We start from the raw sequence: 135,792 nt of genomic DNA, 5'->3' as shown, positions 1-135,792 counted from the left end.
ATAATTTTTTAATCTGACTAGTTTCAGCAATGGTTTTAGGTGGTTTGAATGTTCCACAGCTGTTACTATGCTGTTTAAACCACCAGCTCTACTGACCATGCTGGGAGCTGGAAGTGCACTGAGCAGGGCACAAACCCAAACCCTGTGCAGAACCTGGCTCCAGTGACAGCCGCTGCCTGGGCTGGGCTGCAGGCACAATTACTGGGTTCCTTTCACCTGGGCAGCTGCAAGCAATCTTCAGGGCCCTTTGAAGCTGTCCAACAAAAACTTACCAAGAAAAGCCAGTTGGTACCATCTCCTCCTGTGTTTACTTGAAAACCTCTCTCTGCCAGCAATTTTCTTAAGTAATTTCAAAAGTGACCAGGAGAGCTGACCTTTGGGATCATCAATCTTCTCCTGTACATGGCAAATAAAAAGCCCCCAGGAATTCAGTTAATCTCTTAATGCCTTTTCAAATATGTCACCTTTGCTGAGGTGGTTGCACCTGCCTGTCACACTAAGCCCTTCTCACTCAGGCACTTGAGCATTAACTACTCAGCTGTGCAGGATGGGTGCAGCGCAGGAAGCTGTAAATGAACCTCAGAAAACAAAACAGCAGGGCTGGGCTGGAATGAGATACCTGCTTTTGAGTGTTTTCATCATATCCATTTGAATTCCCTACCTTTTCTCCCATTCTTAACTGCTACGGACTGTTTACCAGTCAGTGGAGTCAGTAATTCTCCACTAATCCCATCACTGATACTTAGTTCTGGGTCTGTCACAACAGGAAAAGAGAGCACTTGAGTTTAAAATCCTCCACATTAAATCCGTGAGAAGCCAGTGGCCCAGCAGCTGAATGAGGGCAGAAAGAGCTGGTGCACTGGCTCATGGAATTAATCTGTGTGAAACCAAGTAGCAGAACTTCAACAATCAAGTCATTGACACAAGAAAAGCACCAAGGAGAATATAAACAAATCTTTATTTAAAGCTTTCAAATGGAACATAGTATTTAGTTTCCTTAGAAAAGGAAAAAGTGAGAACCAAAAGGCAAAACACTATTACACCTGAAAATTCTTTTCATAAATGGATCTATACTCTGTGCAATCTGAGTGGAGTTACTGATCGTGATAGTAAGGTGCACTGGGTAACTAGAAGTTACGTGTTGTAGAAAGCTCTTGTATGTTCATCTAGGAGTGGCAGAATGGTGCAGTTAGTTAAATTCATTACAAACCTGTCCCTTTATCAGTCATTCCAGCTGTGTGCAGGCAGACAACAAAGCAAGACTCTGCTTTTGGAAAAGCTATTTTGTGTTTTAGGAGTTATGCTGATGTCAAAACCAAGAATTTTCCTTTAAACTCAGGCTGTGAAGCTAAAGCAGCATCTACTGAGGGAGACAATGTCTTTTTAAGATCACCAACAAATCTGATGTGTAAAATATATTCATATATACACATACACGAGAGGCAAGCACTTGGAGCTTGCAGTGCATCTGTGCTAAACTAATGAAAAAACAGACATTAGTTAAAATTGTTGCTTTTCATGTTTGCTAAGTGTGATCCATCATTCAAGATGCCTTAAGCCCAGGTTTTGGGGTGGGTGGTTTATTGCCTTACATTGCTTGTGCAACCTTTAAATGACGAGTAACTGAAGGAAGGACTTTGCCTTGGGTAAGGATGAGCTGGAGCTGTTCAATCATCCCTTAGAGCAGAGATGCACCAGCACCGGGAGAGGTGATGCTCCAGGGAAGCGCTGGCCCATGGGAGCTGGATGTATAATGCAAGGCTTGAGCCCTGACAGTAAACATGCTACATAATGTGCTTTACTAAGAACACCCAAAGCCTGCATCCATAGGCTGGCACTGCAGGTGACCATGAGAACAGCCTACAGAGCTACAAGTACGCTACCTTTCTCCAAGTCCCATGCATGTTGTCCAGTGCTCTTTCTCACAGGGAAATACCGCAATGGCAAATATCCCTTTTTAGGCCAAGTGTTGCACAACAAAATGTTAACACACTGAATAAATTTTAAATTACAAACTCTACTGCTAAAGTTATACCCTAGCACAGCAGCAGCTTTAGATTAAGGCAGGCAAGAAAATTCTTCACCCCTACATTAATGCTATTTCTTCATTTCAGTTTCATTATACTTTGATAATTTTCTAATCTCTCTCTCTTGTTTTCTAAAACCATTCTGGTTAATGCCTTCTGCAAGAATGAGGAATTGTTTTTCCCTCAGATCGCTCTTTGAGGGGACAAAAATCTGCCTCAAGTCTTGCACATGGCCTCATACCCATGGACAAACACTTGGGAAATAGCGACATTTCAACAGATTAACAGCAAACCAAGTCTGGCACTAAAAGCTACCACACAGGATAAACCTAATGTTCTGCAATACTGCCCTTTCTGCAGCACTTTTACCCCTTACAAATCAATCTGCCACGGGAAGCAGCCCCCTGCATGGCACGGCACAGCATGGCACATGCTTCTTCCAGCATGCTCATCAGCAACACTAAAACCACATGCAAGGGGGGTGCTGCTGCTACTCAGATTCTTTGCTGCTACAGTTCTTTGCAGCCTCAATGTCCCACGGAACTGGGGATCCAGCTATTTCTGCTTCAGCTGTGCAAGGCTTTTAAGGGCCAAAAGCAGCAGGTGTCATAACTAATACATCTTAAGACTCGGTATTAAGGGTTCTTAAGTATTTTAATGTTCAACACCGCTTCCAGCCTTTTGAGAAAAGCCTTACACAGAAATTAAGCTATTTTACTGTCTGCCTCATGTACTTCACCTCACACTTCACCTCCTTGGGTCAGGAGTTAAATTTCAATACTAATAAATAGCTACCTACCGAAAAAGTCGTATCTAATCAAAAGATGGGTTTATTATACTTTATAAAAAAGAATAAATGTGAATTCTTGTAGCATTTGTACATAACTACCATTTAAGTGCATGAAGGAACTGACCAAGACAGTTACTGAAAACTGCCCTGTTTGTCAGCCTCTGGCCACCCCTTCAGCTTTCTTGGTCACAAGTTTGAAGGCAACAGCAATTACCACTTGCTGCAAATTAACCTTGAAGCCTCTCACTACCTCTGCTGGTACCAGTCAGCTTCTTGGCTGTACTCTGATATGCAAACACATTCCAGAGGAAAACAAATATCATCAAACTGTTTCCACCACGCTAATGCTACACCAGCCTCCATCTCTAGTCAATAAATGTTGCTCAGGTTCAACACAGAAGTTGTTTGAAGGGAAGGAAAAAGAGAAAATAAAGCAATAAATCTTCCTATGCCCCTCTTTATCTGAATATAATCTTTATATTTCTCCTTATCTTGTTGCTAGAATATCTTAAATAATTTTCCTGTGACTGTGATTTAGTAAGTATGCATATATACCTATCTACACACGTACCAGTACACTGATTCAATAAATTAAAGCTCTGTGAGCACAATATTTACAAATAGCAATAAATTAAGGATTTAAATGTGTGTGACATTAAATAAGGATCTCAAAGACCCCACCATGTAACAACAATCAACAACTTCCATAGGAAAACTTTGCCAAATCCTGTACTGCTACCCTAGGCCAGAAGCGTGTGTGTAGGCCAGAGCAACACAAAGAGCACAGAGCTACGTGATGCTCACCCAATGTGTTCCAAGCACAGACCCATGGATTTCAGCCTTTCAGCCTGATGACCTGGGGCCACAGCACTTGGATGGCAGCACCACAAGCCCCAGGCACTGGAATAGAGACTGATATGTGTCACTCCAGATCTGCAAGGCAAGCTGGGGGAGAACACATAACAAAACAATCAAAGCCCAGAGTCTTACTAGAAGTTATAAAGAATAGTATTAAGCCAGAAAATTACTTTCAAAGCAAAGACTTACTCTGATTCAGTGCTTTGTCCATAGACATAGCTATCAAAATTGCCTACTGCCTCAGCATTACATGAAGTGGAGCATATTTCCAGGGTTATTTTAGCACAATTTTAAGCTGTGAAAGGGAGAAATTAATCACACTGTATGCTCTCAGTTTATCCTTTGCCAGAACAGAAACTGTTATCAAGAGATGAAACTGCTCCTGAAGAAAATTCCCAAAGCTGAGTAAATGGCAAGGACCATAACTTTGACCACACGTGCCCTTTTGTGAGCTGTTTTTTTCAACAGGGAGCTCACTTAAGGGAATTCACTGGAGGAGAATGCCAGAGTGGGATGGTACAATTCACAGAATCACACAGAAGTTTGAGCTGGAAGGGACCTTAAAGATCATCTCATTTCAACCCCCCTGCCCTGGGCAGGGACACCTTCCAGTAGAGCAGGTTGCTCCAAGCCCTGTTCAACCTGGTCTTGAACACTGCCAAGGATGGGGCAGCCACAGCTTCTCTGGCCAGCCTGTGCCAGCACCTCACAGGGATGAGTCTTCCCAGTATCTAATCTAAATCTACCCTCTTTCAGTGTAAAGCCATTCATTGCCCTTTGTCCTATCCCTACATGCCCTTGCAAAAAAACACCCTCCAGAATCAAGAGGACTGAAGCAGATGAACAGCTAAAGATGAATCAAGCTAGATTAGAAAACTCTCAATTTCAATCATCAATCTTTTCCTAACTGGTACTAAATCACTGCTTTCCTCCTTTCTTCCATTTTCTCTTCATCCTTCATTAAGAAATTCATCCCAGCAGGAACCAGAGAAAAGCAGCTGTTCCCTAAAGCAGCACAGTGACTAAGTAAAGGTACCACCCTCACAAAGGGCAGAGGACAGGAAAAAATGTAACAGTTGAAGCTGCTGAGGAAAAATAGGAGGCAGTGTGAATTAAGGGAGGCAGCCACCTATCAGAAGCATCCCTACCTGAAAAATGTAAGTATCGGCTCAACGGACTGTACTGTCATCTTGGACTCATTATCAAACCACACGAACCCCAGCAAGGGTTTCTGCTGATTAAAGAACTTCACAACTGATCTGGCAATTCAGCCTCTGCCTATGAAGGTATTTCTTTCCAGGCCAGTAACAGTCCCAGGTTTACTGAGTGAGTGTTTCTATGTGGCTTTATGGCCTTTTCCTAGCACTCCCTTGTGGGCATTTGCAGCCCTGGTTTATAGACACTTCCCACTAGAGAGGCTATTTCAGCTTTGACATGAAGCTAACTCCAGCAGTGGAAGTAAGCCTTTACGCTGGCACACAGACACCCATGGATCTGAACTGGTGAAGGAAGCCATTTAACCTCACCCTGCAGGTCAGTACCACATCACAAGTCCTGCACTTAAGGCTACATCCCCATTCCTGGCATCCTGACTACTCATTTCCCCTTCTCCATTGGGCAGATGATCAGCAATTACCTGTAAAATTAAAAGCTGCTAAACCCATACAGTTTCTCTTGCAATCCGTTTTTCCCAAGGAAAAAGTACAACTCACTGGTACAGAAAGTCTCCATCTGAAGAATGGCTCAGATGAGTAACTACTATATAAATATACTCATGCTATCTACTCTGAAGGTACAGAACTGAGCTGACCAGACTCCTTAATAAAGGAGCTGAGATGTCTCACAACATTTTTGACAACGTACAGCAAGGAGACTAGAGCTAAAAGCAGCTCAGGACAGCTCCAATGAGAGCAATTTTGAGTTGGTCAAACACTTTGAAACACACTCCCAAAATCCTCTTAAGAGATAAAACCTGTGCAAACTGGTGAGACTACTGAATTTAAACTGCCTGTGAACAAGAAGCACACAGCCTGTTTCTGCAGGGGGACCTTTCCCCCCCCCCTTATCTTTATGCACACAAATGCAGTCATCATGCTGCAATGCTGCAGGGGGACCTTTCCCCCCCCCCCCTTATTTTTATGCACACAAATGCAGTCATCACGCTGCAATGCTCTACTGCTAAAGTCAGAAACAGTGCAGAAAAGAATACAACTGTCCCCCAATACTGCCTGACTTGAAGTGCCATAGCATCTCCTTCATTTACCTTCCCTCTCCAAGTCTTTTCTCATACTGCTAAAATAAGAACCAGGGTAGTGCAGATCTCCAAACCTCCAGAGAATTTCAAAAGCCACTTTCTCAGGACACTGAAGAGGTAACTGTTAGACTGAACTTGGATCAATGACTCCTCAGAATATATACAGCCCTGACATTTACAAACAGATACGACCCATGTCTATTCACAAGACCTTAGCTTTTTCTACCCCATCTTCTTAGTAAGATCTCCCTTGTAACTTGACTATTTGGAGGAATATAAGTTTTGGGAATGAGGGAGACAAAATTCTATTTTACTGACCTATTTAGAGGGTTGTGACTGAGCCTGGTGTCTTCACCAGGCACAGATAATCTAGAGACTTCTATCTTAAGAGGAGGAACTCACACAAATAAACACTTCAACATGTCTCTCCTCTTATAATCATTGAATTGGAGACTTAATGTACTTAACCCAGAAGAACAAATGTCACTAACTAGTATGGAACACAAAACACTTGGAGAAGCGGGTAGTTCACAGGAATTGGTTATTTCTATTAAGGCATTTAAAACCTTAAACTTAGGAATATTAGGCTAACCTCTTACCAACTTCAGTGCATTTATTTCGGCAATCACTTTTCATAGCAAATGTAAAGACAACCTTTAATTTCCAATATGCATACAAAAATAGTTTCTTACTCTCTTAATCAGTTTATGAAGTTCTTTCGCCGCTTTCCAGTCAACATCCCTCTAACTGAAATAAGTCAGCACAATCATCTGGATAGGCTGCCTGCACACTGGACAGGGCTTGTTCCTCTTCTTCAGTTTCCTGGCACACGTAAAACACGACATGAGGTGTCCTGTTTTGCCATGCACTATACAGCCATTTTTGGGTCTGCTCTGACATATGACACAGGGCTCTATGCTGGTAACGGGCAGGCTGGATTCCATGCTCTCCTCTTTGCCTTGCCTTTCTGTCTTCTCAGGTTCCTTACAGTCCTCCTGGCTGCTACAAAACATGCTGCTTGATGTTGATGGCTGGGAGTAATCTTCACTTTCCTGGGACTCAGAAATTTGCACTGCTTTGTCCTCACTCTCTTCCACAGCTGGGTCTTTATCTTCAGTCATTTTCACTTTCTTGCAGTCAGGAACATCAAAACCTTCTTCAGACTCTAGAGGGGAGGAACTTTCTAATTTGCTCTTTTCTAGCTTATCACTCTTTTCTTCTGGAAGCCAGTCGTCACGAAGAGCCCAGCATCTGTGGCAATGGCGTGGAAGTGGAGGATTCATTTCGCTGCATCTGGAACACTTCCAGTAATCCTTTAGTGAATTAAAGGTTGGAACAGCTTAAGCTACTTGGAATAGTTACAACTGAAGTATGCAGAGGTTACAAACAATTTATTACTGCCAAAATAATAGTTCAAGATATCTAGTGACTTGTTTATACTTTAAAAATTCCACTTGGTGTTTCACCTCATTTTACCTTTCTAGATTAAAATAATCTTGATTTTAAAACACGTCTCAGACTTTCTTTATGCAGCAGACTGCTGAAATAAGAAGAGATAGAGCAATAATGACTTATGATTCCTTATGCGAAAAATTAAGAAACCAGTCCACGAAAATCTTCAGAGAACCTCATGAAAAACTTATTTCTGACTAAATGGTCACCATTTCCATTATTTTCAACAATGGGCTTCTTAAATGGAAACTACAAGATCGAAGAGCCATTTACCCAGCAGGATGCTAAACCGGTGATATGCAAAACGGCCAGGCGAGGGCACTGTGATACAGCAGTAGTAGAGACTACAGCCATTTAAAAAGGGAAAAAAAACTCCATCACTCTCTCAGAGGTTCCTTCACAGCTATAAGCCACGATCTCTTTAAAAACACGCTTAATTTCTTAAGGAGAAAGATCCTTCTTTAAAGCAATGCACACCATAGGGAGAACAAAACCAAAACCAAATCAAACCAGAAGGTATTTAGAAGAGTCAAAAGACTCTTTGCTTTAGTCCTGAGTAACACCAGTGACATCAAAAGCTTAAAAAAACCCAATCCTAAGAATAACACAGAGCTGTATTTTTCCATCCCGAGGCAGTGATGGTTTTAGACGGTGGCATGCTCCATGTTGTACACATACACAGAGGAAAGCCCCTCAGTCCCACAGACCATCAAAGGGCTGGAACACTTCAGACAGCTTGGGATAACAGCTTTATTCACGCTTTGACTGTCAAAACCAAATACAGACATACACTGCATTTTAAGCCTAGTGTGTGCTTTTTTCACATACATCTACATACTCTGCCTCAAAACTTGGAATTACTTCCCACATTTCAAGAATAGTCTCACAGGATTTAGAAAAAGCCTCAAAATCTTTTAAATCTTACAGTACTGTTCTGAAAAGAGATTTCCCTTCCTATCTGTATGTTACAGAGTCATTCATTCAGGTTGGACAATAAAACTTGATCTTATGATTTCTAGGAATAGGTTTTTAAATACACATCTAAGTTTGGTTTTGGTTTCTTTCTCGCTATTTTGTGCAAAAAGTCATCTTTAGGGTCCATCTAATCTCCTCCCATTAAGATGGTGAAACCATAAATTGTGATTCTTTTTTTAATGGATTAGGAAGCTTACTAGCAATAAATAAATAAATAAATGATCCTTAACAATCCCATATTCAGTAATTAAAATACTGTCTTGGAATCTTCAAGCATAGAAGTCAAATTAATTCTAAAACAAGTAACTGGCAGCAATAGAATTCATCTATAATCCCTGATTTACTGTCAGTTCACCAATTTACGATGCTTTGCCAGTCAAGGTTTTACTTACAGCTAGAGAAATCTCTGGATCTTCATCAAATGAATCAGCATCGCTATCTTCATCCTGGTAAACAGTCAGCTGATATATCTGGTTTAAATAACAACAAAAAAAGTACTGATGTAATTGCTTTGGGGCATTCAGTTTAAAATCTGACAGATTTAGTGTGACAGATTTTCTGATAGACTTTTAATCAACTGCAGTAAGTAGCACACATATGTTAATTTATATTAGCAGGTAACTCCACACAATCTGGTTTGGGGGAAGAAAATTCTCTTCCCACTTGTAACACAGTCTGAAGAACACAGACTAGACAGACAGTGCTGCTTTCTAGAGTGGAGGGGATCCTTCCCCTCTGGCTCAACACTGGTGAGGACACACACACCTGGAGCTCCGAGGCCAGCCCTGGGCTCCCCCGCACATCAGATACAGAGCTACTGGAGAGATTCTAGTCAAGGGCCACGTATTAAGGTATCAAAGGAGCTCTCACACGAGTAAAGGCTCCGAGAGCTGTGACTGCTCAGCCTAAAGAAACCCCAGTGCAGCTCCACAGCACCATAACCTGGTGTACATCAGCACAGTCCATCCCGTTCAGCCTCTCAAGCATCAGTCATGTACATCCCAGGCAAATTCTGCCACTGGTATTTACCCAATCTTGCCATGAGCAGATTCACCTCTTTGATGTAACAGAAAACTAACCCAGAACAAAAAAAAAAAATTTCCCACTTCATTCTTGATACCTAGATCTCTTGAAAATGATGGTAATCACAGTTTTACTGTCTTTTTGCTCCCCAATGAAGACTTCTAGAATAGTACTTAAACATCTCTATATGAAACATTCATATTTATGGAGGCAAATGATTCAGAAATACCTCTTTGCAAATACTTACTAGGAAATTTCTTATCTGGTATCAAAAGTTTTATCAAAGCTCAACACACACTTCTGCAATTAAGAATGTAAAAACAGACTCAAGTACACACACTGCCATCAACTCCACCAGCCAGTGAATGAAGTTAAACCAAGACTTCTCCAGGCTGTGGAGAGTCTACTTCATAGCCAGGGGAAAGTCTCAGCACTGTCCTGGTTACTGCCTGGTGGGTGTAACCAAATGCACAGGCATGTAGTTTAATTTAATAAAACTACAGGGTGCAGTTTAAGACACAGCACACAGAGTCCTGAAATACACCTGAAGTTACTACTTCTTGTTGGGATCTCAACAAGAAGTATTCCTGTAAGTTTCCCCCTCTCTCCAACCCCTGCCAGTCAAAAAAACTAAAACCAAAACAAAACCACCACCAACGCAAATTTGTACCTCATCATCTTCATCTGTGAGCTCCTGCCCTTCTTCATTATGGCTATAATCTTCTGAATAAATAGACTCAACTTCGAACTCTACACTGAACTGGTCTGAAACAGAACTGTGGTCAAACCAATCAGAGTTTTCACTTAAGGAACTGGCATCAAGATCCTGAAAAAAAGAGAACACACATTCAGCCTTACACTGCATATCCATAACCAGTACTGTTAACATAGCTCCTATGATAAAACCGAACTGCTCAGTTTAATTAGCTGTGGAAGAAAGACACTGCTGCTAGACAGAACATCTTTTCATAGAATCATAGAATAGTTAGGGTTGGAAAGGAACTTAAGATCATCCAGTTCCAACCCCCCTGCCATTGGCAGGAACACCTCACACTAAACAATGGCTCTGTCCAACCTGGCCTTGAACACCATAGGGGATGGAGAATTCACAACTTCCCTGGGCAACCCATTCCAGTGCCTCACCACCCTTGCAGTAAGGAACTTCTTCCTTATATCCAATCTAAACTTCCCCTGTTTAAGTTTTAACCCATTACCCCTTGTCCTGTCATTACAGTACCTAATGAAGAGTCCATCTCCAGCATCCCTACAGCCCCCCTTCAGATACTGGAAGGCTGCTATGAGCTCTCCACGCAGCCTTCTCTGTTTTATGAGCCAAACAAATTGTACATAGGTAAAAATAAAGCCAGATCTGAGAGCCTTTTGTCAGCTGTGTAATAAGAAGCTGTAGTCATCCTAGATCCAGCTTAAACGCTGCAGCTACTATTTCAACAAAGGCTCTCCTAAAAAGTGAAAGAACAGATGCAAGAAGATGCTGCCTTCTGGCTGTGTGTCATTAAATTTTCTATTCTTGTCAACTTCAAGACAGCAGCTAAACAACTGTAAAAGAGCAAGAGTGAAGACACAGTATTAGTTCTATCAATTCAGTATACAGTGTATGACCAGGAATCCTGTTAGTTCAGCTCTTCCTGACTTAATCTAACCACAAATAATTTACCTCAGCGTTTGCTGAAAATGACAATAAAAACCAGTAAAGGCTTGGAAAATGACCACAGCTCATCAAGGCAGTTACGACCACTGTACTGGAACTACCAACTATTCTGAATCACAGAATGTCTGTGACTGCTTTTATTCTCTCAGCATTATAAGCAATATTTATTTTACAACATAAAATCTGACATGTTTTCAATACTCTGCAAGCAGGAAGAATCTGATTTTTTAAACTAAAAAGAATACTAAAAGTTACCATTCAACTTTGTCAGCAGATCTATATAAGACTCCACTCTACCCACACATCAACTTTCAGCCCCTTTCCTCTCCCCACACACTGCTGAAGGCACTACTGCTTCTAATTAAAACCACGATTTTTGAAAATGCATTATCTGCACTTCCAGTATCTGCATAAGTTGTACCACAAAGAAGATATTTTGACTTACAGGGATGAAGAGTGAATCTGTGGAATTGCTGCTATTGCTTCTTTCACGGCACAGACCACTGACTACACACCATGAGAGACTTTCATCAAACGTCAACGAAATGCTGTCCGACTTGTGTCGTTTTCTTCTGTTGTTGTGTAGATCATCTGAAGAATCTTCTTCTGGGCATATCCAAGAATTTTTATTAGTCAAAAAGCACCTATGCTATGTGCAGTTTTTACTATTTTAAATATTTTAACTTAGACTACAAATTTACTTACATAAGAATTTAAGAAAAGTCATTCAGTATAATTTTATGGGGCAGAAAAAAGTAAAGGCACCAAAAGTTTAGTAACAGTAAAGAATGTGAAAATAGCGACATTCCTGAAACCAGTTTTTCAGGGACTGGCTTTTCCCACTTGTCCCATCAGCACAGCTTGTAAATGGCACTTTCCAGATGCAGGAAATAACAATTACGTAATTAAGTTTGGAAGCATTTTTACTCCATTTCACACATGACACATTAAACCCATCCTAATTTTAATACAGTTAGGATCTTAATTGTCCCAGCTCCCTTTACAGTCAGTAGACAGAAAGGTACTTTCAGAGGGCTTCTGAGTCCAACCCAGAATTTGCAGGGAGACAGTGACTAGCTCCCAAGTCACATGCATACAAAGGGCCTCAGGCTGTGCAAGGTAAATTCAGGTTTAAGTTTCAGGCACCTTAACAAATATATCAGTTAACAGTTGCACCGAAATTTTATCTACTCAACAGGATTTTTGTAACAAACCATTATGACTTTCACCACGCACTAGCAAGGAAATCTTCAAGGCATACTATGGTAAACAGAACTCTGAGAGCACTGCTTTAAGCTGTGCTTATTAAAGATGCTTGGTATGAAGGCCAAAAGACAATGCTTTTTAAATACATCATGCTTTGAAATGACCACCTACAGCATCAGGCGTAGGGAGACAGAACTTTAGGGGTGGGTAAGTCAAACTTCAGCTTCACTGACTTTTAAAGTGTTTGTAAGAAATAATTTTACTAAAAGAGGCATTGCAAAGTGAGTATGTAAGTGCAGCCGAGTGAACCCCGCCAAAAAGAGGCCTCACAACTTGGCTCAAGAGACTTGGGTAAGAACCTGCTGCCTCCTCCAGGGGCCTTCTGCACCCACCCCTTATTGGCCAGCTTCTCCCTTGCTTTGCAAAACACACCCTGACAATCCACGCGTCTTCAAGTGTTGAATCTTTCATTGTAAAAGAAAAGAGAACAAAACACTTGTACATACTTTGAGACTCTTACATTCCCTTGGTGCTTCTTGGCTCAGCCCCTCTCTTTTCTTTTTCCGCCCTGAGAGCCCCACCAAATTTGGTGCCCCCAGGCCCAAGGGTTGCTCCTGTCCATCGTTGTCCTCATTTAGTTGTCCTGGCTCCATGCTGTACTGATATTGTACCACCACAAGGTTTCTATACACTATGTAAGCGGCTCCAAAGGAGCCGCTACCATCCCAATTTAACAAGAATAGTGGTTTAAAAGGAAGATTTCCTATAAATTAGAAAAAAAGTGTATATAAAAACACTATATTAAAAGAACTTTTAAGGTTGCAACAAACCAATAAATGGATGCAAAGACAAGAGTTAACAATCAAACCTACAATAAGTAAGCACAACACAGGACCTTATGTGCTCTGGGTGATGCTTAAATATTACAGGTTGTGATGCTTAACTGAAGCTTTCCATCCCTTCATCAACTTTTGTTACAAGATTAAAACGTTCTTTTAATGTAGTGCAAACCGCTCAGCAATGCAGCACAGTGTTTGGACTGTAACAGTGGCCTACAATGAACATAAAAAATACTACACAGCAGCTGAGGAACTGAAAAATGTTCCTGAGGAACTGTAAAAGGGGAGATTCTATGCAGCAACAGAGTATCACTGCCTGGGTAATTACAACCACCAAATTACGAGGTAGCAGAAGTGATGGAACAAACTAACGTAAGCAATTCCACAGAATAGTGCTTAACTAGAACTGTAGAGAGCACTTCTATTGAGAAACTTGAAGTTATTCAAGTTTATGCTGATCAGCTTTTGTATTTGCTAATTATGGGAATAAACAGTCCACATTTTTAAACTGTATTTGCCAGTGATTCTTGAACAACCACAGTAAATGGAAAGAGGAGAAAAAATATGATGCTTAAGTCACCAGATGGTTTAGAAAGTGCTTCATGGATAGTCAGGTACCTAAACATATCCAAAATCATCCCACGGTACTACCAGACCTTTTATGTCTGCAACCAACTGAAATCCAATGAAAACTAGTTTTAGAGAGCAAACAGAATGTAAAGTTTTGTGGCTGTCTACAGAGGGAACTGAATTAATTCAATGACATCCGTCATTATAAAGAAGTATTCTCATCACGAAGAGAACAAAACTGATTAAGTCCTGCTGATGTGGTCAAGTTTTAATAGATCTGTGGAACAATTTATTCCATCATCTTACTAACAGTTCTAGAGATCCAAAGTGTAATGTGACACTGGAGCAATATGCAAGGAATCCTGTATATTCTTCTAGATGAAACATTTCGATTTAGATAAACAGAAAAACATGAATAATACTTGTCAGTACCTTTCAAAGCCAGGAAGGCAACAGAATGTACTTCTTTTCCTACATGGCCATGCTACTGAAAGTTCTGCACCATGGAACTGCACGTACCAGATTCACTGTGTGTCCTCCTCCGAGAAGATGTAGTTGGCCGGGAAGTCACATTTGATGAAGTCTGCTTCTCTTCCAACTCTTGCACAGATTCCTGCTTAACAGAAATACTGAGTAAGCCTGAGCACAAATAAGAGGTAAAAGGCTTGAATCAACTAAGTGCATCTAAACCATTGGCACCATCATGCAAAACTAAACAGATTTTACACTCAGAACGTTTATTAATTTAAACAAAAAAAAATCACCTTAAGAATATTTTCTTCTAGCTGAAGCTTTGCATCATCCTCAGGTGTGTCATCAAGTGTAGAGTCTGAAATCAAATCAAACCAAAAACCATATTACACCACAGCAGAAAAAGTCAATTTCAGGCTCAAAACCATTAAAATGAAAGCAAGGGAAAAATAAATGTTAACTGCACACTGCATTTACAAAGCAGAACTTACAATCCATTTGCCATTTTGCAAAAATGGAAAAAAACAACCTTATTCTTTTGCTTTTCAGCTGTGTGCAGCACTTGGCCTGTAACATAACTGAATTGGGAAAGCATGAAGAAAGAAGAAATCTCAGCCATAAAGTAGCTCAATTTTCTTAGAAATGCCTTCAAATGAAGGCTGTGCATTAGCTGGGATTCTGCAGATACAAAAGGATATGAGGCAGGAAATATTTTACACTTCTTTGGAGAACTATACTTTGCTAGCTATAGTCTTATGGGAACACTGAATTCAAAAGACACTAAACAAAAGTTAACTCTTGTTAATTATATATGCTTACTACCAGACAGACCCTGAATGATCTTTCAGGACAAGAATTTGAGAAGTAATTTCAGTTTGCAAGCATAACAGTAAGAGATAATAAAGAAAGTACATTTCCCATCTTCAGCAGCTGAACTGCTTTTAGCAGTACCAGAAACAAAGGATGCCTTAACATGGATTTAGAAGCCAATTTACAGAATGGTTTCCATTGTTTAACTTAGAGTTCACTCCCCGTGTTAGTCAAAAAATACAGCTATATGGAACTATTTTTGCACTGCAGGAAAGAAGACTGTATGTAACAATTCTCCACTTACGGAGTGGCTATCCACAAAGTCATCACAAAACTACTCTTTAAAGCATACAGATCTTTTAAAACAGGACTCTAGCTGAGGGTGACCAGTTCTAAATGTACTCCACATGCAGTTTTGAAAATGAAACCAGAACACTGTAACAGAAAGAAGCATCTGCCCTGATTTCCTTACTAGCACAAGTTCAAGATGATAATTTTTCATGTTAAAACCTTTTATGCTGTTGAGGGCTTTATCTGTAAGAAAAACAAGAAAACAACTAATTTTTCAATTGTGTCCTCTGTGTTCAGCTCTGAACGTTTGTTCTGGTTCCAGTCCAACAAAATTACCCAAACACTGTTCAGATTTTTGTTTTTCTTCTCCAGAAGAAAGAGTGTTTGCTTTGATTCACTATTTGTGACTGATCTGGGCAGTAGTATGTAAAGCCAAAAAGCTAATTATGGAGAAATTCTCCCAGACTAGCTTACCTTGTTGATTGACTGCTATCAGATTTCTGGAAATCATTGAATATAGTCTCCTTAGATGGGGATAAAAAAAGATGCTTCAAGTTAGCTACATGTAATTATAAAAGAAAGCTTACCATCTTTGAAGATGCAAAGAGTTTAGAAAGGCCATATGCATTATGTTCTCCAGACTTTCCGAAAAGAATCCTGTTTTACCTGTGCTCTTTTACTGAAAAGCTTGTTACTCCAAATAAATCCCCCAGGAGATCATTTGCACAGTGTACAATATGTTGCTGTTTTTCATCATATAACTGTTTAGACATAATATATTGTCCAAGATAGAATATTACCTGTAAAATAAACAACATACATAGACATTAAATACCCAGGGTTCTGTTTTTTTAAGAGAAAACACATTAAATTCATTGACATCTGCTTTTCTCACTTTGATTCCCTAAAACTCCCTGAGCTGCAATGCAATTTTCACCTGTCCTTTATTCCCATGCACTCTGCTATTCTGCTCACCACCACATAGATTTGTTCAGATTTTGAAACTGGCTAAACAGCACCTGACAAGTCGGCAGAATAAAAACAATACGTTGTCTCTGTGTCTTCTAGACAAGCTTCGAACTACACAGTCCTATCCCACTCCCTCACCTGTTCATGCAAAACAAAAGAACACTGTGGTCTACCAAAAAGTTCTCACCTCCTTCATAGTAAAAGTGTCCTTTTCTGCACCAGCTAACTTTAACAACTTCAGCAACAGTGGCTTTGGCTTAACCTGCGTGTGGAAGAAGAAAAACAGTATGCACCAATTATTCACCAAACAAAACTCCTTATACAGGTTGGCTTCCTCCTTCTCTATTAATCTGATACATAAACACACATTAAGATCTATCTACATCCAAGTTACTTTTGCAAAGTTAAAATAACACAAACCCAAGCATACTAAATTCCCATACACATCTTAGTCAGCCCCCAGACTTTCACTGGTACATACATATTCCTTGATTTTAGCCTCAGGATTCATTTGGTAGTTCCTAGTACAGAGCTAGGAGCTGGGGAATTCAGCTCCACTCCTTCAGTCACAACACTGACTCCCAAGGGGGAGGAAGGTAAATGAACCTTTCTGACTGCCAGATCCATAGTGCAAGTCACAAAGTAAAACACTGGTCCGCCTCTTTCCCAAGTCTCTTCCTTTCTGGGGCTGCTTTACCTCTGAAGACTTTTCTCAGCTGGGATAAGCACACGACTTGCTCTGTCCATCATAATTCAATCACTCCTACGTCCACACGGCCTCCCACACACTCACTGCCAGCAGAGCTGCATCTGCAGTCAGTTTATGACAAATTCTGAGGTAGAGGAGGGAAAAGTTAAAAAACTTTTCTTTTGCTCCTCCTGGTCAGAGCAATGTCCTGGTCCCAGTCACTGCACTGTTCCACAAATGTCTGTGCCAGTACTAGTTCAGGACATGAGAGCAAGCTGCATAGGCTGCCACAACTGCCAAGAAAATGCCTGTGGATCCACTGACACCTCCCAGTGAAAATTATTTAACAATAGCATAATAATTCTCAGAATAAGCTAATATTCGCTAAACTAATGTTTCCTAAAAGAAATTCTAGGAAGCACACGTTTTCTGTAGAAAAGTGTGAATAATGAAATTATCATGAATATCATAAAAATATCATTAATACCAAAAAATATAATGAAACAAGGATTGAATGCTTTCTGGGGGGAGGGGATGGGACAACTTCTCTACATTCCATTTCAAGTATCTGCTAATACCAACGTTAAGCTTTAGGGCATTAACAAGAGATGAGTTGCAAGAAACATACATAGCTGAAACAATAAAAAAACCCTTGTGGACCTTAGAGTCTATTCACTGCTTCCTAAGTGCTTAACTATTTAGAGCATGGTGCATATACATTACAGTTCCATAAAGGAAGCTAACAGTCATTCATTAAACTGATAAAGACATCTAAGCACAGAAAGGCAAAGCAGAGTTTCAGATCTTTGAATCCACAACTAGACCCATGGGTTCAGATCCTTTTACTCCCCAACCCTCCCTAACTCCTGCAAGTATGAAGCTCTTCTGTCAAGCAGATGTGACAGCAGACAGCATCACTATTATGATGATTTAAAATCAGTAAGAAACAAATGGAAAACCAAACAACCAAAAAAACCCCAACTTTGAATAGCCTGCTACTGTTACTTCACTTTTTTTGAAGTTCTGCTATGTCTACACTTTTAAGCTTCACCCTTCTTGTAAAGTTCCACTTCAATGTCAGTGCACACATGCCGGTTTAATACGTGTCTCTGCTCTAACACACAGGCTTCTGTCCTGGGAAAACTTACAGAGAGCCCCAGGGAAGCAGAAACATCACTGAAAGCCTGGATATGCAGAGCCACAAACACAAACGAAGCCTCTTATTAGAAATTACATATGAATTCCAATAGAACAGAAAATGAAAATGCCAAATTCGAAACCCTTCAGTTGTAACGACAAGATCATTTAAAAGCCATTTTGCATTACAGAGATCTTCCACAATTCTTCAGTTATGAATTGCTAACATGATCAAATCGGAGTTTAAGATCTTTTTTCATTAAAAGCAAGCAACCTGACCATCAAAGGTCCCCAGGAAACGGGGTCTAGACCTGAACATTCACCTCCAACTCTCAGCCGTAAATGAGACAATTTGCTTCACAATTACAGGATCAAAGAGCCCCATCTTCACCGGATTTCCTGTCTTTTCTCTAACCACAGCTCGCCAAGCACCACATCGCTTCTGAATTAGCAGATAAAAACTGCAAAAAGCGGGAAAAACTCGCGTCCAACAGAGCTACTGACCAGCGCCTCTTGCTCCGAAGCAGTGACAGGAGAGGCATCCATAAGGGACGACATCTCGGTATTGCACATTTGCCTGCAATAAAAACAGAACAGCGTTAGAAGGGGGCACACAGCCACACAACCCAGGTCACCCCGCACAGTCGGCGCGGCGCTCCGACACCCCGGCGGGCTCCACTCACCTCGGTGGCCTCGTCCAGCCCACACACCGGACTCCGGCGGCGGGTATCTGGACCTAATCGGGTCGGGCCAGGACGGGCCTTATATAGCGCTGCCAAGAGGCAAGTCGGGGCTTAGCTCCCCGGCCGGCTGCGGCCTGACATGCCTGAGCATGACCAGGAGAAGTGGCGCTGCCGAGTCACCGCGGGGGGGCAGGCGGGAGGGGGCCGCCGCTGACTCACCACAGCCGCCGCCGCCACACGCAGCGAGGGGGGGTGAGGGGTAGAGGAATGACGAAGAGGGGCAAGGCCCCGTCCCCACGCTCCCCCCGCCTTTCCCCGGCGTCGGCCTCGCTCCCCCACGCGGCGCTGCAGCCGCCCCTCCCCCAGCCCCGAGGCCGCCCCACGCGAAAACCGAGCCCTGAGCCCCCCCTCCGCCCCTGCCCCTGAGCGAACCGGCATCCGCACGCACCACCAGCCGCGGCCGCTCCGCTGCCCGGCCCGCAGCGGGCGGGGACCGGGGACACTACCACACTGCGACGCGGGCTGCTGCCACCGCCGCCATTTTGGCCGCCGCGCAGCGCGGACCGTTGGTCTCCGCAGCGCCCCCTAGCGGGCTCGGGGCAACGGCCGCGAGGCAGGCGGGTGCGGGCCGCGCTGGCCACACTGCCTGTGGCGGGGTGGAGGGACGGAGACCGGGCCCGCTGCGTCGGGAGGAACGGAACGGAACAGAACAGTGCCCGGGCCGAGGGACAAAGGAGGATAGGGCCTGGCAGCAGCTGGGACAGTAAGAGACCCGCCCAGGGTCTGTGGGAGGCTTGGCCTGTGCTTTGCCGATGGCTTTTTCTCTTCTCGTCTCTGTCCCTCCTCATCTTCTCCATCGCCCCTTTTATCCCTTGCCGAGTGTTTATACGGCCAGTCCACGAAAACCATCGGGTAGTGGTAAACAGAACACGTGGGTTGTGGAAGAATTGAGGAAACAGAGCTGGAAGAGCAGAGCCTGTTGCCAGCAACGAGTCTGAAATGCGACGGGTCCCCACTGCCACTAAAAATGTGGGGTTCATCTGTTTGCAGATGTCAAACAGCTCTGACTTCCCCTCAGACACACGGGGCAGTTCTGAGGAGCAGCGAGGCCGGGCAGCGTCCGCCTGCTGGAGCCCTGCTCTGAGCTCTGGTTCTGAAACATCGGCCTTGTTTGGGGATAAACAGCTGTGAGACTTGTGATGGCAACCCTGTACTCCCGTAAATGCAGCTGCAGCATATGTTAGTGGCAGAAAACATATGTGAGTTTATTTCAGGGCAGAAACTTCCTTAGAATCCACACAGATTCAGGGACACAGTAATAAAAGTGTTGGTTGCCTGGCTAATAGGTAATGACACTTTTGGATACTAGTGTGATGTGCAATGATCGTTTGTGCCTTTTCAGTTGGGTTTTTTTTTCACTGTTATTTAAGAGAGGAAACTAAGATGAAACTTTACATCCATAGAGAACTGGATGCTGCTATATTGTCCTGTATTCCTGTCATCGCCCATTCTATAATTCTGAGTATCTGCAGACTATTTGGAAGTATGCTATTTTGATAGGTGCTTATTACTTGCTACACTTCAACTAGAACTGGTCAGTTTCTAGTGTGATTCTTGTATATAATTCTCAGGTTTCTTCTTTGCCTATGGTGTAATTTTAAAACGATATTTGAATAGTGAAAAGATTTGTTAGAGAGCATGAGCACTGCAGATAGATAGTGTTTAGGCTAGAGCAGAGTGAGCATGATGCTAATTTCCCATGACAACTAACTTGTCCAGACAAGCAGTGGATAAGTGCCTGGACATGTCTGTTGGCCAACCATTGCACCTTGTAAAAATTCCAGCAGTGGTTTAAATCTATATATTTGTGTGATGATGGATTTTCAAGATGAGTTTGTTATCCCAAAGCTCAAGGTCTAGTGAGGAACAGACAAGAAGCTGCTAGAATTTTGCAGCGTATGCTTTCTTCCTCTTAGCACTGGAGTTTCAAGGCAAACAGAAATCTGGTTTAAGTGGAAAGTCCTGCTACAGGCAAAGTCAGGTTATCTGCTGCTTTCCACCCAGTATTCCAGTTCCTCAGATCCTTAGCTTCACCATCAGGAGGAAATTCCATCTACACAAAAAATGCAGGAGGATGTAACCGAATGGCTACAGTCAGTTGATGTAACACTGGACAGCAGTATTATTGATGTTCAGTCTTGTCCTGATGTGGTATGAAGGGCATTTAATTCCTATACAAAATGTTTTTTATTGAACTGAAGCAAAACAAACCCAAAGTGTTTATGTCCTTCTCCCAAGACTATCACGTTATCGAGCCTTGTCTTAAGCGCAGTGTCATTTTGCTAAGAGTTGTGTGGAAATTAATGTGCCTTTTAAATTAACAATACATTTTCTACAGTGCAGGACTTCCAAATTGGTAACTATGGCTTTCTTTTTCCATTTCTCATCCAATAAGTATCTTGTGACCAATGACTTTGAGATTAAATTGGTATTCTTTAAATGATAACTTTCCTTACCAATTCATTAACTGCAAAAGATTAAAAAAACCCTACAATCAGAACAAAGCAAAAAACAGTTTATGTCTTGGTTTTCTTTCAGTCTTAGAGGGCAATCTTATCTCTTTTCTCAGACAGACTAATCTTGAGTAAGGGGAGGCTGCGAGTCAGTAAAATACACTGTGCTTGCTCAGGGAGATATGGGATATTCTCTGATATGCAGTGCTGCTGCACTTATGTCCCGTTTCCCACTAGTTTGTCACTAACTGCACACACTGTGGCATCAACATGCACAGTTATTTTCTTATGGTTGATAATTTAGGATAAGCATAATTAAAAAGTTTTACTTGAAGGGTGAGTAATAAGCTTGTATAGTGATGAGAGCTGACTTCCCCACTGATTAAAGGTTGTAAAAGAAAAGGAGACATCACTATGGCAAGACTCCACCAAGGTGTATTATTCATAATCCTGCAGAAAATACCTGGAGGAGATGTAGCCCAGCTGCCTTAACTGGAGATACTCATTTTACATTGTGGTTAACTAACATGGTACAAGACCCTTTTTAATATAAATACAGATTCTAACTGCAAACATTTAATTGTTTAATGCTTGCAAACTAAATTCTTTTCTGAGATGGATCTGGTCTACCTATAGATGTGTATGCCAGAGGAAAGATGGGTTCCTGTGCTGCAGGAGTGGACAGCTAAAGACTTGAATTTCAGGTTTTTGTTCCTCACTGTAATTTTTTTCCCCTATTTTCCCTACTCATCGTTTCCCAGCTGCTGCCAAGTCAGCATCCAGCACAGTCATGAAATGGTCTGAAGTTCCCAGATGCTGATCACGGGCATAGGAGGCCAGGGTTTGTCATGTCCCATCTCCAACCCAGTTGCTGCTTCTTGACTGTCAGATGGGTGACCTTCATGTGCTGCCTATCAACTGCTCCTTCCCAGACAAAAATAATAATTTTTGAAAGGAAGTCCCTAGGTTTGCCTTACACTGTGCTGCTGTATCCTTTCTAAAGCCTTGACTGCATCTCTGTCAGTGTGACACAAAACTCAGATCAGTCACGTGCTGCCGATTGTCAGGCACTGAAAGATAAAAGGATGGAGGAAAAAGGATGCTGAACTGCAGTTGGGGCACATGTGGTTCACTGGGGCTTTCTGCCAGGGCTGTCTGCTGCAGCCCTGACCCTACATGCGAGCCCCTGGGCCAGTACACTGTTGTACAAATTCAACAGAAAGAATTTTGTTTTTGAGACATTCCTGTTTTGTTGTGTAAGAAAAAGCATGCTGATAAGAAATCCTCGTGCCAGTAATAGATTACTTAGTTCAGAGAACTTAAACTTCACAAGCTAAGACCCATCCCAATGGAGAGGATTGTCAGTACCACCACCAGAAACTTCTTACTATAAATGACATCCACATTCTACCAAGTGAAAAGAGGGACACGGCTTTCCAGGGGGCAGTTTTGAACAGATAGTAATGACAAGCAGGAATCAAGAGCAAGGCTTGTAGCAGCAGTGGGAACTCTAAGAGTAAAATGTGAGAAAAAAGTAAGATTTTACATCAAGTGGACTGGCAAATATGTTTTTCTAGCAGCTGTTCACAAGCTCTTGTCTTCCTCCCACAGGCACTCAGTTCAGGTGTGCCCTGCTCTTAGGAGCATTAACAACAAGCTCCTTCAAAACCACCTGGAGCTGGAACAATCCCACATCAGAAGACAGCAGTTTGTCTGCTCTCGTTTAGTTGGCATGCTCATTACTCCTTGTGTCTGGGAGACACTGGTAGTAGTCTGCCTGCCCAAATCTGATTCCTATTTGGCAGCAGCTCCATAAGCCACAAGCAAAATTAAACAAAACAATATTGTATGCCTTCTGAAGAGAGGCTGGCAAAAATATGAACCAAATATCTTAAACTTCTGCTTAAATGTGCGCAATATCTAACATGGAATAAAAAGTTCGTGTGGTTTGTTCTAATTTTCTAATCCTCATTTTTGAAAGAAGCTCATGGAGTGATTCTAAAGAACTGAAATGGAAGAATCTCAGGAAAAGGCTCTTCATAGTATATTTGGTTAGGAACATCTCTGAGTGAAGAAACATGCTTTTGTTGTACTCTTGTTAAGCAGGGTGAAGTATGTGACTAGATTGTGAAAGGTTCCTGCCTACTAATCTGTAGCTGTGATAAATAATTCAGTGATCTCTCCCTCTTTCAGAAGTACTGAATTACAGGTATTTAGATCAGAGAAAGCCTCAATTTAACTATGGTCACCTGCCTTGTCTAAACAAACTGGGATGATACTAGTTCAGTTCAGTTCAGTTTTGTTCTTTTCATTCAGTGCTCATTTGTCATTCAGATGTGCTAGGCAGTCCAGCACAAAACCATGTTTGTTCAAGGGAGTGTCCCAGAGGAGGTGTGGGGTGTGCACAGGCTGATAGGACACAGGTGAAAGACTGGTGTCTTTCAGAAGCTGCAGAGAAAACAGATACATTCAGGGACAGCCTAGACCTAGGAGAGAGAGGCTGAAAGCAAATGTAGCATGCAGTCTGTATCCAGACTGTTAGGGATGCCATGTATGGACAGAACTACAGCTGGTGATTAGGCCAGGCCTGAAGCACTGTTAAAGTCAGGCCACAGCTTGGGTTGGAGGAGGGGAAGAGAAAAAAATGGCTTTAACTGTCTGGCTGTTACTTAAACTGTTTCTTACTAACAAAACGCTGTAGGGCATTTTATTACACAATCAGCTTCTTAACTCTGATTCTATGCATCTGATTTTCCATACCTAGAATTGTCTCAGACTTTCTAACTCATTTGTCCACCTTTCTCCCTGCGTGCTTCCATGCTTGCTTTCCAGCCACCTGTTATACAAGGAATGTGTCTTTTATTTTGCACTACAAAGTTTCTGTAACATCCTCCCTTGCAAATCTGCTTGTAGCCTGCTGCACAATTCAGTGTTTGGTCAGTGCAGCCTTACTGACTGGTGTATGATTTTACCTGATGCAGAATGAGCCCTCTGTTCCTGAGAAAAGACCCAGCATCATCCTTTTGCTGGTATGATTGATTTTGTTGGTGAATTATGAAGTCACCTTTCTGCTGGTATCAAGTGGCTCTCTACCTTTGAGAGCGTAGCTTTGTCAGTGCAGCTTTTATCATACAGTTTGCAGTATGTACAGTTAAACAACAATGCTAGTAGCTAGACAATTAGCTTGAAGCATTTTACTATAGGCATTACTAGTGTCTGGGGTAGTCTCAACTTGAAACCTTAAAGGTTAATTTGAGTAGTCTCCTTCCAAGAGCCTCTTGCCATCACAAACAGAGCTGTTACCAATCTTGGATGTATATTCCAAACCCCACTTTTGAAGAAGATTTGCTAAAGAATTTCCTTGAGATTAAATCTTCCCCAAATGATCCATATACGTCCTGAAATAAACTGATGTAAGTCATCATCTGAAGAGCCATGTTGCTTTCCTGGCTATCCAGTCTGTATTTTTCTTGTATCGATATGCCCTTTCTTGAGTCAGGTAGATCCTAATCATATGTTGTCTCGCCACCTAATAGTTGGCATACAACTACTTGTTGCCAAGCAAGAAAAGTTTTTTACAGTGCCCAGTTGCCTGCCTGTGAATTAGCACTTATTTAAACACAGACAGCAAACGACAGTATCTAAGGCTCACGTTCATGTCACTGAAACAGAAAAGGTTCTCTCTGTGGAGCAACGTGTTGGAGGGAACAGGTACAGTTTTACTAGGAGGGGAGCTTTGTCTGTGCTTGTTCTGACATCTGTCAGTGACTATCATGATGCAGTCTTTTCTGACCAATGGACAAAACTGACATTTTGTCCACCTGGTGAAACCCATGAACTGATGTTCACAGAGAGCCTTGAACCTTCTGGATCACAATCAACAAATCAACCTCAACTCCACTTGAGACCAAACCCAAGAGGAGGACTGAATCCATGGGCTCCTAGTAGTGAGTTTGTTTGCACTGCATTGTTTTCTTTGTAAACAGGCTGTGTAACACTGCATAACTTTATGTCCAGCTGGTGGATATGCAACCCACTTGCCCTTTCCGCTTCAAAATTACGCAGTATTGGTCTGTCTGAACAATGAAAAACAAATGGAAGAAAAAGGCAGGATTTCTACACCAAGAGCCAGTGCATGTATATACAAGAATGCAAGGCTGGCAGAGTAGAAAATAAATTCACAGATGAATCCCAGACAGCTACAAACTTATACCAAGTTTTCCTTTTACCTGTCTGGTGTGTGAGACAGTGTTTTACATCTCAAGGATACTGAGATTTATGCAGAAAACAGGTTGTACTGGAGGAGCAGTCATCCTGAAGCATGTGGTTTTGTGAGCTTTTAAGTTTGCATAGCACTACAAATATGCACTAAGTTGGCTTTTAATTATTTATATTTCCAGCAATATATTAGTGCTCTGATTTTAAAAAGATCTGAAGGGAAGGAGATTTACAGATGACGTATACAGAGGTTCTTTAAATACACTAAGGTCCAGAAAGCCTAGTTATGATATAGCTGTAGTAAGCCACACATTATACTTTCATCTTCAGTGTGCTTTTCCCAGATTTCTTCTAGCAGTAGTTGGAATTGGAGAGTTTAGATTTCTGAAGTGTCTCAGAACTTGCATCAAGGCCAGGTTGGACAGATCCTTGGGTGACATGTGGGAGGGGGGTTGGAACTAGATGACCTTAAGGTCCTTTCCAACCCTAACTATTCTCTGATTCTGTGATCTTTCATTTTTACTTATGACTAATCATGTGATTTATTTCCTTCAGCCCATGTGTATAGCTCTTCTGTACCTGCATCTATCTCCACAAAGAACTTAACTAGTCATGTTGCTCTCCATTGGCAATAACTTGCTAGGATTGTCACAGTACCTTATCAACGTAACATAACCATATTGATGAATGTTAAGGATGCGGTAAAAGCTTAATGGTCCTGTTTGACCTGTTCCTTCTATTGATCCTCTAGGTTTGTCCCTTGCTCTCAGAAAGACTACCTGACATGAAAGCAGCTACTAAGCCTCAGTATTTAGGCTCCATCTGTGCATCAATTGTATCAATTTCCTCATCTCTAGCTATTTGCAGTTCATCCTACAGCTCTTTTTTTCCTACTCAGATGTCTGGTAAGGAAGGGCTCAGAAAGTAGGAACTGAATCTCATCTCCCAGAATTACTGGACTACTATGGTCACAGGAAACTAAAGCAGGAAATATGTTTGTGCTGTAACAGAACAAGCAAATGTCCCTGAAGATCTTGGAGATTTAAAGATCACTGCAAGAATTTGTTTCTCCTTCACTGGCAATCTGCCACAGAGAAAACCCTTCTGTGGAAGATCTGTAAGACCGGATGCAAGGTGTTAAACACAGGCATGCAGGCCGTTCCAAAGGCCCTGAAAACTTTAGGGAACTGAGCTGGCCAAGAACATAGCTGGGTGTTTCTGGGAGGAGTTCTGTGACCCACAGAGATGCAGTTCTGCTGCAACAGCCTTGATGATTAATCTGCTCGTGCCAAGCTGGAACATGACAGTCACAGAAATCAAGGGGAAAGCTCTCATACATGTTTTCCCACTGACTCAAGGGAAAAGCTCTCATACATGTTTTCCACTGTCACAGCCACAGTGAGAAACACTAAGAAAGTGAGACTTTGGCATTCTGGAGTTCAGATGCCAGACACTGTTGGGATGCCCAGCACTGTCTTGAGCTTAACATTCAGCTCTGAATTTCTCCACTTTGCCCCCTGTAGTGTTTTTCTTGCAGTACTTGCACATTCTTGGTCTCCCTCTGTGTCATTGCTGCTTTTGAAATTCTGTTAATACTTCCACAATATATTTAATACATATCCTCTCTAGACATGTAAAAAAGTTTCAAAGAACTTGCAAACTATTTTGCAAATACGTACATGTCCTAATTGCACATGAAAAATCTTTGTGGGAATGGATTGATCAGGAAGCATATAACAAGAGAGTTTACTCTTTTAATATCCATATATTTAATACCCTGCTTTTATTCTTTTATTGCAGTTTTAGTTCTTTGTAGCTTCCACCTGAAAGCCACCTGGTACTGGTTTCCAGTACGTGGCATGTTTTAGCCTAAGGAGGACTCTGATGGGTTGATCTGCACTACAGAAACTTGAACAAGACGGGTAGTTCTTGTCTGTGACTTGTTTTGGTTACCAGAATAATTCTGGTTTTTTTCTTAACTAAATATGAAACAGGAAAAGCAAGGGGAATCCCCCACCCCAGCTGCCCTGCAAATCAAAACCTCTAAGTACCAGTGAACAATACAGATCAGGTAATATCCACACTCTTTATCGGGAAGGCAAGGTTTGGAGGGAGAGAAAGTATTAATCCAAACGGTATATGAATTTTTGAGGGCGATTAAGCTTATTTCCCTCCCAGCAGCCCTGGCCCCATTAGCAGGTCTGACAGCCATTCCTTCTGTTGACAAGCCTTCAGCCTCAGTCCATGGTTTGGCAGGTAGGGTTTGTTAGTGCATGTGCCATCTGGTGGAGAAAAGCGGTTTTTCCACCTACAGCACACAAAAAAGCTCTTCCAAAACTCTGGAGGAAACTTGGCACAACCCCAGTGATAGCACTGAGAAGCAGGACACAAACTAACTCTGTGTGCAGATGAAGAAGACATGCAAAATACTGTTCTGTGCTTTGCTGGGTTCCACTGAAGTATTAATATCTCAGTTATCTGGTTATCTCTTGCCTCCAGAGAAAGCAGTGCGTGGACTTTTTGGCATTCCTTCATTCAGATGGATTTACAGGGTCCATCTTGGTGTCTTAGGTTAGATCACCCCTGTTGTTTAAAAATAATTTTTCTTTGCTGTGGTAGCTTTGACTCTGTGCATTTTTCCTGGGAGTTTTTTTGTCTGCCTTTGTGTACCTGGAGAGATATGCAGGCACTGGGCTTTGACATCTGACACACCTTACTTACCATATCTTACATATCTGAACACCATGTTATTTAGATATGAGCCAAAGCCAGAAGGGACACAGCATGTTGGAACACCTTGAGAGAAATACACCATGGTAGTGCTACTTAGAGGGGGGAAACCCCAAATCCACCATTGTGGGTCTGTAAGATATTGCTGCTTCATGACTTGGCTGTCAGGAGCCCAGCTGCAGTTTTCTCCCATAAGCAAAACAAGCTTTGCACAAACATACCAGAAATGCACTGCAGTGAGATACTTGAGAGCACAGGTCTTTTGGCTTTCCACACCAAAATAAGGAGTTTCAAGAAGATTCATGAGAACACTTGTTCTCCCAGTATCTACTGAAGGTCTGGTAGAATACAGATCAGATAACTGCCTATTGCGATCTTTAACTCACCCAATGCAGAAGATAGCACAATATCTAATTTCCTCTTTCTTACCAGTTGGGATGTAGGTAAAGCTGCAAATAATCATTGATTTGGGACAGTCTTATCCTCTTCCTGATCTTTTGTCAGCCACATTATCTACTGCACCTGCTCTGCTCAAAGAAACCCATCAATTGCGGGGCTTACTCAGCTGCATAGCCACACTAAAATGGTTGTGTTTAATGGTAAGGTATAGAGATTCATCATGCATTTCTTTGGTCAGCATGCTGCTTCACAGAGACCACATCTGCCCCTTCCATCCTCCTGGTGCCCCTTCTGTTATATGTTAGATGCACAGATGTTTGTGCATCTATGGCATGAAGTGGATAAAGGGATCTGACACACCTGAGAGGTAAGGAATTTTTCTTTCTGCAGATCAGTTCCCTGAGGTAGTCCTGAGTAACTACACAGTGTGCCCATTCAGTTTGGTAGATCGAATGATACCAGACAGGCAGGGAGGGAAAAAGGTGGGATCTGCTTTGGGTAGATTAGGCAGCAGCACTCGCTACTGAAGCCTACAGGAAGCTTGGCTGATTTCAGAGCACACCACTGTGAGAAGTGCCTGTTCTTGTCTCCTCACTGCTGGCTGCAAGCTCTGGTGATGAGACCTTTTCTGAAAGCAGTATGACACTGGATTGACTCAGCTGCCTTGTGCGGTTAGGTGATGCAGCTGAGGCCATCAAGTATCTCACTGAAACAATGTCCTGAGTCCATCTAGTGCCCTGTTAAACAATGGGCTCACCAGGAGCTGTGCATTCCCAGCCAAGTATTTCTTTGAACTGGCTTTTAGCTCATTTGCCCACAGATTCAGCTGATTCAACAGCAGGATATTTTTATTTGCTGCTAATATGTCAGCTTGCTTCATCATGCAGTCACAGGAGCACATGAGACATCACAAGGAAAAGCAGCAGGAACACACAGCTGGAAGCAGAGAATTGGAAATGGGGAAATAACCCCTTTTGAAGACAGGGAGCCATTCAGTCCTCTTTCCCTTATCATCTAACCACACCCTGAATGTTCTGCCTTTAACTGTGGTATCAGTCACCTGGGTTGATAAATCCTTGTAGCATCTCCTGTGATTGACCTGAGTCCAAGTTCCCAGGAGTTTCCCTCTGGTGTTACTTAGGGAGAAGTCAAGAATACATGATTCCCCTGGTAATTACTTTAGCTAGCCCTAGCCAGCTTTTCCTGTGTTGCAAAGGAGCTGAAAGCTTTCTTTGCAAGATGAGTTGATGCAGACTTCATCAGATTGTACTGATAAAGACACTTCTGATGATAATTTGCAGGCTGTTCTGTTTTCTAGCTCATTTGCTCTGTACTTCAAGCTGAACCTCTTCTGTGAAAGCTGCCTTGGAAATGTACATCTTGACATCTGTAGAGAGCATGTCTCAGCTGTCTATTTTGCATTCCATTTGTGCAGATATTAAGGGAATTTCTTTTCTGCTAGCAAATGCACACATTTTACTGTGGCAACTTTTCTTTCTGATAAAGACCGAGAAGTCAGACTCTTTCATCTTGTGGCTGATCTTTCCGTCACTTTTAAAGCTTTGTCCTCAAACAGTTCCAAAATTATGATATTGATATTTCTCTGCCTACTAGCAGGCATGATTTGCTGTTGTTATTACAGCTTTAATCAAGCAACTCGAGTTAAATAAAGTTGCTCTGGCTCAAGACATCACTTCCCTCTGCTGTTGACTGTACTTTCTTAGCAGAAGTTACTGCCCTGGCAGTACAGCAAGACAGAGGGTTTGCTACCCAGATCGCAGTGGGTTCTGTTCACAGCCTGGCATGTTAAACATACTCCAGTGATTGCATTCAGGGGATCCCACACGTTGGGCGCACATTCCTCTTTGCTGACACAGACAGGAAAGGAGCAACTGACTCTGGAAGAGGAGAAGCCACAAGCAGCTGTGGAACAGCACTTTTCCACATCACTGTCAGCCTGTGCACACACAGTAAGAGTTCAGGGTCCTTTTAGTCTGTGCAACAATATGGCTATTTTATGCAAGCTGCAGTAAAACTAAGGAAACTTCATGATTTTATCTGTGCTTTGTATGTGTATATCAGCTCTCCATTTTTAGTAGGTTTATTTCTACTTTTCAATGCAAGCAGTGCTTCTTTTGAGCCCAGTGTCTCTGGCTTCTGCTACAACCCAATCCTGTCAAGCCACTTTTGCAGAAAAGTTTTGCAAGCAGTTTCTTTCATTTCAGTTAATCCTAGCCCCAAAATGTAAAATACCATTACTCAATAAGGATGTCACATCCTAAAAAAATTTCTTTAGATATCCTAGTATGCATTGATGTACCTAAATTTTTAAAAGGAAGCTCTGGAGATCAGGGAACTGCTTATCTTACTTTCACACTTCAGTGAAAACCCTCAGAATCCTTAAATGCAAGTCTTTAAAATTCTGGCTTGCTTAGGGACATGTAACTGATTAGAAAACTAACCAGCCTTTTAAAACAATATCCCAGTGATTTCTGATTTGTGTGGCACCCTGTGAATTATTGTAGACTCTCTAATGAGTAAAGCAGTCTTTGTGGAAGCAGAAACAGCTGATTTTGCACAAACTGGCTCAGCTAAGTAGGGCACACTGAAAAACAGGACCAACATACAAACCTTCCAAAGATCTTCCCGTTGTACAGGGGACAAGGAAAATAGACTTGCCAGTCCAGGGGAAGCTGCAGAGGCAGGAAATGAGCCACTGAGACTCAGGGCCAGCCAGTCTCCCAAAGACTTCAAGATGAGTACAGGGACATAAATATGTTGTGCAGTGCTTGTGACACTCTTTGAGGCCTTCCTGCTGAGAGTTTGGTAGCTGTACATAAAAATAGGGCTTTCTCCCCATTTCATTTATGTGTGAAACCTTCTCCTTCAAAACCCGCCTTTTGAGGCTGGGTGGGTGGACTTTACAGCAGACGACTGAAAGAGGCTCCTCCGCCCTCTCCCCACTTCCCTCGGTCCTGGTTCTAGCCAGGTGGTGTCACTCTTCCCCTTGACCCAGCACTGAGACTTGCCTGCCTGCACAGCAGGGCATCAGCTTGCTGTCTGAACCAGCCACGGCTATTCTGCCTAGCAGGTCAGATGAATCTCCCCGGTCACACAGATCAAGGGGAAGAAGTAAATGCCCAAACCTGAGTCCTTCGGGCTGTAACATTCTGTTCCGCTGACTTGGCCATGTGTGCTAAGAGCATGTCCATCACAAAATCTGCTAGTTTCCAGAAGTTTCTGATTTTCAAACTACCTGTATTGTAATTTCTCCTTTCAGATGAGGTTTGAATGACACCAAGGAACAGCTGGTTCTGTAATCTTGCATCTGGTTCTATAAAAACAACTTACTGTGGGTGCTGAGCAACTGCAGCTCAGCACCAGCCTCCCATGTGTCTGTCCACTTTGCCTGTCTGAGACTATAGGTTTAAGGGTCTGGAATTAAGGTTAATATCCACCTGTGATAAAAGCAAAGCTCTCCATGAATCAGAATACCCTTTATAGGAAAGTCTTGCTTGGGCTTTGTTTGGGAAACAAATCTACATCTCTCTCCCTCTTTTTTTTTTTTTCTCCTGTCTGTAGACCAAAGTCTTACACAAATGCACCTGAGGAAAAGCTGAAGTGTCTCTGGGGAATGATAGTAGCTAAAAAAACATTGAAGCACTGTTAATCCTGATCAGAAGAGTTATGTTACCACTCAGAAAAGCAGGATCATGTGTGTTCAGAAATGTACCGTAATTGCCTGAAGAAGCTGTCAGTTTCTCTTCTCAACTGGATTAATAGAAAACCAGGTTTTTACTAACCATTGCAAGAAATGCTTTTAAAAAGTAACCACTTTGGATCCCAGAAGACCTCAACATTGCCTTCCCACCCCTTGGGGAGAAGCGCTTCATTTCATAACAGTTGATATGTAATACTAGTGTCTTTTTCCATTCAGCTCAGAGACAGAAGCTTGGGTGGAACCAGCATGTGCACATGTAGATAAACTACAAGATCTGAATCAAAGTTTTTGATATGCAACTCCAGTGTACTCTAAAACAAAACATATTCGTCACTCGAGTTAGTTAAGTGACAGAAGAGTGTGCAAACGGTTTCTTTGTCCCCAAAGAGTGAGGAAGATTAAACCCATTACGGACAGAGTAAGGAAGCAGATTCTTTGTTGAACAGTATCTCCAATTTAGTTGGAGACCACAAAAGATGTCAAACTTGTCAACTATGCAGCTTTATTTCTGGAAATGTCAAGCACGTGCCTTTCTCCATTCAGTACAGTTGAAACGGAAGCTCACACTGACAAATCTGGCTCTGCTGTTCAGATGCCTAATTGTGGCATTAAGCATCTAAACTTAGACTTTACATTTAAAAACATGCCTAGATGTATATGTGCTGTAACTCCTCTCAGTTATCTCCTGATCTACTGTCTCACTTTTGTTTCTTCCATCCCCCTCCCCAACACAGCCACCTCTGTTCTGTGGTCCCAGTAACCATGATTACTCCATGTGCTTCACTCGATCAGAACACAGCTCCTTTAAACAAGTTTGCTTCTCAGCTTCTGCTCTGTAAGAAAGTAAAAACATACATTCCTTTGCTGTGCCAAGGTCATTAAAAATTACATTTTTACACTGTGCTTCAACCAGAGATCTCCTCCCTGCATTTCCTGGATGTGACACAGCCGTCTGCAGTTCTAAAAATAATCCTGCTGTTTTCTGACACACCACTAGCTTGCATGTGCATCCTGCATGTGCTAGTTACCCATACAGCCATGCTGGACTTTGTGGAGCTCCTTAAATATAACCAGGTATCTTCAAATGAAAGGCTGGTATTCATATTTCAGTGGAGCTGTTAAAAAATCAGAATATATTTTTGCAGTGCTAATCCTTCAGCAACCTTTGGGTCATCCCTACTGCTTGCTTCTAAATATGTAATTGACTTGCATTACATTATGTTTAGTCTGTCCATGTCTGTTCCTGCATTTCCATTCCTTTGGAATGGAAATTTGTGCCTATTGGATACTGAGCTAGTGCAGCTGAAAGGGCACATGCAACTCCTCAGCTGTCAAATTACATCTTAATTCAGGTTCACTTGACTCCTGTATTTTACAGCTATTTTTTGTCTGGATTGGAAGGAAGGCAGTCAAGGGTCCCTAGGTAAAAAAATGCAACACTGCATAGTATCAGTGTATTCGTGAGCAGTGATACAATTTCTGTCTCAATTCCAGAATTCCATAAAATATAGCATAATTATACTTTATACAGAAAGGGCCAACTGAAATAGGAAAGAGAGCTTGCTTTGCCCCTACTAAAGGGAAATGCCAGGCTAAAATTTGAAAGGATTAGTAACCGCCTTGCAACTAAAATAATGACAAGGTATCACATTTCCCTCTTTAGTTCTTAATTGTAACTATGGTTCTTTGGGCTGTTTTGGATCCTGTGCAGCAGGGCTGATTGCACACCACAGTTACAGGAGGTGATGCAGTATGTTCTGCTCCCTGAGGTCCATCAGACCTTTCAGCTACTGGAAGAAGACAGGAGCACGATCCAAGTCAGTTGGATGAAAGCATGAACAGCAAGTTCAGCGAGAGAAGCTCTGCAGGGAGGGGTGATATGTTTTCACTGGACCAACTGACAGTTGAAAAAAAGCAGACCAGCCTTTGTGAACACAAGCCCCCTTCACTAAGCCCAGCATCCCTGGGCAAAGGAGAAGCGGAACAGCAGCTCCCTTCTTTTAGGAAGGTTAACCATAGCTGTGGGACTTGCCTGGCAAAGGTTTTTATGCTCTCTGAATCCAGCTATTGCTTTTTTCTGCATGGCATTCATATTTTAAGTTTTTATATTTTTAAAAACTGAACTAAATTTGTCAACTACTGCAACACTGCAAGAATCCATACCATTCAGTTCTTCAATTCTTTGCAATACTTGCCTGGAGATAAACCCACACCTCTCCCCGCTTAGTACAGGTCTTTTTGGTAAGATGTCTGCATCTTAGAATAGTATTTCTCATTACCCAAGATTATATCAGCTCCTGCTGATAAGTTTTTCACTTCATGTTCTTAACCTTCTGCAGCTGACATCCCGATCATCTCTGCAGCAAGTGAACTGTCAAATGGAAGACTGAAACTGATCAGAGAGCACCAGCAGGAAGAAAGTAGATTTGTATGGAGCAGAAAGCTGTGCATCTGTATGATTAGAATAGCAGAGAAACAGAGCTGCATCTTTACAGTTAGAAGAGTTAAATTCTTGTGCAAAACAAAGCATGTCTTTACTATATATGCACCTGCCTTTTATTTACTCAACACTCTTTTTTGTTTTCTCATTTATCAGGGAAGTTGTATTGTGAAAGGCCAACATAACATTTTAAGAGAAAAAAAATCCATAACACAAGCAAGACCCGCAAAGTCCACAATCCAAACTCTGCCACTGTTAAAATCCAGGGAAAACACCAACTCCAAAACTGGGAGCAAGAGTCATCTAAGAGAAAAACCTTTTTATGAAAGGCCATTTAAGGAACACTAAGGCCTGCTCTCTGAATTCCATTCAACTGCTAGCCTCCTGTTTGTTGTTAAAAGCAAGATAAAAAGCTCTCTTGCCTATCAGAGGGAGCATTCTTTTTCCTTTCCTAAGCATGTAGGTGACTTTCAGTCTAGAGGTTTCTAAATCCCTGCTAATACATTGACAGTATGCCAGTGTTTGGTAGCACAGTATTGCTCAAGAGCAACCCCCTTCTCTGCAGCAAAACTGCATTAATATATACAGCCAGTTATGAAATCCATCATTACTTTTTGATAGATTTTGCAAATGAGGTGACAAACTAGACATGGATTAGACACTAGCTGTGCTCCAAAATTTTATAAAACACTCTTCTGTAGCTCCTGTTACACAAGACATTATAAAAATTAGTTTTTTTCACATTAATACGCACTCATATTTTTTAAAGGGTTTAACAAAAACAATGGGTATCCCAAAAAGGCTTTAATGCTGCTTTTAGCTCACGGCCACCACTGGGTAGTCATTTCACAAAATGAGGCAGAGAGGGAATACATTCCTGCTGAATTGCAGCTCTGTCTTGAAGGTATACTTCTGCAAGACAAACGTCCTTTTCATACATGTAACAGCAGCAAACCACTCTCCTTCAGCCTCAAGCTTGAGAGCAGCTGCACACCCATGAACAGGAAAACTTCTCTGGCACTGTGCCCCCAAAGCCTGCAGAACTTAGCAAATCCTACAAAACCACATGCAGAATCTGCTGAGTTACAAAGTTAACAGTTAACACAGAGCTTTGAACAGAGTATCTCATAAATGAAGGCATACTTCCTATTCCTTTGGGAAAAGCCAGAAAACCTTGTGTGTGTTTTTCTAAAGCGTCTTCAGGTACAAGGCTAGCATAGGTAACTTAACGACCTGTCATTCGTATTTTAATCAGAATCATCTGCTATCATTTTTAAATGCCATGCTGGTATCTATGCCAGCTTTTTCACTGGAATGACATCAATGGCAGCTTCTAAAGTAAAGCATGATAATATAAGCAGCAAAGCACTCAATGGCAGAAAAAAGACTAAGGTCCATCTTGTTACCACTGCGTAGTCATATGTGGACTATGAAGTAAAATGAAAAGCAGAAAGTAAATACCAGGGTTTGGACAGCATGGCACAAACAGGTGATGACTACATACTGGTAAAGCTTTCAAGTCTCTTGATTTCTCTTCCAGGAAAGCCAAAACTGACTTAAGTACACATAATTATTAGCAGTTAAACCTATTAAAATGATGTAGTAAAAACTAGAACTAGTAAGTTTCCAGCCAGGTAGGTTATCAGTAATTTTTATGAGATTCCAATTGTACCTCAGGATTTAAAAATCCCCTCATTAGTGTGTATGTTCAGCCCCAAAACATGCAAACTCGTTGAAATACTTAGAAATCCAAGTAGCACCATTTTGTCTTATATACACACATAGATGACCCCCCACCCCAAGGCATATGCAATGCAAGTACAAGATGAAAAATGACAAGAAAAACTGCTCTCCCCTGCAATAAGCACATATCAGTCAAGTAAGTGAAAAATTTATTCCCACCACATGGTATCCAAAGAAACAATACACACAAAGATCTATTCATCCCACAATTACACATGCCTCCTGGATTTCATACTTGGAACCATATGACAAAGTTCAAGAGACTTTATTTGTTAGATACAACAGGTAAATCTCAAAAGAGACTCCTTAAACGTATGAAAAGAAATCATGTCACTTGAGTGACCTCCACAACTTACATACTTCAGCAACAGACTGCATTTATAATGTATAATGACACTGATAACTTTATCTTGCAGCTCTGCTCCCCTCTTTAAGGATTTTTTATCTTTTCAGACATGATTGCTTTGTTCATTCTAACACTTTCTACACATTTACATCACTCTCATCCCAAGTACTGTTGTCACACAGGCTTCTAATTCAGTTGTTTGCTAACTGTAAGTCTTTGTGGTCTATCTACATTTTAGAAGAACTTGTGCACAGCACAAAATAATGCAAATGGCTTTTTCAGTGTATGTACTGAAGGATATGCATCCAAAGATAGGCTTTATGAACACATCTTTCAGTACTCCATTTAAACTAATGATACAGATTTGTAAAAACATATACAAAAAATTAACCTTGGACCAGTACAATGTCCAAGACACCGTTGATAAAGATGTAACATTATTCAGGTATTTCTAACTCTGAAATGATAAAGTATTACCGTATAAACTTAGGTTACACAGAGAAAGAACTTTTTCTTAAATCAAGAACTCTGTAACAGAATAAATAATTTACAGGCTTGAGAAGACCTGCATTCTTTCCTACACAAAGACTTGTTACCTTTATTGTAAAAAGCTTAGAGGAACCTAATATCATTTCTGTTGGTGGTTGAAAACCTTAAATACCTGTTTTTGTTCACAAAATTCCCCTCTTTAAATCTGCTAGAGGTAGATGAAGATAAAATGAACCTCAAAATATAAGATGCTGAAAATAAATTCTAACCCTGCAAATCTAGTGAACGTATGTTCTCACCAGATTTACTGAAAGCTGTTATTTTTTCTTTTTTTAAATAGAACAGCACTCAACTTCCTCCTTCCCCCTTGTCAAAATCAGTGCTTGATACTGTCATAAAATAATTTTCAAAGCATTCCTGAATTAGAGCAGGAGCAGGTCCCACCTCACACTCTTCACTTGTTCTGACACACTGCTGGTGTCCCTGGAACAAGGACAACAGGCCAAGCTGCAGAACTTGGACTTGCAGGCCCAAGTAACTCCTGGGGAAGGTGCAGCAGTGAGCTGGGGCTGAAGGAAGAGAGAGCACTGGGCAGCCCTCACATCCACTGCAGGTGGCATGACCATTCTGAAGATTTCTCCAAGAACACATTTAGCATGGGTGTCTGCATGCAAGAGCTGCAAAATGTTTGATTATTCCCACAAAATCAGGGAGTTTATTAAGCTCATGAGTATTTACAAGAGCTTGTGTAAAGCCCTCGGTTTGGCACAGAGAAAATGAAAAAGCAGTGACAGAATTATCGAGAACTTGAATGGCTTCATTAGTGTCCTGACAGACCAGAGGAAAAAAATCTAAGATGAACTGTTTAGATCCAATTTCCTACTTTTCTGTAGGTTGACCTGTGGCTTCAGGTTTTCCAATGTCTCTTCTGGTCTCTCTCCACCTGCAATTTTATCTAATTTCCTGAGCCAAAATCTATCAAAGTGTTGAAGCCAAGCATAGATAAGAAAGCATACAAGGAACAGGAATGAGCTTGGCGGCCCTTTTTAGACCTACTGAACAAAGTCTGTTTCCTCTTCATCACTCACCAGACAAAAAGGAGGAAGCATTGCTACGTACCAGAACACCTGCGTAAAAGCGCCTCCAAGTCTCTTCACAACAGCAATACTGGCATGATCACAAAGACAGGATTCCTTTTCTTTTTTTTTCTCCCTCTGTATTATAACTGTAGACGTCATGATCTCATTTGGTATGCAAAAAATATAATTAGCTCAGTACAATTTCCACAGCAATTTGAAGTGTGCCTTTTTCTCTTTTACCATTTTAATTGAATGAAAATGACAGGACAGACCAAGGTGGCAAACCCCAGCGTTTTACAGAATTCACTTTGGGTTTGTTACAGAACAACGATCCTGGTGGTTAAACTAAAACCACAGATCCACACAAACAAGGCATCTTTTCCACACTCTGGAATCAATGCATATTTAAATACTTGTCTTCCTTCACAACATTATTAAGCTCCAGAAGCCCTTGCTTTATGGACGCTGAGCCAATTTACTCTTATTGCTTTCCTGCTCGCTGAGCTTGAAGTGGGTGTAAGCTAAAATGCCCAGCAACGTGCACAGAATCCCGAGGCCTTGATTAACAGACAGTGGATCCTTAAATAAGAGGCACCCTCCCAGGAGGGTGATGCAGAACTTGAAATGTCCAAACATGTTATACCTAGACATCTGTTAAGGATAACAGCAAATAGCAGTAGTGCTTTTTACAAAAAAGAAACACTTCAGAATGTCATTAACTACATCCACAGCATGCAATGGTATGTCACCTTGACTTCAACTCATGTCATTTCACTGTGTCTCTGCAACTCTGAAAATTACCCTCCACCTAAGGCCTTGCACCCAATGTACACGACAACTGACATGCCAACACTTCCTCAAGGGAGTCTAAGTATGGGTGAATATTCTTTGTAGGCGCAAAGGTCACGTCAGTAAGTTAACCACCATTATCTATACAGAGAAATGAAATGCACTGGAACATGAACATGCTTTTCCAGCTTCACCATGTAAGATAAAGCAAGCAGGTGACCACTCTTTCCACAGTAAATCTGCCCAAATGAATGCTAACATAATTAATCTGGAAACAGGAGAAACAACTAATGGCACAAAGGATACGTGACAGGTGATGTATTTCCAATGATCCAGTAAATGGACAAGTTTACCATAAAGGCTATTACCCCGGAGAGCAGTACCATTATCTGTGGATTAACAGACACGGTCAGTAATCTGACACGCTTTTGGCCATTTGTAGATACATTCCATGTTATTTATTTAGTTTCCTTTACTTTCAGATGCAAAGTATCAGGCAAGAAAAACATATGGAGAACAAAAATAGGAACAACTTTAGATCAGTACAGACACTGGTGATGTGTATAAGTAGCTCAGGGTATGATGTCCATAAATATATGCTTATAGAATCACAAGCCTTTTCTCCTTCACTCTCAGCAATTTAGAAATCACCTGAAGAATGATTTGGAAAGTCTGGCTACTCATACACACAGAGGTCATAGGCTTTGCCTTTCAGACAAAGTTTTACCTATGGTCACACTAAAAGCTATTATTAAAAACATACAATTCTATCCCTGTAAATACTTGCTATCCCATTCATAAACCACAGCACTACAAGAGAGGACCCATCACTGAGCAGCACAATCAGCAGCAGTATGAATGTGCCATTGGCTCTTTTCTGGACAGAAGAATAGAGAGAAATCATAGTTGCCTTGGTGAAAATAAACCAGCAATCCTAGAGAACAACCAACACTGGCATCCTTCCACACAAGAGGAGTTGAGAGTGTCAAAGTGAGCATGCTCATTTCTTTCCTGAGTGGACAGTAAGAGCTGAAGCTAGGGCACTTACATAGTTTTAATTTAATACACTAAAGGAAGCTTCTGGATTTTGTCAGATTTTCCTGTTGCTCAGATGCCCTCTAAATAGAAACAAGGAGGTAAATCGATTGTCAGACAGACTCTTCTGGGAGGAAGCTGGGCAGACACAAGGATGTTTTTATTCTTTCACATGCCCCTCTCATCTCATCATAGTCAATGACTGTAGAAAAATCTGTTTCACAAAGAAACAGATCTGACTGCCAAATTTAGCTACATCAGTGATGATATTTAAATAAAATCAATAAAAGCCTTACCACAGCAGAAAGCGTCCAGGGCCCAAATATTCCCCCTTCACCGAAGACTGGCTCAAAGAAGGGTATGATGAACAACAACATAGCTGAGGACATTGGTGCCTGATAGTACAGCAACTGCATAGAGTTTACCTGCAACTCATGCTGCTTAGCTCCTACCCACTGAAACCAAAAGAGAAAGCTGTTACACACAAGGGCAAAAACAAAATCATCAACTGTAAACTCGAGCAAAAGCAAACAGGCTACTAACACAGAAAGGATCTCACGGGGATAATACTACATGCACAGGTTATTGAGCATCATCTTCTGCCTTTGACTAACTGGAAGCCCATGTCTTTGTCTCTTTCAAGCACACAGCCACATGAGAAAGTGCTATTCTTAAGGAAGAACAAAAAAAGTAGCAGAGCTTGGAGAAAAAGACCAGCTCAAGACAAATTCCAGATTCTGTCTATGATGGAGCTAAGCACCTTTGCCTAAGCAGAGATCTGCTTTTGCCCCTTTCTTCTTTCTTCTCCATGCACAAGCTAACAAAACCAGTAAACATTATTCTTTTACCAGTATATTCCAAATCTACTGGATTTCATTTCAATATTGACTATAACTTGGATTTTCAATGTAGCATGCTTTAAGAGATACTAGGTTATTTGTGAAGATTGATGGTACAGCCAAAAAAGATGCGTTTTTGTATTGCACTGAAGAATGCGTAATACTCCATAACTAACACCAATTGGTAACATGCATTCCAGCATATAAACTTGCTAAGTTAAAAAAAACAAAACCCAGAATAATCTCACTCAGGTACTCTTGTTCCTCCAGCACACCCCCCATCACTTAAAGTTATTACACATCATTTCCCTCCTCCTCCTGCCCCAAACGGGACAAGAGACCATTATTTATCACCTTGCATGCTACAGGTCAAAGAGCATCACTGTTCTTGGAGCACACTACACGTGTTAAAAAGAAATTAATGTTTAAATTTATGAGCATCACATCAACATGACAGGAGACAGAGTCATAGCTTATAATGAGCTGGCCTTGAGCTTTAGTATGATGTTACAGTGGAAAGGGCTATGGCAGTCCTTGGACATATACCTATTTTACAGCCATAAGCAGCCAGAAAGGTTATACTGTGCATGTATATTAATTCACCCTCTACAAATCCACCTTAGATCGTGTATAGTCAAAATTGAGGAAGGATGCTCACAAAATGCAAACAGTTGAGAGATAAACCAGGGCATAAACAGGAATGATAAATGCCCTTTCTAGGGAAAGGCTCAGACACAAGGCACTGGCTTCAGCAAGGAGAAAATCTGTACTCTCTAGAAAAACAGAGTTTTACTGATAAAGCCGTCTTCAGCCCTTGAAAATATACTCATGACCACATTGAAGATGACACCCCAATTTTAGCAGCAAGGACTATCAATTCCTTGAAGAATTTACCTTAAAACAGTGCAAATTACTTAAAAACAGTATTTATATACATATATATAACAGAGTATGGGGGGTTTCCCATATGGCAACCCACCGTTCAAACGCGATCTAACCCGAAGGGTCAGCACCTCGAAGACCAGCCACCACAACGCTCCCCTCTCCTTCCCACCATTACCCACCACTTGGTAGAGGGAGGTCACCAGGACGCCCATGGTGGCGAACGCCATCCCGAGGACATTGAACTTCACGTCGTAGTAGGAGTTGAGGAAGACGCCCAGCGTGATGGGGACCTGTGAAGACGGGGACAGGCGGGGTTAGAGCCATTACCTCAGGCGTCGCCTCAGGGCGGGCGGGCGGAGGGAAAGGGGGGGGCGCGGGGGGGCCCCCGCGCCCCCCCTTTCCCTCCGCCCGCCCGCCCTGAGGCGACGCCCGAGGGCAGCCATTCCCCTCTTCCCTGCCGCTTCCTCACCAAGGTGAGCTTGATACGGAGAGGGAAGGTCTTGCCGTAAGCCAAGGTCTGTATGACCACGATGACCGGCGTGGTCATGGCCTTGGCCAGCTGGTAGGTACCGATAGTGTTGCTCTGCAGGGAGAGGTTGGTGAAGACGACGAAGCCGCAGAAGCTGAGGGCCAAAGGCAGCACCTGCGAAGGCTGCAGGCTCTTAGGGGAGAAGGCGCCGAACGCTTGGCACAGGTAAAGGCCGAGCCAGGTGATGGCGAAGTGCACCAGGGTGAGGCTGAGGTTGGGGAAGCCCAGCCGCACGTACAGCCACTTGTTCAGGAACACGATGCAGATGGAGGCGGCCAGGTTCACCAGCAGACCCGCCGCCAGACGGCCCTGCGCCGGCAGCCAACCCATGGCGTCCCCGCTGGGCGCCGGGCACCAGCGGCTCAGGCAGCCCGCCGGCCGCCCGCGCTCCGCCCGGCACCGGGCGCCCGCCTCCGCCAGGACACGTGGGATCGCGCCTTCCGGTGGCGGCACCCGCCCGGCACGGCCCCGGGGGCGGAGCTGCGGATCCCAGGGCTCCGCCCGATCGCGGGAGTGACCGTGCGGGGCGCGGCCCCCTGGCAGCAGCGGGAGGCACAGCGAGAACATGCGCCAGGTCCGAAGAGCCCCGAGTTTCCCCCTCCGGGCCTGCTGCCCAGCAGCGGGCAGAAGCGAACGCTCTCGTCCAGGTGCAAGCACCGCTGAGCGACCGGAGTGGGGATTTCTATGAACACGCGTAAAAATACAGAGCAAATGACGTTCTTCGGCAAGTGGCTGAAGGTACAGACTGAGTGCAGGAGCTGAAGCTCTTGTCCGGCTGCGCTGCAGCTGCATCCTCTGCGCTCTGCACATACAGGAGAAGCAGCTAAACGTGTAAACGGGCAGGAGGAGGTTTCTACGAAAATCACAGTATCTCAAACTTGGAAGTTGCAAGGTGCGATCACCTCTCCTGGTGAGGATTACAGCAACGTGTTGGCAACTACACAGGAGTACATAAGAACAGTTCAAGCCCCGAAGCAACCCTTCACTCTTGCTAAGGGCCGGCAGCAGGCATCTGCTTTGGCTCTTCCTTTCTTCCAGCCCCCTGAGTCTCCCTTCCCTCTCCCCTGCACCCTTGCACATTCTCCTGCAAAGTGGTGTTTCCAGTCTACAGGCAGCTCTTTGGTTATTGCAGAGAGGTTAAGGAAGTTCATACAATCACCATGTTTATATTTAAATTAGAATGAACAAACATTTTCTGTTTGTGAAGCACTTTTATTAGAAAAAAACATTATGAAACAGGTTGTGTAACAAACATCATCTCTGAAGTTGATCAGAGTTTTTCAAGTTGAAAGCTGAGGATGAATCCATTGCCCCCCCCCCCAGCGATCAAACCAGTTTGTTGAGTCAGGGTTTTGTTCTTTGTTTTTTTAATAACCAGAATGTCTATGGTCAGAAGTTTTTGCAAGTATCTCATGATATCTTATGCCTGAATTTCATATCCCAAAGGATCGAGATCTTGGTCCAGAAGCATCAGAGAAGATTCCCTCAGCTTCAGTAGAAGTTTTCGGAGTTCATCTTTTGAAAATACCTAATAAAAAGAAACCATAAGGAAGTTACATTTATTCACAATGAAAAACACTGATATCAAAGGAAATGATGGTTCATTAAGTTACTATTTTTTTCTTTCTATTTAAGACAGTGTGAACATCAGACATTTCAGAATGGCATTTAGTAAAGGATTAGCAGCAGCACCCCAAACCTGAAGGCAGTCTCAAGATAGCTCTGTCTCATAACTGCTACAGCAATTACTGGTAAACAGCCAAGTTTAATTTCCATGTTATTGCTGGCAGAGATTTTAAGCCCATCCAGGCGAATGCATCACAGTATTTTTCCTAGCTTTGATGTTTTGTTTTTTGGGGGAGTGCTGTGGTTTAGTTTTAGTTGGGGTTTGTTTTGGTTGGCTTTGGTTTTGGGCTGGTTTTGTGATAAGAGGTTTTTTTGGGGCTGTTTCTCAAGGTTTTGGAAGGAAAGAAGGTTTGGGGTAAACCAAGTGCTCCAAAGCAAAACCTGCTTATACAATGTTCTGAGACATAATGGGAATGAAAAAGACAAGAAAAAGTCAATCATAGTTCTGCAGTTCAACTTAGAATCACAGAATCATTTAGGTTGGAAAAGACCTTTATGATCACAAAAGTCCAACTGTTAAACTCATAAAAAATTAGTAACTCAGAATTGCTGCTTGTCAAAACACTGGTGGCATCTTCAGCGTTTCAAAGTTAACTCCTTAATTCCTTAAGTCAGGATACCAGAAAACCCTTTACTACTGCAGTGAATGGGAAGAGATAAAGCAATTTCTCATGCTAGGGAACATATGGCATCTTCCTCTTCATAAAGAAGCTTTTCCCACAGTCAACCCACAGAGCCAAGCTGCCTACAGCTTCTTAACTCACCGTGTAAAGCTTGTGTCGCTCAGAAGCGACCATGTCAGCCAGCCGCAGGCACTCCTGGTACTGCCCAGTACTGTGTAACACAGTGTGCAGCAAAAAGCACATCATAGGCAGGCACAGCTTTCGCAGCAAAATCATCTGGTGTATTCGTTCAGGGTTGTCCTCGGCATCCTTATCACAGCAAAATAGTACATTAGTATTATGAATGTCACCTCTAAAAGGTAACTTGGCAAAACCACATGAGGAGTAGTAGGTGGCCTTTCACATAGAGGCAAGAAAATGGACTAACCAGCATAGGCTGGACTGACAGATTGATTTATACAGTAACTGAAGGGGAAGCAATCCATAATGGGTCACAGAAAGGCCAGAGAGAGTTAAAGAGCCTCACATCAAGCTAAAGGTGACAAAGGTACAGCTGGGTGTAACCTGTGCCATGATACAAAAATTCATTTTACCTCTCTGACATCAACCATCCATCCTCCATCCACAAACAACAATACATTGTACATTTTCTCTTTCACATCAGCTGTAAGAGCATCCAAGAGGCCTTTCCAAATACCATAATCCATCTGGAAAAAAAAAAAAAACTACTGCAGAACAGGATAATTTACAAGGCTATTTTAACACAGACTCTTCACCCAGCATGCAACAGCCAGCAGAACTCCAGTTCAAATAGGCATCTTCAGCCAGTGGCTGACACTTAAGAGCCTGCTGCTAACAGCTGTTTCCATCCTTGCTTGATTCCCTGTCCAGAGAGTCAGGCAGGTTGCTCAGAAGCTAGAGGAAGATCATTTTAAACAACTTATTCAGCCCTGTTTATAAAACAAGTTCTTGGTTTTTTTGCCAAAATAAACAGAATGGCAGCATCTTTTAGAAAAGAGAATGTGACAAATACAAGAATAAAGAGTTAATAGGATAAGTACTCAGATTTATTAACACCACTGACAATCAACACATTAGAATTAATATTTACTATTATGTTACAATATTATATGTAAAGCTGTAAAAAATATAATTTATTGTGCAGTGGCATTACTATTCTGTCTCACGCTCCCTCAACACAAAAATAGAATAAGTTATAATAAGATTTCTTAAGCAATCTGAATTAACAGTCTTCTACTCTGTTCTACTAAACTAAGACTTCTTCCTAAGCAAGAACATAAATGTTTATAGAAAACAACTTCAATTTTTACTTACCTCATACTTCTTTTCTTTATGTTCATGTGCCACTTTTTCAGTGAAATTTGCTTGTGGTAACAAAGAAGGCTTCTGTGGAGCCGAGTTCATGTGTTTAAACCATTCGTTAAAGGTTTCGTGGGCTTCCTGGATTGCATTGGAAACAGTGTTAGGACATTTTTGGCTCCCAGAATTACAAAATGTTATTAAATGCACAGCTATAGTGCATCCAGGAATCAGAAGTTAAATCAGACAAACCTTGAAGTTTCACCACCAAAGCAAAGCCACCGTTATCTCTCTGTTATAACTTGGAACACAGCGTATCTGAAACTCACCAAATATGCCCGAATACATAAATGTTCCCGTATAGCATTGTCATCTTCAGCTGGAAGTGGAGTATCCATTCCCTGCTCTTCCCATTGGTTATATATTTCTGCTATAGAGTCTTGGGGAATCTTCACGAACACATCTTTTGCAGCTTCATGTTTCTTGGACGCTATGAGAATGTGAACCATGTATCAACAGCTTTGCAATTTCCATACTGCCAAACCCAAGCTTTTTAATTATTAGATTGGATGTTATATCAAATGGAGTGCCAAGAGCCAATGAGCACAAAATCAACGTTTAGAAAGTCTACAATATTGGTGAAGTTTAGTACCCAAGAACTTCCTCATGATTGCATTGCTTTGCTTAAGTGCTTCTGCCCTCTGTGCAGGATCGAATACGAGCCAGTCAATTACATCGATTTTCAGCCGATCCACCTGTAAAAAATCCAACATACAGATTCACTCACATTTCAAGCACACACCTGTTGTTAGACATATTAAATCTGGTCAGTGAAATACACAAGATTCTAGGCATGCATCTAGACATGCATCCAATGCATAGGATAGCATTATGGCATACTAACAAGCATCACTTTATTCACAACTTTTGATTCTAAAGCTTAGGAAACAATCTCCGAAATCTGGAAGAATTCAAAAATCCATTTTTAAGCATTCACAAGATATTCAGAACAATGGATGAGCATCAGCTCTCAAAAAAATGTATGGATTACCATGCAACTTCCTCAAATTTTAATATGAGTGCACTGCACAAACATGGTTTATGGAGCCTTGCTAAAATATTCAGAGGAGGTGCCATTAGCCTGCAACCACAGTTCTCCAATTCTCCTGTTAGATAAACTGTCTGTTTGGCTTAGAGAGTTTAAACATTGCACTAAACAGCAAAAAAAAAAAGCAACCACAACTTTGGGTTGCTGTTTTCTAAACCGTACTTTGAATGCAAGGTATTAACAGTACCTCACTGCCACTGAAGTACTGAGTTGGATCCAACCAACACTGCAGTGATGACAAGGAAGCTGTCAATAAAGGCAGTCACAGAAGCACAGAATGGTTTGGTTTGGAAGGGACCTTAAAGCTCCTCCAGTTCCAGCTCCTAAGCCATGGGCAGGGACACCTTTCACTAGACCAGGCTGCTCCAAGCCCCTGTGTCCAAGCTGGCCTTGAACACTGCCAGGGATGGGGCAGCCACAGCTTCTCTGGGCAACCTGTGCAAGCGCCTCAGCACCCCCAGAGTAAAGAATTTCATCCTAATGTCTAATGTAAATCTATTCTCTGTCAGTTTAAAGACATTCCTCCTCATCCCATCACTATTTGTTCTTATAATAAGTCATAGCTAGAATGTCACTTAAGCATGTAATAAAGTATATCAGAGATCCAAAGCATTGATTCTCATAATTCTCAGAAGCTACAATACCCTACTCTCAGCTACAACTTTGTTACAGTCATTTCATGGATTTTTAGCAGCATGTTGTTTGCACACAGACATGCTACTGAGCAATGTGCACCAGAGCCCAGAAGATCAAAGACATGTAGAAACAGGAGTTAACGGATTTGTGCAATTAAACTCCTCACTTGGTCACATGGAAAGTGTATTTCCCTCTCAGGCTTTTTCAAGATAATTTCCACCAAAATGATAGATAGAATCAAAGGATAGATACAGATCATATTTAGTAAAAGACTCCATAGCTGGTGGCAAACCAGAACATCTGCCCTATGAAGTACACTCACCTCTGTTGTGCCTGTATCTAACATATGGTCATGGTGACTGAATTCACCAGCATCCTTCTTGCGGATATTTTCAACAACTGTTTTTGTTATGGTTGCAACATCCAGACCTGTGTTAAGAGAGAAAACTACGTAAGAGCAATCAAGAATTTAAACTTGCTACAAAATGAATTTCAGACTTTATTTTATTCCTTACTGCTAGGAATTCTTATCAGTCTGTTCAGATTAAATGACAAGCTTTAGAGATATGCAATTTATTGCAGACATCTTAGATGAATGGTATTTGAGGTAACAGAGAACATCTAACATGGGGAAAAGAACAAGACAAATTTATTTTTCAGTCTGTGCAGAGACCAGCATCTAGATGTATTTGCTAAGACTACTGATTCCCACAGTTCTGATGGCAAGACTCTGATTTGACAGGAATGTACCACGGAAAGCTCAGAACAGCTCTTTTCCAGATGCTTAAGCAGGATGTTTTATTTTCTAGGCCTTAGCCACGTTTCTAAAAGCAAATGGCTCATAAATAATTGAAGAAAAGTTAGACTCTGAAGTCTGCACTAAATCTATTACTTTGTGAATTGTGAGTGGCACGGAGGCATTGTAAACAAATGGACAGTGTGCTGCTTCACCTTTTAGTTTGATGTACAGGCCTGGAAGGAAGGTTACCATTGATGCAACCAATGGCTGAAAAAGAGCACTACAAATAGGACAAAAAAATTAAGATACTTATAACCTTCCTAAATCCACAAACTGGTATGTATTTTCAGTATTAGTTTTCTGAAATAATACGATCATGTCAAGCTGGGTTTGGACATAATCCATAAACCAAAGCAAGATTTAGTTTAATTCAGAAAGGGAACTGCAGTTCCATGTTAGTTAAAAACCACAATATACCTGTTTGAAGAAGTGATTAAGCAAATTAATTTAATTTAATTGAAAAAGTGAAGAGGCACAGGAAGCAAACAATACCATCTTCATGGCTAGGTCTTGCATTAAAAACTACTAAAAGACAAAATAAGACAGGATATGAAATGGTAACTGGAATATCAGCATGTCTCACCTGCATCTTTTGCTAATTCAAGGCAGTGGTGGCGTTGATCACTGTCAGTAACATCTTCAAGAAATAAAGCATACTGAGCAACAGCTAGCTCTGGGGGTAAGTGGCTTACATAAAACGCTATTAAATCTGTGAGCTTCTCAGATATCATCCGCTGCAGAGTAAGAAGCAAACATTTAGTAATATGTACTATATTTATCTGTGTAAGCCCAGAAGTGCTTTTTACTTGTGTGAAAACATAAATGGGGAACAAATTTCTGATTAGTTTGTTCTGCTATAGGTAGCTTCCACATCTGAGCTTCTAAACAGAGATCAATAGTCTCTTATTTAAGCACTACTGAGAGAAAATGCTTATTAGGCAAGCTTCCATTTATCTCTTGGAGAACAGAGTACTGTCTGCATCATAGCTCTCTCCATCCTGTAACCTTAAGTCTCCTTTTCTTCCTCCTTTACTGCTAAATTACATTAGAGAAAGCAAAGTAGATTTCTGAAAGCTTACCTGAATGTACGTCTTCAGGACTTCAACAGAAACTTCCTCCTTATTGCAAAGAAATATAAATTTGATTTTAAATCAGATAATGTCTGTGTGTATAAGTACTTTGCAGTACTATTACACAGGCACAAGGTTACTTGCTAAACCCTGCTTCAGTAATCTACTAGAGGCTCAGCTGGAAGAACTGCTTCTCTCAGACAGTGATTAAAAAGAATATGTCTTCTGATTCAAAGATTTAGTGTTCCAAAGACTTTCTTTTTCAGCACCTGGATCATACAGCTTTTGGTCTAACTGGAAAGTTACTTTTTAAATTGTTTTAAAAAATCTTCCCATTTTACCATGCTTTAATTTTTTTATTAATAACTAAAATGTCAAGTGAACAGATGCCTACTGCAGTGTCACACACACATGCTGTATTACAGAAAATCCTAATGTTCTGATGTACAAGGTATAAACATCACCTGGCTCATCTGTAATAACCTAAACAACCAAAGTATAGTCTGAGCACCTGAGACTGCATTAGCTGAACCAAGTGTTTGTTACTGTGAACATCTATCATTTTAGTTTTATATTTGTAAATGAAATTATGGACCTTCATCTAAGCATATGCCTGTATGAATTGTACATGAACATCAAATAAGGAACGTCAGAAAAGCTTGTACAACTGCCTCTTCCCTCTGAGGTCCCGAGGGTTGATCGAGTAATCTTCCAGTAAATTCACCCACTCCAAAATGGTAGAGGCAGTAATCAGCAGTTACTCACGATCCAACAATGCAATTTACATAGAAAATTCCACCTTTTTTGTCCCCTCTGTTTACTTGTGCTAATGACTAGTTTTACCATATTTTAGCTTAAAAGACCTGCTCTATCAAATTTTGAGTCTGGCTTAAAAATATATACACACATACACACACACACATATATATAAATATATACATATACATATACACACACACACTGTCTTCCTAATTACCTAAATATTAACTGACTTCAAAATAAATTTCAAGGGGGAATGAAGCAACAGTTAAGAGGCATGAAAAAACCTAACTCAGAGCTGTATTTAAATAATTGCTTTTGCTGCAACAGGCTGCACTCAAACTTTTTTGATACATAACTACTTCTGAATTTTATAACAGTAGAAAAGGTGAGCTTCTAGTTACTTTGTATTGCATCAGAAAAGAGTAATTACAGCTATGTGATCCATCTGCATATTTAGCATAACTAAGTAGCTAGTAGGCTATCCCAAGTACATATTTTAAGAAAATATGAGAGTTTCAGTTAGTACGAATTACCTCAAGCAAAAACATTCATGCGCTTACAGTACCATACACAGTCCTTGGAGCTGTACCTAATACTGGGTTCCATTCAAAGCATCTTGGCTGCTACGAATAAGCCTAATGCTGAAGTTTGAGTCAGGTCCTTCTCAATAAAGGGCTTAGGAGTAGAATCCATTTTTTAATCAAATTTTTAAGCTGAACTGGAGGGGAGAAGGATGCTCTTTTCTAAGTTTGACTGCTGCATTTAGGCTCTAAAATCAACACACACACTATTTAACCATGCAGCTCCTCATCAGCCTGGTAGTAATTTACCATCATTGTATGCAGTTTAAATATTTACATGCAAGCATTTCTACTTCAAAGACCAGCTACTGCTATGACAACAAATCAGATACAAGTGAACTTACCTTAGTTTGCATGCCCAAAGTGCGGAAAAACAGAATAAGATGCGTCATGAATCGAAGGAGGTGCCCTGGGAGCACACTTCTGTCTTTGGAAAGCCATCTGCTGAATTCTTCCATCAAACCTATAGCCACCACAGAAATGTGGGTATTAGCCATACTGAGGGAAAAAACCACCTAAGAAATATTCCAAAATTATGCATTTATTCATTCAAGAAATGCGATTTAGCCTCAAAAGCCCAACAGACAGAACAGCAGCAGTTTTGGGAAGATTTATCTGTTTGGCTTAAATATCTGCTATATATATATATTTTGTATTTCTAGGGAGAAGTTATACATGGAACTACTGCTACCTTCTGACACATTTACAGGATTTCATGACTTCTTTGAAAACTACCTTGTATGTCAAACTGCAGCTCCTGATTAAAGAAGCAGCTTAGCTTTTAGGTGGTTTGCCTCCTGTGTGCTTCTAAAATCCATTCACATACAAGTTTCTAGAAAGGTCACCAGAAATAATGTAGTCAATTGACATTTAAGAATCACTCAGAGAAAGCCTCACCATCCACATCTCCCAGTATAATGAATTTCTGAATCACATGATAGTGTTCTTGGTTCTCCTCTATAACCCTCTGGGGAGAGAAAAAGAAAGTTCAAACTTCGAATAAAATCTTATAGCAGAATGTATGAAGAAAGCAAACTTCTAAATAAAGCAAAGTTTCCTTAGGGAAAAAAAAAACCCTGTTCTACTTCAAGGGGTATTCTGCATAAAGAGCAGAAGAAAAGGATCTTGCTATCTCAATGTCAAATTACAAGAATATTGACAAACTGAAAGAAGAACCAGAATATAAATATGTGGAGTTAAAATTCCATGGAAGAGATCCAACACTAACCTTCAGGGCTTTTTTTGCTCTGAAGAGAACAAATAAGGATATTACCTAGAACAGACTGTACAAAGTCACAGAAGCAGCAACAAATGTATACAAATCCTTAAAGAAAATGCCTCTGAAACTTACTTAAGGAGAAAGAGATTTTTTTTCCCCAGTAGAGGAATTAATGCATGAAATGCAACTCAAATGCACATATAAAGCTGCTGTATGGGGTGGACTGCACTAGAAAGGCAAAGTCAGCTGGACGTATCTGTGGCTGACTGCATCAATCTGTAAGATGTCTTTCAACATACCTTTGTCTTAGCAATGTGATAAATGCTCTATGTCCATTCCATCAAATAAGAGTAAGTATAGTTTCAATTTAATCTTTACAAAATTAACACAAACATTATATATTCAATCTTAAATAAGTATCCTGGGTGTTACAAATAACAAACACAGTATGTTCAAGCAAATGTGCTTTTAAATTTTGAAAGGCCTGTTTTGAAATATGCACACAAACCTCTATATAGAAAACTGCATGTAATCAATCTTTGTCCATTTTATCCAAGTGTTAAATACTTGATTTAATCTGCTTTGTATGGCTGACAATACTTGAGTCAGCTGTTTCTTTAGCACACCAAACTAATTTGACAGACACAGGGAAAAAAAAACCCCTGTATCTTCATCAGTAAAAGGTGGCAGCATATAGAAAAATCTATCTGATTTGACAAATTACACATTACAGAGGTAGAAAACCTAAAATAAATCAGTCACTGCATATTTGAGCATTTTGTTAAATACTGCAGTAAAAGTAGAACCTAGTGAGTAGTAAGAAATGGCAAACAGTGAGGAGAAACAGTGTAATTATTATGTACCTTTTTGTCTGTTGCTTGAAGTTCTTCAAAAACTTTTTCTGAAGTCCAGCTTCAAAGTAGGAGAGAAAAGACAAAAAATGTTACCTTGAATACTCCAACCAGATCATATAGGCTCCTTTGTTGAGTGTAGGTTCATAACTATACTTAAAACTTACTTTGTTTCTAAATAATCTCTAGGGAGCTCTTCCATCTCCTCTGCAGTTACTACTGAGGTTCGTATTTCCTGTTCAACAAGAGTATCCACCATGACCCTGAAATACGCCCAAACAGTATCTTCCCAGGTATCGCAAACTGGAAGCAGCTACAGATTAAAAAAACAGAGCAAAAATTATCACGAGATGGAGAACTATCAGAATCCAAACAGAGTAACTGTAATTTCAGGTCAGATTTTTGGGCACCAAAGCAGACTAATAACCATCATGAACTGCAGCTTTTCCTTCATCAAAGCAACAAAAACCCCGTTTCACTGAAGAATGCTCTATTTCCTTGATTGTTTTATATCAATGAAGGTAAGCATCTTCTATTCTATAAGTCTATGGAAGAATTAATTTTAAATGTCAATGCATAAAAACCTGGAAACATTCCCTATTTCCCTTCTTTTTATTTTCTGAATTACCTTTATTTCTATTACATCACACTAATGGAGGGTGTTGGTGGTAGGAAATCAAACTCCTCAAGTAAGAGCTTACCAGTGATAACTATAACAGCAAGAAAATTTTAATGACAGTCTGCAATGTTCCTCATTGTTTTTAAATTTAGTAAGTGATTAAAAATCCCTAGTTAGAAGTGGAAAAGCAGAAAAACATCTGGAGGATTAAAACTAGAGACAACTAAAGTGAGCACTGTACAGAATATAAAGCCTATTGATAATGAAATTCAGATACAGAATAATTTTTCTAATATGCCAACTCATCTATAGGAATACTGTGCATGAGCAGGAAAGTGACTATAAAAGCTCTTAAATAATACTTAACTAGAAAAGAACTGAAACAACATTAGAACTGTTTGTAGTGGAAATTAGTAATAAGAAAAGCCTGTTGTATATTTAATGCACATCAATCCTATAAGAACATACCTAGTCAAGCAGCAGTATTTGCTATTGTCCTGTTTAATAGATCTTTAAAAGTACAATAACCAGTAATTGCAGTATTTCTGATTATGTCCCTGTTACACATAAGAAAAAATGCCAGAAGGTGCCACATACCTGTTTCAGGTTTCCACTCAGTGCAGCATAGATTGCCCTCTCATATCTATTAAACTGCTCCTAAAATAAACAGTAAAAACTTTTAAAAGCATGTTAAGTTTTCTTGTCACTTTACATTTTATTAGAGATTAATCCACTACAAAATGTTTCATCTAGCATTCTTCCCAGTAAAGCTGGAAAATCACAGAACACATTCAGAGCCGAAATAAGAATTTGCATCTTTCCACTGGCGTCTTCTTGTAAAGTTAACTTTTATGTTGACCTGGAAAGAACGCAATGGTTTTCCTTTCCCATTCAATTAAGTCAAGATGAAAGTCAACATCAGCAGTTTCACTTTTAACCAAATAAAAAAAAGCCAGTCATCTCCTAAGCCTGAAAAACTGGTGCTGATCGTCCAGATTTCTCACTGCCAGACATAAATACATTATTTCAGAAGTCCTCTTGGAAACATTAACTATAAGTCCGATAAGCAGAGGGGGTAAGTTTACTTAAAATGTTACAGAGCTCAGAAAGGTTCAAATTTACACATTAATACATCAAGCAACTCAGCATTATCTTACCTCTTCAGCCATACGCCAACAACTTATTTTCCAAATACACCTGTATGGGTTCCCTTGAACAGGCTCAAGCTCTTCCCCTACATGTGAAGGAAGATTAAGGAAAAAAAAAAGAAGAAAAAGGTGTTACTAAAAAAGAGAAACCAGTAAGAAGCTAAAGCCTATTTTCTGTTACTAACCCAATTTCAATCTCTTTGGAACTCTTCCCAAAGCCTTTCGATGCTTTCAACTGGACCACAAGGAAGCTTTTCTGGGAAGTTTTGTACATGCACATCTTAAAGTTACAGTATTCTGAAATCTTAGCTGTTATCTAGTCTTGAAGAAAATAATGTTTCTGACCATATCATATCTACAGTGTTTACATTTGGAAAACACGAAGTTAAGGAGAGAAAGAATTTTTATATTTTAAGGAATACAACCTTCTAAATAAAGGTCACTGCTTCAGTGCTGCTATTTTGCATGCATCTGCATGAGGCATGAATTAAACCTCACATAGCAGCAGGCTAGGTGGGTACTGCTCAAAACAAGGCTAGGACACTGATGGAGCATGCAGATAAACAGTTTGGGATTTGAAAAGCATTATGCCTTCCAGATCCAGCTATGTACAACACTTAGACACAGTCGTAAATTCTTTGCTAAATCCTGCTGTCCTCAGCATACAGAGAAGCAAGGTACTGTGTTATAAACAGGACAGTGTGCAAGCAACCCCGAAACCAAAGGCTAACTTAACAAATTCCAAGTGTTTTAAAAGCATCTCTTTTTCCTGCATTCACATTTGCTGAACTTAGTCTTACTATACTTTTCTGAAGTTGGATACAGTGTCCAACTTTTGAGCCTGTAAGCAACAAAATGTTTGCGAGGTAGCGCAAGTCAGGTGTTGAGAAAATACAGACTGAAATATTATATGGAGGTAGAAAAAGTCTGTCCAGACCTCTAAGACACCTATTACTTTGTGATTATGCTTGATTTTCGAAAAGAAAGTGACTTTTGCACTTTAAGTAAACTCACACCTTCAACTAAAGTAATTTCATATTCTGTTTTCATATGTTCAACAGACATGGTAAATATTTTAAATACAAAAGAGGCTCTTCACGTGAAAGGAAAAAGCTATTTCTCTTTGCCACAGATAGGTTTTAAAACAAAGTCCTGTTCTTACATCTGTCTTAAATGCACTTTGAAGTAGGTACCTCCATTTATGTTAGGATCATGGTACAATTTCCATCCTTCTAAAGTTGCAGCTCTCCAGGCCTGGCCACATCGTTTGCATAAGCGCTGTGCCTGAAAAAGAATGGATTTTCTCAGCAACAGACCTGAAGGTTAGAAAAGCAGCAGCTCCTCCTTTAAAAATGTGAACAGTATTAAAATAATTTGTGTAGAGATTCTACTATAAAAAGGGCACAAAGAACCTTAAACTCGAAACAACCGAAAGATTTTGAAGTAAATAAAATGCCAGTGTTGTTTTTTTCACTAAACAGCTTTTCAGTCAGTATTTATAGTAATATAAGAAATACAGTCTCATCTTTGCTAGCTTGAAACAGGTGTTATGCATCCTTTTGATAAGTTCAGTTTAAGGAGTCATCTTGCTGCTTAGATGTATAATCCATGTCTTCACGCAGTCATCTACTTTTCCAGTTAACTTAGCCTTCCAAACCCCTCATGCGCTTCTAAAAATAGCAATCCTACCTTTCCCATAATGATATTCAATAGTCTGTGCAGTAGCACAAACAGGTATTCAGAGCTATTTTGAATAGCATGGAAAGTAGAACAGGAACTGTACAAAAACACTTGCCTTCAATTATCCCAGTCCCACACCCCTGATGCAGAGGGAACAATCAGCTAAAGATTATCTAATAAGTCTGGCTGGTACTATTCCAGGACTGACAAAAGAGTACGAACATACAGAAATTCCAATATGCAGTCTTGGCTTGTTTAGCCAAATCCTGTTCTTTTTGCACTGGAAGGCTGCACGCATTCAGCTGTTTGGGGAATGGTGACAAACACTAAGTTTAGAGAACAGACAAGCAAGTTGTTCTAGCTTACCTGCTGTGTATTACCCATTGTACAGTAAATGAACAGAGGTTCATTCTTAATTCAGATTAAACTCAAAGTATTTTGACTTACTCTTTCAGTAGCGAATAACCCACTTCATGCTTATCAGACAGTAGGGACGTCACAACAGTGACTGCAGAACAACTGATGCTGCAAATTTATATTCATGTTGCCCTGCAGCAATATGCTGATGTGCCCATATCAGAAAAAGAACAGACGTGCACCATGCTGGAACAGAATACTAGCAAGTAACCAGATTTCTAAGTCTAAGGTCTGGATACAAGAATTTCAAGTCCCTTTTTCTCCCTCCCATTGCTCATATGTCATTATATATACACAGAGCCTAGTGTAAGGGAATTGGTTTCCAGCTGAAGCCTTTAAATAACACCACAATACAAGTATTTACTTGATTAAACCATGAAAGTCACTTCACAACTGGGGATTGTTATTCAGAACAGTTTTAGAACTGAAACTGCCTGGCTGTTACTCAGCTAAGGGTTAATGCAAAGTATACACATCAGATATTCTCTAAGGTGGGGGAACAAGCAGACTTATAGTGAAAGAACTAACGGATAATAACATGCGTTCTGGAATACTCAGATCAAGTCTATCAGAGTTTTCGCCACTGAAGACCCTGCCAAACAGAAAGGTAAGAAAATGAAGGGTGAAAGGAAGAAAGAAAAGTTATTTTAACTAGTAGTAATAACCATTGCTAATAACTACGTTTATTCTGATGGTAGTATTAGCCTATGGAGTTTGTGCACTGGTGCTCAGTTCTCAGTCCTGGGACACTTCTCCAGATGTGCCATTGCAACTGTTTATACAACAATGTGATAAAAATAGGCCTGACTCCCTCAACTCTACTCAGATCATACACCCAAGGGAATGACAGAGGAGCAGAGCAGTAAGGTGTGCTTAATTTAATGCTATTTCTAAGAAAAACATACATCAAACCCCTCTCTCTAGCTAAAATTGCCAGTGTTCTACTCTAATATCATAGAATAGTTTGGGTTGGAAGGGACCTTAAAGACCACCTAGTTTCAACCTCCCTGCCAGAGGCAGTGATACCTTCCACTAGACCAGGTTGCTCCAAGCTCCATCCTGCTTAGCCTTGAACACTTCCAGGGATGGGGCAGCCACAGCTTCTCTGGGCAACCTGTTCTAGTGCCTTAACACCCTCACTGGAAAGAGCTCCTTCATAATATCTAATCTACATGTAGAAGGAAGCCTGTTATAATCCACTGACTATTAAAGATTATAAAGCCACTACAGTGAAAAAAAAAAAAGTCTGACAGCCAAAAAAATATGCAACATTTTTTTCCATAACATCTACTCTATACTCCAAATGCAAGATTTTATTAAAATACTAATTTAGCAGCCTATCTCTGTCAGTACTGATAATAAATTGAAAATTAATTCACAAGCCAAATTTAAACAGACATTTTAGTAGAGAGCTTTTCCTTAGCTTTAATAGTAAGATATAAAATAAGTTACAGTAGTTAACCAAGAAGATACTGTAACTTTCTGCAGGTTACCTCATCTGTCATTCCTGCTCTGATGAGAGTGAAGAGATACTTCAATAATCTCGCATCATCTTCTCGGTCCAAATCATCCAGTGGCAGTTTCTGTCTGATAGGAGCATCTGGATCCTGCAAGGAAAAAGGTCATCATCCATCCACACAATGCCTATTATTCCTCTTCCAATGATTTCCAGCCCTGTTTTGTAATTTGGAGTCACTTTTTCACGTTGGTACAACAATCTGTACAGCCCATGTAACATCTGGCACGGCACTTTCCTGGTTTTCCTCTCTGGTTTGTTCTGTTTCTCTTCTGTCACTGTTCCTATCAAAAGGAGCCATTGCAATTTCTTTATTTACTCCACACTTTGTTTTTTGCCCCTCTTCCAATTCTTCTCACTGTCAAACATCCTCTCCCCTACTGCCTCTCTACCTTCTAACTGAGAAGGCTTTTTGTAACATCTGTACTTGCTTCTATTTAATCCAAACAAATTTTCCCAAGTCAGTCAATACCTCAGATCACTCCCCAGCTGAATTAATCTTCCATGAGTACTTTGCTTTCACTGAGGCAATTCATTATGTTGTTCTACTGGACAGTCCTTTCTTTCCTTGACTTCCCCATTACCTTTTGCTACAGTAGCTATCAAGGAATCCCACCAGGACTTGGTTTCCTTGTACTAGTTCTTGTATAAAGACAGCATGGCCTTATCTGCAAGGGCTTCCAAACAATTTTATAAGCATTTCTAGTTAGGAATATGGGTTCGTTTCATACATTAAAAGTACTAATAAAGCCATTTACTTCACCAAATAGACCACAGGTACTTGTGAAGAGGGGTGGGGATACGGACATGACTGCTGAAAGCAGACAGATCCCCCCTGAAAACTCCAAAGATGCCAAGCCTCATTTCTGTACTGATTTTGAAATAGTACAACTACTTTTGGATAATACAACCATCTAAGAACTGGCAGAAGGCTGTGAAAACACCATATATGTTTTCACTAACCCATTCTGAAACCAAACCTTACTTTAAATAATACTTACCAGCTCTGTTACCAGGGCGCGAGAACTTCCAATGTATGTACTTAACTGTCGCTGCTTCAGGGTGTGTAGTGTGTTCTCCCTGAGAGAAGTGAAATGTTTTTCAGAAAATTTTTTTTTGTTGTTTTTTTTTTTTTAAGCAACCATCTTTTAATAAGCCACAAATATTGAAAGATATTTTTTGTTACTTAGAATGTGGTTAAAGAAGAGACACTTGGGTTGGTTTACTAATAGACTGTGTTTCTGTTGTGAAAACACAACACTTCACAAGAAGTATATTATTAGAACCAATTCACATATTTTTTACTTCCTTCAAAAGCATCCATTATTTCAGTCATTCATGTATTTAATTATGAATTTATTTCCACAAGAGGAAAATTTCCCATTAGCATTCACTATAACACGAGTTTAAGACAGAAATTCAACTTAGGAAGAACATATGATTCCAGAAGCCTGTATTCACTGGTTTATTCTAGGCATCTAGCATGAAAGGTAGCCTTTGGTCTTTTCTGTCCTAAACTTCATCATTGATAATAAGGATAACAATATCAGCTTCTGGTGAAGGGTCAATGACATGAAGTGACAACAAGAAGTTCAACAGGCAAAAAGTAAAGCCAAGGAAGTGACCACCTAAAAAACACATGATTTTATCCAGTGTAAACAACACGCTGACCATAAGGTGACCCACTCTTATTGTGCCTTACTATGAAAAATCAAATCTGCATCCAGGTTAAGATTAAAGTGAATTGCTTTGATAGTTTTTCTTCTATCCTTGTCTCCCAAAAGCAGTAACTGACTTTTGAGAAGAAATACTTCAGCAGATGGGTAGAAAATCTCAATTTTTACATATAGGAGTTTAAAGAAAAAGAAGTGAATAAAATGAATATTTTTTAAAAATTCACTTCTTTTTTAAGAGTGATTCTGTGTCTCTGCCTGTGAATTTTACACCTGATGGAAGTATAGATACAATCAAAGAAAGTCTGACTCACCAATATACTGATTTCGCATAAAACTCAATATTATCAGAGAAGTCCCCAATTTCATCCTTGGAAATGCTCTCCAGCCAATCTACCACCAGCTGGAATAAAAACAAATTGCATTTTTAAACCAAACATTTAAGAAATAATATTTTAACTGCTTTCCTCTCATCTCTGGATCTACCTGTTATCTACATACTAATTGAAGGCATACACATCCTGACAAATATTACAATTTTGCCACAAGGATGATCAGGGGACTGGAGCACCTCCCATATGAAGACAGGCTGAGAAAGTTGGGGCTGTTCAGCCTGGAGAAGAGAAGGCTGTGTGGAGACCTCATAGCAGCCTTCCAGTATCTGAAGAGGGCCTACAGGGATGCCGGGGAGGGACTCTTCATTAGGGACTGTAGTGACAGGACCAGGGGTAACGGGTTGAAACTTAAACAGGGGAGGTTTGGACTGGATATAAGGAAGAAATTCTTTACTGTTAGGGTGGTGAGGCACTGGAATGGGTTGCCCAGGGAGGTAGTGAATGCTCCATCCCTGGCAGTGTTCAAGACCAGGTTGGATGAAGCCTTGGGTGATATGGTTTAGTGTGGGGTGTCCCTGCCCATGGCAGGGGGGTTGGAACTAGATGATCTTGAGGTCCTTTCCAATCCTAACTATTCTATGATTCTATAATTTGATTTTAAGTATCCAACATGAAAGTTGTTTAGGTACTTGATCTCTGTTTCTCACTAGATGCTACAGTTACTACAGTGCTACTTAATAGTTTATCACCATCAACAGTAAAATGCTCCAAATGGGAAGAGCTATCAGCCTTCCATCATCTCCAAGCCTGCCTGAAAAACATCTCTGATCTTTAGAAACTATAAAGCATTATTTTTACGCATACAAAGAATAACACATTTCAGTGAATATAAAAAAGTATGAGAAACAACTTTAAAAAGTGCATAGAGCATTAATGTTACAAATATTTGAGTGTCTACTGAGCTATTTCCATTCTCATCTTAAAACACCTTCCACCATACCTGGCTTTGTCGGACAAGTGAATCTTTCTGAAACAAGTTGTCTACATTTGTTTTTTCACTAGCAGTTAAAACCTATTGAAGAAAAAAGCTGATTATTACTTAATGGAAAAGAAAAAAACATGCAATAAAACCATGAATAGCAAACTAAACACATGCTAATGCAAACTTGCTGCAAGTTCAGTTTGCTACCTCTTCTCTACCCCCTTTATAAAAATGGGTAACACTATACATTTATTTGGATGATATTTTATATCCAGTTACACTGAAAATTTTAAAGATGAGATTCAGAATACAATTCACAAATGTATGACCACAGAAAGATTCGAAATAGCATATCCATTGATTCCACTGACTGCATTCATAATTATTCTAGATCCCACTTATTACAGTAAACATAAAAAGATGACATGTTGTGATGTTTTCCAAGCCCATAGGCACACTTAACATAAACAAGTGAAAAAAAAGCCCCAAACTCAGAATCAAAAATCCCAGCCCCAGAAACCTGATCCTCCTATCTGCTCTCCTGCATTAGTTTAACTTCCATTAGGCTTGCAACAAAAAGAAAAGACGATGTATTTTCCTAAAAAAGCACAGGCAGGAGAAGACTGGGTTTTGGCACAACAGTGTTTAATTTAATAGTGACAACTTAGCAGCAGGAATCCTAGAGGAAGCTAGTTTATGACTGAGAAAAAAAGCAACTACAATCATAAATTTTACAGAGGCAGAGTCGCTTTACTTATTGTTTTGTCTTCGTAAGCATAATCTGGCAGCAAAGGCTGGAAGAACTGTATTGACAGAGACAAGATGGCTACAGCTGAAACAAGAATGCTAAAAAATGCGGATTTCTCTTGAGATAAATTGGAATCAGGATTGCAAAGGCCAGACAGCTTGAGACCACATGTTGTTTTAGGCAAAGCAAAATTATCTTTGACCTTCGGGAACACTATTGCTACTGATGCAACTTTTAAAATAAAAAGTTATTTCTAGTGACTTTTCCAAATGTATGGGGAATACTGAAGTAAATAGAGTGCATTCATTTATTTTTACACTAGCGTGTTCTCTTTACAATGGAATATTTTAATTCACTTGTCCATATATGGAATGTTTTCATATTTGTCTTGATAAAAATCAAATCAGTCTCATTTTTTGTTTACATTTTTTGACCTTTGGATTTTGAGTGACTGCAATACTGTGACTGTAAAATTAAATACAAGCACTTAGCTTGTATTTAGTTTCTTATATCACTTTAAATAAAAGTTCAAGCTTACTGTGATATCAAATGCAGTTTCATCTTCCAGTGCAGACTGTATTCTATCTCTAGAAATAAAAACGCAAAAATTTAATGATTAAAATAAAGCTGAGAAACCAGCGGAATGCACAATCATAGAATCATAGAATGGTTTAGGTTGGAAAGGACCTTAAGATCATCTAGTTCCAACCCCCTGCCATGGGCAGGGACACCACAAGGGAAAGCACTTAAAAACACCTTTACAAAAGCATTCTTCTAAAAATATACTTGATGTTGCAAAGTTAGTAATAGGCCCATTTACAATTTTCATGCCTGTAAATAGATAATAGACATATATATCAGCACTGAGTTCCATAAACAGATTAATACTTGTTGCTTCACTCCATATTTATAAATTCATTAAATATATACATATATATCCAAGAAAGTCAGCTCAGTGCAAAACCACCATGTGCTTTTCAAAGGACTTACCTATAAAGTGAGGACAAGAGTCTCCAAGTCACCATCTCCTGCTTGAGAAGCCACAAGACACTAGCAGTTTTTGAAAACTTTTGCTGTCCAGGAGCTGCCCGATAGGCTATTTTCCCCAGTATGTTCACCTGAGGTAAATAAATGGATACATTTATATTAATACAGCAATATAGTCCAGCCCTTACAGCAATCTTTTCATGACCCTGAATGCTTTCAACAACCAAGTCTGTGATTACCATCTCTTCAAAACAGGTAGATGATGCTTCACATCATAGATTTCCTTTATTATTAATAAAAATAAGATTACCACAGCCTAAAAGCCATAAACCAAGAGAGAAGCTTTGTTTTAGAATGCACTGTACAAAGCCAGGATAAAACCAGCTTATGTTGATCAATGAAGAAGCATCAAAAGACTCAGAGGGAGAGAACCACTGGGGAAAAAACCCCCAAACTACAAGCAAAAAAACCCACCACAATTCCCAACTTTTTTTTCCCATACACATCAATATCAAACATAAGGCCAGCCCTACTGGTCTTTGCAACTGCATTTATCAGTGCTCACCAGATACCCTTTCCTTTCTAGCTCTGTTAAATGAGGAAACCTGAACTGTTGCTTACCACATAATTTACAGTATCACCAAAACCAAATTCTATTATTTTTTCCTTTGTTTCTCATGAAGAAAACTTAGACAATAACTATTCTCCATCAGGAGTTAGTTCCAAAGCTCCTACTACTTCTGAGAACAACCTCAAACTCTTCGGTTTTAGGAGTACCCAATCTGTCAGGTATCAATTTATTCACCAATTTTCAAGTGGGAGCTGAACAACAGATTTGGAAAACAGAATGAGGTGTGCCATCATGATACAAGAGAGGAACATGATTTTCTGTTCCCTTCTATTACCTTCCAGAAAATAGGAAAAGAGTTCAGGGCTCCTAGGAGCCACTGGGTTGATCTCAGGGCACAGCTGAGAGGCAGTATGAGAGCTCATGGCTTTTTCTCCACCCCCATTCCAAGCCCTGATAGCAACATCAAAGCCAGCTCTTGGGGCAGCATCCTTCACTTTACTTTTGTAGGTCTGTGCCAATATACAATCAGCTCCTGCCAAATTCCACATCTTAAAACAACCACTCTACATTCCACAATCTTGTAGATTGTATCCATATTCTCAAACAGGAGAAATAGAAAATACTTCCATTGCAGCTCAGAAGTTCCAGCACCTCACAAAATAATCAAGTTCACATTTATTTCCCCTTCTCTTGTCTTCTTGCCACTTGGGAACACTACTGTGGTACACACCTCAGCATCCCCCAACTCAGTCCCAAAAACCGATTTGCACAAAACAGGGCAGGAATACATTTTCTTAACACAGACACAGGTATGAAGTCTCTTAAAAAGAAAATGATCTGTCCACTTTTATGAATAAAACTTGTAAAAGCAGCATAATTTCTTCCTCTGAAACTGTCAATCCCTGCTGAACTGTCACATCAACAGCCAATCAAATATAAAACTGTGTCTAAAAGCAGACACATTCAAGCTAATGTTGAGCTCACTACTGCCAGCTTGTTAGTAACATAGCAGAGAACACTTCAAGCATCATAATGATTTTATTTATTTATACCCGACAGAAATAAGTATGTTTTAATCCATCTTATTATTATAACACAAAAAAGTATCTATACATCTGCTAATGTTTATTGTCACTTGACACATACAGTGGAATGGCAGCCAGATGATATTTTTAGTATTCAGCAAGCTACACAATGGGTATTCCTGTGCCAAAGTAGTGTATGAGGCAAGAGGGATGCTATTCAATACTAGTGTTCAGTGACTCATAAGACTGCAACCAGCTGGAAGATTTAAAGTATTGAGGTGAAGCACTGTGACTCTTCAGCTTGAAGAAAACCGGCAATACTACTTTGGGAAGGGACTGCAAAATAAGGTAAGTAAAACCCCCAGGCAAACTACTTACCTGATTATTACAAATACTTTCATATTCATCCACAAGATCGAAAATGGTAGTTGATGTATGCTTCAGGAAGGAATGTAGAAAATCTGAGTACATGCTCATAGTAGCTGAAACAGATTAAAGAAGGAACAGCCATATCAGACACAACTTGCTAAAACCCCCCAACCAGACTACAAAAAAATCCTTCTGATGACAAGGCATCTCAGCTTTTGTAAATCTAAATAAGGACAATGATGATATGTACTATTTATGTGCTATAAAGTCAAAAGAACTTCTCAGCTAAGATAGTAAGATTTGCAGAACCTACAAGGTAAGTAAAACAATTACAGAACTTTTGTTGTAAATCTGTCATCTGTGCAACTTTTAACAAACTCATGTGTGTATCTTCACAAAACTAATCAAGTTTGTGCCTTACATCACCAGAGCATCCCATCTCCACCATCAGGTTTCACAGATGACACAAACTATCGAAACTCCAATAACTGGAAGAGATTCACTTGCTGAACTTTTTAAACTAGACTGTTTTTAACAAAGAACTGTCAGAAAAAAAAATACATTAAAAAAAAGAACAAATATATGTTTATATTCCACAAATAAAAACTATGAGCAATTATGATGAAAACTTGAGATTGTCTCACCCGCTTCCCCAGGGTCATCCTCACGCAGCAGCACAGCGCTCATAGTGATACTGTCTGTCATATTGGACATGTCCAGATTTGCAAGCATTCCTGTCTGCTGAGGGGAGAGTGCCATTGTCCAGCTACTTTCATCCAACTAAAAGCATTAACAAGAACATAAGGAAAAAAAAAATAGCAACCTCTATTACAAGCCTGTAACAAACAGCTCTGAAAAGCTAAATTTTAACCTAGAAAACAGAAATTCTCAATTCATTTTCCCTTTTTTTTTAGGAAGTAAGTAAAGTAGCAGCTAATCTAAGAAGACCATCCACTTTAAAAACACCATGTATCACTTTTCATTTTAAAACAAACAAATCACTGTAAACTTCATATTCTATTATGCTAAATGTTTACTTAGTATTTTGGCATTCTAAGTAAAACAACAGTAACGCTGCCTATGTTGTAAAGCTGCTGTGAGAAGTTAAGTAAAATAGTTAAAACTTGAAGCAGAACCATTTACCAGTCTTTCAACCTTAGAATCATAGAACAGTTAGGGCTGGAAAGGATCAAAACCATCTCATCAAATGAAGCAATATATGTTTAAAATAATAGCAAGTATTAGAATATTACAAGGGGAAATAAAGATGTACCTATACCTTGTGGGGGCTATTTCAGGGGAGGTATTTGTTAACTTATCTGACATCAGAGCAGCAGAATGGTCAAAACAGAAGACAGACTATATATACACTGCACTGAAAGGTCAGCTTCCTGTAGCTGTTTCCATGACAGCAATGGTCTTCTCATTAGCAACTAATACTAAACAAAGAGTTAGATGCACCACTGGTTGATTTTTCTCCAGACTTTTAAAATGGTCCTACCCAGAAAACCACAAAGAGGGAACCCCATAACATTGCCTGTGGCAGCCTCTTCAGCATATCCAAAAACTGTGGACATGTACCTGTTATTCTTCCCTTTATGCCCCAGTTTCTACCCACAGTATTCCTCTTGCCTGATCTCTCTGCCATTACTGTCCTTTGGCCAAGCAGAACAGAATGCAATAGCACTTCAACTGCAGAGTAAAAATAACAAGAAACTCAGTTCCAGTAAAATCCTATCAGGTCTCTGTGGGAAACACAAAAAGGGCTAATGGGTGTTCTTATCTACCAGCAAGTAAATTTCCACAAGACATAATTTTAAGTCCTTTTTCTATTGCCCTCCTGTGAAAGCTTTTGTCTAGTCCCAAGTTTCCCCCTGATAATCTAAACTGGACTCGAGTCAAAGCACTAAATGCTAACCTAAAGTGTACTCCTCTCCACAAAACACTAGTTACAGAATGACAAGAGGCTCTGAATCAGAGGAAGAGTGCCCTTGCCATGACCATGCTGATCAACTAGGCCCCAGAACCTGGTAATTTAAAGAAACAAATGGGCTGGAACAAACTACAGAAACAACTAAAAGGGAGAATGAATAAAATGTGCATACAGAGAGACATCTTAACTTGTTTCAAGTTCATTTAAAAATAAGCAGAGATTAAATCCTTCAGAGGTCCCTACTGATAACTTTTCTAATCAGTGTTTTTCCAAAGACAGAAGATAATTAACACCATCTGAAAAGTCAAGAGCTTGGTATTTGAAGTCCAAACTTTAACATCCAAGTGAAGTCTAATACTTCAGAATGCTAAAATAAAATTCAGAAGTTTTAACTTGCTGATATAGAACAATGGTCTTTGATGAATTTGCAAACAAGCAAAGTCAGGATTTTTGTAGGCACAAGCTTATGTTCTAAGAACTAGCTTAACAAACATGATGAATTTAGCAAGTCCTTAAAACTTTTAAAACTCCTCATGGCATTTCAAAGAAAACCACAATAACAAATAATACTAGTAGCAAGCCACAAGAGTAGTACTAGTAAGCTTGTACTGCCCATAGGTTGTGCAAACATAGGTTTGTCCTTGGTGCAAACAAGGTGTAAACTTGTAGTTTCTTATAAGTTTCATAGGAACAAAAGAGAAAAAGATGCTCTATCTTACCCCTGACAGACTGCCAAACAGTCCAGGACTTTGTAGAATCAGTGGAGACTGCCCTCCTGTTCCCAGGAGGGCAGACATATCTGATGGCTTCATGAAGCTTCGAGTTAATGCTGTAACTGAAATAGAGAGAGAGAACCTTTTCTGAAAAGAAAAACTATTTAAGGCTGCTATGGTCTATCAAGGAGCTCTAAAATAAAACTAATCATGGAGACTGAAGTATTCATGAAATCCGGCTCTGTCACACAAGAAACAGACAAACCAACCCGATGAAGCAACTTGCTCTTGTCCATCTTTATTTTCCTTCCATCAGAAGGCATGTAGTAAACCCACAAACAGCAGTTATGAAACAAAAACAACTCTTAGGCCTAACAACATATAGAAATAAAGAGGTTAACTATCAATAATGGAACTTAATAATCTACACATCTAGGTACACTGGAATTATACAAACACCCTGGTAACCAAGTCTGGAGTACACAAGCCCTAGTTTTTCAAGTAAGGCACATATAAATGTAAAGACAAAGCCTAACTATTGTCATTTCAGTTCCTCCTCAAGTTCAGCAGCATTCCAAATATATGTCTGACATCAGGTTGAATGTGAGTGTATTATGCACCAAATATGTGACACACCTTCAGTTGCCAGAGTTCACTGGTAAGTGCACACCATGAGCATAAAGAGCGATAAATCTTCAGTCTCTCTTTGAAACTGGTCTCCAAACCCTTAAAAGGCAACCACAAGCCTGCTCTACCAAGCACGACATCTGTACCAGATACTCTTGCACATCAGTGCTAGTGTTCCCAGGAATATCTGAGCCACCCTAAAAACAGACACTGCTTTGCAAGGTGATAAATGCCACACTCTATCACAACAGGGAGCTCCACCACAAGAGACCTTCACACAGCCCAAAGAGTACAGAATTCGCATGAAGATAGTAGCTACTTTGATCCCCTTATCCATCACAAACAGCCTGGGAAGACATCTAAAAACTTAGTTTGCATCAAAACAGTGACAGCTGAATCAGGAGTTTTGTCAACAGTGATGAGGGAACAACACATTCCCAATATTTTGTTATAATATTTGGAGAAAAAAGTGTTTGCACAACCCTCAGCAGCAGTTCTTGACAACAAGACCACTGCAGTCAGCATTGAGATCACTAATGTTTCCTTCTGAACTCAAGGACTGCTGGATTCAAAGGCATCAAAGACACCCACAACAGCATATACAACCACAAATAAAAAGCAGGCCCAGGATCTCCACCAGACTCCATCCAGTTTAGAAACAGATGATCAAATGTTTATGGCACTTTGCTTGTTTCCGCTCCCTCCTCCCCCTACCGCTTCAGTGTCCAAGGTAAACAGAATTTTCTTGGAATGTTCCCAGTCCTGAAGATCATCAAATTATAAGCAAACAAGGTCATTGCAAACATGTACAGGGACCTTGGAATTCTTTGTATCAATAGGCAGATTTAGTTTTCCATGCATCAGTTCTACACAGATCAAGAAAGCTGAAGAACCAAACGTTTCTATCCCTGTACTAGCATGTATCTTCATTCACCACAAATCTTCCCTGAACTCTTGAGATGTGAAAGTAACATATATTGAAGATCAAATAGATAAATACTTGAGAGAAAATAGAAAATGAAGTGATGTTGGACATACAAAGAAAAAAAATGTGCCCATAGTGAGGCAGGCTGTGCCCCTGCAGCCCATGGAGGTCTGTGGTCCCATGAAGAGAGGAGCCCACACTGAAGCAGACTTGCTGCAGCACTGGTGACCCCATAGGGGACCCAGGCTGGACCAGTCTGCTCCTGAAGGGTTGCACCCTGTGGAAAGGACCCACACTGGAGAAGTTTGTGGAGAACTGTCTCCTGTGGAAAAGACCCCATCCTGGAGTAGGGGAAGGGTGTGAAGAGTCCTTCCCTGAGGAGGAAGGAGGAGCAGAGACGTGTGATGAACTGACCACAACCCCCATTCCCTGTCCCCGTGTCACTCAGGGTGAGGAGGCAGAGCCTGGGAAGACAGGAGGGACAGGGGGGGGGGAAAGATGTGTTAGGATTTGGTTTTATTTCTCATTACCCTACTCTGATTTGATTCATTTATTACCAATTTCACCAAGTCAAATCTGTTTTGCCCGTGACAGAAATCACCGACTGATCTCTCCCTGTCCTTACCTCAACCTACGAGCCTTTTACATTTTCTTTCCCCACACTGCACTGCTGAGGCGGAGTGATAGAATAGCTTGGTGGGCACCTGGTATCCAGTCAGCATCAACCCACTGCACTCTGGAGACCTTCTGCTCCAATCCTCCTACCCAAGGGAGTGTCAAGTAGAAAAGGTTGCTTTGGTTATCTTCAAGGTTTGGTTTCCAGTCAGCTCTATCTCCAAGGACAGAGACTCCACAGACCATGGGCAACAAGTTCTAGCATTCAATCAGCCCTATAGTAAAAACATTTTTCTTACATTTAAACAGAAGTCCCGGTGTATCCTGTTGTGCTTACTGCCTTTTCACTGAGCACCACCAAGAAGAGCCTGGCTGCCTTTTATGCTCTTGCCACATATTTATATACATTTACAAGATTCTCCCAAGCCTTCTCTTTCACAGGCTAAACAATCCCAGCTCTTCTCAGCTTCTCCTAAGTCAGATCCTCCAGTTCTCTAAATAACTTCGTAGTGCTTCACTGGACTCACTACAGTGCATCCATGTCTTTCTCCTTATGAACTGTTATAAATTCTGAAGTCCAACCACATAATTCCTTCTACTAAAGAAATAAAGTAGCCTTACCTGGCTGGCGATGCAATGAACTGGGAATTCGGGACAGCAACTGGCCTCTGGGCGTCATGTTTCCAATAGAGTCATCCAGGGATGTAAGAACTGATTAATAAACGAATTAAGAAACCATGCTTTTGGCTCTGTTAAAAAATGAATACTGGGAAAGGAAAAATATTTTTCTGTAGCTCAAATATGATGAGGATTACACATCTAGTCGTTTAGACTGGAGCAGAAAATCCCATTCATAAGCCTAAGTTAGGTCACAAAATGCTTCACCAGCAGCTTAAAAGCTGGAGGGCTAAAAGTGACTCTGAAAAGTAAAGTTCAGAGATATGAGAATACCAGGTCTGGGGCCCCTCTTCACTGCTTAAACTGAAGAGAATACTTTTGTCCTATGAGGAGCTGCTCTGTGTTATGCAATAAGAAAATCTGAGACTGAATGCATGTAAAAAAAAGGTTTTTTCTCTCTCCATTCCAGCATGCTGATGACTTGAACAGAAAATCTGTCTCTCTACTTTACTTCTGCCTGTCAGCAACTAGGTTCAGTGCTCTATGTTTGGTTTACTAAGAAGGAGTTGTGTCAAAGTTTTAGTATCCCATGTCATATCAGCACCCAAAAACATCGCAATTTTTAGGCACAATATAATCAGGGCTGCTACCTCACTGGTTCTATTTTGCTTGCAAAAAACAGAAGGACAAGAAAATGTACTGGATTCCTTTGTTATAATAAAAAAATACTATTCCATTAACTGGCATTTTTTTCTTACTCTATATAAGTCGGGGGAAAGTTCTGTGGAAATTTAGATCTATGGCTGTGAATTTCTCTTCCTATTACTGTGAATGGAAAGTTAAGATACACTGAATGATCACAATACTCTGGAAATATAATACATGCAAAAGAGCATAAAACCATAAAATTAAGATATAATAGATTGAAGAAAACTTAAGTTTCAAAAACTGAGAGCTAGAGTTGGCTCCAGGTCACATAGTTCTCTGGGCTGACATCAATCTGAGTTCATAAGCCCATGAAAAACTGTGAAACACAACACCACACGAATGTGATGGCACAAGTTTAGGACATAGGCAGTACAACATCCCTATAATCGTATTTAACTCATAATCGAAATAATAAATCTAAATATAATCAAGAACTGACTATACAAGCATTTCAACAATCTCTTACTTTCCCTATTCTACCCTTACTCCTTCCCCTAAGTCTATTTGAATAATCTGTTCTGAGCTTTCACATGGTTTGGGCCCAAAATGTGGGGAAGAGAAAGGGAGAGAAAAAAATCCCACTCAGAGGAAATGATATTCTGTGAAAAGACAAAAAACTGCATCTTTTGGCTTATCCTTAAGTTCTTCTGCAAAGGCCAAGTAACATACCACATCACTGACAATACAGTATTTTTGTAAATGAAACTCACCCAGACATCTCAGTCACACTTTCAGTCAGTCACTAATATCCCTCTCCAGCAGTTTTCAGACACTGCAATCACAGTTTTGTTTTGGAACTTTTCCCCTTCTTAACACACCAAAACACCACACAGAAAACAGACTACACACAGAAGAGGAAAATACAGACAGTTCAAGAGCAAAATTTTGGCTGCAGAATGTCTATTTTACATTATACTCATACATTCTCACTTCCAACAGGTATGAACCAAGGAGTAACTTGTAGTACACTATAAAACTATTCCAAACATGCTCAAAATGAAAGTAGTGGTAAAAATACAGACACCTTGTAAACACAGCAAGCTAAGATTAAAGAGAAAATTAACAATCTTTCAGGAAAAGGATACCAGAAACTCTTTTCTGAGAGCTTTGCTTCCGCCCAGGTCTGACCATCACTGTATCACGGGGGGATAACTTGTCTTCAAAACCATTCCTAGAGAACAGCATCACAGACACAAGGTAAGCCAGTGAATCCAAGCAAAACATAGAGCAAGATTGTCTTGTTGCTTCAACTCCACAGCTGGGAAGCTTAAACAAAGCATGAAAGCCATGAGCAGTTCCAACACTGACGTCTGGTTTTCTCCAGAGAACACCTACGAAGCTGGTCAGCTTCCGGAAAAATAAGTGTCTGAAAACACACACTTTGTTCCTCCTACACCAAAACGAACACGTTATTAGTAAATAATAATAATAATAAAAAAGCAACTATTACGAAAGGCAACAGCATGAAATTCAGTTTTTGACTGAAAAATCCAACTGAATGAATGACATGGTTTTGTTACCTGACGTTTTCCTTCAGACACACAAAACCACCAGACTGAGGCAGCTCACGTGTCTGGCAGATGGGTACCAAATCGCCAACAACTGCTAGCAAGCGGAGAAGCCAGAGGCGGGGAGCGAAGGCCGCAGCTGCGGCTGCCGAGGCCGGCTCGCCCGCCAAGAGGCTGCAAGAACCCAGCTCCATCATTCCCGCTGCACGAACAACCCCCCACCACATACAAACGCACTCCAGAAGAAATGAAACTTCAAAGGGTCAAAGCCCTCGGCAGACATAAAAGCCACCTCGGGAACGGCTGGAGCCCTGCTGCACTCCCCAGCCCACACTGTGCGCACACAGCTCCTCCGCGGTCGCCCCAGGGGGATCCATCCCTTAACACCACACCGCACCGCACCGCACCCCCTCTGCGTCCCACCGGCATAAGACACCTCCCGCGCCCCTCACCTGTCCATGGTAGCCCCCGGCCCGCCTCAGCCAGGGCTCCAGCGTTCCCGCCTCCGCCTGTGTCGGCCCGCGGCCCGGAAGGACACGAGCGACCTTCCGCCGGCGCCCAGCGGGGCCGCTGCAGTGCGCATGGGCCGCCCCGGCACAGCGGACACGGTCCGGAAGGGAAGGTGGCGGTGCGGGCGGGGCAGGCTGAAGGCAACCTGTACGTGGTGGCAGTGAGGGGTAACGAGGGGAGCTGCCCTCTTCTGCCCAGGCAGTGCCTACCACCGGCCAGAGGCTGTGCTCCTACCAGTCCCCGGGCAGTGGGACCCTACATTAAGCAATAGAAAGCTTAAATGCACTTCCCCGTCTGTAGTTTAAACCTCAGGTGCTCTTTAGGTTCCTTATCATTGCAGAGAGAAGCAATAAGCTGATGCACAAAGTGTTCTGCACCCATTCAGCCAGAAAACCGACCTCCCAGCTTTTGGAAAGCTGAGCTTGTGTTTGCTGAGGTACAAACTTGTATCTATCACAGAATGGTTTGGGGTGGAAGGGACCTTAAAGCTCATCCACCTTCTACTGGAGCAGGTTGCTGCAAGCCTTGCCCAACCTGGCCTTGAACACTGTCAGGCCTGGGGCAGCAACAGCTGCTCTTGGCAACCTCTGCATGTCTCGCCAACCTCACAGTAAGGAAGATGCTATATCTCATCCTCTCCCCTTTCTCTCCCTTTAACTTGGACTACTGGCAAGAGGTACTACTGCAAGAGGTAGTGACCACCATGCAGGATAACTCACTCCTTATCGCCTTGGACAGACTAACAAAGTTACAAAACTACCTCTCCCTCCCTAATACAGATTTTAACACTTTTTAACTATAGACAGATAATCTTATCAGTACAAATGATTGTGCTATTGATAGTAGTTCATTTCATTGTGCCTTAAGGAACTGTCCAAACTGGATTTTTAGTGTAGATGGGCAGGTTCTGAAAAACACAAGTACTGGGGTGTATCTGGGGCTATAGGTAGCTACAAGGGGGTCCATTGAGCAAATTCCTCAGAGAAGAGAGGCATACACTTGAAAACAGCTGCGAAAGGCAGCAGAACTGCAAGACAACAGCTGAAGCTCAACAACTTGCTTAAGCTTTTAGTAAAATACTTTATGTCTCACTGAAGCTGCTGGAGAGCTTATAACCTCAGGTGGCTTTGCAAGAACAAAACTGAGAAGCCTGATGAAGATCAGGTATGGAAGAACAAAAGCAAGCAGAAGACCCTCAGGGAGCAGGTAAGTCACTTGAGAAATGTAGTTTGGGATTAAAAAAAATAATAAATGAAGTTATCCTATCACATATACTATCATGAAAGCACAAACAAAAGCAACTACCTTCATTACAGCAAACTAAAAGAATGTGAAAGAAACCATTACATGCTAACTCAGTACAGAATTGACCTCAGCACATCCTCACAAAACAGTGTAACATTATGGTTTCTGTAATACAGTAGGAAACTCAGAGTAATGCACAAATTAGTATCTGGTTCATTTCCTTGCCAAGAGCTCACACTCTCAAGGCTGGCCCTTTCTCAGGGCAGAAGAGTGTGAACAAATGAGAAATGTAATGATGACAGAGAAATGCTTGCCTTGCATGGTGCCTCAAGTTTATTCAAAGTAATGGCAGATGAGAACAAAGGAAGTGAGCCTGCAGAGAAGAGGGCAGCATGCATGCTTTATAAAACTGAAACCAAACCAACCTGTAAAAAATGATATTTTGAGCTCTTGAGAGAATTTGTTACAGTGTATGTGCAGGCTGGGGAAGCACCTTAGAGGCTTCAAGTTGGCTCCAGAAGAGGGCAAGGGTGGGGAACAGGACAAAAACCTGCAGGTGTGTTTTCAGGCAGTGTGTTTTTTTTTTACTAGCATCCCACTTCATATTTATTTAATGGGAGGAAAAGGGGGGAAATGGAGGGAAAAAAAGAACCAAAAGTCTCACGCAAACATCTTACAGAGAAGGGAATGCAAAATTTTCAGTCACATAAAGGATTCTGACTTGAAATTTGTAACTAAAAATTATAAATCCATCTTAAGTTTCACATGTTTGCATCCACACCGATCCCAACTGCAGCCACGCTGTCAGAATTTCATGGGGGTAGTAATGCTCCATACCTAAAGCCAGAACAAGCAACAACAACCTGGCAGGTAGCCCAACACTGAAACATGGCATGTTTATTATCATCAGTTGCAAAGATTCCTCTGCTCCCTGGTAGCTGTCTCTGAAAGTTATGGTGTTTACAGAATGAACCAAGTTAAAGTTCAGGATATACTAGATTTAAATTAAACAAGTAAACTAACTCAAAACTCCAGTTACCCTTCCCTAGATATGTTCTAATAATAGATCACAATTCAAATGGCCCTAATGTACTGCTAAGCTGAATGCATGGCATCCGCATATAAAAAATGGTAGTCTTAATTCAGAACTATCAAAAGCAACAGCATGACAGATCTTGTGTGACGTGCAAGAGCAGCACAACTGCATATGGTACAGAGAAAACTGTGGAATGTACATTATGCCTTGTCTTTCTGTAAGAGAAGGAAGAAAGGTGATGTTTTAGCCTGTCTACTTAGTTGAAACCCATGCCTGGAAACGTGTAATTTTTCACTTTTTAAATGTAAATGTAAGGAAACTTTAAACAAAAAAAGAAACCTCTCAAGAATTTTACATGCCTGTGTAGTATTAAAATACCCATGTTGACTCTGAAATTAATGTTTGCTGAGGGTCATACCCTAAGCAAATTAATTCCCGTATCTACTTCTATAAAGGAAGCTAAACTATATATCCTTTTTTTATTAAAAAGAAAAAAGAAAGAGACAAATTTGCAACTGTCATTTTATTTGTGTCTGAAGATCATGACAGTAGTGCCAAGGGTCTTTGTTGAACTGGGCATATGACAAGCAGTAAACCCAATTTATGAGAGCTGTGATTTCACATGTAGATTTTTCTACTTAGTACAGGAGTAAGGTTACTGACTCCTCCCTGCTAGATTTAGAAATCTAAGGTAAAAATGCCACAGAGCATGAAAAGGTAAAGTGTACTGACAAGAAAAGGAATTATAACTTCAACTATAATGTCACTCAGTATCTAAGACTGCAGAAATGCCCCCTCTCTCCATGTTTAGGGTAGCTGAAAGATGTTACAGGAATTAGAAATTACAGTGTCTTTCAAATGAAGTAGTTCACCCCAGACACAACATCAAAGAAAAATAAATCCTGGTAGCAGTGAACCTTCTCGAAACAATGAGCTGGTTGTTCAGCAGAACTAGTATTTCTTGAGGCTAAAGCAAGTACAGTGGAATTATGAAGACATTCCTTTTTCCATTCACAAACCTATCCCTAAATAACATCACACTGGAAACAGGAATCCACCCTCTGCTTGAGGATTCAAAACTCTGAAAAAAACTGGTTACAGAGGGTATTTGAAAAAAAACAAAACCAAGCCCTAAAACACTGAAAAAAGGAAACAAAATCCACATTTAACTGCTGTTTGAAGCCCAGATATTTCAACACCGAGAAAAAAATCAAGACTACAAACCAACTTTGCTTATAGTTTCAGACTAAGAATGCGTTTTGTGACAAACGGAATTATCACTCCAGAGTTTATAGAAGAGAGAAGTTAAAATAGGTTTTAAGAATCTTCCAAGTGGTTAATAAACTTTTCAAGGTAAAGCATAAAAGGTGCTTGAGACTCAGAAATAAAAACCTAATTTGGTTAAGAGCTCTGCTTCTCTAGTACTGCCTTAGAGATCTATGTACAACTGCATTTTATTACATACTTGAGCAACTTGTTCTTTGCTTTTATTCTCTTCCCATACATGGGCAAAATAAAAGCTATAAATTGAAGTACAGCCTAATGCTGTTGGGTCAACAGTATAAAATTGGACAAAAAGCTTGCTTTCTGTCTACACTGATGCTTGGCTGCATCTACATATTACAATTAAAAAAGTGCTACAACAGCTGTATACTGACTACTATTGTTGACCACTGACATCTAGAAATAACTTTGTACTATTGATACATCTAAACTGAAGTCTATCTAGAACTAGTACAGTATCATGGCAAAATTTTCTCACCTTTTAAGTTATTATCCAAACTGGCAAAGGTTAGAAAACACTGGGGAAAAAAAAGCCCTCAAATCTGATTAATCCATAGTTTCTTTAGATCATTTTAAAAGAAGAAAATCCTCAGCTTTAATGTTTACCCATGAGGAAACTGCCACTGTATTTATACCAGAATAGGAAAAAAAACCCACACAGTTTAATCCAAGCTCCTTCCACCTCCTGTTTCTAGCATCACAATATCAGTACCCATTATGAAACAAACTTATGATCTAATTCTACAATATTTTTCCAGATGTTCCATTCTCATATGCAGGAGAGCAGCAGTAGTTTGAGTTTACAGTTCATTCCTTTAGCCATCTGAAAACATCTTGCGATGTCTCAAAACATTCTGTAAGTTAGACAAGCAGACATTCATTTCACAGAGTAACTGGGAGAATGCAGATGGGCATTAGAAACAAGGTATAGGAAAAAATTATACTGCAAGAAAAGAGTCCTATTATAAAGAGAGCAATTGCATGAAATAATACTCCTGTATTTCAGGACATAAACATTACTTTTTCCATAGAAAAGTCAGACACTTAAATACTGACATATACCAATTTCAGATTAGGGTGGAAATAAAGCAGTCTCCACCTTTGTGTATACTGTAAGCATAAGCTAACGTTACAAGCAGTATTAACACCAAATTCAGAAAATGACTGCATTAGTTCTCAGAATATGAATTATGCATGTTTTCATCCACAGCTGTATGGGAAGTGCTCTGTTTCTTTACAAGCAGTTCAAGCGTGAACTTCTTGAGCGTTGGTACACAAAGCAGTTATCCTGAAGATACGTGAAAGTTTGTTCAAAAAAAATCTCAGCAGCCAGGATTCTTTTCTAGATTTGGTTAACTGCTTACATAGTTCTAATTCCTGTGGGGAACTGGATGTTCGCTTCCTCAGCGGGAACAGCTTCTTATGCCGTAGTTACTTAGATATGAAGAAAATTCTTTCATGTGTTTTTTCATTACACTTCATGTCCGTCACTTCCTCCACATCATTTTGTCATGCATCTTCCCTTTAACAAGCAGGACACTGCTCCCTTGAAGCCTGCCTAAGTCTTCAAGGAGAAAAATACCAGGGTTTAGGTATTACCTGGGTTATGATGTGTTGGCTTTACAAATCTGAACTAAGTTCTAAATATAGGGGAGTGTGTGTGGGGGGTGCATTTCACTTTTTTAGCACAATCTTTAGATGGCAAAGACTCAAATTTCTGAAAATTCTGCTTCTCTGGGGTTTCATCAGAATTACTACCTCTAATGCCGAGAAACTGTACATTCACTATTCCATAGAGCAAGAATATTTTAGTACAGAGCTTTCGAGGCAAAGCGTGATGCTCCCTCTAACTGGTACTCTTTGGCTGGACACCAAGACTAGACCATGGACTCCTCTCTGATGTTATCAAATAATTTACTCTCTCTCCCTCCCAATGCCACCTGTACAGCTCCCTGAAAAAGAACCACATTAAAAAGAAGACTGATAAAAGGACAACTGGGACACAGAAGTGTTACAAGACCTGAATAAGCAGGGGTTGAAAATGAAGGGAGGAAAAATACTGATTAGCTCATCAAGGAGGAAGGTACCTAGTGAAAAAAAGAACTAGAGCATCTAGTGCTCCAGTCTCATCTACTCTGGGGACCAATCAGGATGCACAGAGTACCAAAACAAGATATTTACGGGGATCATTAACCACATGTTCTGTTTCTAATGATAAATGAAAAGGAATTTCAGTCTTAACTCTGATTCTGTACAGTGAAAGAGTGTTTTACCTCCATTAAACAATGGTGATGACTGGTAAAATTATCAGCAGGAAGGATCAGCTAGGCTACTTAATTAACTTCGGGCAACAAACTATCTCAAAGCTTACCAGTATTAGCTAACCTAATCTCACTGAATTTGCAGGAATGGATTAGAACAAGCCCTAATAATTCTGTGCCAGAAAAACAAGAGGTACCAAGTATTTGGGTGTGACATTAAATTTCAGCCACACAGCCAAATTCAGGAAGTCATCCACAGTCCATGCATTCCACTTCACAGTCCAACAGTGTTAAGAGATATTTAAAGCCTGCAAGACTCAATACTGCAAGAATGTTCTTCGGCAGATCTCCTTGAAATCAAACAAAAATACAGTTTAATCATGCAGAAGAATCGTATTTTCTCCCAATAGTTATTTTTTTTAAGCCACACCAAGTAAATTTTAATTTAGCAGGCAACCTATTTCCAAGTTCCCAAAACAGCCACTTATAAAGTCTAACCTTTGAAGACAGGTATTTTGTTATGTTTCTCTGTCATGTTAGAATTTGGAATATTTCAAGTCCAATACTGTAAGTGGAATTTCATTCAGTCAGAAATTCATCCACCCTAGCACATGAGATGCTGTTGAAAGAAGTATATATGGCATGTATTTGTCAGAAGACAAAGCCATAGTGGCTCCTTTTCATCCTAAAATGTATGAATCTGCACTTTGCAAGAGATTTAAAAATCAGTATCTACTAGCACTACTAAAACACAAAACATTCAAGTAGTATATAACTGTAATGCAAGCCCTTGCATGGCAATCCAAATTTATTGAACTACTGATGCTAAGTCATACAAAATTGCACCACTTTAATTAAGGCTTTTAGTTTACATTTGGCCACCTCAAAGCAGTTGTAACATTAGGTTGGTCAATTTAAATACTGTGGCTCCCTGTTGGATATACACACAATCTTTACACCCAAACGTTAATGCATACAAAGCAACAAGGCATTGTTAAATAAATCAGCAAAAGTTAATTACTGCAACTTAGGCCCTGTGACCAATTACACATGATTAAAATTACTTCCCACATTCACATCCACAGTACTCTTCCACCATTTAACATCTCAACCAAAACGTTACACATGTAAAACAATCACTAACAGGCAAAAGTACTAAACCTGTATATTTGGTATTGCAAATACACTTATGCATGAGCAAGCAAGGGAATTCACAGTGAGAATCTACAGCTGCAGAAGCCCAGAAATGATTTACAAAAAATTGTTAAATCATTAAAAAAGTTTTAAAATATACACTTCTTGTTGTAGACCCCCACTGTACACACAACTATAAACATTGTTCCCTATGTAAACAAGGAAAAGGAAACATACAATAAAAGGTTGAAAAGTCTGGACATTTCCTTCCCAACAGATATTAAAGGCCATGTCTTTAGTCAGACGTTATACTGAAAGGACTCTTAAAGACTAGATCACTGTCTCCACAGGTTTTTCCTAAAATTAAAAAACTATATAGCTGTTGTGTTAATCAAAGCGCTTTTGTACAATACGATGATGATGATCCTGTATTTCTTTAAAAAAGTTACAATAAGCTACAAATACCGATGAAGCAAAGTTATCTGGAGTAGTCTATATAGGAGCTCTTTGGACTTTCTTTTATTATGCTAAAATAGTGGTGCTTTTAGGATTTACATTATTGTACTCTCCAATAGAAAGTGGGGATTGTTGAAGTATACAGTACACAGTTTTCATACATGTACAACATTGGTGGATGAACAATGTCTCTTATCAGTAATACTGGATGTAGGCTCTGGTTTTACCAGTTGCATACACTTAGAATATTTATAAGTAAAAATCTCTCATGACACTGGAAAGTGATTAGAATGTGCAAACTGATGTAGTAGCTTTCATCCATTTCTTAAAGGGTACCACCACAGGAAAGTCCATTTAAGATGTTGGTAGGTTTAATAAAGTTGGAATGCTGGCACTGTTGAATTGGGCAACAGTTCTTCAGACCTGTAATAGCAAAACAAGAGGTTAGTATTAGTAACAGCTATTTGTCACTTCTCTTTAGTTAAAAGAACTAAAGCAAGAAACAGTTAACTAGCAAAGTTCTTGGCAGACTCAGAAAATACCCTTATCACTTCTCTTCTACTAATATCATTTCTACTGTACACAAATAACAGACTGTCTCAATTAGTAAAACAGAATTTGGATACATATGGTAATCCAAGCTGAACTGTGGAAGTAATACTTGATGGGTGGGACTAGTTTTGCTTACAATATGATCATTCCAGTGGCTTTAAAAACTAAAAACACATTTGGAGGATCAAAGCTCTTGAATCAAAAGCCCTGTTAAGGAAATGGAGCAGCCGTTTACCATCCTCAGCTAATGCTTTTGGAACCCTCTCGGTTTACTTTGAACTGTTGTTCAAATAAAGTAAGTAATAATATTGATTAAACAAGACTTACAACGTGGCACTACCTGAATATTAATAAAAGCCTGCAATTTATGACAGTGAAATGTCCTAGCAGGATCCTCTAGTATATCAAATAGATCTACTGGATGACAAAATAATTGATCATAGTACTGATGCAACTGAACCACTGTATGTCCAGTAAAACGGTACAGAATCAAGATGAACAGGCAACTCGCATGGTATCAGCTCAATCAAGAGGGAAGCTCTGCCCATACTCAGGCTTGGATGTGGGAAGAGGGAGACAATCTGCCCAAGAACAAGTTGCAGGGTAAAAATAAAAATCATGCCTGCTAAGTTCTGAAAAGGCTGGAACTTGCTTGAGCCTTCAGCAGCATTCTTAAAGCATGGATTTAGTCATGTAAGAACATTAACCAACTGCCAGCAAGTGAGAAATTGATCTAGTAACCAACAGCTCTGGGCAAAGTATTGAGTGTTACAATGATCACCATTCTCTTCCAAATGTACTTATTACCATGCAGCCTGGAAAATATATCATCCAAAGAAAGCGAGAAACTCCTATGGGATCATGCAAATATATGAAGGAGGTCAAAGCAGAAAGTGACATTTTAGCACACACACTGCAGTATTTTATAATGTGCCTTCCTGATAATTGAGCTTTTGTAATATATCCTATCAGTCCTTAAAAAAGAAAACTCAGTTTCCAAATGCTAGTTTTGAAGTATCAGAGCAAGCACCGTTAATCTGAGAACAACTAACACCTTAAAGCTTTGAAAAAAAAAATATACCAGTGTGAATGTATCTTGCACATATTTGTAGTTCTGACTTTGGAATAGTAAAATAAAGACCATAAATATTTCTATAATAATGGAAATCAAGAATTTTCAATGCTGTTCTGCATTAAGATCTACAACATTTGTTCAGGTTTTCTTCATTGTTGTTTTGTTTGGGTCTTTTATAGCCATAATACACAGAAAACGTGGAAAGGTTTACCTGGCTCAGAGCTACAGTACAGCTATGTATTAAAGTAGCTGACATGATGACTTTTTGCGTGCTTTTCCAGGCACTGGAGTTTTTCTGTTAATTTGCCGCACAAGGTCATAAAAGATCTGAGAATATAAAAAATCAGTTGGTTATTGGCATTAAGAGGATTCTTTCATAACCTTAAGCATTGAATCTTTACACATAATGTCCCCACATACTCACAAACGCCTGTTAATATTTAGTTATCACAAAGCCAGAAAGTTAAATTGTATACTTAGTTAACAACTGTTTTTTTTCTGTTTAAGGTAATTGTCTTCCAAGGATTTTCCACTTTCAATGAAGCGAACTGGAAAGGCATCTGTAATCTGCAGCTATTTAACTCTGGGTCAAATTAATCTTAACACATATGCTGTATTTCACAGTGATCAATTACTATATGCTATTGCTTCGTAATTAGTACTGCAGTCAAGAAACAGGCTACACCTTGCTTCTAACTCAACTCAGTAAGGATATTCTTTTAAAGAAAGGTCTAGTAAGCTTTAACTACACATTTTCATGGTAGCTCAAGTAAGATGTACATTCAGTTATAGTCTCTCCTCTTTGAACGAGATCATGCTTTTCAAGATAAGTCTGAAAATACTAAAGTCTAGAGAATTAATTCAGCAGCCTCCCTAGGACTACAGCATGACATAAGCTAACATTTCCTACACAAGTAACTCATGTATGAGAGACCCACACTTAGAGCCTCCTACAATTCTAATTAGAACATGATTTTGTTGAAAGGCTAATTTCAGACAAGTCTACGTACTACAATTAAACAGCATATGTTTCATTCATAATTGACATTGTTCCAATTATTTCTGCATCTGTTAAAGCAAGCAAGTCCTCATACTAAAGCCATCCTAACAGTTTCCTAAGCACTGGCTGCAAAGCAGAAAACATTCCAACAAAGGCTTTTAGTATTTGACGGAAATAAGTTCTAGTTTATTAAACATACAACTTCTATATGGTTAAGCTGATTAATTTGTATTTAAGAAAAACTGAATAGTTTACAGAAATTCCCAACTAATTAAACACACATTACTTATTTTTAAGATTAGCTGTGCTTAAACCCACCATACTCTCTTGATTACATACAAGTCTTGCATGGAGGCCATTTCAATCTGACTGATGCTGCCAACGTTTTCCAGAAGACCCACAGAACTGTAGCGTTTATCATAAAACTCAAGCTGTTCCAGAAATGTAAATACCAAGAGTTTCCTTTTCTAAACATTCTCACATCCCTTTCTTCATGCTTGCACCCGCACTGGATAAGAAAGCATGCACTATGGGAAGTCCAAAATGCATGTGTGTGGATCAGTCACCTAGCTCTTGCTAAATAAATAAAGAAATAGATGGTAAAGAGGCTTTTCCCCCTTTTCATTACAAAGCTGCTGATTTTGACAAAACTCTGAAGAGTTTTTGTTCTTACCATCTCCAATAATTTAATATCAAATAAAGAATTTAAGGACTTCACCCCTTTAAAGGTCTTAAGAAAAACCAAAAACAGTAGCCCAGCAGTGTATTCTCAGTTGATAGAGACTGTGTCAACTAGGGAATGTAGCATGAAAAAAGTATTTAATCAAGTTAATATGAATATTATTTGAAAATTAATTATACTAAAATTGGTATAATTTCAACAAGTCACAAGTCAAAGCTAAATACATCCCTTAATGTAAACATCTGAAAATCTCACAATAGTAGGGAACAGTTCTGTCCATTATAGTCAATGTTATTCATAATTGTTAGCTCTTCCTTGACAAACAGTAAACATTTTGTTACCAGAATAGTGTCCCATCCTTCCCTCCCTGCCACCCCTCCCTACTGTGGGTAACATGCCTTACCTCATTAACATTTATCTTTGATTTTGCAGAAGACTCTAAGAATGCACAGTTATTCCATTGCCTTGCTAGGTTCTGTCCTTGTTCCTTTCCCACAACTCTTTCATCTTCCAAGTCACACTTATTGCCAACCAGAATCATAGGCACCTAAAAGCCAATTTAAAACCAGCAAAGAAATAATTAAAATTCTGGGAAGGCACACTGCAAATGCACACCTACAAGCCGATCTGAATCATTAGAGGATCCCATCTTTCAGAATAATCAAACTCTGGTACAACTGAAACTTGAGTTTACTATTGTGTGATACTTTCATGTTCAAATCAAACTGACTGTGTTTTTTGCCTGCCATTTGGCAGGGTGTTGAGGGGAATGGTTTGAGCATTCAGTACACTGTCAATGGAGCAAACTTCACATCTTTCAGATGACCTAATGAGATTTCCTTTTCACATGTTTAAGGCATCAAGAAGCCTACCAAAGAATCTGCTACAGGATTGTTAAGTGTTCAGAAATCCTGGAAAAAGTAGCCTGTACCGAGTAACATAATGAAGGACACAAAAGCTCCTTTCACCATGCCTCTACTCCCAGCATTATCTGTGTTCCTTGCAAGAGCAGTCTGCTCACAGAGTTTTCATTATTAAGCTGATGTACACAGAGGAAAGAAAAATGCCACCTTATAAAAATTACCAACTATAGAAAACAACAAATTGACCTTTATGGCAAGAAAAGGTAACCATACAAACTTGCCTGGTCCATTGTCCGTCACCTCCCCCCTCACACCTTTCCTTTTACTAATTTAAGGACATATTTTCCCAAATTCAAGTGCTGAAAAAAAGGTTTAGAACATGTTGGCCATTTAATTTCCCCTCACTGAGAGAGCAAGTAATGGAAGAACTTTATGTAAATTTTGGTGAGAACTAAACTTGTCAGTTGAAGCTCATTATCTTTTTCCTTGTATTATGGAATAATTTTCAAGACTGAGGGGAGTGTCCTAAAAAGAAATATAATTCCAAGGAAATACTACCAAAATACTAGCAAAGAAAGCTTATGCTAGTCAGCATAAATACACCATGTAAACTAAGGTTTCAGGTATAGTCACATCTTGATTTTTGTGTACAAAATTAATTTGATATTAAACAAGGTTATAACTTGGTGGGCTCTGGTTGGGAGAGGTACATGCAAGTTAAATATTACTCTTTTGAGAGGCATTTGTGATAACAGGTAATAAATCCCTTCCAGGATAAATCTGCTGGACATAGGCAAGACCTGCAAATGCTTACAGTTAAAAAGTGCAAGGTGGTTTGTATTACAGAAGTCACAATGAACTTCCATGAACTAAATTTAATATGTTCTTTGCCTGCTCTCAGCAGGCACACATGGATACAGAGCAGTAAGGAAGGCATCAAAGTTTCCATGAGCACAGTTTAAATGAGATGAGCACACTTAAAGACTGTTCAATGCTTTCCCCCTGACTCCCACCAGGAGGAGGAGATTTTTCCCTGACCAATAGCTACAGTATATGTTTCTGTTAAAAACACGCTGTTTCACATTTGAAATATCTTTCTTCCATTTATTAAGGGACCGAGTATCACTTCTACAACTATAGCAAGGTCCTTTTAATCAGTTATAAACTGGAATGTTTAAGCCTCACTTTGTAGCTTTAATAATGTTAAGAGGTGCATATTGAGATTATGTGGAAATAGAACCCCCAAGCTTACTTGCAGGCACACACAGAATCTAAAAGCTACGTAACATTCAAGTATAAAGCTTACAGTACTGTTTTCTGTAAGAGCTTAGAATTTTGTGCCTTCAAAATACCATGAACAGTAGGCATATTGAAGAGAAAAATTAATGGTGGTTTTTGTTTTTTAAACCTTCATTGATAGTAACTGAGGTAAGAACAGGTTCGCTTTAGGAATGGCTTTGGTATTTTTTCTTTGCAGTACTAACTAGTAAGTTTCAATACAATTTCAAAGACTATTTCAATGGAAAATATTAAAAAAAGACAATTCTCTAATTACACATGACAAGTTACAACTTCTCCAGTTTGCCTTAAGAGTTGTATTTCTATGCCACACATCTACTGGTTGATTTGCCTCTTAATTTCAAGCTCAGAAGCTATCTGATCACACTGCAACATCCGTAATGAAAACTCTAAGTATTAAGCATTTTCAAGGATGCTTACATCATCAGTGTCTTTGACTCGAAGAATCTGTTCTCTTAGATCCTGTAAATCATTAAACGTGGATTGTGCTGTGATGGAATATACTAATGCAAAACCTTGTCCATTTTTCATGTATAGGTCTCTCATTGCTGTAAACTGTTCCTGTAATTGAAAAGTAGATATAGATGTTGCAGTCAGTTTGCACTTGCCTTGCACAAGCTGCCATATACACTTCAGGTTAAAAATAGATCACAGGTATGATGCATTTGTGCCCCCTCCCCTCCTTTAAAAGGACTAGTATTTTACTGTTTGACTAAAAGCATTATAGTGGATTGAACTGCTTTTAAAGAAATGTGAAGCTTGGAACATTATCTGGGGTGGCTGAGCAGCACTGAGATATTGCCAAGGGCTATACCCTGGAAAAAGGTCACAGAAACTGGAGTAATTTCTTAACAGAGAAGAGGTACAGTAAAAGGTAAAGTGAAATCTATAGATTACAGAAGTTACATTCCTCCCAAATCTCTCCTTTACATACCAAGTTTTTTCCATCTCCTGACCATTCTTTAAAACACATCGTAAAACAAATGCATCCTTTTTCAGACTCCATTCTGTAGTCACTTTCCTATGTTAAATTCTACTTTAATATTTAAGGAGATTGTCTAGAGGATGGTGACACTCAATAGACTCATTTCCTAAACCAGTGACAACTATGATACTGCACGTAAAGGCTCACTAGTGCCCTGCACAAAAGCATTAGGACTTCTAGTTTGAAAACTCTCAACAGTACAACTGTGAAATAGCATTTATCTTTCTCACACTGGTGACTCCGCTATCTTGTGCCTGTCCACTCACGCATCAAGTCCCTTTCTGTATGTCAGGCAAAAAGCAAAATTTATTTTGAGATAATAGCTGATCCATCTTTCTGTAGTTTTACATGGCCTTACTGTATTATAAAGCTTAAATAAGTTTTTATTGGACCATACTATTACTACAGTTCAGAGAACACGTTACACTCTAAAGGTATTGACCTTATGCTCACTAGAATCAATGAAGGAAATTACTGGTTTCAGTAATTTTGGAACTAGACAGAGAAATACCTGACCAGTATGCAAAGGGTCAGCATAAACCCTGTGCTTTGAGTACCCATAAGCTGACTAGAGCAATAACTGTTTTTATCTCAATGTCAGAACCCATCTCATACAAAAGAGAAAGAAGATGAGAAGAAAGCATTCATTCTCTACAGCAACAGAAATCAAACCTGAGTAACCACTGGGACTAAGTTTTCCTCTAAGCAATATAAACTTAAAAGAGCAGCGCAATCTCACATTTCCCCTATTACAGAACAGGAGCTCACAGGAAGCTTACAATTCATTTTCTGCTGCAATACTGAAGCTTTATTAAAATACCAGTATGTTAAAATGTATCCTTTAATCAAATGCACTGACCATGGTTACTCTAGAGAATAAGGAAGGAAACATGTCACCATTTATATCCCAACAGCTTTTGACGGTTTTAACACTGTAAATCAGTATTTGGGAAAGCTGGTTTTACATACCGTTCCTGCAGTATCTAAGATTTCAAGCATACACTGTTGTGCATCTACTTCAACTTGCTGTCAAGAGAGAAAGATGAGGTTAGAATTTTTCCTCTTGCAATCCTCCCCTCCGAAAACACCAGAAATCGTATGATTTTTATAAGCAAATTCATAATGCATAAAGCAGCATGTCTTAAGTTTATATGGATATACACTTTGAAAACAGCAGGAGGAAGCCTTTCAAAGAGCCCTAGTGACATTTTCAAAAGCAGCATCAGCAGCCAAGTATCACTTTGCAAAGTGATTAGGGATTTTTGATTACTTAAAAGAAGGCTGCTAAATTTGTAATGATGGTTACCAGCATCTAGCACAACTAATTTCTGCTTGTTTCAGGGATCATTCACAGACTGAAAAGTACAAGTGAAATCTAGAAATCTGGATTGGCATACTAATGCTTATTTAATAGTAATTTAGATCAACAAGAGAGTAAGTAGTGCACAGCAAACAATAACCCATGTGAACCGCTAAGAGTGGTATCCCCAAAATAAGCTTTCAGTGACACTAATTAGGAAACTGATCCAGCTTTAAAATATTTTTAAAGAATAGAAAGTTTAAGAAGCCAGATCAGTTTCTGTATCTATTTCAGACATCCCCAATAAAGTTTCTACCTGAAAAAAAATGGTTGGAAGTGAGCAAAGGACATGGAAGTGCCCTCAAGCTGTTCAAACAGGTTACCCACTTTTTTTCTTTTAAGCTACTCATGCATATCCCTTGTTTCCATTTGCATGTAAAATTTCTAGCTGGCAGATCAGCACTCAGAAAGAACTTTGTGTCCCTTATTCCTGATATACGCATTATCGCTATTTAACTTTGAGTTTCTGTTTTGTAACTAGATTTGAGCTTGGGGGGGCAGGGAAGAAGAGTATTTCCACTCTTCTCACACCTCCCCAATGCACCCTAGGGATGGGGATTCCTTCAATAACCGCTATTTTAGCATGTATTGCTGACAAAGTTATTCTGCTAATTAAGCAGCATCTATTTTGTTTATGCAGAAATATTTGGGAAGTAAACCAAGGCATCAAGTTTCAAGACTTCATAGAATCATAGAATAGTTAGAGTTGGAAAAGACCTTAAGATCACCTAGCTCCAACCCCCCTGCCATAGGCACAGACACCTCGCACCTTGTCATCCAAGACTGCGTCCAACCCAGCCTTGAACACTGCCAGGGATGGAGCATTCACAACTTCCTTGGGCAACCCATTCCAGTGCCTCAGCAACCTCACAGTAAAGACCTTGTAGAAGTCTTCTACATATAGAATTATGCAGCATCTTATATCTATTAAAACACCTGCTACTACAATTAGAGAAATAAAAACTGATACTACCATTCCTCTCCATTTTCCAAACCAGGATTCTAACCATCCTGTTAATGAAATACTTCTTCTTGAATTTTCATGCTCAATTATTTAGTTCTAGACAAACTTAGAATATTTCAAGCCACATCCTCTCAACTTCAAATATTATAAAATCAGATTTAACATTAATAGTATAGAACTGCAACTGCCAAACCAATACACTTCAAAGTCACCCAAGTCAAGAAGCAAGTCAGAACTGTAACTAGCAGTGATGGAAAGAAAATGACTGCATAAAGTATTGTCCAGACTTAAACAAGACTTCAACCATTTGGCTGATTTGAAAGGAACACGGATATTCCTAGTCATCTTAGGACCAAACCTGAAAGGAACATTGTAAGATCTTTGCTTAAAAAAAAAAGAAAAATATCAGAAGACAAAATTTCTTAAGATGGTTTTACTTTTTCAGACTCCATGGAAACAATCTTTGGAAAAATTCACCCAGCAAATATCCTGTATCTAGTACGACCTGAAGAATGTACATGTATAACAAAGGAAACATTTCACTTTAGTACAGCTTGTGAATATTTCTGGAGTCATTTACTGGGCCTGACCCAGAAAACGCCTTTAACAAACACTGGGATAGTGTCCAAAATTTCTACTCTTCTAATGCAGAAAAAGTAAGTGGCTACACAGAATTTGGTTTTGGTGTTGTCTCTTTAATAGGAGTTCTAGTCTTGCCTGGAAGCCCATGTACTTAAGACAGATCAAGATTTTTCCAGCATACAGATTTCGATGAGGTCAAAGAAAACAAGTGTGAAATTATCATTCTGCCCTAATTCCTCTCCTGCTCAGAAAAGATTCTGAACAGAATACAGGCTGCAATGGCTTTAATACAGCCTTTTTACTCCAATACAAATGTCATCCACTGCTAAAAGAGGAAGTCCTGTAGTTTCTGCCCATTCCCAGTTTGGGTTTGTGCATCTTGCCTCCCTTGCATACATACTGGCATTTTTGTGGTGGCCACGTGGTAAGCTACATCACAGTACCAATGCATCTGAAAAGTTAGCCAGCTAGAAAAAGAAAGATTAAGAAACCAACACAGCTGAAAAGTAATCTGCTTCACCAAATGGTTAACTCTCTTGGTAGCCATCCAGATGTAAACTGTCTTAGCCTGGAATATTAATCATGATCTCAGCTGAAACTGAAGAGTGAGCAATATGGAGATTCAAGATGATGCAAGCAGAGTCAGACCTTTCAGCCTGTCATGCTGAAGAGGGGAAGAGAAACAGGCCACAGTAAGTGTTTGTTCATTTATGATAGGTTTGTGTTAACTTATTAATAAAACAGCAACCCACCTAATGGAAGTGTATCAAGCTATCAGTCAAATTGTTAGGAATATGGTATGATGCTTCCAGTATTCTAAAGGTGAGCATGAAGTTGTTTTTAGCAGATTTTCCTAGTAGCAAATAAGCTTAGAACCTCCAAGTCCAAACCTACCTGCATCTACTAACAAATACAAACTAATAATAAATATTATTTTAAAAAGTGGTAGCATATTTTAGGGTTTTGTTTGTTTGTTTTTAATGTTCCCAATTCTGACAATAAAATTACCATTTCTTACTGACTAGCTAGTAAGGTATTACACTTAACATAAAAAAGCTAGTCTTGAATTACTCCTTTTAGACAGACTTTAAGAGTACCTTTACATTTCAAACTTCTAAAGTTACCTGGTATTATGTGGCATTACTAAGCATACCCTTTTCCAAGCAATGACTCAAATACCTGACAAGTACTGCAGTTTTAAGCTTCTATAACACTAGAGAGGTCTTTTGCATACCTTTCTGTAGGAGTCTTCTATCGTAGGATCGTATTTTTCAACAAATATTCCTTGAACAAACTGTACAGTCTGCAACACAAAAGATCTTGTAAGACTCTTCTGATGGTGACATTTTGTAAACACTGTACAGAAATTACTGTTCTAGCTGTATACTCAGTTATCCATTACATTTGTCAAGGCAAATTAAGTGACTGACATCACAAAGAAGTCAACATAAAGTTAAATGTATATGCCTATTTAATCAAGTACTGTTAGATGAAGCAATGCTACACCTTCCTTTATCTACTCTCAGAGCAAAATAATTAAAGCATCCATTGATTTAAGGTTTGTCTAACTCTTGGAATTGTTGTTGAATAGGATACTATACAGCTGCGTGGGTTTTATACTTGCATTTATACCTACTGCATCTTCTGCTACTTATCTTTCAGTACATGAATTAGTGAGAAACAACTGCCAGCATTTACTAGACTCGGTAGGATAAACCTGTGTATGTAGCACATAGAAAGTTTTTAGCACAAGTCAAAAGGAACTTTAGGACTCAGTGGCAAGGTCAGAGAAGCCAGGTTCAAATCCAGAATTGCTGCAGTAAGGTAAAGAATCTTGAGGTGATGGGTAAAGTTCTTTCACAATCTAACATGATTTTTCATTTAAGTTTTCCTTTAGGAACCCCTTTGTAAGGGAACAGTTCTTACCTGATGGAGTGGACCTCTAGACCTTACTTTATGACATGGTGCACAAACTGAAATATGTAAAGTTCTTAAGTGGGCTGAGACCACCATATTCTGTGAACTTTTTCAGTGCTAGTCTAGGCCAGACTAAACTTCTCTGTGATAATTTAACTAAAACACATGAGCTCTTTGGTTTACAATCACCTACTAGCCACAGCTATACACCTACTTGCAGGGAAAAACGTTAATTTTCCTATAAATACACAAATATTTATTTGTAATTGCATAAAAAATACTTAAGAGACTGCAACATTAGGCAAACAACACCCTGAAGACCTTTCTACAGACAGGAGTTACCAATGCCAGACACAAGCAAACCAGTTCATCATGTGAGTTTCATGATGCAGCATGATTTCCCACGAACCCACAGCTGGGTCACCCAGCAAAGGCAGAGACCTTTGTAATGCTGTGGGGATGTACTTCACTGTGCAGACAGGCAAAGACCTGACCAAGCACCATCAGACCAAGCCCATATAGTAATAGCAGCATGTGAGCACACACCAGTGGATGTGGATACACCCAGTAAGGGATGTATCTATTCCAGTCAGGAACTCACAGCAAATATTTTTAATTCTTTTAATTATGTTTGTGCACATTACATAATTACATATATGCACAAGTAATTCTATTTGTGCAAACTTACATGAAAGAAATATGGGTTAGTAGGGAGTGTATTAGTGAAAAGACAAGAGAAGCCTAAAAAAGTGTACTTGACCTGCCTCAGAGAATACTTACCAGAGCAGACTTTCCAACACCTCCAGAACCAAGAACCACTAGCTTGTATTCACGCATGATGCAAGAGATAAATCGTCCTCAATACCTAAAACACACAATTATTCACCATTTTGATCAACAAGGCAACTATTTTAGCATTACTACAGCCACTGCAGGATTGCACATATAACAAGTCATAAACAGTTGAATACTGATACCAACTGATAAATGCAGAAGACACACCATTACACCCAGGCACAACCTAAGCAGCAAGTTGCTTTAATTATTACACACTATGGAAATGACAGATATTTATTCACAACACAGTAACTGCTGAAGAATGCTACTTTTTCACCTAGTACAAATCAAGTACCCCCAAGGTCTTCTTGTTACCAGGACTTTTAACACTTCAAGACGAATCATTACTCATGTGTAACCTAACCTAGTTTCAGGCAAGATAGTACAGACTTGGAAAGTTTTCTAAATGGAGGGTTTTTACTGTACCACGGATCAGTAATTTAGAAAAAAGGCAAGCACAGATTAAGACTTTCTGTAATAAAGACCTCAGTATTGTGACCTTGCCAAAATGTCACAGGTGTTTCAAAGGAAGCATGCAAGTATCTAGAACTGCTCACACCCATGTATATGTATCACTTCCTCAGAGGCCTCAGGATGGATTCATCTCCTTCATTTATATAAAGAAATTAATCTACTCCTAATTTACTACTAAATGATAGACCAATTAGTCAGATTACAGCACACCATCCAGTGAGGTGTGCACACCTCAACATTTTCCAGAAACCTGCAAAACGCTGTAGTCATACAGACAAGTCCACAGTCCCTCTCAGCTACAGTCACAGCAAGCATTAAGGCATTTCACAGGTTTCTCAATATCTTTCATTCATTGACCCACAAGAAGTTGCCCACACTATACATCTTGCAACAACAGACCAAAACAAACAACACTGCCAAGAGCCATACAGACATCTGAAGAGCCTGCAGTTTTACAAACACTACATTCACAGTATTGAAAACGTTTATTGGGTAAGCAGCTGCTAATATTTGTTACCTGTGGTACTGATGCAGTAATTCTACAAACATGTCTCAAATTTTATAGCTACTACAACCTCACCTCTTCCATCCCCCGAACTTATTTCCTATAACGAGTTTTTGTAATTTCATACATACACACACGTGTAAATGACTGTATTAATGTGCTATGCAAGAAATGCCTCCAGTCTCCCCTGAAGAACTGAAAGCATAAGGATGCTGAAAAAAAAAAACACAGAATGGGAAACTTTAGGCAACAGCATCTCTTTATTCATATTGTCATTTAGCTAGAAATAACATTCAAAATTTGTATCTACTGACCCAAAGATTGATCTACATGCAGAAAGTACAACCATGAAAGCACAATAAAGCTACCTAAGCAGGGTTTCATAAAAGGGCTTAGTTAACTTTTAATACAATAGCCACTTTCAAACTAGCAACTCTTCATGTAGCTACAAGAAAACACTGCAAACCATCAGGTATAGTATCTACCTCATTAATGTTCTTCTACAAAAAAATATTAAATTAACTGTACTACAGTAAAGCTAAGTTACTAGATAAGAAACAATTATCTAAGAGAAGATAACATGCATTTTTCTCATTCTGGAACACTTAAATGCTAAGAAAAGAAAGAATCACAGAGAGACTTATATAAGAAAATTAAACCAACCTCCTCCGAGCAAACAAATACTTCTCAAACAGAAGAGCAGGATCCCAGAAGTCAGTTTTCAAAAAAATCCCTTCATAAGTCTGAAAGCTGATTAATGTTTTGCTAGATATCTAACTACAGCTATAATGGCTGTAGTTTCATGAGTAACTGGAGGCAACCAAAATACTCTTTTGAGACCATTCCTCTCCTACAAACTAGATCTGTTCCCCTGCTCCACACTAGCTAGTGCAGCTGCCTACAGCAGTCTGCCAGATCTGCTTGCTCATCTTTATTGAAAGCTGACCCTGCAAAACCAAAACAAGGCCATATAGATTTTGAGACATGTCTTTGGGTCATACGGCTCAAGAAAACACACCTCTTTCAGTCCTGGTAGCAACTGATCTAACAGACTGTTACTGCAACTCTGGGAGGAAGGTCTCAGTTCCTTTTCTGCAGTGGCTCTAGCACTTATCAGATTGAGTTACCTCTTTTCTCCCCTGTCTGCCCGCAAGGAAAGATGAAACCTTCCCCAGCTGATGAACAATCTGGGGGTTGGGGGAAGCGCAGCAAATCCAACACAGGTGCCCGTACAAGGTAAGCAGGGGAGATGGACAGACCCTTTTCATCAGCAGTAATCTCAGCATCTCTGGAGTCACAGCACCTGCTGGCTGTTTAGCACAAAATGCTAGGACTATTTACATAGAAATTAGAGCATCTCCATGTTAATGTCCATCTTTGCCATCACTGATTAACTCCACTTTGTCAGAAGACTGAGAAATCAAGAGGCCAGGTTCTGTTTCATTTTCTTCCTGCAAATATATAATGATCAACTTATCTAAACCATTCCTGTCACCTTAAGCAAGCAAAAAGAACACAAGGAAAGAGCAGTTAGGAAATAACTGACCCAATACACAGCAAAGCAGGTCTCTCCACAGACTTCTGTTACCAATAAATTTTGAGACTCTTCAGTAGTTTCCATACCTAATAGAACATCTTTTCACTCCTGACATTAAAAGCTGCTTCCTTCCCTACACAGATTTTCTGCAAACATGGACTACCAGAACCATTCACACCACAAGGTTAATCTGTTTGGCACCACTGCAAATACACAAACCTGTAAGCTGTCTAGTCTTTCTACAAACAACAGGAATAAAGGATCGTGTCTAACTGTATCGAAATGCACCTTTCACACTCATGACAAGTTAAGCCTATAACTACATTACCTGTCATTACAAACATTCAGCTATGCCTATTTATGTCACTGGGATGACATAAACATAGTGGGTGTAGGGGAAACCCCAGTACAGTAATCTGAGTGAACTGCAGCAATTTCACTGTCTTCAAAAGAATAGTTTAAGCTGAATTTTTCAGTCCTCAGCAACTAAATATGAAGATGTCAATAATGAAGACCAACAGTAATTTACCTCTTCATAAAACATCTGTGTCTTGCACTTCACACATTGTCATCCCCTTGCACCCCCACCCCCCCTCCAAAAAAAAAAGGAAGCTACTGGAAGAACTCTGGAAAACCATGCAATTAATGAAGCCATTTGTACAGCCAAGACAGAGCTCAATTTAGCACCTTAAGAACATTTCTTAGCATTTGACACTTAACCAGTTATTTCAATAACACCCTTCAGTTCTAAACCTATCAGAAAGCAATTGTATTAACTGGAAAGGAGAAAAAAGGATCATTAGATCACACAATCTCAGTCATTTAAGTAAGAAGACAGGCTTGCATGTTTCCTTGTCTATATGACTTTGCACTCTAAAGATGCAGCTGTATCACAGCATTCTAGATTAGGACAGGATTAGGTACAACAGTTATTTGTCTGTAGTCCCCAGAACATCAATCTGTAAAATGCATATACTCTGAGGGGCACAACAGAAAAAGACTGTGACAGCTGAGTAACAGCTAACCAAAGATCCAACACCACCCCCTCCCCCCCCCAATTTATCAGGCAGTTGATGAGAAGCATCCATCAAATCACCCAACAGTTACATACCAAGAAGTTCAAACTTATTCCTACCAAATAAACCAAGTAACCTGTTTGAATCCCTATTCACTTAGTGGAGTCTATTTTGAGATGGAAATTTTGCTTTGAAGGCTGGCTGCCTTTAAGATGACAGACCTGCAAGGAGCAAGAGCAATGCCAGCTTCCTCTGTTTTTTCAATTTTCTGCTCCTTCATCTTTAAATGGCAAAATACTGTCAACTGTGGTCTCTCTGTAGATGTTAACAAGATAGGAAGCATGCAAAAAGTAAGGCTTTTTCCTCGACTGGAGAAGGTACTGTCTTTGAACAGCTAAGTATTTATATGCACAGATATCTGACATAAACATGAACTCTGGGGATGTCTAATGCAAGATTTAGCTAGAAAGAGAAAAATGCGGGAAGCTACTCTTCAAGAAATAGTGTCTTGACATTCTATTATCACACTTTGGATCCTAATGCTGTCTCAATATACAATCTCTTGGAAGTACAAAGCTCACTTTCAGTTTGCCTCCACTAACTGCCAGTGCTGCATCAGTAACTGCCTTGCAGGCTTCCTGAAATGCAGCAGTCCATAAAACCACCATGTCTGCGCAGCCTCTCACTAGTCTGTTCAAATTAGTTTTCTAATTAATGCATGTATTAATGCATTTGTGTAATGTATTAACGTAACTGCTTAATTCTACTTCTTAATGTCATACTTAAAGCACTTGATAAACTAGAGGAGCAGGAGTTTCATATGCACATAGGCACTTTTTCCAGTAAAGATTCTCTTTGAAAGATGAGCAGATCTTTAAATAAACCCATTCCAACAGAAGGAAGAAAGGTTAACCAGGACAAGTCACTGGAAATGAAGCATTTTAAAATCTTCACATCTATCAAGGACTGTGAACATGAAGCTTCCTTTCTGCTTCTGCCCTTATCAGATAAACCAGGAGAAAGTGCCTCCTGGACATTTTCTTCAACAATTTCTTTAAGCATGCCTCCAGAAAAAGGCAAACCAAAGTGCTGTTGCTAAGAAAGTTCAGGAACAGGAAACCCTACTTTAGCAGGGGATGAAGAAACTGCACACTTACTGCCTGTAAAGCTTTCCTATAAAGCAACCATGCAATGAGGAGCTGAAGAAAGTTCAATTAGCAGTAGTAATTGAGCTTGATATGATAGGTATGAAAGTGTTGGGTTTTGGTAGAATTTAGTTTTCTTTCAGCACCTTCAAGTTTTGATTTCTGCTTCAACTTTTGATACCTGTCTGAGGAATGGGAAAGCTAATAATACAATCTTTCCAACTGATATTAAACCAAATGAACCTCTAACTGGAGCTCAGCCCCAGGCCAAAGACATGAATTAAATACAGTCACTACTTCAAGATATCCCTGAGACTTGCTTGTGTGAACTAGTTGTTCAGGTATGGAATTAAACATATAGTCCCTCCCAGAAGCATTATAATTTTCAAGAGGTATCATGATTATTCAACACTTCAAACACCATGACTCTCATTCAGACCCTGACATTCTGGTTGCATTGTGAACTTGCAGTGTATTCTCTAGATTTTCATAATGTTTCTGCCCCAGCACATTTACCTCTCTGGAAGAGATGCTTTGTTAAAACCACCTTGGGAACAGTACTCCTCAAATAATATCAACTGTTTCCATAAGAAAAAAAAGTTTCAAGCATAAGAATGACAGATGAAGTAAATTCACCAACTGGTTTACCTGCCTACAATTAAGAGGGGGGGGGGGGGGGGGGGGGGGGGGGGGGGGAAAGCAAAGGTAAGAAAAACCTGCTTCTCAAAGAGGGGATACTAGTTCCAAGATGGAACAAAATGACAGCGGTCAGATATATGGAAATATAGCTCAGTCACAGGACCAACCAAGGTCAGAAGATTATGTTTTTCCAGACAAGAAGTTTCCCACTTCTGTTACTGGAGCAGTCTCATCAGATGGCCAAACCTAAACCTTTCCAAGTGTCTGTACCACCCAGAATCCACTATGTTTTGGGTCTGTTGGTTCAGAACACCTTCCGCAGGGAAGCAACTAATAGTAGAGAAGAACGTGTGTTGTTCTTAATACTCCCCAAATACTTACATGTAAGGGGAAGTCCTAAATGCAAAATGTTCATTTTCACCAACTTTTATATGCTTTGGAATAAGCGACTGACAATACCTGCTCAACATAGGAAGTAGTAACTCAGAAATTAAGAAACTCTAGAGCTTTCATACATTATTCAGAAATCAATTCTGAAGACAAGACACACTGAAAAGCTGATCTGGTCCAATTAAAGACTTCTATTCTCAAAACTCCTGGAAGTAGAGCTATTTTACTACTAATGTAGACTCTCTGCAAGTGAGCCAACTTTTGTTCAGTAAACAAAGCCAGAAGCATTTTCCACTTTTTAGTTTTTACCTGGTTTTGACAGATTCTTGTATTTTGTCAGTCAGACAACCAGTACTTCTGGCCACTAATATAGTATTTTTTCTTGGACAGAAATGTTTCTTCATTATGTTCAAACATTTTTAACTGATGCCAGAGAATCCTCTGAGGATTTTCAAAAAGGTGTCTGTATCATTAAGCTCATCCAGTGACATGAAATCACAAAAACCACCTGAGAAAGAGGCAGAGACCTGAGAATAAGTTACTGCAGCACAGAAACAGTACAAAGGTTTAAGCTGCTCCTTGAAATACCCATGGGGACACTTAGCCACAGAGATAGCTTAAGCAAGTTTTCCTCCTTTCACTGAAGGGAGCTACCTTGATTAATACTGCATGAAAGGACAAATGCCGCAAAGCAGCTTACATGAGCTTACCTTGTGAGACTACTTCCACTGTCCATAGCTAGCATAGCTCAATAAAATAACCTTTTCTTTTTTTTCTCAAGTCAAATTTAACTCCAAGCTAGATCTTAAATCTGAACACAAACTTAGCATAAATTCTAAGGATGAAAACAGGCCTGCCTGAAGCCACCGATATTCTCAAGATGAAAGATTCCTCATGTGACAGACTAACAGGCATGTGCAATTTGCACTATTTGCATATAAAGTGTAAAAACTAATTTCAAAGCAAGTGATGTAACAAATATTCTTAAGCTACTAAAAATATGCTATGCTTCAACATTTACTGGGTTTAAGTTTCAACTCTGTTCAAAAATCCAAATATGTAAATTCAAATTTGGAGTCCCCTATAAAAACCTAAGCTAGAGTCTGTTTAAGCCTTAGTTGGAATTTGTAACATTTGTCAGATTTATCCTGGGTTTTGGTGACTGTTTGCCATGGTTTTGCATTCTCTCCCTACTTCCGTAAACTAGTCACCATCCCCAACCAAACTGTTTGTGCATTTTCTACCAGTCAGACTTCCAACTAAACCAGTAATCACTGAATTTCTGAAGAAACTGAGCTGGAAATGGTTTATATGCTTGCAAAGAAAATCCAGGCAGACAATAAACAGAAAGAAGAACATTCAGCTTTTCAAAAACATTACGAATATATTAAATTCAGAGAATGCCTAATTACCGCATTGTGATACCTTACTATGCATAGGGTGAGTATTCAACCATACAGCAAGTTTTGAGAACTGAAACAGGAATTTATTGCTGTAAATTTGGCTTTACTGTCACTGCAGAGAATGATCAGAATGATCAGGTCCAAAACTTCTATCAGTGGATTGCAACACCCAATATGTTTCAGCTCACATTCATCCTTTGGACTAAAAGCAGATAAAAGCATTTGTTTCTCTCCATAATTGTCAGAGTGAATTTTTACTTTCAAGCTAAAAAAACAAAACAAAAAAACCCTGCAAAAAAAAACCCCAACAAAACAAAAACCAAAAACCATCCTCCCCCCCCCAAAAAAAAACCCAAAACACAAAACAGTTAAAACCACAGGCTTACCGGTAAGGTACAGAAATTTTCAGAGTCAAGATACTTCTGTAAAAATGTACTCATGGGCCATTTTAGAGTTACTTCAAGAATAAACTTGCCAGTTGGCTTAAGACACTCTTCTTTGGAAAAAGTCAGCTTCTGCTGCAAAAACAAGACCTAGCCTCAAATTCCATGTGATATTTGCTTAACATCTCACAATCTTAGCTCTACTCTGATTGTGACACTGGTTGCTGAACCAGTAAAGCCTTGTATAGTGTTTCCTTCTACCTACATAAGGCAATGCTCAGTTCAGCTGCAATTCCAATATCTCCTGAATTTTGATCCCTCCTGACAACTCTCTATAACCCACACATCATATAAACCCTGGTGATGACAGAGCTTGTGTACCAAGGTATCATTGCTTGCCTGTCTTCATTACTAAAAGTTTGGGTTTGATTATGGCTTGTTTAGATTACTAACACATCATCAAGGCACAGACATATATATTTTTTTCATCAATGTATCTTTTGTTACTGGCCATTTAAGACAGGCTAGTGTAGACCCTTTACATACTAAGTATCCTTCCACAGGATGATTTACAGTAATTCGATTACAAATCAGGTTGGTAGCCTGAAAGCAGCCTTACAAATTCCCCATACATCATTCCAATTAATATTAGAAGTTTTATCTGCTGAAAGGACACTGATTCTATGCAAACAGAGAATACTAGCTACTAGCATTCATTAATGGGAACAAAATTAGTTCTTCCATGATAAACGAGCCGCACCAGTAAAGTCCCAAGTAATTGTAACTCGTGTCTGTTTTGACCTCTCAGTCAATACATCCCTAACAAAAACATGGTATTTGAACATGAGCAACAAACACCACCCAAAGCCACCCAAATAATACCTAATTTCACAAACAGTTCTTTCGCTACAGTTATAGCTCTAGACATCCGTCCTAAGGTTAAGCTGAATAAAGCGTACCTCAACACCCAGCAATAATTACTATCTTCTGCCACATGGTTTTGCTACCTCAGCAATAATGATGGTCTAACCTTAACTGCTTCTTTTCAGTTAACTTTATTAGCTAAATCCACTGATAAAGGTGGGTTTCTAAGATGTCCAAAATGTTTAACTGAAGTGGGTAAAACTTGGGCAGAGCATCCTACTCTATTTCTGGCAGCAAGGCAGTAACATCTTGAACCTCAGGCTGGTAGTTCCTCAGGGAACATGCAACTCAACTAAAGAAAGGACTGTAACCATAGAACCTAACTCTACACCTCTACCCATATGCAGATGCACAGAAAACTTGGGTTGTTTCTGAGGCAACTGCTAAGTTGTCTTTAACTTCAGAAAAGGGTATATGAAACAAAACAAAGAAACAACAAAACAAAACAACAAAAAAATCCCCACACTAAAATAAATTCTGGCTTAACATGCCACAGTGTGAACTGTTGTAGTTCTGAATTTGCTTTTTGAGCAGCTGATGCTTCTTAGCTCTCCAAAAAGCTTAGTTTAATGGGTCTGGAATTTCCAGGAGAGGGACAAATCTGACAGTTAGGAGCAGGAACCCAAAGCTAAGTAATTCACACTTGCAAGCCTGTGCTCATAGACACAACAACACCTACACAAAATACTGAATAATTTTAACTAAACAAATTTGAATCACACTCATCCCCACACCACTTTTTATTACAAGAACTAGATCTTTAATAGAAAGTTACCAAATTAATGAAGGTTAAACTTGTTTTATCAAGTCTCTGCAAGACTCCATTTTAATCTTCTTAATATAACTCCATTTCTTGTTTAAATCATACTTTTCGATTCCTCTGTATCTTCAAAGCTTGCCATTTTCTGGAGAAACCTGCTGTACCTTAAGATTCACTTTGCTTTAAGTCAAATCAAACACATACTCTGATAAGGTAGCAGAAGATGTCCAAAGCATACTGAAATACAAAAAATGCCTTAGAGTTCTGTATGGTAAAACGTCAGCATGTCTGGCCTTCTAAGAGTTATCCATTATTTAGATTATGACAATCATCACAACATTTGAACAACTGTTAACTACTATAACCTAAATCTTTCACTGAAGTGTTTTACTTCCAGCAAGTTAAATACATGCATCTCAAAACAACCTATATTTTGGGCAAGGCCTGAGTGGAAGAAAGACTTTTCAGTTCACCCAGACTGCTCCAGTGAAGCAAGTTTATCCTTCATGAAACCACAGTCTTGTATTTCCACACTGGTTAGGGTACTCCCAGTTTACCCAGTGTGACCTCTGTTTAGGTTCTTGGGATCTATGACTTCAGCCTTCTGTGGGTAAGGCTGTGAATGGTTCCCTATTTTCACTTCTACTACCACAGCAGATTCAGCATTCAGCTTGGAAAAAAGGCTTCAGCTTTCCTCTGTGAAACTTACACCACTGAAATTCATTTAAAAAGTAGGCCACAGTAAGATTAAGTACGAGAAGAACTATATCATCCAAAAATACAAATATTTTCAAGTTGATATATTTGTCTTTGGAAAATAGAAAGTATTTGCAAACGATGTTTTAAGATCTTGCCTCTGGCTAGAAACAGGATGTACTTTCAGTTAGCAAGTGTCCTGGGTTCAGCAAGAATGCACATTGCTCAAAATATTGGTTACTGTAGTTAAATTAAGTCCAAACCAACATGCACTTAATGTTGCTTCTTCCTTAGTTTCCTAGCAAGATAGGACCCAGATCTCTAGAAGAGGAAGAAGCAGCATGAGGACTTATTTCTTTGCTCCTCAAGAATAAAACTGCACAAACTACTTGCTCTTTTCATTCCATGCTTCACATGAAATATTATTTGCTCACTCTAATTCCTCCTCACATAGATATAACACTTTTCTTCTGAAATTACCCTTAAGAGTTTGCTAAAAAGCAACACAGATCAAAAGCATGCCAAACACCAGCACATACAGTGGCCTAAAGCACTTAATGGTAAAACCCTGGTTTCAGCTACTAATTTTTGCAGAACTTCAGCTACCATGCTAAAGTTTTCTAGGTGATTATCTCTGGCTGAGCCCCAATTTACGTTATGCATTTCCTGAAATAAAAGGTGTAGGGAAATCAGCAAAAAAACCTAACAGAGGATCATAAAAATAAAAAAAGGCAATGGACTCGCTCAAATATAAAGAAAAGCGAGAAGGTCACAATAAACTCATAAAATACAATAAGAAAAAAACAGGTATAATTCAGAAATGCTTGTTTCTCTCTAGTATTCAGATATAAAAAGCAAGTAGAAAATTGTTCACCAAAAGTAAGAATATTTGAAGACCTACCATCCAGTTAAAAAATGAGTTATGAGTGCCTGTTTATTACATTACCAGAGACTTCCCTCAACTGGCCTCCAAACATACTCAATGCCTGGGATGATCTATATCAAATAACAGGGAGTCACATCTTAGGTGAGATCTCACCTAATCCAATAAAGTCCAAGATACATCATAAAAATGGAAGAGTGATTGTCCAGCATGACAGTCAGCTATTTTTGCCTCTTCCAGTGCTCCTTCTTGATGCCACAGGACTACCACACAGTCTCTTAAGTTCCACCAAGTCCTAAGATGACAATTTGGAATCAGTTTGTGGAAGAATGGCATATTTTCAAATAACTAATGGCAGCAGAAGTTGGATTTTGAACACAGCATTTTGCAGCCCACTAAGAATGCAAGTCCAATGCATCTCAAACTGTATACTTATATTCAGTGAATACCGTTGATATGTAACTACCTTGGAAATTCATCTATAGATCCTTATAACATGTGCAAGAACTATGAAGGTGAATTCACACTTGCAGCATCACTTCTGATGCTGCTCATCATAAACCCCATGAAAACACATAGCATTTTCTGGACACTTGCACCAGCCTAAACAAGAGACAGTAAATAACAAAAGGACATTCCCTGGATGGGCATAAAACCACCACACTCAGAATGCCTATTGTCCATCAATTCCCTATTTTAAACAAGTCCGAAGGGTCACAAAAAGACAGTGGGATATATTGTTATATGTACTAACTATATAACTCCAGAAGGGTAAGAGTCAAGATTTTGCATGCAGTATTATTTTCCCAACCCCAAGAAAATCATTGTAGCAGCATTTTATGCAAAAAAGCAATCATATGAAGCCACAAGCAAGCTATGCTTATGGGTCATCTCTTGTACACCAAGGTTTACGAAAATTATCTGGTAAGTAGCTTCACAATGAAAGATCAGAAGAGGGTTACTGACTGCATCTTGCAACATCTAAGAATTCACCTTAACCATTTCATACGTGCAACATTCCTAAAAAAGGTTCCTGCACAATACATTGTTGGGCTGCCCCCACACTTAACTAACCATGTAAGTCTGAACACACAGCCATGTACAGCTCAGTCTCAACTACAAATGTTGCACTGTAGTAAATAAATCTAGTCTTAAATAGTGTAATGCAGAAAGTAAGATTCTCAAGTAACTTCCTCTGAACAGATTACTTCCATTCTACATGCCAGTTTATCCTTCTTCATATTCAGAAAAAAACAAAACATGTTGCAACTTCCCACTAGTCTTCTAATGAACCACTTTCGGGGAAGCATCAGAGCAGATGCTACAGAAGTGTGATTAACTGCAAGGAAGGATTGTACAACTGCACGACTCCACTATTATACTGTCCTGGTTCTGATACAGTCCAAGTACTGATCAGCATGCTAACTTCATCTCAAATAAAAAAAAAAATTACTGTACATGAAACCTTTAGAAAACAAACAGAAGTAGCTTGTCTGGCCCTGCAACTACTGAAAACACTGATTTCGGTAGAGCTAAAGTGCCAGATCTAGCAAACAGACAGGTCCTCCTTCTGTCTCCTGCACCTTTCCTCTTGAGTTCCACAAAGGACTTCCCAAAGATGTGGTGGTACTCTTTTTGCTTCTCCATGATAGCATGAAGAATGATTTCAAGAAATTTCCCTTCACTGTAGAAATGAAAAAAAGTGAAGGCAGAACTGGTTAAGCTGCAGAAACAGAGGCTACGGATAGAAAAAAACAGGACAAGACTCCAAAAGCCAAGATAACTAATACAGCCAAACAAAAAGAAACAGTTGCATGGACTCTCTGTGTCCACAAGTTATTTTAGATTAACTGAAGAGGGGGCAAACATATTATTTGGGCCATAGCAAATTAATTTAAGAAAAAACTTCCACCATCTAATTCCACATAAAGTTATGAAGTAAGGCATGATAAAGGAAATACTGTTAAACTACATCTTTCCCTTTATTCCAGATTACCTACTGAAATAAAGACTCAACAACTGTTATAATTAAAGCAAAAGCAACACTCACCTCAATATCAACAAATTTTGATGCAAAGATCACATTCTCCTCAGTTTCTAAAGACAAGAATTAACTACAGATGCTTCAGTTAAAAACAACTGTTCTCTTGTTCCAGTTCTTCAATACTGTCCAGAAATTTAACAATATAAAGTTTCTAACAGCTCTACAATTAAGAGCTGTATTGAAAATTATTTCATGAATAAGTAACAGGTAGACAATATCTTTTACAGACCTGGTCAAGTCATTCAGATTTAGGACACCTTCCTGTATTGCAAAATCTACAGGAATGATACAAAGCTATCTAAGAAACCAGGGGTTTCCTGAGGAGAATCTCAGGCTGGAGAGAAACATGAGATACTGCTTCTCTGTCACAGGATGCAAACACTAGTCCATTAAAAGGGCTAGGCTGTCCCACGCCTGCACTATCATCTTGCCTTCCTCCCTTGGCCAGGAATGAACTAACCATGTGTACTGTAACTGGCAGTCTCTTTCCATATTGCATAGCAGTGATTTACTTCAAATACCGTAAGGTCCTTAGATTAATAATCAGAAAGCTGAGTGGGACAGCATACAAGGTATTACTGAATGGTTCCTCTTTTTCCTGGTTCAACTCTAAAAAGCTGTTTTTACATCTGGTACACATATTCCTGTAGGGTCTAATAGTAACTTTCACTCTACTGCTTCAGTAGTAAAAATTACTATTGAAATACTGGGGGGGTTTGTTGTTTTTTTTTTTTCCCCAAGAGCATCCTGAATAGCTAGAGGGTCCCCAAATCATTTTATATTACAAAAGTTGCCTGACAGGCTGATTTCAAACCTGGTGTTTACAGCCTTCCTCCCTTTGCTGCTACAGGAAACATGTAGTATGTCAGGAGCTCAGGCACACAAAATAACAATAATAAAAAACCTTTTCACTTTAAGTTGTCCAGTATTCCAGTGTTTTGGCATTCTAAAGCTTGAGAGATGAGAGCTTCAAGCCAGAACCTACTGCTCCTTTTGAAGGTAGCCTCATTTAACTGCCCCATAAAGAAACAGTTTGTGCCAGACAAGATCTTTGACTTTCTCTGAACAGTTCTTGCCTACTACAAGCAAACTGCCATAGCTTCATCAGAACATTGCTTCTACTACGCCTGTCCCACTCTGTTTCTTCACAGTTGACAAGTCCTAAAGAGAAAGTGATGCATTAGATGCTGTACTAAATGCTCTACTGCAGTCAACTGCTGAACAACTTTAGAAACTCGGTCAGCTTCAAAACAGGTTCCCTATTAACAGCATTCAAATAACAAAGACCCATCCTTTTTTCCTGCTTTACATGAAAAGACAGAAGCACACCATCTTAAGCATATCTGAGCAGGAAAACAAAGTCTGTGTTTGAATATGAAGGTGTACTTACTGTAGATACTCCTTTAATCTCTGTGAACAAGGAGGTTAAAATATCCCTCTACCTGACCTAGATGCAACAGAACACAGCAGAAGCCTGCCCCAACTCAGCAGGGATTCAGCACACTGACATTACACAGTGTACTTTGGTCTGCTTTTTGTATTTGTTCCGAGGCAAGAGTGGCAGTGCTTTCAACCACAAGCTAAACACAAACTTCTGTTGCACAGAGTAAACACATCACTAAGTATGCCAAGAGAGCAATTTTGATTAAAATTCACAACTTGAGCTTGTAAACACCCTCAAAAGTCAGTCAGGTATCTGAAAGCCATCTAAGTGTTACTTAGATGGGCCAACTCATAAAGGACCTGCCTACCCTCTTATCATACACCCAAGGACAACAAAGTGCCTGGTTTTATCTATAAGATATTCTTACCCTTAAGAACACTTCTCCACACCTAACTCTGAGCAGCTAGGAGGGCTCTGTAGATGACAGGACTGACACTATAGCAGTAAGCATCAAATACTTAAGTACTTCTGCATCTCCCACACCCCAGATGATAGGTGGAAAACTCTTTATTTTAGTGCCCAGCTATATTTGCTAACTTTCAGATCACCAGCTACAGTGTAGTCTTCAGCACACTTCCTCCCTCAGCCATACAAGTAATTTCTTTCTTCTCTTGTAGGCTCTTACCTAGATTTCCATCTGTTTGCCTCTGCTCCAGAAAGGCTCTCAATTAAAAAGACAGTTTTACTCTGCAAAACTGGCACAGCGCAAAGAGAACCATCATGGCTCACTTCAGATTTATTTTTTATAAACTCTCCTACAGCATGGCTTTGGAACAAAACAGCACAACTTTAATACCACTCAGAAAACTTAACTAGTGTATGTATGTAGTAAAAGACATACAGTTACAGACAGCAAAACCACCGGGGCTTCTCCCCCTTCCCATACAGAAGTTCTGTTTTTACACTTATAGTCTTTCAACTCTGTTTTGCAGATTATTTCACCCCCAGGCAGACAGGTGCTCCAAATAGGATCAGCTTTGCTGCAAAAAAGATACACAGGATTCCCACTGTACAGTGCAGCTCAAACTTGGTTATTTAGCTACAGATAGTGCTTTACGTGACAGTTGCAATTTGAATTTTAAGTACCTTGTAACACTACAAGAAGCATCCCTTAAAATATGAAGGCACCAAGGAATAAAACACTGCTTTATCAGAAAGCTTACTTTATTTGCAAAGCCTTTGATGTGAACAACCAAGGTAACCTCTGCTATTCACTCAGCTCATTTTTAGCTCGAATGAAATCTACAGGATAGACTTTGAGCTAGAGTAAAAAAAAAAAAGAAATTGCAATGAATAAAGAAAGTGAAACACTTGATCATAGCAAGGTGGTTCATTCCCCCCCTCCCCAAAGCTTGTGATTTTAATACAGAAGCAAATAATCTAAAAGATGACAATTTGCTAATTTTCCCAAGTTATACATAGAGGAGAAAAGAGACTCTTCCCAAAGGTAAATACATTTGGTTTTGAATGGTTACTCTGTAAGACACTGTGATTGCTTCTTTGCCTTTTAATTACAATTTATGAAGAGTGTTTCATTACTTCTATTTTATAACAGTAATTCCAAAGAATATTTTACCATGAAAGAGTATTGAAAAGTACTTTTTCATGGTAAAATATGTTTTGAAAAGTCATACACTGTCTACACATTTCACACTGTGCAGCTGGTACACGCTGGAAATAACAAATTACATTAATCAAAACATCTAAATGCAAGAACACATACATGATTTGTGTGATTTTCAAGCTGGGCATCTCTGAAATACCACCTCTCTTGGAACTGTACTACCCTGCTATGACAACCCACAAAAGTAGAGAAATATACTTTTTTTGTTTACCCTGAACAGTACAACCCATCCCTTTAAGTCGGAAATGGGAGTAAAAGCACACTGTTTTTCTGTTTTTTTTTTTTTTTTTTCCAGGAAACCCAAGTCTATTAACCTATTTTTGTAATCTGAAGCCAGAGCGAAAGCATTCAGATTTGTTTTTATTTTCCCCTCTGCAAACTTTGCTTTCCTTCCACTGCTTCTTCACTAACACATGCAGAAGAGCACGAAGATCTCGGGCTTATTAGACGGGTTTGGTGCAGGAAGTGTCAGTCAAATTCTTCCATTTGCTTTGACACGAGTGGTGGCGAAGTGTTTAAACCAGATGAACACCCCTGTCATCTCCTTTTCATTTTGTGATAAGCAGGATGAGAACTCGCCGGCCACAACTCCGCCCGTTTGTCCCGCTCCGCGGCCACCGCAGGCAGAGGGACCCGGCTGGCCGCGCCCGGCCTGTGTGTCCGTCCCGTCCCCCCCCGCCTCGCCCCCACACACCGTCCGGAAAGAACGAGCAGCTTCTCGCCGGCGACCGGACTAGGTGGGGCTCCTGCTCGGACTTCCCGCTGACAACGACACCAGCAGCCGGGGACCGTCCTTCTCCCCGCCCGCAGCAGGGCCGAGCCGGGCGTCACCCGCCCCTCCCCACACCCGGCCGGGCCCCACGTCGCGGCCCCGAGCCGCGGGGTTACAACTTTCCGCTTCCGCTCCAACTTCTGCTCCGGGGACCGGCGGGCGGGGGGTAGCGGCGAAGGGCAGGGCTGGGCCCTGGGCCCAGCTGGCAGAGGCTGCCCCTCAGCACCCCGCTCTGCCCCCCAGCCCCCTCGCCCCGCGGTGTCGCCCCGCGCCTGAGGCCGGACGAGGCGGCGGCTCCCAGCTCCTCCTCCGCCATGTTCCAGGCTCGTGCCCCTTCCCTCACAGCGCGCCGCTCCCCGCCGCCGTCACTTCTCTCTCCCCACCGCCCCCCCCCCCCAAACCCGCCGCGCCACCGCCCCCCCACCGGCCCGTCCCCGCCCCGCCACCTGTACCAGACACACCGCGCCGCTCTCCATCCCACCGACACAGCGGCCAGGCCCGCGCTGCCAGCCCCGACCTACCGGACAGCGCCTCCGCTCCCCGCCGACCGCCGCCTCGCCGGCCGAGCCCGCTGTGCTCCGCTCTCCCTCTCGCTGCCTATGCCGGGGCGCGGCTTGTGGCCGTCGCCGTGACGCCGCACGCCCAGCCTCGCTCTGGCGCGGCGGGGGCGGCGCGGAGGGGAGGGGTGACCTCGCGGCTCCGCTCCCCCCTGCGCAGGCGCGAGGCACGGCCGCGGCGCCGCCCCTCCCCCACCTCTCCTCAACCCCCGCTCGTACTCCCCCTGCCCGCAAGTCCAGCTCCGCAGCACCGGTCTCGGTGGTTTCGGTCCCGCAGAGTGTGGGTGCCCCTCTTACCCTCGGCACGCAGCGGGTGGTGGCCGTGGTAGAATGGGAGTGCGGGCCGTGATTGCCCGCCTGCCTGCTGAGGGTCTTTGCGGCCTGCCCCCGGCTTGCTGCCTCCGCCTGTCGTGGTAACAGCAGCGAGGAAGGGAAGGGAAGGGAAGGAAGGAGAAGGAAGGCTGCTTGTGGGCCTTCCTGCTTTGGGCGCGGGAGGGTTTACGCGGGGATGGCACACGAGCGAAATGTGCTGTTTCTGGTGCTGGAGTCCAGACCCGAGGGTTGCGTTGCTGGACCAGGTCTGTGGTCTACCCGTGTACAGACCTGTCAGATGTTCCCAAAGGCATCTCGTGCTTCGTCACAGCACACCCGTCAGGGTAACACAAGTACCTCTATCCCCAAGTTGTCAGAATAACGTCGTTGCTCTCAGCCCAAGTTCTCAGGGTAACGTGGTTCATTCCTCCCTGAGTTTGTGTAAGCCCTAAGTAGAAGCCATGGGTTAGTTAGAGCTGAAAAGTGTGTCAAAAGCATGTTATGGTTGCTTTAAGTTAATGTAGAACATGAAGAGCTAGAAACATAAATGCTAGAGCAGTAGTTTTTACATTTCTGAAAGGGTTTTGAGATCCACTGGTGAAGGATGTTTTGGAAATGCAGCATACTACTGTTTTTACACTGATTATTACGCCTCTGGATGTGAACAGCCTATCATTAGCCTTGCAGGAGATGCCCACTGCCTGCAAATAATTATAGTATTTCATAGTCTTTCTCTTACTTCAGTCCTGAATAATGTAAGTTACTTTTTTTTCTTTCCCGTCACTAATTTCCAGTTACAATGGGTTTAACTGATAAAGGTTGAAAATAAACGAGTGTTTATGTTTCTAGGAAGCACTCAGTAAGCAAATAGTTAATGTGGTACGTTCAGATAAAACTTGTGCTTAGAGGAAGTCCACAGCAGAGTGTGTAAAACTGACAGGAAGTTGCAGTGAGGCTTCTGGCAAGGAGAGTGGGTGTGGAGGAAGCACAGGCTTTCTGTGTTTGTAGGACAGAGATAGAAAAGGGATAAAGAGAGAGATTACATTTCCCCAAGTTGCATGATGGAGAGTGCCTTGCTATGTTTGGAGACCGTACAACTTTGAGAGAATGTGTGAGAGATGTTAGAGCTCAGAGCAAACAAAGCCAAAAGAATGACCAGTGCAGTGAACTGTGCTTGGTAAAAGGAGCTTCATCTAGATTTAAGGCATCCAGAAAGTGGTGCATTTAAAAAATGTTTTTCTTTTAGAGTGTTGCTCCCAAGTCCCAGACATCACAAAATCTCCTCTAAAGTTCAGACAAGTCTTTTGGCATTTTACAGCTTAAACCCTTGTGCAGCACTTTGATAATGAATCCTTCCTTTTAAATGATGGATAACGCAAGAGAGCTCAGGTTGTGAGAAATCAAGTGCATAGAAACAAGTCCTTTCTCAGCGAGTTGTCCTTTGTGGAGCAAAAATCATTAATGAGAGATGTCAAAATAGATAAGATACAGCTTCTCAAGTAAAAATCATAAGGGCATCTAATGCAGTTATTAACTGTATAACGTGTTTACTCACCAGGTAGAAAAATGTTTCTTTCTTCGGTCTTTTCTGTCAGTAGAAATGATTCCCAGCACCCAGAAATACATCCTCTGCCTTCACAACTTTCTTCAGTGGACTAGGTTAATCACAAATAACAAGCACTGTTCTGGGAACAGATGTGTGTCATTACTGTAATAATATTTTACAGTGTGCCTTTAATTGCCCTTTGTTTTATAGGCAGCAGGGCAAATACTGCTCTTTGCTATATAACAGGAAAACAGGAAGGGACCTTTGGGAGTCAGAGCGAATCTGTCATGAGCAGATCTTGGTGTTTTGAGTTTCATACAGGGGAATCTGAAACTCAATATTTTAAAAGAAGTGTGTATACATGAATATACACATATGGTTTACATAGTGTAGACATGCTTGGATATTTATCACTCTATGAAGAAATAGGCAATTAGGATCCATTCTGAGCATTCTGCGTTCCCTTTTCAGAAGTCTCTCAGCCACATACTTTGAATGTAAATTGGGCCCTTAAGTTTGGGTTTTCCTATGAATCATCTGGTTAATCCTCAGCGCAATTCTTAACCCAGCTTTACTCATATCAGTGTGACTGGCGAATAGAAATTGGTATGCTTGTTAAGCATACTCACCATGTGCTCCAAAGGGTTTGTTCTGCTCAGCTTGCTAAGCATTTCATATGTGCCTGAGCCACTTACTGATGGTCACTCAGGCAACCGTGCCAGTGCAGGGGTGCCCCTATGACAGAGCAAGTCCCCAGAGAACTGGGACTACCGAAGAAATGGGGGAGACAGGGCCAAAGTGCTGTTGTGTTGAATGGGAACAACACAGATACATCAGCATTCCTTAGTGGACCTGCTGTGCCCAGCATCGATCTGAAGTTTTTAAAAGGAGGTCAAATACCCAGCTGCCTACTCCAAATGAAAAAAACACAAGAGACCTGCTTATGTCCATAAACCTTAATGACAAATAGACCTTTCCACAGCACTGTACCTCTTGTCCTTTGAGCTGTAACTTCTGTCTCCCATTTTACCAGTCGCCTGCTTGTATTTCAGAACTCTTTTATTTCAATGACCAGTGTTTAGCTGAATGTAATTCAGCCCGTTCATCACTAACACAGTAGGCTGTCTGATAATGTCATGCTGATTGTGAGGAACAGCTAAAAGGGAACACAGAAGATCCTCTCTGGTGGAAGAAGAGGAGAAAAAATACTAACAGATCTTGTTCAAAAGTTATGTGGAATTAGTGGGGGGCAAGGAGGAATTGCTAGATTATTCAGGGAAAACAAAGGAGTGTTTTTTTTAAATGATGCTTTAGTAAAAGCTTGACAGAATGGCCTTTGATCACCTCCATATAATTTTTCTAACTTTGCCAGCATTGTTTTCACTGGGCCTGCATGGGTGTTGGAGCAAAGAATGTGGCTCTATGTGTATTGCAGTTTCGTTACTGCTGAAATACAGCCATCTCTGGGACAGAATGCAGAGCTGGCTCATGCCAGCAAACTGAAGTTTAATGGGCATGTGGTGCCAGGGAATGTTGTGCTGGCTGTATGCCAGCTAGCTGTGAACTTCTCTAGAAATTTGTCCTGAAGGGAAAAGAAATGTCATTTGTTTAATCTGGAGGATGCTTTGCTTTCAGAGAGGAAGCAAAGTTCTTGTCTTTTCTGGTGAATGGACTGAAAGGGTAGATTCTTAGCTCAGAGACTCAGTTGTTCCGTCAGGAGAGTATTTACTAGATCAGAATATGCTTTGGGTCATGAAAGCAATAAGGAGACATCTCCAACACTGAAGAAAAATGTCAGTTATTTTTTAGATATAGATGCATGAGATATTTTTATCATTCTTTATCCTTCAACATGACTTTCATTTGGTAGTTCTCCATACTCAGAAGATTTAGTCGTGTAGAGTGGGAATACCTGCCTGCCTGCATAGCTCCCTCAGCTATTTCAGAGACATGTCTTCCCCTGCATGCTCGATGCAACTTCTCTGTGTCTTCATATCTGTTGAAGCAGCTTCAGCCTGAGATTTTTAGACTGATAATTATCAGTTCCACTGGCTCATCATCTTCACTTCTGACATAGCTTTCATTATGCAGTTCTGCATCTTAACCTCTCTTCACTGCATCTTCTTGATGTATTGCCATTTACTAATCAAAGTTGTTTAAACAGGGGCTTAATCACAAGCTTGACTGAAACTTAACTCGAAGATTTCATCCCCCTGAAGTTTTTCACTTTCTGTATGTTTACTTCATTGTTGAGGAAAACCCCCAGTCACTGCTCCTCTTCCTCCTTCAAACTATCTCGAATTAATGCTTTTTCCTATCTCAGGAATGTTCCATGACTCTTCCAGTTTATCTGCCAATATCTCTTACTGGGCTTTTGGCCCAAATCCTACTATTTGTTCATATAATATAGCCCTCTCTTGAGATTTGTCTCCCTCCCTACCCTGTGATAACTGCTTAGAGGAGCAAAATTTGCCTTTGTTACTAAGCCAGGGAAGAGCAGGCAATGGACACTCCTGAAATTTAAATTGCAAATGTTAGCCTTTATTTATAGGGGTCTAAATTTTTAATCTATTTTTTTCCTGTCTTTGAGAGACTACTTTTATATCACTGCAGTTACTTCAGATAAAGCAAGGAATAGCTGTTTCACAACATGGCTGTTGTGAAAGCACATTACTTTGAATTGTAAAGAGATCCAAGAAAATGCCCTGAGCCCTGGAATTTAAACTCTTAAAAATGAGGATTAATTTAGTAAAGGGGGAAGCCTACTTTATTTTAGCCTGTGTTAAAGCAATCTTTCAAATTGCACTGGACAACCAGCTGATCAGATAAGGAACAAGATTGTCACAGCAACGTGTTTTAAAAGAGTAAATGAAGATGAATGCATCCAATTGGAACTAGAGATGGAATGTAATTACCTGGAGCAGAATCTGTCCAGGATATGGGTGAAAAATGTTCTCCCACAAAAAAAACAAACAAACAAAAAAAACCCCTCCCCCCCCCCCCCAAAAAAAAGAAGTCACACATTTTAAGAATTTCAAAGCTTCACAAGCTTTGCTTCCCTGCTTTTCCAGGACAACACTTTTAGCAGCACATGATGCAGAAATAAGGTTACTATCTTCTGAATCATGATTCATCAGCTCTTGTGAGACCTGGCTTCAAAGTCTTCCATAAAAGGACTGGGTGCAGTGGGGGTTACCTGATGGTGATGACTGAGCCATTCACAATTTATACAACATGGCAATATAACGTTCTAAGGTAACACTTTGTTTCCCCCATTTATAATTCTGCAGTCTTCCTGAGAGTGTCTTTCTTCACTTACCTTACTTGGTTACCAGATGTTACCAGATTAATGCATTGAACAAAACAGAACATCCTGAGCAAAGGCAGCACTAGGACCGTAGTGGTAGTCCTATCCAAGTACATGGCAAGTGGGTACTTTTGACTCTGCTTTACCATGAATGTGAAAGTACAGAGATTTGACTTGGGAAAAGAGTATTTATAATTATAACTGAATGTCAGTACCAATATTTTAACTATCATACCTTTCTGTTGTATTCAGACTCTGCTGGAGAGAGAAGAAAAGTTACTGTTTATTTTAATGAGCTTTATGCCAGGACTTCTATTCAGCCCTTGACAATATTTAGCAACACTTGCATTTAAAGTATACATTCACTTCTGGTTTATGCCAATATTCAGACAGGAGCAAGTATATTTAGTGATAACAAGTTTTAAAATACTCAGTGTTTTCTGTCCCATTTTCCCCAGCAGCAGAATTATATCCCAATTAACATAACAATTTGCACTGAAATGTAGATATAGATATGATTTTTCTTCAATTCCTTTCTTTTCTATCCACTTCAGAAAAAAGCCTTAATTAACACAATTGGCCAAAAGCATTCACAGGGAAATAGTTACAGTAGCAGTTCGTTACTTTTGGTACTAAGTTTGGTTAGAAGAACAAAATGTACAGCACAGAAAGGAAAAATTGTTTTGTAACTTTGTTATATCATTTTCTCCTTAGCTTTCTTTGTAGATACAGCCTTGTTCTGCCGTGTTTTTCCTCTGGCCCTGAAGCAGTTGCTGCAGTGACAATTAGGAGAGAGGTCTTGATAGGGATAGTTAAAGCCTACACCAAGGGATATACATATTCCTTGCCTTTTAAAGCTAGCCAAAAAGCAGGGTATTTATTTTTTTTCCCATTTCTCCCCACCTCCCCCAGAAAGAATGCATTGTGGGGTTTTTTAGATGATAAAAATTTGTTATACTTCTGTATTAACAAGTCCACAAATGGCAAACCCCTCTAACAGTCATTTCGTTAAAGGGTTTACCACTCAACCAGCTGTATATTATAGTTGAAAAGTAATATTTTAGTGAAACTTTGCATCTGTTAAACAACCAATGTAAAAACAGGAAGATGTTGACAAGTGTGCTGATTTTGGATAAGTTTTCAAACCATCTCCAAATAAGTTGCTACATCTGCCACAGGCCATGGCTCACAGTCTGGTTTCAAAAAGTTCTGATATTTTTTGGTGTTGTATGGGTGCTGTGAGAATCAATGGCACCAGAGCTGTGCAGTGTTGATGCCCCACTCTGCCTCCTTTCACTCCCTCTCACCATGCTCTTTCCAGCTTGCTTGGTTCATTTTAGCCCATCTTTCTGGGTGGTTTATCATCTAGCAGGTCTTACAACCTATTTGCCCCTTTCTGCTGTCACTTTCAGAAGTACTCTGGGTCAAATCCTTTGTTGTTCTTTACCTGCTTGAGGGTCTGAATAAAGTATTTGTATAATAGATTTATTTTATGAATACTTTAATTTTACTACTGCTTATACTATGCAGTTCTGGTGAACTTCAAATTGAAGATTTCATAATATCCTATTCCCATGAGATGTCTGTGTTGTTATACTCAATTTTAATCAATAAAAATACACATTTGGAATGAAAATGGTGCCCTCTCCAAACCTTTCGTACAAATTTAGACTTACTTCAATGTCCGAAGCTTTTTAAGTATCTCTGCACTATACAGTCTTCTATTCCAACCTCAAGCAGCATAAAATTCATTCTAATTTGAGCTCTAAACAGGATTTTAACATTCAGAAGAGCCTGAGTGAAGAGGAGCCCTGTGAATCACTACCAAAGATAAGGATGGAAAGGAAGCTGTTGCCCTGGTGTTGCATTTCGTTGTGTGAAGGTGATAGTCCTCTTGCCCTGGTGCTGTGTTTCATATGCTAACATGATACTCCACTGGCTACACTAGCTGTGTAGACTGTGTGTGCCGTGTGGCATTTCCAAATTTAGTTAAAGAATACTCAGGGCCATGATATTAATGATGTAACATAAAATAAAAATTCTGTTTTTAAATGGTTTTGCCAGTTGTTAGGTTTACTCACTGCTTTTCATAACTCTCATTTTCTACATTTTTGTTTCCCTTCCATTCTTCCTTTTCCTTAAAAAATGGGCAGATTATGGTAGTTTCAGATTTCAAAGAATTGCAGTAATGGATTTTATGCTGTCTTTCTCTAATTAGTGTAATTGCATCTAAGCTTTATTATATATCATTCTGTTGTTTTAAAAAAAAGCAACTTTCCCCCTCCCCCTTCTTCTTTATCTTTTATCTTGCCTACATTTTTGTTTTAACACAGCAGTTTAAAGATTGCAAGTTAGTTCTGGGGTGGGGTGTGATGTAATCAACCTCAAGATAGTCTTTACACTTCCTTTCATCCACTACAATACTGAAATTTGTGCTCCAAGATCAGCATTTACTCTTATTTCTTTATGCTCCTTCAATTATATAAAAAGGAAGTTCTATAGCCTTTAGGCTTTTTTTTTTTCTCTGAAAAAAACTCTTACATTAGCACCATGTTATTTAATGATTTTGGTGTGTAACAGTGGGTTCAGAGAAAGAGCAGTGCTTTGGAGATAGCAGTAATTTTATAGCCAGTTTTTGCAAATAGCTTTTTATCATTTAAGTGTTTTTTTCTGGTGGTGGGTTATTTCTTTTTCTTTCTTTTTACCTGTCTTTGGGCATTCAGTAATGGAGGAGAAGCCCTCAGGAGGGATTCCTTCCTTTTATAGAAGAAGTTCTGAGGTGTTTCAGGCTTTCCCAGATTGGCCTGTGTCCTGCTTTCCCTGTGTCTGCCCTGTTTCAGGCATAACATCATCTTTTAATTCCCAGGAATTTTCTGCGCATGGCTTAGGCTCTTTGTGAAGGCTGTATGTGTGGTGATTGCAGTATACAGGCACATGGACTTCAGAAAGTGAGCAGAGCTGCCCACATTATTTAATGTACAGAGAACACCGAGTGTCATCATTTCACTGGGCCGGCAATACTCAGCATTTTCTATACTCAGGATTTCTGCTCATCTAGCCAGAGTGTGATTAGATGGCTCTCTCTGATAGTGGTGGAGGGAGGACAGTCAATCATGACTCCTTGCCACATGCATACATTCATGACACCTGTGTTGAAAAGCCGTGTGTGTACTTGGCCAAGTTACACTCTGGTATGTATTTTTGAAAAGCTCTCTAATAAGCTACCTATTCACAACAGACTCATGAACCATTCTGTCATATGGGTGCTTGGCAGCTTGTTACAGCTCATTTCAGGTTTATTAGCACTATTTCCAAGGCAGCTTGGCCCATAATCAGGAATGCTAAACATTGCTAATAAATCTCACCCCCATTTTCTTTCAGATTATGTCCATGGCAAGAAGCTTGCCAGCTGAACCTATGTAGAAACTGTCTTTATAGCTAAAAAAACATACCATATGCCCAGTGTCCTGTGATTTGGTACAAGTGTCACATAACAGATTCCATGTAGTCACATGAAAGTTTTAGGAAGGGAAGATCAACCTTAATTCTGCCCTACTACATATACAATCTCATAATATATAAACAGATTACAAATTTCACCAAAGAATGTTGTTAAATACATGTCCAAAGTGAAAAGAAACTAATTGCTTGTCTGCTTACTGACGTGCTTCAGAAACACATACAAGGAGGCAAATAAATAAGCAGTTTTTGCTACATCAGTTTCGTAATGATTTGTCCACATTTCTAATTGGTTTGAGTGACAGAAGTAAAAATATTTGGGGAACCGCACCATATCTGCCATGTAAACATGCAGCTAGGATTGCTCTGGGAATCCTATTTTTGAATTTCCACACTTCTTTGCAATGAAATGTTTGACCTTCATGATGAATTAACATACAGATTTTTTTTTTTAATTTAATATACCGATGAAATTGGGGCAGAGAACACAGATGACTGCCTCTGAGCCCTCAGGCTCCTGATTATCTCAGGATAACTGTGCCTTCCTGGAGTTGCTCAACTGCTGCATTAACAGTCTTTACTGTGAAGAAAGCAGCATTAGATAAACATCATTCAGAAGGGTATCTCTAATTGTTTGAGCTTACAGAAATAATTTGCCCCAGGCATCAGCAGTAGATAGGTGCGGGTTTTCAGATCATCAAGAAATATCTTTGGCGGATATCAACTCACTGCTGTGTCATCCTCTTGTTTTAATTGTCACTGAATGTATCACTCATTCTAATGTATTTACAAATCTTGATTAAGTTACATTAGTTAAATGTCAATACATTCATAGCAGTTTAATAGGCTAGGGGGGTTACCTGCCTATTTCTGTGCTTGAGTATCTCATGCAGAAACAGTAAAGGACATTTATTTATGCCTGGGTGTTGGCTAGTGCCAGCAACAGCTACCTGCAGCTGAGGGTGGGATTAGAAAGATGTCACACTCAGCAGAGGCATCCCAACAGGTATCTTCTCTCCCCAGTTAAGCAGCCTTTTGAACCAAGCCACCATCCTCCTGCTTGCAGTCATGACCAAGAGTAGATAAGGGAGTGAGGAGCTTCTAAGCCTCACAGGGCTACGAAACAGATTCAGAACTGGCCATTAACTCCATGGGAGCTGGAGACGTTGTGGTTGTCCTTTCTGTGTGCTGTTGATAAGGGGTGTTTTGAAGATGACCCTCTTTGCCTCTCAGCTTCACATCTCCAGTGTGTGCTTGCTCCTTTTTGCACACCCACCATTTTGTCCTCCTGCATATGTCACCTAGATCTTCATATAAATGTCCTGTAATTTGCCTCCTGCTCAAGTGCAGAGGCTCTGCACCCTGTGTCACTACACCTGGAAATCACAGCTCATGTAACTGCCAGCACAGGAAATGGATTTATACCTTATAGGAAGCTTGGCAAAGCAGAAGTGTTGGGGTGCTTGGAAACTCCAGCTGGAAGGTCTGTCCCATATAAGTGAGGTCACTATTCCAGTAAATGACATCTATTTCTGCTGTATGAAACTAGGAAAAGATTGGTTTCTTGGGACCTTACTGTACTTACAGATTATTTGCATCCAAATGAAATAGAAGGTGCCGATATTATGCTGGCAATATAAAATGTTTTTGTTTCATTTACTGAAAGACAAGTTCTGTTTTATTTCCCCACGAATAATAAGTTGGCCTGATGGCAGTTCGTGGATGTTGGCATCTGTTTGAATACAGTAAAAATCAAAGTCATTCTATGAGGGAAAGAAAAAATATAGTTTGATATATGATTTTTTTTCTTTTTGGGTAGTTTTGTGTTAACCTGTCCTCAAAAATACTTTATTACTAATAATCTGAATATTGATATAATATCTATAGCACTGACTTGCCATCAGAATCTATGTTTTACACACTGCTTTTATTTAGATCTTCTCTCTTCCTCTGTCTCCAGGAAATGTAGTTTGAACTAACATAGCTGCTTTTCTTTCTTTGTTTATATGTGACTCAAAGTATTATACCATGTGTCAAAGTATCCATCACTCTCTGCATGTATGTATCAAAGCATATGCATGTATACTAATATTTGCTATTTATTTATACAGCGCACAGTATTTTAACAACATAATACATACACATCCCTATAGCATATATAATTATTATATAGGACTATGTAATAATAATGACTATTTTGTATAAATGTAACAACATGCTAGCTATTACTAGTGGTACTTATTTACAGAGGAAAAATTAACCAAAATAATTGTATGCCTAAAAAAGTAGCTGTCCTGGAATTGTCATTATAATTAAAATTCATACCATACTTTAATCCAGAGAAATGTTATGAGCTACAGGAACCCTATTGTTATTACTAATAGATTCCCCACAAGTTGAGAGATGCATGTTGTGAGTGTTTATCTGTAGGCAGAAGCTACTGTACTTTTTACAAAGACAACATGTTGCCACAGAAAGACATTAATGCATCTGCTCTGACATTGTGGTTTGTGAACATTGATGGCTTCTGAAGCCTTTCCTCTTCCCAGAGCCAACACTCACAAATCTGCTGTAGGAAGAGATAAATAGTTAGACTTCAATCCCAGCCTGCTTCCACTCCTCTGAACAGCTTATTCAGAAGCACTCGGCTTTACAGGCATTTTATCCTGAGGCTTTTATCACTGAAAGGAAGTGGGGACTTGACTTCTCTGTTCCTATAGCCGGCTCCCCAGGTTGCGCATAGATCTGCTGCCACAGTAGACTGTAGTTGTGTTTCAGCAGCAAACACGAAATAGGCCATAGCTACAACAGAGAAAGAGGAATAACAATAACCTCAGCTGTTCTCAAGCTGAGATAGATCCATGAAGTGTTACTGGTATTTTGATTGCAAGATGACGATATGTGAACTTGTTTAAATGATACAAACTAATCCATTGTAATTATACTGATTAGAATGAGAAAGATGGCAGACTTTTGCATCATAAATATTGGCTGGAAGGCTTTAAGGTCTGAACATAATTTTTTCATTCTTTAAAAAATGTTTCTGTCAGTGCAGAGTTTAGCAGTTTAACACTAACTGTGTTCTATGCAACATATATTCCTCCATTTAAATAAGCCACGGGTCTGATCTCATATTTACAACCAAGCTAAAACTTTCAGAGCTCTGAGTGCACAGGGAATGCATAATCAGATTTTAAGTGACTCAAGTCTTCAGCTCACAGCTGCCTTGAATATCCCTTAACAACATCTATTCCTAAGGCTTCCTCCCAGCTCAAAGGGAGAGGAAAAGATATTAATTAAGGGTGCTATGCCAGTTCATACCAGCCAGAGATCCAACCTAATAGTTACAGTCCACAATAGAAAGAAGAGTCTTGATGGAGATCTTCAGGATACATATGCTAATTATCCCAAAGATAATTACTAGGTGCAGTGGTAGATGATGAGTACTCCTTACTCACACTGGAACCTGTGGGCCAAGTGCAAAATGGTGCCAGCTCTTTTCCTACTAGCTGATAAAGTATTAACATGAGAATCAAAGATACTCAGCAATGTAAAGGAAAAAGCCCTGTATCAAACCTGCATATATATGAACCAGCAGCTTTTTTGAGCAGAGGAGGAATCTTCAGATTTATGATAGCCAAAAGGGGTGCAAGAAACTGGCTGTTGGATTTCAAGTACTGAAAGATTTATCTCTTTCTTTTGCCCAGTCACAGTGATCTAGTATTTCTTCCAAGCTTCTCCAGTCTACATGTTCTGTATTGTGCCCACAAGGTTTGCCCTGTGATCAGTCCAAGATACCCATCTGTTGAAAGGATTCCTCTGGACCAGAAGACAACTTGGCAGTGCAACAGCAGCTTTCCTGAATGCCCTCAGTACATTTGTGAGATAGGATGCTACAACAGGGTCTGGGGTTATGAGTTTAGATTGAAGTTTACTCTGTCATTTAGTAGAATATTTCTGAAAGGATTTAGGAGCACAAGCACATAAGAATGCCCTATGCAGTCAGACCAGCGATCTGTCTGGTCCTGTATTCTGCCTTTGACACAAATGGGAGACATTGCACAGATAGAAGGGCGAGTGAGCCTTAACACTCTGTGGTTCATTCCTTGCATATACCCCCAGCATCCAGAACCATTGTACTGGGGGTGCTGGAGGGTACCTGGTGCTTTCGGTACTCATTTGTGGACCTCTGACTTGTGTATGTGTTGGAAGTTGTGCAGCTGTAGTGCAGTTGAAATCTGACTGTATGTCTGAAAATACTTGAAAGCTCAGAGTAAGGTTTGCCACTGATGCTGTATACCAAGTAGTTGCAGTTTTATCATCATGAAGACAAGTTATAGGGAAGAAATCTATTTCTCTCTCTTGCTTTTTGGATAATATATTTTCTCTTTAAAACCCTTGGTTTCATCTCTTATTTGCTGCACTTTGTCATATTACTGTTGCTATTTGAGACCTGCAAGATTCCCAGTCTTTTTTTGTACACATTTCCTTCTTTTCAGTTCCTGACTGTTTTTTGCATATTGGATTTTCACTATCTCTTTTCGGTGCTTTTCTGGATATTGTACCCAAGTTTCCTTTCATACCACTCATCCATCTTCTAAAGTTAACAGCTTAGTGTCCTCTACCTCATTGTGTTATACTGCATTTATTTCACAAAGATTTCCCAAAGAAGTTCTCAGAAAAAATATATCTGTGACCCTTTGTGTTTAAACTGGGTATCATATGTGGCTTCTCATTTGGTTTTCTCAACTGAAAGGTGCGGAAAAGTGTTCACAAACAAGTAGTGCTGGCTTCTAATACATGGGAGGGTTGAGATAGGTGCCTCCATTTTTGTTACTGTTGACAGCAGAAGCACCATGTAAGATACAGAGTTATAGGGAAGGTCAAAGCCAAAATTTAGAGGCAATATACTGTTCCCCATCTGGCACTATAGTCTCTTTTGGACCTTTAAATGTTAGTAATTCTTAGTGGCCAAGTGAGGGGGCACCAGATCAGGTGCCTGAAGCAGTCCCAGGATTTAGTGCCACACATCCATCCCTCACTTGCAGACAAGTTGTGATCACTGCGAGATCAGGCTGCTGAGAGATCACATCAGGACCTCTCCAGGGAGGACCAAGGCAATGTGTGGGGTGTGTGTCTGGAGACATTGCTGTGAGGGCCTTGACACCATGGAGGTCTATGTGATTGCCTTCCTCAGTGTCCAGGAAAGCACAAATCACAGCAAAGGGTTTCGCAGGCTGGGCCCCCAAAGCCAGGCACAAGGGCACGAGCTAGCTGGGGTAGCCCAACAAGATCAGAGCCAGCAGCTATGGAGTACGCTGTGCAACAGTATTTCCTTATGCCTGGCTTAAGGAAGCTTGCTGTTCTGCTACTGAGATGTAGTCAGTAGTTTTAAAGCTGCTTTAAGCTGGCTGTTAGTGATTGTGAGGAGTGGTGACACAGAGCTCTAGCTTCAGTCTCTGTCAGGTTTGCCACTAAGAGGAGTCTGGCCATATCTACAAGTTAACAGTCCTTTGTAATAAATGTCCGTGTAAATCAGAACCTCAGTTTAATAACTGATCTGCAGAAAATGTGTCTCCTTCTCTACCATGCACATTTAAAGAACTCTGTCAATAAATTAAAAATGACCCCCAAAATACTTTTCATTTCCAGGGATCACACAGCACCTCCAAAGTCTGTCTTACTGCCACGTTCCCAATCTGGTTTGCACTGCTGTTGAACTGAGCTCACACCTACCAGCAGTTCTTCCAGAGTGCTACAAGTCAACTATAGGTTCTCCTAGGCCTGGTGCCACTTCTGTTTGTCTTGAAATTAGTCCTCCAGGGATCTAAGCAGATCTGTCATTAAGAAGTAGATGTAATATAAAGTAGTATCAGTGCAACTGCAGGAAAGGTTAAAAACAAATGCATGTGTATTGTAAGAGAAGTAAAGCTCTCAGTTATACTGCTTGGCACAGTAGAGCATTGTGATTCATTAAAAGCTTCATTTGATTTTGAGCTTTTTTTCCAACTTTCTACAGTTCTGTCAACCTTCCCACTATGTCCTTCAACCCTAGAATCTGCAAGCAGCTCCATTTTGCAGATGTACCTTTAGGGAATCCTTGTGTAAGCTAGATATTATTGAAAGGTGAGGCTACACCTTGGGCACTATTCTTCTCTAGCTGTGCTATGTGGGGGAAATATGCAGATAATCTCAACTTTTCAGTATCTAGTCCAGTGCAGAGAGAAGCTAGACCTGTGTCCTTACTTCCTTCCTAGTGAAGGAGCAGACACACTGCTTCATGCAGTAAAAAAACCCACTCCCTGTACAAGACCTTCCTTTAATTTTTTACTAGGGTATCATGGGAAGGTCAGATGAAATCTGGCCCTAGAGCATTTAATCTTACTCATTTTTGTACAGCTTCTTTCACGTAAACAGTGTAGTAAAGCTCTTTGCAGAACAAAGGAGTATTCGAGAAGCCTGCTAAAGATGTTGGGTTCATTAGAGTCACATAAGGCCAAATTCTGTCCTTCAGGACACACCTTTCATTAGGAGTTATGTCATGCATCCAGGGAATGGAATTATCCTTTAATGCAGTCGTATCAAAGAGATTCCACTTGTCAGTTTTCTCATTTCTTTTCACAATTAGGAATGCTAGCAAAAGCCCTAGAACAAGTTCATTTTTCCTTTGATTTATTCCATGTCTCAGGCTTGTTACTTAATTTTTAAAAAATTCTGTATGACCATAGGAGAGCCCTGTTTCTGTGGGCAACTTGCAAATGGCTAACTTTCCCCTCCTGCTTTTGCTCTGCCATGGAAACCAGCCCTTCTAACTATTTCTTGGCCTTTGCAGTGCAAGAAGGAAGACGTTGTTCCAGGAGGGGACCCAAATGTTGGCGTTCATGGTGCAAGGTCTGTCTCTGTTAGTCAGCTGGGCCTTCCTTATGAAGATGCAGATGGAGAATGGAAATGCTTTGTGTTACACAAGTGAAATGGGACATTGGGGAGGCAGATGGTATCAGCAGGACAAAAAGAAATGGGCATGTTTGCAGATATAAAGTCAGTAAATGTGCTAACAGCACAAGGCAGCAATGCAGCATCTAACATGCCTCAAACAGCAATTCTGCTTATTGGGAGACGGAGAAGAATGGACTACAGGAAGTGTCTAGAGTCACATGAACTCCACCTTCCACTGCCAGCAATGAAGACAGAGTACTGGATGAGTTAGATCATTAGTTTGACTTAGTGGGACATTACTGCTGCTCTTAATTAGGACCTGATATTTTAAATTATTATTGCTTTTCAGTGAAATTTTCGTAACACTTGGTTTGTAATAGCAATCATGAATCAAATGAAATAAGCAGAAGTCATGCTTGTCCTAGTTTTTATTGCCACAAGATAGAAACACATAGGATGTGTTTCTGTCTTGTAGGTGTTATTCTTTACTGTCCGGTTACAGTACATCATGTAACTATTACTGTCTCAGTCTGCATCCAAAAGCCACTGCCTAAAGGGAAAGAGAAGGAGAGAGTGAGATAAAGAGTGAGAAGTAGATAAAGTACCAGATGTGGGATCATTCTCTTAAAACCCAAAAATTCTGTTCCGAGTGTTTAAAAATCTATGTTTTATTCCAGAGTGAAGGGTGATCAAGTCTGACACTGTGAGGTTTTTCAGACTCATATTCTGTTATCAATTTGATTTACTTAATCCCATTGGAAATTGTATCTGACCCAATTTTTTCAGCAGTGACTCCTACGGCAAGAGCAAATAATAGGGGTGACCCTGTGCATTCCTGCCATATCTCTTTCTCTGTAACGCGGATTATTCTAGTTTGAGTCCACATTCGTCTGTGAAGAGACAAAGTCAAAGATCAGTTCAAAACAGCTGATACATTCCTGCAAATTCACATTTGGCAGTGCTGTAAGTGGGTAAATATTGCCAACATGTATTGATTGCTTCTTCTGTTTCAGCCAACAGACCCAAAGTTCTCTGCCAAATATTATTTTTTTTGCAAATGACACCTCATATTGCCTGATGTTGCATGAGCTGTACCAATTCACTGCGAACCTCACCTGCTCTGAGAGTGTTACTGGCACTATAGGGGATTCTACTCTTATTGACAACAGATTTTATGAGTCCCCCTTTCATCCAAATTTAGCAGAGGAACAGACTGCTGATAGTGAGACTTGCAGTTATGGCCATTTGTCACATTTTAGGGAGTTGTCTATCCCCTAGTTTGCTGCAGAACTGCAAGTTGGAAACCTAATAATTTGCTTTCATCTCTCTGGGGCCATTATTGTTTCTCCATGTGTGCGTATGTGTACTTGTGTGTGAGTGTTTGTGCGGGTACTTGTGTGTGTGCGTTTGTGTAACCTGATAAGATGCCTAATGGTCTGTTCTGTTAATATGCCTTCTGTGTTGCTCCTGCTGCAGCCAGCAGCCAAGCTGCCCTCACTGCTTGTGGTGGGTGATGGAGAATGCACAGAATTCAACAAGTGTCTGCTGCCTCAGCTGCTTTTTTATCCTCTGCAAAGGCCAGCCTGCAGTGCGGATAAAAGCACGCTCTGCTCCAAGCAGCAATATTCTGGGTTGCTGGTGGTCTTCAGGGAGACGTTTCAGATTCAATGACAGAAGGAAAAAGAAATATTTCCCCAAGGAAGTTCTTTGCTCTGCCAGAAACACCAGTTTTGTGAAAGAGCCGTGGAGCTGGATGCTGTTGTGTTGTCTAGATATGGAAGCTGGATTATAAAATAATTACTCCTTCTAGTATGATGAAGTCTAAGAAGTCCAGTATCAATGTCTTAGGCATTAGAGAAAAGTGGCAGAGACATACTCGTCTTTAAGAAAGACATAGGCTATTTCAAGAAGATGTGGAAATCTATTATTGCTGCTTTTGACATGACATTGGTGGTTTTTGCAAAGACCCGTGTGAATAAACAAAATCAATAATGCAAGATGAATGCCTCCCTTTAACAGCAACTGCTGCATGAAGTAGTTCTTTTAAGAATCCCTTTCTGAACTGGAAGGTATACAGTGACTTATAAATGCTTTCACTATGGGTTCTCTTTCTGCCATGATCATTAATCAACTCAAACTTTCATTTAGCTTGCTGTTATGAAGAAAATCATGTCTCTTGTATTGCATAGCTGCAGTGTAATGAGGAAACTTCAGACTTCCTCTTCTCACCTAACTCTTCCTCAGTGCAAATGTGTAGTGGCAGCAAAGGAAATGAGCATAATAGCTGCTGGCCTAGCAAGTATTACCTCCATTAGCTCTTGGTACTGAGAATAGCCCATCTGGGAGAGCATCTGTAAAAGTCTTGAATGCCACCCCTTCACCTCACCTCACTTTTCCTGTTCCCCATTCCCTAAAATGGGCTTGAACTAGGAGTAATGTAGCTCCATAATGTGGCTCCTATCAGTTGCATCAGCCCCTCAAATAGAATAAATACTGTCTTCAATTTCAAAGTATTTGTGGTGCTAAAAGCCTCTGTTTGTTTATTTGATTTATTTTTTTTATTTTTAAATGAAGGGAAACTGAGGCAGATAGGAACAATATCATGAGGGACAGATCTTCAAGGCTTCAGCAGGGTGGTCTTCCTCCCTTTTTATGCAGGGGGATATGGAAATCCTCATGTGGAGTCCTTGTGATAGGATGAATGATGCAAACTGCTGATTAACAGTTTTGAATGAGCTTATAGCTCTGCAGTTGGAGGGCTAATGGGTAAGGAATTACTACCTGCTCTTGGATCTCAGTTATGCAGTCTTTGTGTCTGGTCTTCTGCGAAGCAAGAAAACTGAAGCAGAAATGAATTTACTAGCTGCATTATGAATGTGGTAAATGCTGATGTCTTATTGCAAATGAGGTTTTTGCTAAATAGAAATGCTTTTAAAACAGCATAATCCTTCACTGTCCCTCCAGGACAAACAACTGGAGAGCAGTGATTGCAGAAATCATTTAGGTCATGCAAATCAAGCTCCAGCAGCAGTGTTTCATGCAGTGAGAAGGAAAGGCTAGACTGTCGTATTAAGAAGCCTTGTAATGATAAAACATGATTAAAATGACTTAGAAGAAATTACCAAGTGGGGGTCAAGAAGGGCTAAGAAGGGCAAGCTGATCATAGAAATGTGTTTTTAAATGGACTAATTCCAAGGGGAGTGTGTTTATCGTAGTCACACATAAAGGGCTGAACAATAATCACACTAAAATTATGTGAAAGTTATAGCCCTTACAGGGTCTAAGGGTAGTTTAGGAGCTTTTTATATACAAACCTGATTTACATCAAGTGACATAGGAGTCCAAAATTCTCACATAATGTTTTCACAAAAGATGGCAATCAGCTTTCTTCTGGACTTAAATTTAGATGTCACTTGCAGAAATACCGTTACCCAATATTGTAGAGTGTAAGCAGAATCTAACAAAAGGTACTGCAGTTAATGCTGCTGCAGTAAGCTTTATTGTATAGGGGAGTCAACTGTCATTTGCAGATCTTGGAGATGAATTTCCTTTACAGTGGCACTGGCCCCCCAGTCCAGCTGAATAAAGACAGTGTAATTACTTTCTTTAATGGAGCCAAACAATCTGGGACATTTTTAATGTGTGACAGTAGGAGGAGGAAATGTATCAAATGAACTGTACATAGGCCCTTCACAACTTGGAGAGCATTGAATCCTTGGTGTTATTGCACAGCAGAGCTGACAAGTACCTCTTTATAAGCTAATGGTTATAAACCAGATTGAACAGCAAGCTGTCTCTTGGCAAACACCAAGGAGCATGTTTGTTCCTCCTCCCCCCTCCTTCCCAGCCACTCCTTGCTTCAATTCTCAGATTATTTCTATTTCCATCTTCTGGAGGTTTTGGTGCTGAGGACCCAAGGGTGGTTCTGGTGCATGCATTTCCTAGGCCAGTGACACCAGCCTGAAATCACACACTCACATGGCTGCTGAAACTCAGCTTTGGACTTGCCAGTTCCACATTAGGTTTTGGAGAATGCAGATTTTTTATGAACTACCAATGCAGGAAGCCGGCTGGCTCTAAGGCTGCATTAGCACTTCTCAGCCATCCTCACCAAAGGTGAATGGTAAAGGTGAAGAAAGGTTCAGGAGGACAGTGGTGATGGCTAGCAAGAGGGGGAAGGGACAGCCAAGGTTGTTGTTGGCCTGGCCATGGAGTTGTAGCAGGGAAACTGAGAGAGGCCAGTTAGATCTCTACTCACCAGTATGATGAAGAACTCAGGAGCTAGTTACATATGAGGTGTTATTGTGACAACCCACGAGGCAGCAGCACACTAAAAACAAAGTATGGAAACGTAAAGCTGAAACCAGAGGAGAAAAAAAAAGTGAAGATAAAAAACATAAAAGAAAGGGGAAAAGAAATACAACAGAAGCAAGAGCAAATAGAGAGGTCAAAATAGGATTTGAAAGGATGGAAACAAAATAAGAGTAGGTAGCAAGGAGGCACCACATAGATGCATGATCAGAAATGAAGCATTTGATAACCTTGTTAGCAAACAGGATATCAGGATGTGGTGCTTTCACACTCAAGACCCAGAGATGCTTTTGGTGGAGGTTATTAATCTGACTTTAACCAAAGTTAGGTGTTCAGCCTGAGGAAGTCTCCTAGGCTATTGTTGGTAGTTAGCAGAGAGAGACAAGTACCAGGGGAGGCTCAGTCTTCTGCATTCAGCATGGATGTTGTGGCTCCACAGATGTTTCCTTTGCTGTCAGTGATGGCTTTAATTAAATGGCAGCTCTTTTTGTCTCCTTGCTTTCTCACTCCTCTGCACTGTTAGTAAAGCTGTTGTTGGGGGATGCAGTGAAATGTGTTGGGAAATCCAGGAGGACTCTTTTCAGTGCACACTGGTCATTTGTGGTGGTCACAGAATGGCCACAGGAAATTTTGCTGGCCTGTGGAGGGAGTCTTGTGGAGGCACAAATGAGTGGCTAAATGAAATGGTGAGTCCTGACAGTGGAAAAGCTGGCTGTTTACTTTGCTGGCAAATGGTGACTTGTGCATAGGAGGTGTCTCAGCAGAGAGCTCTGGTGGCTAGCCTAGCTTGGCAGCCTCCCTTCAATGGCCTTACTCTTTGCAACTAGCATTTCATGTCAATTACTCATTTCAACCTATGGTATATCTGGGTTGCTAAATGCATGGCAGCAGAGTTAGCTTCATGACAGAAGGATCCAGGAGAGTGTGAGGGAGCTGCTCTTGAGGAGTATTGGTTGCCTGTGGTGGGGCACAGCTCTACATGGCTGGGGGGTTGTTGCACGATGTCGGATTGCTGCACGGCTCTGAGGCCCTTCAGTACATCAAATGATATTTCATATGGCAGGACTCCACCTCTGTAAGGCTTCCCATATTGTCCCTGCTGCACTCATTTTCCCACTGGACTAATTGCTTTGGCAGTGCAGATAGCACCAGTGTCAGTTACCTTTCATATTTAAAAACTGTTCATATATAAGAATTTTCAATAACTAATTGTGGAGAGGAAACTCTGATGCAGCAGCTGTCAGAGGGCAGTGAACATTAGCGGAAACCAGTTCAATGAAAACAGTAATCATCTGAAATAGCTAAAATGCATGGTTGATTTAAGTGTCTGGCCAGCTTGAATTAAGCAATCCATGTTGGGCACAGACCTCCAGCAGTCACTGCACTGCTAATGAGTGAAACGGTTCTCTTATTATAAAATCATTATCAGTCAATAAAATGAGCTCAAACCACAAAATAGGAGCAAAGTTCAGGGATCTGAGAATTTATAGTTTAGCTTCATCACTGAAAATGTCAGGAAGTTAAAAGAATCTCTATGTAAGTCACCACACAGTGGAACCCAATGCACAAAAACAATCCCCAAGTGCCATGGCAACACTTATGGGCTCTTCTGAAACAAAATGCTGTTTTCTAAGGTGAAAGAATGAAGCCTTACTCTTTCTCTCAGCTCTCCATGCCTACCTTCATCCCATAAGTATGGTTCAGACATCTGCTAATTACCTAGTAAAATGTAGGCAAGGGAGACAGAGGTGAACACTTGGCTTGAAAAGAAATGAGCAATGCAAAACATATCTAAATTAGGCCATAAAGTTGTACAATGGGAAAAAAAGAATCAGTTAGCATTATGCCTACCAGGCAGGCACAGTTCCCTTTGAAGGCTCAAACTGCTTCTAAACATAACCTGAGCTTTCACAAAGCTGTCTTCGAAGTGACCAGGAGCAGGATGGATAATCAGTGGTGGCTAATTGACAGCTGACTGTTGCTGAAGTTGATGGTGATGCTAACTGGTGACTTTTCTCAGCAAAGGTTATATCAGAAGAAGAGTTTATTACATTATACCTCTCATTTGTCTAGACTCTGCTCCTTGGGTCTTGGCTTAGCTGATGATTATCCAGCACCTCCTTTCCTTTCCATTTGTTCAAAAGAAAGAGGTCGCCCTTAATTGGCTTCAGCAGCTCCATGCTGGGACTTGGCTCTTCCCAACTGGTCCTTGGGCTGCCTGGTTCTGCTCTCTGCATGCACTGCTTTCTACCCAAAGAGCTGCAGATAGCATCTCTAACACCCTGTCATGGTAGTTGAAGGAGGAGTCGCTTAATCCAATTAATTTGCTTCTAGAGGGCTGAAAAAAGGGCAGATTCAGAGAGGTCGCAGTAGGGCAGAAAAAGAGGAAATGAAGCATTGAAGAGGTTGGAGAAGGTGAAATATTTTATGTAAAAAGGCACTGAGTGTTTTTTTTGTAGACAAATTTTATACCCTAGCCACAGAATCACAGTGTAAGCATGGTCACCTGGAATACGAACAGGCAGCTTATTGTGCTAAATTCAGACTGTTTGCAGCCTCAGGAAGACATTACTGCACTGGTTGATGGTGCCGTCACATTTCAAGGTTACCTTTGCGACCATACAGGAAAGGAACACATACCATGGCAATTCAGATTGTAGACCAGAGTCCTGAGGAAAGTGAATCTTTGAGGATTCTTGAGCATGACATGAGAAAATATTGAAAATAATTAAATCCCCACAAAAACTGTATAAGCTACTGATAATAGAGAGCAATTCTATGAATAATAGAATATAGATACATTGATTAAGACACAACAGTAGAGTTAGTTAAGATAATACTTAGCCCTGTTACACAACTTTTTTATTTGTAGATCTTTAAAAGTCTTTATAGAAATGAAGAATATATACATTTGTTTAACATATTACAGATATCAAGAGGATTGAATTGCAAAAAACCCTAATGACTCACACATGGAGAAACACTGGGTAATTGTGTGTCTGGATATAACCTGGACCTTTCTGGATGCTAAAAGTTATTGTAATCTGTAGGTTTTGTTGGAAACCAATGCATATTATAGTCTCCTGTAAGAAACATTTGGGTTTCTGGTACATTGCCAGGGCTATAGTTTCATGTGTAACATATTTAGGATACATTGCAAATGGGCTAACCATGTAATACCTATGCTTACAAACTCTGTAACCAGGCAACTAAGAAAAGAAAAAAGCTTCTATGGTGATTTTCAAATTTGTCTTAGGAAACCCTTGTACAACTTAAACCAAGAGATGATGTTGCAAGAGAATTTCCTTTTCTCTTAAATTATATTGTCTTGTAATTCATGCAACCTAGTTTCACTCTGAACCACCAGTCTGCTTCGTGTTTTCCACATCAGAGAGGCAAAATGCTGACTTTTTTTAGGATCTTATCTCTCTCGTTATTAAATCTGTTGTCTAAATAGTAAAGCATTCTGGTCTAAGTAAGTATCTGCCTTTTATTTCACTGCATTTAGCTTCTTTATTGTTAATAAATAAAAACCAGAGGAGAAGGCATGGCTCTGGGCTTTTTCTGTTCCTCTTTATCTATTCTAGTTTGTAGATCCCAGGAGGCATTTGGACTTACTGTTTTGAATATCCATGGCAATGCATAGATCACTTGCAGTGACTGCAGTGCTTGTCAGAAAGCCTCTGCAGAGGAACCTTCACTTGCCTGCACCAGCCAAGCTAACCTGTAGTTACTAGTAGTTGTGCTGAATCCCAGCGACCTTCAAGGAGCTTACATGAAGCAGATGTTGTGATGCAATGCAGTAGATGAGCTTTTGCAGAAGAGTCAAGAAATCCAAAGCCAGCTTCCTTACAGATCTTTGGAAATAAGCCACAGCAAGACACGAAGTAGTAAGGCATCCTAACTAACACTATGTATCCCAGTATTAAGGAATATTAACTTATTTGAGAAAGTGACTGCATGTTGCTTTGGAATGATGACCTTGAAGGTTGTACAGGGTAAGTAAGTTATATCTGAACTGAGCTGAAGGTGATGAAATCCATAAATACCAGGATTATCAGAGATAGAAGATTATCAATTTTGATGATACTTATAAAGCTTCTCAAAAAACAAAAAGAAAGTGTCAAATATGGGGTCAAAACACCCTCCTCAAATATTGTCAGGAAATGCAGCAGCTGCTACATAGACTCGTCTGTTTCTGCAGGGGGTTCAAATGCCTCCTTAGGGAACAGCAATTCCTAGGTGCCAATATGAAACACTCTGTGTGACTGGAGCCAGGAAGAAAAATCGGGCCTTTCATTCTGGATGTTTCTGAAGTCACCTGTGAGCAGTTCAGGAATCTATATGTCTTTCCAGAAGGAGATTAATAGTTGCCCATTTTCCAGTCATCTGTTCATAGCAGCTGGGGCTGCTGGAACAACCCTTGTGCACTGCATCCTGAAAAGTTTGCTATTTGCAAAACATTTTGCCATTTTCCACTTCAGAAGCATCTAAATTTAGTAATAGTACATAGCTCTGCCTCCCTGGGGGCCTGCAGTTCAAAAGTCCAGTTCTGTTTTGAATGTAAGTTTATAGCAAACAGCACAGCATGGCATAGTAGTGGCTGAAGAACAACCTTCATCTGCTCTTTACAGCAAAATTTGTATCCACTCAATCTGAGGGTTAAGGAGCCCAGGTGGGATGCTTGGGGGTGCAGCAGTACAGGGCATTTTCCCTCCTCCTTTCATTGTGGATTTTGCAGAGACAGAGGAGGTTCTGGTTCTCCCCTGGCTGCCTGTGGCACTGTGGCTGCTTGCAGCTCCCACCTTGTGTTGCCTTGCTGAAAAGCAGTCACTCAGCTGAATGACAGCCCTGTGGTCTAGTTGCTCATTCTTCCTCTGCAAAATCCTACTTGCTGGACCATAGTAATCTATGCAGCCAGCTAAAACCACTGCTGTTCATCATCCCACTGATCCTGGGCCCTTGGCATCCTCAGAGGGAAGCAGAAACCAGAAAGTTCTCACTCTCCCTGAATGCAAAACCAGAATTTATTCACCACTGCAGCAAACAGCAATACCCTGGAAAAACAGGCGTTTGTATAGGTGAAGACACTTGCAAATATTAGAGTAAAAACTATGAGTCTTTGACCTTTTCATTTATTATTATATTTCTTGACCCACATCTTCAGATAAGTCATTTTGGAGTTTATAAAGGATTGGGATTTAGTTTCCAACAACTTTCTGTTCCTGGTTAGTCCAGTACTGGATCATATCATACTGAATGTCTTCCGTCATACTCATTCCTTTTTCTGTTCCTCCCAGCTCCTTCATAATTTTTGCTGAGGGTTTTCCTTTTCCTCTGTACAGGTTTCTGTACAGATCCTATGGACAATTCTCCTTGGTTTTCCCTTCTCCCTGTCTACTTTCAGCCCAACACAGTCTTATCCACCTACACAAAATCAGGTGACATATCCATGTGGGTATCTTGGACTTTCACCTCTGCCAGAGCTTTCTGTCCAAATCTCTGCAACTTGTTCTGTGGCAGTTCCCAGCTGATGTCAAGTTAAACTGGGTACACCAGCAGGGTGCCAGCCAGGCTGTCCAAAGTCAATCCACTGCTTTAGTGTTTCCCGTCTTTCTGTGTGCATTAACATAACATAGAATCCTAAATGCTTTAGAAATTATTTTTTTTCTTCTTCTCAGTAACTAGTAACAGCAAGAAAACAATTTTTCCTAGGAGCAAATTCTTAAGTTATGGACTCTAGATCCGAACAAGAAGCATTTATATTCTGTGGGAAAGAGAAGGCCTTTGTTTGAACACAACAACTAGGCGTAAGGAAAATACAGAAGTATGCTTGGCCAAATTTTTCAGCTTCATTTTCTGTCACTAAGCTAGTGGTAACAGAACAGAGTTTTTCTTGCTGAG

The 135,792-nt window shown here is 40.2% G+C and overlaps 4 protein-coding genes across 7 annotated transcripts; all 4 read right to left on the bottom strand.

Moving 5' to 3' along the window:
* Nucleotides 1–6,524: 6,524 nt before the first annotated feature.
* MDM2 (MDM2 proto-oncogene) lies at nucleotides 6,525–19,270 on the bottom strand. Of its 4 annotated transcripts, none has more exons than XM_005142581.2 (11): nucleotides 19,161–19,270; nucleotides 18,534–18,606; nucleotides 16,392–16,466; nucleotides 15,902–16,035; nucleotides 15,710–15,759; nucleotides 14,428–14,492; nucleotides 14,183–14,276; nucleotides 11,494–11,654; nucleotides 10,050–10,205; nucleotides 8,749–8,826; nucleotides 6,525–7,242 (listed from the first exon to the last, which is right to left on the bottom strand). In XM_005142581.2, the coding sequence occupies exons 2-11, from the start codon at nucleotides 18,600–18,602 to the stop codon at nucleotides 6,673–6,675; spliced, it is 1,452 nt and encodes a 483-aa protein (XP_005142638.1). In that variant the 5' UTR covers nucleotides 18,603–18,606; nucleotides 19,161–19,270; the 3' UTR covers nucleotides 6,525–6,672. The 4 variants fall into 4 exon arrangements, with proteins under 4 accessions (XP_005142638.1, XP_012982791.1, XP_030899125.1 ...); XM_013127337.2 differs by having other exon boundaries at nucleotides 11,494–11,651; XM_031043265.1 differs by lacking the exon at nucleotides 19,161–19,270 and adding an exon at nucleotides 18,713–18,788.
* Nucleotides 19,271–36,604: 17,334 nt separating this feature from the next.
* SLC35E3 (solute carrier family 35 member E3) lies at nucleotides 36,605–42,873 on the bottom strand. Its single transcript, XM_005142597.3, has 5 exons — nucleotides 42,408–42,873; nucleotides 42,118–42,228; nucleotides 40,511–40,669; nucleotides 39,486–39,568; nucleotides 36,605–39,033 (listed from the first exon to the last, which is right to left on the bottom strand). The coding sequence occupies exons 1-5, from the start codon at nucleotides 42,795–42,797 to the stop codon at nucleotides 38,847–38,849; spliced, it is 930 nt and encodes a 309-aa protein (XP_005142654.3). The 5' UTR covers nucleotides 42,798–42,873; the 3' UTR covers nucleotides 36,605–38,846.
* A 789-nt stretch (nucleotides 42,874–43,662) lies between these two features.
* Nucleotides 43,663–73,298, bottom strand: NUP107 (nucleoporin 107). Its single transcript, XM_013127335.2, has 28 exons — nucleotides 73,232–73,298; nucleotides 72,357–72,442; nucleotides 70,567–70,656; nucleotides 67,785–67,900; nucleotides 65,777–65,912; nucleotides 65,142–65,245; nucleotides 63,171–63,298; nucleotides 62,719–62,767; nucleotides 61,451–61,522; nucleotides 60,430–60,518; nucleotides 59,444–59,522; nucleotides 58,420–58,533; nucleotides 56,023–56,113; nucleotides 54,839–54,915; nucleotides 54,279–54,338; nucleotides 53,230–53,375; nucleotides 53,075–53,123; nucleotides 51,890–51,959; nucleotides 51,337–51,455; nucleotides 49,659–49,697; nucleotides 49,163–49,313; nucleotides 48,103–48,209; nucleotides 46,689–46,791; nucleotides 46,366–46,526; nucleotides 46,052–46,177; nucleotides 45,310–45,423; nucleotides 44,858–45,025; nucleotides 43,663–43,995 (listed from the first exon to the last, which is right to left on the bottom strand). The coding sequence occupies exons 1-28, from the start codon at nucleotides 73,237–73,239 to the stop codon at nucleotides 43,888–43,890; spliced, it is 2,760 nt and encodes a 919-aa protein (XP_012982789.2). The 5' UTR covers nucleotides 73,240–73,298; the 3' UTR covers nucleotides 43,663–43,887.
* Nucleotides 73,299–76,078: 2,780 nt separating this feature from the next.
* On the bottom strand, nucleotides 76,079–110,133 carry RAP1B (RAP1B, member of RAS oncogene family). Its single transcript, XM_034062787.1, has 8 exons — nucleotides 109,982–110,133; nucleotides 92,765–92,849; nucleotides 91,302–91,370; nucleotides 88,131–88,187; nucleotides 86,597–86,737; nucleotides 84,418–84,561; nucleotides 82,544–82,659; nucleotides 76,079–81,128 (listed from the first exon to the last, which is right to left on the bottom strand). The coding sequence occupies exons 2-7, from the start codon at nucleotides 92,819–92,821 to the stop codon at nucleotides 82,573–82,575; spliced, it is 555 nt and encodes a 184-aa protein (XP_033918678.1). The 5' UTR covers nucleotides 92,822–92,849; nucleotides 109,982–110,133; the 3' UTR covers nucleotides 76,079–81,128; nucleotides 82,544–82,572.
* Between the last annotated feature and the right edge of the window lie 25,659 nt (nucleotides 110,134–135,792).

Source organism: Melopsittacus undulatus, chromosome 5 (assembly GCF_012275295.1).
Source record: "Melopsittacus undulatus isolate bMelUnd1 chromosome 5, bMelUnd1.mat.Z, whole genome shotgun sequence".
In the NCBI taxonomy this organism is placed as follows: domain Eukaryota; kingdom Metazoa; phylum Chordata; class Aves; order Psittaciformes; family Psittaculidae; genus Melopsittacus; species Melopsittacus undulatus.
The sequence above is the reverse complement of the archived record's forward strand: the minus strand, read 5'-3'. Positions and strand labels throughout refer to the sequence as shown.

Excerpts from the sequence above, each read along its gene's own strand:
- MDM2 (XM_005142581.2), bottom strand. The coding sequence starts at position 18,602 with ATGTGCAATACCGAGATGTCGTCCCTTATGGATGCCTCTCCTGTCACT. Across the intron at positions 15,760-15,901 it reads TTTTCAGTAAAAGAGCACAG|GAGACTATATTCAATGATTT; the intron begins GTAAAACAGGAT and ends TCCCCATCTAAG. Across the intron at positions 11,655-14,182 it reads GAGGACACACAGTGAATCTG|AAGAAGATTCTTCAGATGAT; the intron begins GTACGTGCAGTT and ends GGATATGCCCAG.
- SLC35E3 (XM_005142597.3), bottom strand. The coding sequence starts at position 42,797 with ATGGGTTGGCTGCCGGCGCAGGGCCGTCTGGCGGCGGGTCTGCTGGTG. Across the intron at positions 40,670-42,117 it reads TGACCTCCCTCTACCAAGTG|TGGGTAGGAGCTAAGCAGCA; the intron begins GTGGGTAATGGT and ends TTTTGGTTTCAG. Across the intron at positions 39,034-39,485 it reads GGAAATACATCACCTGTCAC|GTATAACATGTTTGGACATT; the intron begins GTATCCTTTGTG and ends ACAGATGTCTAG.
- NUP107 (XM_013127335.2), bottom strand. Across the intron at positions 54,916-56,022 it reads TGATCCTAACATAAATGGAG|GGGAAGAGCTTGAGCCTGTT; the intron begins GTACCTACTTCA and ends CTTCACATGTAG. Across the intron at positions 43,996-44,857 it reads AGCGACACAAGCTTTACACG|GTATTTTCAAAAGATGAACT; the intron begins GTGAGTTAAGAA and ends TCTTTTTATTAG.
- RAP1B (XM_034062787.1), bottom strand. The coding sequence starts at position 92,821 with ATGCGTGAATACAAGCTAGTGGTTCTTGGTTCTGGAGGTGTTGGAAAG. Across the intron at positions 91,371-92,764 it reads GTGTTGGAAAGTCTGCTCTG|ACTGTACAGTTTGTTCAAGG; the intron begins GTAAGTATTCTC and ends TTTGTGTTGCAG. Across the intron at positions 82,660-84,417 it reads CAAAGATAAATGTTAATGAG|ATCTTTTATGACCTTGTGCG; the intron begins GTAAGGCATGTT and ends TTATATTCTCAG.